At 33.6% G+C, this 144179-nt stretch overlaps 12 protein-coding genes and 2 pseudogenes across 15 annotated transcripts in view; 8 read left to right on the top strand and 6 right to left on the bottom strand.

Annotated features, from left to right (window-relative positions):
• Positions 1–458, bottom strand: part of LOC120116149 (cation/calcium exchanger 2-like) — a 2003-nt gene extending 1545 nt beyond the window's left edge. For both annotated transcript variants that reach the window (XM_039136702.1, XM_039136703.1), the window contains exon 1: positions 1–458. This exon is cut by the window's left edge. In XM_039136702.1, coding sequence (XP_038992633.1) covers positions 1–255 — 255 coding nt within the window. In that variant the 5' untranslated portion in view covers positions 256–458.
• Positions 459–8690: 8232 nt separating this feature from the next.
• Positions 8691–11898, bottom strand: LOC120116148 (FT-interacting protein 7-like). The gene has a single exon (XM_039136701.1). It carries the CDS (start codon positions 11875–11877, stop codon positions 8851–8853), a length of 3027 nt encoding a protein of 1008 aa, XP_038992632.1. The 5' UTR covers positions 11878–11898; the 3' UTR covers positions 8691–8850.
• Positions 11899–35755: 23857 nt separating this feature from the next.
• LOC120116146 (zinc finger protein VAR3, chloroplastic-like) lies at positions 35756–39641 on the top strand. Its single transcript, XM_039136700.1, has 6 exons — positions 35756–36391; positions 36493–36610; positions 37017–37282; positions 37707–37805; positions 37883–38241; positions 38362–39641. The coding sequence occupies exons 1-6, from the start codon at positions 35964–35966 to the stop codon at positions 39555–39557; spliced, it is 2466 nt and encodes an 821-aa protein (XP_038992631.1). The 5' UTR covers positions 35756–35963; the 3' UTR covers positions 39558–39641.
• A 4227-nt stretch (positions 39642–43868) lies between these two features.
• Positions 43869–45578, top strand: LOC120116075 (probable lysophospholipase BODYGUARD 4). Its single transcript, XM_039136630.1, has 4 exons — positions 43869–44370; positions 44466–44830; positions 44921–45114; positions 45211–45578. The coding sequence occupies exons 1-4, from the start codon at positions 43869–43871 to the stop codon at positions 45533–45535; spliced, it is 1386 nt and encodes a 461-aa protein (XP_038992561.1). The 3' UTR covers positions 45536–45578.
• Positions 45579–68024: 22446 nt separating this feature from the next.
• Positions 68025–72860, top strand: LOC120116143 (protein DETOXIFICATION 21-like). The gene is made up of 9 exons (XM_039136697.1): positions 68025–68111; positions 70307–70628; positions 70697–71238; positions 71323–71409; positions 71498–71554; positions 71651–71889; positions 72106–72224; positions 72532–72618; positions 72696–72860. Exons 2-9 carry the CDS (start codon positions 70374–70376, stop codon positions 72777–72779), a joined length of 1470 nt encoding a protein of 489 aa, XP_038992628.1. The 5' UTR covers positions 68025–68111; positions 70307–70373; the 3' UTR covers positions 72780–72860.
• Positions 72861–73849: 989 nt separating this feature from the next.
• LOC120116074 lies at positions 73850–74339 on the top strand (annotated as a pseudogene).
• Positions 74340–74604: 265 nt separating this feature from the next.
• On the bottom strand, positions 74605–76472 carry LOC120116073 (annotated as a pseudogene).
• A 2665-nt stretch (positions 76473–79137) lies between these two features.
• On the bottom strand, positions 79138–88412 carry LOC120116144 (ELMO domain-containing protein A-like). The gene is made up of 11 exons (XM_039136698.1): positions 88134–88412; positions 87563–87730; positions 87344–87446; positions 81468–81580; positions 80759–80827; positions 80457–80572; positions 80327–80381; positions 80002–80122; positions 79774–79916; positions 79542–79647; positions 79138–79325 (listed from the first exon to the last, which is right to left on the bottom strand). Exons 2-11 carry the CDS (start codon positions 87692–87694, stop codon positions 79291–79293), a joined length of 993 nt encoding a protein of 330 aa, XP_038992629.1. The 5' UTR covers positions 87695–87730; positions 88134–88412; the 3' UTR covers positions 79138–79290.
• A 4194-nt stretch (positions 88413–92606) lies between these two features.
• LOC120116145 lies at positions 92607–95653 on the bottom strand. The gene is made up of 5 exons (XM_039136699.1): positions 95487–95653; positions 95272–95383; positions 93441–93512; positions 93144–93352; positions 92607–92918 (listed from the first exon to the last, which is right to left on the bottom strand). The coding sequence occupies exons 1-5, from the start codon at positions 95594–95596 to the stop codon at positions 92810–92812; spliced, it is 612 nt and encodes a 203-aa protein (XP_038992630.1). The 5' UTR covers positions 95597–95653; the 3' UTR covers positions 92607–92809.
• A 2912-nt stretch (positions 95654–98565) lies between these two features.
• On the bottom strand, positions 98566–102945 carry LOC120116142 (RNA polymerase sigma factor sigB-like). Of its 3 annotated transcripts, XM_039136694.1 has the most exons (8): positions 102688–102945; positions 101163–101353; positions 100969–101004; positions 100053–100643; positions 99718–99948; positions 99452–99592; positions 99090–99290; positions 98566–98983 (listed from the first exon to the last, which is right to left on the bottom strand). In XM_039136694.1, exons 1-8 carry the CDS (start codon positions 102764–102766, stop codon positions 98693–98695), a joined length of 1761 nt encoding a protein of 586 aa, XP_038992625.1. In that variant the 5' UTR covers positions 102767–102945; the 3' UTR covers positions 98566–98692. The 3 variants fall into 3 exon arrangements, with proteins under 3 accessions (XP_038992625.1, XP_038992626.1, XP_038992627.1); XM_039136695.1 differs by lacking the exon at positions 100969–101004 and having other exon boundaries at positions 98693–98983; positions 102688–102944; XM_039136696.1 differs by lacking the exon at positions 102688–102945 and having other exon boundaries at positions 98693–98983; positions 100969–101014; positions 101163–101300.
• A 3421-nt stretch (positions 102946–106366) lies between these two features.
• LOC120116097 (upstream activation factor subunit spp27) lies at positions 106367–109221 on the top strand. Its single transcript, XM_039136646.1, has 2 exons — positions 106367–106842; positions 108777–109221. Exons 1-2 carry the CDS (start codon positions 106522–106524, stop codon positions 108900–108902), a joined length of 447 nt encoding a protein of 148 aa, XP_038992577.1. The 5' UTR covers positions 106367–106521; the 3' UTR covers positions 108903–109221.
• Positions 109222–111982: 2761 nt separating this feature from the next.
• Positions 111983–115417, top strand: LOC120116141 (protein NUCLEAR FUSION DEFECTIVE 4-like). The gene is made up of 4 exons (XM_039136693.1): positions 111983–112378; positions 113828–114684; positions 114764–115323; positions 115356–115417. Exons 1-3 carry the CDS (start codon positions 112070–112072, stop codon positions 115236–115238), a joined length of 1641 nt encoding a protein of 546 aa, XP_038992624.1. The 5' UTR covers positions 111983–112069; the 3' UTR covers positions 115239–115323; positions 115356–115417.
• A 1433-nt stretch (positions 115418–116850) lies between these two features.
• LOC120116140 (AUGMIN subunit 7-like) lies at positions 116851–123681 on the top strand. Its single transcript, XM_039136691.1, has 9 exons — positions 116851–117074; positions 117168–117253; positions 117360–117421; positions 118128–118219; positions 118389–118514; positions 119294–119384; positions 119520–119627; positions 120262–120360; positions 123299–123681. Exons 1-9 carry the CDS (start codon positions 116941–116943, stop codon positions 123503–123505), a joined length of 1005 nt encoding a protein of 334 aa, XP_038992622.1. The 5' UTR covers positions 116851–116940; the 3' UTR covers positions 123506–123681.
• Positions 123682–125919: 2238 nt separating this feature from the next.
• On the top strand, positions 125920–127220 carry LOC120116072 (GDSL esterase/lipase At5g22810-like). The gene is made up of 4 exons (XM_039136629.1): positions 125920–126163; positions 126242–126372; positions 126453–126686; positions 126762–127220. Exons 1-4 carry the CDS (start codon positions 125920–125922, stop codon positions 127218–127220), a joined length of 1068 nt encoding a protein of 355 aa, XP_038992560.1.
• Positions 127221–144179: the final 16959 nt, after the last annotated feature.

The following is a 144179-nucleotide window of genomic DNA, read 5'->3' as shown; positions in this document are numbered from 1 at the left end:
AAGGTAGAGATAATCAATATAGCCTTGAGAAACACATGGGCTACTGTGTTTAAGGGAAGAACACTTGGCTCTATAATCGACTAGATTCTCCAGGTCCTTACAATCTTGCTGACTATTATTACTGCTTAAGACAACAATTCCAGAAGACCTAAAACATATAATCAAGAAAACACAAGCCACCAAGAGAAATGAAATGTTCAAGAAGATGATGTACCTTTTGCTTTTGTTCCAAGATGTTGAAACCCGAGTACCCATTAAAGAAACCCAACCCCAAAATTTATCACAACCACGAAAAAGGAAAGATTGTACTAAATCATCAATAAGAAACTCGGAAAGTTGAAACCTTTTTTAAAAACTTGGAAGAGAGAAATAAACCCAATATAGGAAGAAGGAAGCTTAATATGGTTGTAAAGCAGTTTTCCCAGGAAAATTTCCTGGTTTTCTGTAGGTGCAGGAAAACACAAATGGTTAGGAGAGTTCTAAAGTGTGGGAGAAAGTGTATATATAATGTTCTTACAGTAGCTGACTTGGTTAAGGAAATTTAAGTAAGGGTCAAGTAACTCAGAACATTTTGTCTCATGTGGACACCAGTACCAAACAGTAATAAAAAGAAATGAATGGAATAACCAATGTTCTTTTATTATTAGTTACTATTATTATATCTTAATTTTCTTTTGTTATTGTGGCGAACAAAGGAGGATAAGCAAAGATAGGATAGGAAAAAACAATATGAAAAGAACATGAAAGAAAAAGAAAAGGAAAGGAACGAGAAAGAAAGGATATAAAAGAAATTAGGTTTAATATAATATTATCTTAATATGGCTTAATTGTCACTCAGTTTTTTATAACTTTTTTTTAGTTTTTTTTTTCAAAATAAATAAATAGAAGAATAACAATAACTAAAGGTATGAAAAATAAAAAGATAAGTTTGTATTACTTTTTCTTAATATGTAGTATATAGAATGTTTTCTTTAAAGTTAATATTTATATATATAAAGAGTAAATATAGTATAAAATTTTAATCTTAATTGACATAAAAATTCTAATAATTAATTAAACGTATATTTGATAGATAGAGTGTTAATAATAATGGGCATCCACAAATAATGAGTATTCATAACACTCCCGTTAGATTTTCATTGAAGATAAAACGTCTAGTTAAAGTCTTAATAAGATAAAATCTCAGTTGAACACAATTCTTAATGAAGTAAAAAGAGTGCACGTATCTTTAATATATATAACATGTTGTCTCATTCAGGAAAATCCAATGAAATAAAACCTCGATTAAGGAGAGGAATACATCACATATTTACTCTCGTTCATAATAACATCATATAAAATTTTTGTCCCTTCACAATTCAATCTTGAATATAATCTTCAAATGTTGAAGTAGATAGTGCACCAGTAAAAACATTTTTCAAACTATCATTTGAATGGTTTCATTGAATATTTATATCACTATTCTTTCTAAGATCATAAGGGAAATTTGGGAAAATATATTTTTCTATGTCTACTTTGATGCAACATACTTTCAATTGAGCTATATATTCTATATTATCTTCTTATAAGATGGTTGCTATCTTATCATATGGAAGTTGATCATATATCTTTTACATATTTTGGGTCCATATTCTTAGTTAAACACATTCTAGATTTACCTCGTGTATAATAATTATTTCTACATGATTTGAAGATGAATCAATTAATTTTTGAAGATCAAAATGATAATAATCTTGTAGTACTTAGATAATACTTCCATATCATAATACTTTCATATCAACTAAGATACGATGCTTTCAAACTAAGAATTTATTTATTTTTCTTTAGAAGATAAAAAAATATCTTTATTCATATTTAATAATCTTACAAATAGTTGCATGAACCAACTTATTTCAGTGATTAAAGGAATTATTGTTGTTTCTAAAGGTCACCGATTCGAGCACCAACAACACCCTTGCAGTTGTTGGTAAATATTATTTGATTTTGGTATTACATAAATGATTAAATGATTAAAGGCTTAAATACACCATTACCCCCTAAACTATACATTTTATATTGAGTTTCTCTTTAAAATATTTTTCGGGACATTTTACCCCCTGAAAATTAAATCGTTATATCATTTACTCCAAAATGTTAATTCCATTTAATAGTGTAACTACTGTCCGATTGCACAATAATACGATCAAAACCATAATGTCACAGTAAATTGAGGCCTTGAAAAATATCTCGTAATTCAGTTTCCAAACAGAAAAATATTCAAAGAATATGACATGAATTATGAGATATTCAATTGCTACCATTTTCCAAACAAATTCTAAAAAAATGGTAGCAATTGAATACTCTCAGAATTTCAAAAGAGAAGTATTCAATTGGTACCATTTTTTTAGGATTTGTTTCTACTATTTCCACAATACATAAATACTAAAATTTATATAATATTACGATTATTATATTTAGAAAATAACACATATAACACATATGTAAAATAAAAAACAAAAGCAAATGGGACAGTTGGCAGTCGTGTTTAGGCCGTGTCCCAATTCATTGATGGATGATGTAGGGTTGAGAAGAAAGGAAAACGAAAATTTGATGAGACATTGTTGAGGGAAAAAGTAATGTGAAAACATGTGACACAACATTGAAAAATGTAGGACCAATTTTCTTTCATAGATAATATAGTATTTATTTTGGATACCAACTCCATTTCCTTTTGAAATGGACCCTCACATGTGACGTGAAGTTTGAGAAATGATTATTTAAGGGTGACACATCAATTGTTTGGTCACGTAGATTACGGTCCAATTCAAATCCAGCAACTGCAATCGGTTTTAAATCATTCTTATATTCTAAATTTAAATAGAAATTATTATTTTCTCTATAGATTTTAGGTTCGAACGGTCACGGTTGTTGAGTGTGTATTATTAATGAATAAGAAAGATTCTAAATAAATATTATCATATAGAAAACTTAACTGAACCTATTGAGTAACCTCATTGGTTTAAGAGATTATTATTTTTCTTTGAGGTCTTATGTTCGAATAGTTGTATCTGCATGGATGATTAAATACTAGGGACAGACCTATAATTTTATGTTAGGAGGCGAACTTCTAAAATTATAGAAAGAAACAAATTTATAAAATTTTATGAGAAAAAATAGATTACTAATAAAAAATCTAAAATATTTAGCAATTTTAAATTTTATGAGAGCAGTTGCCCTCACCTGTCCCCTCTATTTATCCCCGATTAGAGCATGTTTATCTTTTTATGGTGAAAAACAAAATTTGTTGAGAAATTGGTAAAATAAATTAAAATTAAACATGAAGCCTTAAAGTTAGGTATGAAAGGGATTGGGATTGTAGCAATTGTAAAAGGACCGCCGCAAATGTCAGTTTCATTGTGAAAGAATCCAAGAATGAATGGTTTCAAGCAAAAGAAGGGCCATTTCAATTTCAAAACGTATTAATTGTTAAATACATATATTTTGATATGATTCATTATATAATTGTTTGATTTTGGTTTAATATTTACACTGTCTAACCCTTTTTTCTTTTTTTCTTTTTTTTGAAAACGGGCATTTGGGGTAACATGCAAAATAGGAAAAACCAAACAGAATGAAATTCCCGAACACTTTAAAAAAAAACTTATCTAACACTCACACTTGATTTTTTGCTAATAGGTAAGAAGATCTAACCAGAAATTGGAATCGTAATAAAATAACAAATGATACTAGTCGACAATGACGGTGTTCAGTGGTGACAACGATAAGAGACTCTGATCGAATTTAAGGTTTAAATTGATAATTTTATATAAAGTTTAGGGTCATATTAGTATTCTATTAAAAGTTTATGGGTAAAATTAAAAATTAACCTCTTTTGACTAAAAATGGATAATATGTGTTTAAGTAATTAAATTTGTGGTTTGATAAATAGTTGAAACAATTATATTATTTGAATAAAAATACAATTTTTAACATTATAACTTTTTAGATTGATATTTACAATAAAAGCAAAAAAAAAACCACGCAATTACATATGACATCTATGTGAACCGGTTTCGTGATGCGATTGATGTCAGTTACGAGTTGTATTTCATTGGATTAGACAAACTTCAATAGTATCTTCATCATCACGGCAATTTGACCGACAACATTCTGTATTGATGGGACAAATTGATTCATTGGCATGCTTAAGTTAACAGTGTTAGATGATGATTTGTAAGAAATAACGACGGTGGAGGTGTTTGATCAACGATCCTACTAGTGAACATAATCAGTAAAAATTTAAAGAATGAAATCGTTGAATAGGAGGTCAATGAATAGAATGGACGTGTTGATAAAGGAAAGGAGTATTCCCACTCAATATCAACGCCCGTACAACATACTCCAAGCATGGGAGTATCGGTGAAGGAAAACTTTGCAATGGACTCAATAGGTGTGATGGCATCGAAGATGTTTGTGGTGGTCTGAGTGATGCTGAAGAGGACGAGTTATAACGATTTCCTCTTCTTTGATTCCTTCTTGCCTAATTAAATAGGGGATGATGGTACTACATCGGTAAACACTTTTCCCTTGATCGATAAATCAATTAGGCTTGGTCTGTCTTGGACAATGGACACCCTTTGTTGTAATGCATGAACCATTATATATACTCTTTGGATATTGTCATATCAGGTAAATGGCATTCTCGATAAATTAGAGACCAAATTACAAAACTGTCTAACTAAAATTTTTGATTTCTCGAGTGATTTGAAAATTTTAATTTCTAACTCGAAAATCGACTCGATAATTCGAGTTGACAAGAATAACTCAACTTGAATAACTTAAAATTGAAAAAGAAATGATTTTTCGAGTCAAGTTGAATTTTTTTCAACCTAATAGTCGACGAAGGGAAATTTTAATTAGATTCATGAGTTAAATTAATTTTTAATTTAAAATTTACTGTTAAATTGATATTTTTATCTAAAATTTAATATTTTATTAAAATTAATCATTTACTAACGTATACTATCATCAAACTAGTGATATTTGACATTTAAATAATCAAAATATTATAAATTGATAAAAACAAATTATCAATACGTTATTTTTTTAGAATAAAATTAAAAAAAAAAATTAAAAAAATGAAATAATTGTTTTAATAAATTATTTTGTACACTGAATACATAAATTTTAATATGATTCAATATTTATAGCATATAATTGTATGATGAATGTGTTGCTTATCCCAAAGCCGACAATGTTGAAAAATGAAGTCTTTTGAAGTCGGAATGTAACCTTTTAACTATAAGATATTGGACGCAGTGGAAGCTTTTTCTATAGTTTTCATATTGTTTACTTTGAAAGTGGCATTTGGTTTAGCCTTTAGCCATTGCATGGTCACTTTTTGCCGCCCATACTCTGTTTTATTATTAGGATTAATTGTTTGTTTAATACATATAATATTTTTTTATCCTAATTTCATACATGAAGTGTTTTATCGTCAATTGCTTTATTCAATTTCATTACAAAATCTGATCTAATAATAATGAGTCACTTAAATAATGACACGTGGTATTTGTTTAAAAAATAATTATTTACTTAAGATAAAATAGTAAGATTAACCCTTAAAAGTTTACTTTTCAATTTTGTCTTACTCTTTTTACAGTTTTAATCTTATTGTTTTAACAATTTTCAAATAAGACTTTTCTATTCTTTATATTCTCAAGGTATAATAGTAAATTCAACCCTTAATGATTTTTCAATTTTCCCTTAACTTTTTTATAATATCAACCAATTATTTTTAAAAAAATTAAAATAAAATATTTTTTCTTTATTTTCGTAAGGCATAATAATAAAATCAATCCTTAATATTTTATTATCTTTTTAATTTCACCCTTAATATTTTAAACAATATCACGAATTGAGCTCTATGCTAATTGTTGGTCTCGATTTAAAAAATAGAAAAGGTCAATCAAAACTTTTAAAAATGGATCAATTGTGATATCCAATACAATAAATATAACACATGATGTAGTACATGTAAATTTTGAGAAGATGGAGCAACATTATTGTCCTATGCTTGACGCAAATCTCCTCGTGAGTCGGATTGTTTTGCACTACCTAAATTTCTTCTAAATTTATACTTCCAATTAAAAAATCTTCTTCTTAAACTTTTTTTTATAATATTTTTATAAGAAGTTCTAAATAATTCATAGGAATATTTTAAAAAAATCTTCTCTGAAATTCTAAATAATTCCAAGATTTTTCTCTTTAATTGCATATGTGTCAAGTTTTGTTGAATATGAGATGAAACATAACAAAATTAAATATACCTATTTATAAAAAAAATAACAAAAAGTTGTAGAATTAGTTAATATCTATACGAACTAAGCGACCTCAATGGTTAAAGAATTGTTGGTATCCTTGAGGTATTGGATTCAAGCACTGTGTTTTTGTATTATTCACCAAGTGCAGACAGAGATAAGTTGTGCTGCACTAGTACACTTGGTTAGGTGGTTGGATTTCTGTTAAGGCTGTTAGGATAATCAAGAAAGCAGAAAGAGATCAGAGGGCACTCGAACTTTAAGCATGTTGAGATGCACTTGTTTTCTGTTAGGGAAAGAGTTGCTTCTAGTCAGTTGTTGATAAATGAAGTTCCAGCGTGTGAGCAGGTTATATATGTTTTGACAAAACCCTTATCCAGTGATATGTTTGGTCGGTTCAGTCGAAGGTTACTCGTGCTGCCTGTTGTCTATGATAGTAAGCGTTAAGTATAGTATGTGTTGTTTCTTGCGTTTGCTCTTTGTGCAGGATCTTTGCAGGTTTTTTGGTTTGTTTTGGAGGATCAAGGCTTTGTAAACCTTAGAGAGTAGGGTGAATGTTGTATTATTCACCAAGTGCAGATAGAGATAGGTTGATGTGCTGCTGCACTGGTGAGCTTGATTAGGCGATTGGGTTTCTGTTAAGGCTGTTAGGAGTCAATAGCAGAGCCTTCACCTCCTTTTTCATTGTATATATGCTTGGCCTGGTCCTTTGGGATATTACAGGTCCTTATAGAAAAAATAGAGTGTCGTCTCTCTTTCTGTTATCTTGGTTATCCTAACAGGCGTATGAAGGAGTATGACCATTCATTGTCAAATTGTTGAGAGTTTTTAAATAGATACTATCTTGTATTCACTCCAGACATATATATATATATATATATATATATACATGTAAAGAATTAGCCGTAACTGTAACTGTAATTGCTCTTCTGCCTCATATTCTATCTTCGGCTACATGGATTCAAATTGCATTCGCGGTTGCGTTTTCGGTCATGTCACGTTTACTACGATTGCGGTCATAGCGGGCGCTATTGTGGTCATAGCGAGCGCTATTGCGAGTATAGCAAGTATATCGGAAGGCAACGCTACCGCTATTTCATGGGCGCTATCGCGGTCACGGACCGTTATTTAAAACCCTGTTCGGCTACCTTAGAGAACATTTGGGCGATTTTAGTATGACTAGCAGCGGAGCAAGTCTCAGATGCATAAACTTTACAGTTTGGATCTAGCATTTAGCAATTCGCTACTCATTTTCGATATCCGGAGAAAAAGTAAAAACCGTAAGTTCAATTTGGATTCGAAAGCAAACAATATTCTTAAGCAGTTAAGAGTTTATAGAAACTCACAAATTTGATGATATATTGAATGAATTTGTTAGGATTTACTTTTGTATACAAAATACTTCGAAGAAGAAGTTCAAAAATTAAGTTTTTGTATAGGAGGAACATGTTGGAATCAGGCTAGATTTTAGTTTACTCATTTTCAATCAATTATGGATTTTTCACTTTGAAAACTTGTAGTCCTGATTTTGATGCCTTTGAAAAATGATAAATTCTGATGTACAGGCTGAGTCAAAGGCAGTGGGGGTATCTTTAGCTGAAAATAATGGTTGGAGATAATCCCCATTGCATTGCTTGTATTTTCAGCATTGTAGTTTCTGTATTCTGAACAATAAATCTTTTGTTTAATTTCTCAGCTACTATTTCTATGGCTTCCAATTGACCTCTAAACATTAGATGTTACAAGCTCTTGAATGCGTATCGGGATCACTGCATCGAACCGAAGGCTTTGAGGGTTCTCAGCGAGAGCAACAAACTAAGCCGAAACACAAGCTTCTTGTCAGGCCAATGCAATGCAACACAGCATACCAAAAATGAATGTGTTTAAAAGTTTGATGGCAGGCCTATGGAAAAGGCATAAATGGACACTTGTGTAGCATAGTTGTTGTGAATGGCGAGTGCCCACGACCATGGTGCATATTGAACCAACTGCAACCCAATGAGGTTGGAATTATCAGTTTGCTCTTTTAAACATTTCACAGGTATCAGCCGATGCCTGCACAAAACTACTACATGAGAGATTTCCATATGTTATAAGAGTAAACACCGAATTTCATCCAAATCATTTGATGACATGCAATTAATCATGAAAAAGAATCTCTCGTTCAAGTATTTCAATGAATAACTTGGACTGGTGGTAATGGAGAATAATATGATCAAAGATATTTAATTTAATTAATTTTAACCATCACTTTAAAATAATATGTAAAAGTTTAAATTGTAATGACCAACTTTTCATTTTTTATAAACATGGAAACATGTTCCCGTGAATCATGGGATCCCAACGGTCAGCTTAGCATAATAAATAATTTCTTTTAAAAACCCTGCCCACACATCAACGGTCACTTTTTCCCACTTTCCAGTGCCCACTTTTAAAACATTCATTTATTCCTTTTCAATACGTTCAAACGAACTCCGTCAAACAAAACAATAGTACCATTTCCACCGCATTCACCAAGAACGTGTATTCAAAACGCATCACCACCGGTGTTTTACATAATTTGATCTGAAAGTGACGGTAGTCGTCGGAAGAAGTTGAGAGGAGGCGATGGCATGTCCCCTCTGAACCTCGGGTGTCGGATGTAGTAGAACCCTGATCCTAATACAAACACTTTGAATGGTACCACGTAAAATACCAGTGAGGCAAACAGGCACACCACTACAAATATACCCGTAGCTCTTGGGTCCTTCCAATTAAACAATGCCTCTAAACGTTCCCCTTGGGCTGCCACATCTCCCAACAGTGTTTGAGCTCGGCTCGCCAAAGCACGTAAACGGTCATATCGGAAACGTATTATGTCCGGTGAGCGTGTGGTTGGAAGCCCGTCGAACTCTTCATCAAGTTCATCAGAGCTCACAACATTAACATAGGAGAGTCTCAAGTCCACATTATGTGGAACCCGCATACGATAACGAAATCTCAAAGCTAAAATCAAGAATACGTACATGAACACAGTAGGAAGAACTAAATGAGGGCACATCACCACCGCTATAAGCAATGCATGAACCAGCACGGTCGTCGGCGGGTGCCCCCACGTGCGGATCTCGTCTAACCATCGTGCCAAAATTGCTGCACGTGACAAACACCCCACAACTCTAAACCAATTTGCCTTGCTCTTCCTCATGCTCCACACGTGTGTATCGGTATCCAACATGAATTGAACCACTTCTTGTCCCAAAGGTGGCTCGGACCTTGCTAGCCTGGCCGTCACTATGCGCATAGCCGTTTGGCGTAATATGTCCTGCTGGGCTGGACCCAATGGGCGAAGATAGTGCATCCTTGGCAACATTGGGGTGCCATAGGCTTGGATTAGACTCAACCATGATGAGCAAGAAAATCGAACGGCTATCTCAATCTCTCCCATCTTCTTGGCCCCATTAGGTAACAATACGGTGAGAGTATAGGAATTCAGATACGCCCTATTTGTATCGAGAGTCGATAATCGGACACGTATTTTACCGATACGTAGATCTCTACTAGGCTTCCCTGATTCATCTTGCTTGTACCGTCCGTTGTCGAATACGCCGATGGTAAGCACCGTGCATGGATCATACACATCCCAAGTATACTGCTCATTCCAACGTGGATTAAATCGATCGAGAATCGTACGTGTACGAATCCATTTTTGCCCATACTTAGCCACCACGTAAGCATCAGTTGTGCCACGAGTACCGTCTTTGGTCTTAACCGGCAACAAATTACTAGCACCTCGGATCCCGACATCGAGCATTCCAATCGGAGGTTTAGCTAACTGCTTAGCCGCGGCTTGAACATCACTGGTCACGTTAGCAGCTTCATCAAGCACGTGATACCCGCCTTCTAAACATGCTCTGACGTGAATTCTACCGGCGTAAGGCTTAGTTTCAGCACCAGCCAGATTAAACCATTTTGATTTCGGTTCGGTTTTATCATAGGTCCGCCTCTCAAGGCTCGGCACATGGATTTTAGTCTGACCTACTGACTGCCCATTGCTCCAATCCTCAACAGAGACCATCAAAAACGGCTCAAATGGCTCAGCCGCCACAAAAACCAAATCCTCATTCCAAGCTGTCCCAAATTGAGCTCTACTGGTTTTAAAAACTTGAGCCCCGAGCTGAGACTTAACATAAAGCTCAGGGCTCCGAACCTTAGCTTCAGACCCCGAACCAAGCTGCAAATCTTGGGTTTGGATAACCGTTAGTCTCAAATACCAAAGCTTTGGAGACAAATAAACTTTTGCTCGGGTCTCGGGTATTAACCCACCCGAATCCGACTGCCAAGCTTCTTGAAAAGCTTCATCGGCCTGAGTTCCGATCCAGACGGAAACCATCACGTCATTGCCAGGTGACTTCTCAGATTCAAGACTATACCACTGAGGAGCCAAAGGACTATCCGGAGGAACCCTTTTGGGCACTTCTTGCAGATCGAATGACACAGTTCCAAGACAATTCTCCACCACGACAGTGTCGGCGGCGGCGGCAGCGTCTCCTACCTTCTGCTCTTCCTTTTTCTGTTCTTCAGCCCAGACTGAAACTTCTAAAGAACATGAATTCAATCCTTCTTTGTCGAAAGCGAAAACTTGATCCCAATCTTTATCGATTTGGCTTTTTGTTTTGATACTATGAGTGCCGATAACCAGTTTTGCATGAAGGGGACAAACTGGTTCTTTGTTGGCTCGTTTTGCTTTAACAACTCGGACGTACAAAAATGGCATACGGTCTACGAGATCGAATGAGATACGGTTATGGTCACCAGAGAATGGTCGGAGTTCTAACTCGTTGATGACAAGTTGGGTGCTTTTACCCGTTTCATCTTTCCTTTTTGCTGTTACCTTCGTTGATATTTGCTCCTCTTTATGTTCTAATGGAGGGTTCTGCACTTCTGACGACGGAGGAGTTGTGGTCGTCAGCGTCGCTGGAGTGGAAGCGGCGGCGGTTTCATCAGACTTACTAGTCTCCGCCGGGGGTGGGTTTGGTTTCTCTTCTCCTTTGGGTGCTTCTTCCTTTGGCTTCTCCTCTTCTGCTTTCTTTTCCTCCTCCTTATCCTCCTCTGTCTTTGGATTCTCCGGAGGCTTCTCCACCGCCGTCTCAGGCTTCTTCTCAGCCGAGGTCTCCTCCGGTGCAGGAGGCGCTTCTTCATCAACATAAAAAACTTTGACGCCAATCTCACCTTTAATCTGGGAAAAGACACTCCGTTTCTCCAAGGGGTAATAAACAAGAGTTTCTTCCCCAGCTTTAACAAAAACACTGCCGGCCAACTTCACTTTACCCAGAAAAGTGCTTCTTTTCCCGGTTTTCTTATCATTGTACAAATTGATCTCCAACATCTCGGCAGGCATTGAATCGATATCATGAACCAGAAACTCCAGCTTCTCATCCCAAACTGGATTAAGGTCCCGGAGCTTTGTTTTTGTCCTTCTTCTTTGACCATCGAAATCGACAATGGCATAAGCACTGGCAGTTCCTTGCCCATCTTTGGGCATCAAGTTTTTGGCGTTGCAGATTTCAACTATCAGCTTTCTAGTGCAATTATCAGCCATTTTATTTGAAGAACAATGGGATTATGAGGGAGAAAACAAGATCTTGGTTCGAAGAGATTGAGAGAATCAAGCAATGGAAACTGAGTTTTTCAACTTTTAAGAGAAAGAAGAGAGACGTTGAGTGTCTTTTTCTTTTGGTGTGAATCCAAGTGAAGAAAATGAGGGGATTAAAAAGGGGAGACACTGAAAGAGAGTGGAGCGTGGACATATCCGCGATGATTCAGATGCCACGTGGCGAGATCTTGGAGGGCGTGATTGGTTTTTTTATTGTTAGTGGAGACAACAGGATCAAACTCCCCCAGCTTGTCTGGTGCTGTAACTATTGGTAATAACAATGTACTGTATTTTTTAATGAGTTTATGCATTGTTTTAAAATTATTTTAGTTTAATATATTTTAAATTTGTAATTGTTTTTATTCAAGCGTTTATAGATATTTATTAGAATGCTATGAGATTTTCATGAATTTTGGGTGGCAGGTTAACTTTTTGTGTGAATTTTAATGGACGCAAGGAAGGAATCATGGAGTACTCATAATAAATGTATGGAAATTGGAAAGACAAAAAGCCAAAGTTTTGCATTAAGCTATTTATGGTTATTATATTATAAAACCTTTTTTTTAATGTATGATTATCTAAATGATTAAAGAAATAATAATTATTTTAGAGGTTTTAAGTGGTTATTATATTATAAAACATTTTTTTCAATGTATGAACTAAATTATCTAAATGATTAAAGAAATAATAATTATTGTTAGAGGTTTTAAGTTTGAGTAGCAAAAATTATAAGAGTGTTCGAGATTTCATTATCAAATTATTGCAAATTTTATAACATTTATTACATTATATATCACTTTAGATTAATAGAAAATAAACTTTTTTCCAAAGACGCTTATTAAAATATGACACCATGATAAATTTTTTAAAAAAAAATAAAATAATTATGAATTAATATATGTTTAAATTTTTTAATCATTAATAATGCTACGTCATACAACCGCAATTGTTTAAATTTGGAACTTCAAAAAAAAAAAGTCCATTTAATACTAAGATTACTCAATAAGTTCCACTACCATAGTTTATGTGTCAATAAAAATATCAACTTTATGTTTTTTTTAAATAACACATGATAATATTGTATGGTATTAAGGTCTAAATATCAATTAAAATAAATATTATGTTTATATGGGGCAAGATCTACTTATACTTGGTGTAAAACTTTTAATTTTATATATTTTTAGGATAGTTGGATGAATAGAATAGACTAATGATATTAATAGTAGGAAATAAGAAAATATTTACGAGAAAAAAATAAGAAGATAATATTAATCATCTATTTTCACTCATCCAACGACTCTAAAAAGATGTAAGACTAAAAAGTTTACCTAAATATAAGTGGATCTTAACCCTATATATATATTAAAAATAACTCATGACATCTAAACGTCGTTGGATAGAGATACTATATTAAGAGATAGAATAAAATTTTAGATATTAAAATAAACATTTTAAACATAGAAATGCTACATTATAAAATTTAATAAAGTAACAGAGCAAATCAAACATTGTCTCTAATACAATTAAGAGTGTTATTACATTTCAAATTCAGAAAAAAGTAATAAATAAATCACACTGAAGTAGGTAACATTTGATGTGACTTGAAAATTATTTAACTCAAAAATAATTTAACTCGTGTTCAATTCATTTAATTGTTTATTAATCTCGATAAAATTTTAGTCGACAAGTAGTCGTTCAAAAATTCCTTACTCATTAAGCTCGTCAAAAATATTGCCTTTTTTTAAAAAAATTATATGTAAAATGTAAGCTTAACATACACATACATTAACAAAGTTAACAAAAACTGAGCAAAATAGTGTATGAATCAATTCCAAAGTCTAAGCCCAGAGTAACTATCTAAAAATACATCATACTAACATATTACAACCATTATTGGTGAAAAAAAATTTAACAATAAATGATCAATCTTAAAAACGGTTATGAATTGTGATTTAAAATTTTAGATTAAAATAATTTATTGGAAAAAGGAGTGTGAGTCAAATTTTGGATTGTTTCTGGTTCACGTTTTTTAAAAGGAGTTTAAATTAAAGTAGGTAAAAACCTACTAGATCGATTCAAATGGTAAATAGTTTAATATCACTTAAATAATGTCTCAAATTCGAGTTTTTATGTATAAAGAAAATCCATGCCGGGAGATTCACCTACCAAAGTTAGGTGTGCGGTGCAGGTCAGTCTGAATTAATCAAAGCGAAACCTTAGAACTGGAATACAACAAAATATTCAAGTAGGTGAAAAATAAGCATCTTTGTTGATATCTTAATTTTTGTTAAGGTGTAGTTTGAATAATTCATTTTTTCTTGTTAACATTAATAACACATTTGTTAGGTCCTAGTTTAAATAATTCAATTTTTATCAATATTAAGGATGCATCTTACATAGATTTTTGAATTATATATTAAATTATTCTTATCTTAATTTAATTTATATTAATAATTAATATAGAAATGTATATTTCTTTTTTTTATAGATAAAAATTACCTAAAATTGATTTTTTTTTTCATCTTAATAAACTGTGAAAAATCAAATTATATTGCAACTTCTATTGATATAATTATATGACTTGCATTTTCAGGATTAGCTTTTATCGATTATTATGGGAGTAAAACATAGAAGAAATCATTCCACTTTATTTAATACTCCATTTTACTTTACCCTTCCCAAGTTGACACTCTCACTCCATCCACGATTCTGAAGTTTAGACATAAATAATTAGGAGTCAGCTGAAACGAATATAAATCGGAAATTATTGAGATGAAGATTCTCATAAAATTCAGAAATAGATTTGGCACGTTGCTAAGAGAAGCATTGTCATTTGAATAAATAGTTGATTATGGCATCTGCATGTGGATAAAGCCAACGCCAACCGCTGCAGAAATGATCGTTGCTTTGTGTTCCTTGGGAATTTGGATTCTCTCTCTTTTCAGATTCTGTACTAAAGAAGAAGGGCTCGAGTTTCCATGATTATAGTGACCACTCGGTGGGGATTTTTAATTCTATAACCACTCTTGCTAACCATCGACTTTCATGCCTGCTGCCCCTTCTCTTCTCTTGCTCACGTGCGTACCATCAGAAAATTGGAAGGATCTGCACTCCACCTTCCTTCTCTCAAACCCTCTCCTTCCTTGTATAGCTTTTTCTTTCAACTCATTAATTGTCTTGGGTATTTTGGTACAACTATCATTTCTATTGCATCCTCCATCTTCAGGGATAGATCGATGAGTAATAAGGAATTATATAAATTTTCTTAGATAATTGTTTTAGTTCGAACCTTAATACAAACATTTAATTTTAAATCTGTGGATCTTTGATTTTTAATTAAATCATGTAGATAATTTTCTTTTAAACTCGAAGTTATGATTAATTTTATATTATAAATAATTTAGGTATACTGACTACAATTGGGATGTAATAGAGTCCATTGAACCCATGCTAGGGTTTAGATTATTATTTGTGGATTACAAATTTTTTGGTGAAAAATGTTGGTAATCGGCGAAAAGGAAGAAATTGTTCTTAGTTATTTGACGAAGAGTAGATAATTTACAAATCTATAACTATTTATACTCCAACGAGTTAAATAAATGTATAATTAATTTGATATAAAGAATTTCATATATTTGATTACGATTAGTTGGTATTTTAAGTTTTATAAGTAAATCAAGTACGTAATTACAAGTATTTGACCATTCTAGTGACAAGTTTATGCCTATTAAATTTTAATGTTACGATATTCTTAATTGTATGTTGATTAATTACCTAACTAAGCTTTACGTTTATTTTGTGATTTTAATGTTTTTACATATATCTATAAATCAATCGAGATTATATTTAAGACGTTGCGAGTCACTTTCGAGACATTCAATATAATTTTATTTTTATAAACTCCTACATATGGCATATGCTTTTGTTCTATACTTATTATGTAGTTAAAGTTATGCATTAATTAGGTCAACCTAATTTATAATTTCTATTGATCAAATGACCATAATATCTTTTTCTTTTATTTAAAAATCATATTAAATATAAAATAAATTCAGAAACCATATTAATTTATTTTCAACAAAACCATTAATCCAATTTTCAAACAGTTTTATACTATCTTTTACAAATGTATTACGTGTCACTCTAAGAGACAAAAGTAAGTGTTATAACATGACAAATGACAATGTCAATTGTCTTCCCACCGCCCTAAACTCAATTTTTGGAAGCTCCTGTATCAATTATTTGTTTACTTCTTTATATTGCATTTATTTATTCCTTTTTCCCTTCTTTTGTCGCAGTTTTTATTTAATATTCAATTATATAAGCAAAAAAAAAATTATTTCCAATAATAAATCATTATCATGATTCATACTGATATATACTTGGTTAATTATGTGTGCTAAAACATCACGTGAATTGGGTCACCCGATTTGGGTGTTGAATACTTTTTTAATAACGTTTTAATAATCTATAAAGTACTATTATTTTATCATTATTCTTATTTGACATTTTCGTTTTATTTATTCTTAATTTCCATTGTACAATCAATGTTTGAAAATTTGAAATTTTCAGGTGTTTGATAACTGAGAAAATATATGAAAAAAATATTCTCCTATGTGTTTCTTGATTACTTTGATGAAAAGAAATTTAGTTTAAGATTTGCTTTTATTTTTCTGTCTCGGTTGTTTGTTTGTCAATAAATACAAGTACATCCATTTTGTTGAGAATTATTTGGGTCAAATTTGAAATGTATACAAATCTGAAAAACTAAGGCAGATGAAACATTACAATAAGGATGCAGACTTATAAAATTTTAGGGAATAAAAATAAATTATCAAATATAAATAAAATATCTAAAATATATATTAATTTAATTTTTTTTAAGAGACGACTACTCCCACCCGCATGATCCATCCTTAATTACAATTACTTGAGATATAACAGAGTCATATGTAGAGTATATTTTCTCATATCAAAATTAGAGCAATAAAAAATTCGATTAATCCCACTTCGTGACCATCTATGTAGATATATGTATACATTGAATGTATAAATTAAACGATTTCAATGGTTAAAAGATTATTATTATATTTTAAGGTCTTAGGTTTTAACACGACGTCTGTAAAAGTGAATGAATGTTCACTGTTTAGTAATTAAAAGATTATTACAATACTTTGAGGTCCTAGGTTCAAACATGAAGTTTGTAAGAGTATATGAATGTTCACTATTGAATAGTTAATTTTTTTTAAATAGATACTATATTTTGTATGGAGCTAGGGCAAAACATCGTGGAAGCCCAGGGAAACCTTGGCCCCATCAATTATTTTTTAAAATGTTAAGTAATATTTAAAAAATATATATTTTAAAAAATAAATAAAAACTTTTACCAGCTCCTCACTTTAAAAAAATATATTTATAAAAAATAAAATATACTTTAACCAATTATAATATAATTTTAATTCCGCCCTTACGTATACCTCAAACTAATAAAAAATATATACATGGACCGGCAATCTTATGTTAAATTAATTTAAATTTAATGTCATTAGGAAAGGAGATAAAGCTAACTAGTTAGGCAAGTGGGGGCCCACCCACACTTCAAAATAAAGTGAATGGCAGAAAGAAGTTGACTATTTTTTTCTCACAATTTCTTATTTTATTCATAAAACAAAATACTTATAAACACCCAATAATATTAAATACAGTATAAATATAATTCAAAATAAGATAATTAAAATATCATAAAATATACAAATATATTTTTATAAATTATTAACATCTCAAAACTTTTATAAGTATATAACACCTTGTACATAATAACAGAACATGAATAAACGATTTAACAAATTATTTAACTACATCAAATATAAAATATTAAAACATATAATATAAATAATTTCTACAAGTAAAAAGGTTCTTCACTTGCTTGTTCTCTATATAAAGTAGCAAACCCACATGCTTTCCTTCGCCGCCATAAAATTTATCTATCTTTTGTCATCGTTGTGAGTTTATTGATGCATTAATATGGATCAGAACAAAGGTGGTGTTAGTTTGATGCTGATTTTTCTGGGTTTTTCCTATCTTCTCAACTCTTGTGCTGCTTTTCCTACAACGAGTAAGGCTAATATCTTTAGCTTATAATTTTGGGTTTCTAATGTTATTAACATTTTGATTTGTTTGCTCATCAAATTATAGGATGCTTGATGTTAAACAAGGAACTTCTCCCCTCTTCTTCAGTTGAAGATTTACATGTTCAGGTCTTTTCTCTCTCCCCTAATGTTATAATTTGGAACCATTTGTTTTCTGGGTCTTTGAAAACCCAGAAAAGTTGTCAGGTTTATTATTATTATAAAATGATTTCTCAACTTAAGAAAAATAAACACTTTGTTTCAAAGTTAGCTTTTGGCTAAGATTTTGGTTTGTTGTTGTTATTGGCAGGATGTGATGAAAATGAGTGAAAGTGAGCAAGTATTAGGGGAAGGTGAAAGGAAGCTATTGGAAAGCACAGATTATCCAGGACCTGGAGCAAACAAGAACCATGATCCTAAAAATCCAGGAACTTAGGAAACAAAATTAAAAGCTTGTGAAATTTAACATGTATGATGCCAAAATTTAGAGTTTGGATCTTTCTGTTTTCTCCCTTTTAATTTGTCTCTGTTTCTATCCCTAATAATGTTTGTTTTGGTTGTAATTAATTGCATGTTTTTGAAGAGTTGTTTATTAATTTTTTTTTAAAAATAATCTAAGACGATCTTAAAGTAATTTTCATTCAGAAATTTTTTAATTATCCATAGCGTAAACATATACGATGATTAGTAAATACAACTACTTGAATTCGTAATTTTTAAGAATAATAACATTATTTTCAATCATTTAGATTATTTAATGAGTTTAATTCTATATTAATTTAACTTCTTGTTAAATTTAAAAATTATATATATCATTTTTTATTAAGCTAAAAGTAATTATAAAGTATTATTATTTTTAAATATTCTCAATCATTTGACGATAAATGATCAATCATTCTTGTAATCGTCGGTATTCGAACTTGTGACATTTAAGAATAATAATTTCTTTAACTACTAAGAAAATGTATATATATATATATATATTTGGGACATAAATTTCAAACATAGTCGGTGATTTATATAACACATCATATCATTCATTGATAAAACAACAGCTTATTAAATCACTTATTAATAAATACTAATAAATTCATTTGAATAATCACATGTCTTTCGTAGTAGGTGATTTGTATGTGGATTACTGTTTTAATTGAGTTCTTTTACTGTTTGATTTGTTGTTCAATGTGGATTACTTGAAATTTGATTTAAAGAGGCTGATAATTTCTTTTTACCATTTCTTATTGTTACAACTTAGAATATTATTCAATGATAATGATAGTAAAAACGATCGTACAAAACGGAAAATAAGTAAGAATACAAGAGTACTTGTGATTTACTGCATGGCTCGATTAATCTTTTAACCCTAATTTCTAATATTTATTTACGTAAATAATTATTTGATTATAAATAACACTTGCATAAAAGAAATCTACTCAAACTAAGTATCTTACTTTTAATCAACGTATAATAATAAAATTATAGTCTTGTACGGATTCAAATTGAATTCAAATCACAAAACTCTAATAAAATTCTAACAATGTTTACATTAAAATAAATTATGAAAGTATATGGAGTTCAAGATAACAATCTATTGATGAGAATGAGTTTGTCTTGTCGATCATTGAAAGGTCTCTCTATGAGAGGGATCAGGGCAGGAGGAGATGAGAGCATGAGGAGATGATATGGGTCTTTATGAAGGAGAGAGTAGAAAAAAATGATCATCTTCTCAATCGTGGTTGATGGGTATTTATAATAATCTAAGTTGGTGGTGTAAAACATAAGGTCATTATGACTAATGTTAGGTCAACAAGCTAACTAGATCTGGCTGTCAGACCTCGAATTTGACTCCATATATCACATGGGTATGTCAAAGGTATTTTCTATGCGTTGTAGTTAGCTTAGAGGTTATGAGTTTCTTGGATGATCCAGTGAGCAAAGAAATTTTTCCAAAGGTTTTGTTTAGCAAACAGCTTACATTTTTTAGAGAGCATCTATAGATGTATAACAAGTTGCTCCCCCTAATCAATGGAGTGTCATAAAGTGAGTTGAACCAAGATGTATGTTTGGTGATGTCCATCATATTTAAGAGGCTATTTTTTGGAAATCAATGTTATGAAAGCTTTTTAAACGATTGGGAGTATGCATGTGTGTCACACTATAAGGGGTGTATTGAAGAGACATGATTTTTAGGCAGTCTGGGGATATACATGCTAAATAAATTTGGTTGTTAGATTTTGAATATAGCTCTAATAGATCACATAGGTATGTCAAAGGTATTTTTTATGCATTGTAATTGACTTAGAGATTATGAGTTCCTTGGAAGTTCCAGTGAGCGAATGAATCTTTCTAAAAATCTTGTCTAGCGGAGAACTTATAGTTTTTGAAGAGCATCTCTAGAGGTATAATAAGTTGTCCCCCTTAATCGATAGAGTGCCATAAAGTGAGTTGAACCAAGATGTATGATCGATTATGTTCATCATATTTATGAGGCCTGGCATTTTTTGGAAATCGATGTTATGAAAGTTTTTTAAACGGTTGGGAGTATCTGTGTGTCATGCTATAAGTGGTGCATTGAAGAGACGTGATTTTTAGTAGGGGTGTATTCGGTTCGATTCGGTTCGGTTTTTTACCAAAAATTGAATCGAACCGAAATAAACGGTTTTTCAATATTTAAACCGAAATTGAAACCGAATAGTTAAAAAACCGAAAAAACTGAAACCGGTTTTATCGGTTCGGTTCGGTTTTTTTAACGGTTCGGGTTTTTCGGTTCGGTTCGGTTTTTCGGTTTTTCAATGAAAAAATCACTTGAAACTTTATTTTTTTTACAAAAATTGCCTATTCGGTTCAATATGGAACAAATGGGTTCCATATGGAAAACCCGAACCGAACCGAATCAAAAAAATAAAGCCTTTAAACTGAACCGAAAACCGAACTGTTTAAAGCCAAACCGAACCGAACCGAACCGTTTTACTCAATTCGTGTCGGTTTTTCGATTTTCTCGATTTTGTTGTTCAGTCCTAATTTTTAGGTCGTACGGGATATACCTGCTCTTTAGCTATTTAATGGGAGGTCTAGGTCAAAGATCCCCAATTTCTTCTTATTATGCTATGAAGTTTTGTTGTGCTTTCTCTATGAAATTTTTATATAATTCTTTTATTTTGTTGTCAAAATTTTTTGCTCTTACGATGAAGAAAAGTGTCATGAGAGGGTAAAGAAAATTGAGAAGAGGTCTGAGGCAAATCGATCATCTTCGGTGGATGGATGTTCTATTGAGTGTAGTATTGGTGTTGACGAGGCCAGAAGGCTATTGTTGTGTTGTGGTTTGCAGTGAGAGAATTACAAATTTAAATTTCAAATTTCTTGTGGTAGTCATTGTTTGAGTGATTGCAACGAGGGAGAGGAGGGAAGCCATGATTGATTTTATATTCCCCTATTTACACCGAAAGTAGGATTGTAAACGAGCCGAGTCGAATTTGAGTATTGTTGAGTTCGTTTCAACACAAAAATTTTGAAATGAAACTCGACTCGACTTAAAAACTCGCAAGCCCAAAATTTTTAAGCTCGACTTGAACTCAATACCATGAATTGAAGCTCGAAAAAAACTCGAAATAAAAAAAAGATTAAACTTAACCAAGTTAAAGCTCAAACTCAAATATGAATCTTAAATATATTTATGCTGTATTTTTTATAAAAAAAATCAATACATAGATATTAATATTATTAATAATTTATTTATTTTTAAAAATTTTAATATATTATTTTTTTTGAATAGCTCGTGATCTTTTCGAGTTATGTATGAAGTAGCTTGTTTCGGCTCCTTAAGGACTCGAGTCGAATTTAAGCTCAAGTCAAGCCTGTTTAAGTTGAGTATTTAGCGAACTTTAATCAAATCGATCTTGAGTATCTCGCGATCTGACTCGTCTCATTTACAGTACAAAACAGAAGAATGCTTTCATCTATAGGCGCCTGATTTCGTCAAAGAGGTGCTGAGCACCTATGGCGTAGCTGCGGGTCATTGAATGGGGTTTCTTGATGGATCGTCATTGGGTATCTAATTTTATACCGGTAGAGGATATGGGTGTCCTAGATGAGTGTGTTTGCAGAAGCTTTTCACTCTAACCTCAGTTTCCCATAAGACATGTACGAGTCTTTTTAGTTTTACCTAGAGTTCTGCTAAAGGCGATGAGGTCAAAGATCCCATCCTGGAATGGAGTTGTAAAAAGAAGTTGGGGCTGGATCGTTGGAAATATATAAAGGTGATTCGCAAACTACCTGGAGGCTTATGCTTTTCCTTGAGGTGGAGGGATCCGAGGCAGAGTTCAAGGACATTTACCCTGAGTTTTTAGAAAGATGAAGTAAAATAGTTCAATGAGCTGAAGAAAGGGGTTGGTTGGAGGTTCCAGAGTTGATTATCGTATGTCGTGTGTTTAAATATTGTCTATGAGGGAATATCCCAATGGATGGAGGATTGTATACCTCCCTAGTGGGTATGATTTGCCTCTGCGAGTACCGGGGTGTAGGGAGGCGTGGCTTTACGGAGGAAAGGTTGAGGTGGTAGAGTTTTTAGTGGGATCCAACAAGAAGAAAGAGGACAACCTTACCACCTATGATTTGTGTCTCCTGATGACATGGTTGGTAACGAAGGTTTCAAATAGTGCTATGACGAATGTAGGGCTGACAAGAGAAGCAACTTCGAAAGAGCGGGTACAATTAGCCACAACTTTGAATGACATAGTTACAAGAGTCTAGGGACCCATTCACTTCTGTTGGAGAGGAAGAGAAGTGGCTGACAGCAGCAAAGGTGTCTCCGCTTGTGGTACATGAGAGTGTTGCTGTTGAGAGGACTTCTCCGAGGTTGTCGAAAGGTAAAAATATTATTGAAACTGATGTATATTCTTTGCTTGAGGAGTCATCTATTTGGAAGGTATAACGTAATGAATACTATACCATCGAGCGAGTGCACCAACTGCAAAGTATGATGCAACTTTTTCAAATCTTGACTCAAGCCATCCACCCACAATTTAATTGTCTCTAAAGACATGATGCTGCTACTACACTCTGCCATGGTGGCCGTAAGATCAACATAGGCCACCTCATCTTTGCTGAAACCCACCGGTGCGTAGTCAAGAATACCAGAGCTTTAATTTTCCCATCTCTCACTGAGAATTCCCTTTCTCCTCATTGAGGAGTTTACTGTCAACAAGGCGATGGTTGCAAAATTTCTGAGAGAGAAATGCCACATCATTTTGACCGACCAACTGCTCTCACTGTCGCCAACTTTGCCACGATAGAAACCTCAACTTCTAGCTCTAACATCATCAAACGAATACTTCAGACTCTCGACTAGCTAGAAAGGAGAGTGACGCTCTTTCAGATGTGCGATTATACACAAGAAAACTCAATGCTACTAAAGCAACAACATAACCACCAAGCTCCAATCCACAAAGTTCTCCCCCTGTTTTCACTTTCATTCTTTATTTTCTTTTTGTATTTTACCGTGGCATTGTATATACTGCATTTTGCCATGTCATTTTAGTATAGATACGTACAATTTGCCATGCATTTGCAACCATTTGCAATATTAACTATATTGGAGGTGCATTTAACGGTTTTTCGAGATGTAGATACTTTGCAGTAGGTTGATTTTCTTTTGTGGACCGAGATTTTGATTACATTTAGAGGGAAAAATCTATCGGAGAATATAATTTAGATACCTTGGAGGGGCCCAACGGTTAGAGTGATAACCGAATTTGTTAGATTTTGCGGTCATTTCCACATGAATGAAAAAGCTTCCCTTGAAGGTTATAAAAGCAAGTCGAAAAGGACAAGAAAAAGGGTTCTCCATTCTAGTTCTCATTCTTGAAATTTTATATTTATTTTTAAAATTTTCTTTAATTCTTTTTTTTTAAAATTAATTTGTTATAAATAGACAATATTAATGATCAAATCATTAGTTTTAAAACATCAATTAGTAAAAAAATTACTCAAACGTAAGTGATCAATTTTATGGTTTACCTTGTATTTCTTTCATAGGTCAGAACAAGACAAAAGCATTGACCATGCTATCTCTGGGTTCGGTCCCCTGGGAAAGAAACACGACACTTGGAGTGCTAGGTCACTAAAGGTGGTTTCAATTCTAGCAAACGTTTCTCATGCACGATTTTTTTAATACAATCGCGTACACTCGAGCAAACTTGTACATGATATTAAGATGATCGACCTTGCTAAAATTCCCAACGAATGCTACCGATTAAAATTTCGTACCATATTGCAAGAAGGAACACGATACTAGGGTCACAAGAGTTCAAAGATATTTCTCTTTCACACTGACTACAGAGGTACACAAGAAATTCAAAGGTTCGGTTAAAATAAAGTTGAGATACTAAAATAAAATAAAAATAATAATTTAGATACTAAACGTGTGGTTTACCCAAAATAAATTAAAGCAATAAAGGTATTATTTTCATTTTTTTTTTTTTTTTGTCTTTCAAGATTAAAACAAAAGGTTAGGTTTTGGGATAACCTTTTAACCAGAAGTAGGCATCACAACTCAAAAGCCTAAAATGTGGATGAGATTGTGGTGGCATTTCTGACCACCACTTTATCTCCCATACCTGCCCAATAATATAGTGGTCCCAATTTAATTTTTATATATATCCAAAACTTGTTTCTTCTTCATATAATATAATCACCATTTTGTATTTGCATTAATAAACTTAAAAAATGCCTTTTACAACACAGTCCTCATGGCAGTAGGGCCGAAAATAAAACAGGAGATCACATAGTGGGAGGGGACTTAGAGCAGTAGAATCAAATTAAATTGATAGACCGCTAATCTAAGGCCATCTTGGAGTGTCCAAACTTCAGCTTCGAAATTCATGAAACAAATATTAGAATATCACCCCACATATTATAAAACCAATATATCTCTCTAAATCAAATTTTTTTCATAATTCTAAAAGTTAATATTTATAGAAAAAAATAGTCACAATCATCAAAAAATCTTAAACTATAAAAAATATTTAAATAAACTCATTCATTATTTTTTTATTAAAATTAAATAAACAGAAAAGATTAAATACAGACAAAAGACAGGATCATGGCCCCAAAATTATTTATTTTTCCTATTATTCTCTTTAGTTTTCACTTCTTTAAATTAGGAAAATAATAAAATTTTCTTTTATCTCCTAAAATGATATATTTCAATTCAATTTTTATCAATATATATAATTTGTTTAAAATTTTAATTTTATTTACATTAAAAATTTGACAATTTTTTTTAATACGAAGGAGCACATTAGTGACATTCACGTTCAAACAGCAGGGACCTTATCTAAACAGCTGGATCTGTCCTCAAGCAGTAAAGACTCTGCCTCACTGGTAGATGAGATGATTATAGAGTGAGTTGCTCACGAGTTAAATAATGTTCGATTTTTATTCATTAAAAAATAAATTATTTGACTTAATTTGTTGTTCATGAAACTTATTAAAAGTTTATTTGACTCATACCCAATAAAACAATTTATTATTTAACTCGACTCATAACTTGTTAAACTCATCAGAATTTTTATCTTATTTTTTAATTATAAGTAACATCTACTAATATTATATTACTTCTTACATCGGCCTAAATATTACGAACGGATCTAATTAGTTACATATCATGACCCAAAATATCTTTCAAGGTTTAAACATATACTATTCATTATATATATATATATGTATATATATATATATGTATGTATGTATATACTCATTTTTGTTCGGGTCTACAAAAATATTTTATTATATATATATATATATATTTATTATTATTATTATTATTTTATTATTTTTATAGGCCCCGCACTCAACAACCTCGATTTACTGATATTCAGAAAATAAACTAACGTATTTGAGTCCTATTGAAACACTAAAACCGAAGCATTTTGAGTCTAAGTAGGACTCTAAATATGAGCTACTTTAGACTATAAATAGACTCGTGCATCAAGAGGAAAGAACACAGAGAAAAACGTGGAACCAAAATCAGAGAAATGAACAACAATTTGAAAAAACCGAGGGAAGAAAATAACAAAAAATAAGCGTGAAGGATCCAAAGCTAGTATCTAAAAGCACGAGGAGTGACAGAGCATTTTCATTGCAAATTCAGTTTCTCTACACGCAAAACATAGGAGATGTAACAACTTTTGATTTATTCTTTTTATTTTTTATTTATTTATTTACTTTATATATATTTTTCATTTTCTACTAATTTTAATATTTTTTATTTTTTTTACATTTATATATATATATATATATATTTCATTTTTTTATTAATATTATTATATTAATATTTTTTATTATTCTTTTCTCTCAATCCAACACTTTTGACTTTTTAGGGATACTTTCAATCGATCAAAGGTAATTAATTCGAATTGAATTTTTAAATTTCAATTTAAATTTTGATTTTCGCTATTAAGACAACCGATGAATTAATTGGTACCGAAAGGGCAGTTCAAGGGTGCTAATCCTTCTTTGACTGTAACCGACTCCCGAACCCGACACGTTTCTGGTAAAACGCAGATCAGGTAAGATGGTGTCCGATTCATCTAAATTCTTTTTGAAATGGTCGGTGGCGACTCTAACCCAATTCACTCACGTCGAAGCCCAATTCCGGGACCCAACCGAAAGACGGTGCCGACAATATATATATAACATAATATGTCAAAATCCATCAAATAAAGTCTATAATGATATACATAAGTATACTAATATCAGTAACTGTACATATATATGCATCAAGTACAAAATACCAATAGAACAAATATACAAAAACAATAATAAAAATCTGTGTTACCAAAATGTAATAAAAAGACATAAAGATTGTACAATGGGTAAAAAAAATGCGGAATGATCAACCCTTTTTATGTTGAGTCAAATAGTTTATTGTCCAGTAATATTTGAAACGGATAAAATTAAAGGGTGAACTAAAAAACATAATGTGTTTCTTAAAGTGTATAAAAACGTACTAACATGAAAAATATAAATAATAATTTAATTTAAAATAACTTTTGAAAATATGACCATTACCCTCAAAAGATCACAAAAAATGTGTAGGTCTTCTTGAATTGTACACTCACTTATATACCACATAAGGACCAGTAGTAAAGAATTACCATGTGCACAAAACAAAATAGATTAAGGTAAGGTCTTATAATTCATAGACTAAGTTTGGAATACTTCATTCGATAATACCTCCATGACAATAGTAATATGCATATATTTAAGAGAAAACAATAATTTAATTTATTAAAACATGAAAACATTCGATAATCCAAAATCATGTACATGAGTCACATAAATACGATAATTAGATACCATGTCATTGAAAATATGTTGTAAACCATAGATCATGCCATTAAAAATATACAATATCAATATATCATCAGAAGCTCAAAGTGATTTAGATGAAAAAAATCAGATTTATGCCACTTGATCTCAGATGAAAAAAAATATACAATAGCTGGTCTCACGATGCCAGGAGTTAAATCATCCAAAATAAACATTACGTGCTCTCATATTGGCCTATTGTGGTCATCAATGTTGTAAATATGTTGCGGCATCGGAGAATCCCTCATGGGTAGATTTAAGCCTTCATGTGCACCATCAATTGGAAGATTGTCATCAATCGGTGGCAGAGCATTGTTCACATTTTCTGTGTCCATATTTCTTTATTGTTGTCTTTTTCGACAGAATGTTCACTCAATTTTAGGGTTGAAAGATTCAAAGTCTCGATCGTTGCGGCGGAACATGCACTAACAACGCTATGCTAAAAAGGTACCTACACAAGAAAATAAAGAAAATTAGTGAAAATAAAAGAAAAACAATTATAATACAATAATATTGCTCCCCGATAACAGTGTCAAAAACTTGATGCTGCCAATATTACGATGACATTATATGCAAGCATACGTATCATTCAAGCAATGAAGTGCATATGAATTATCATGTCGAGTGTCGAATCTCACAGGGAGCAATTGTTACAATTAGAATTGTTAAACTTAATTAAAAAAGAGTTGTAAATTTAATGAAGTGATGTGGTAACAAGATTAAAGCAAAGATAATGAAAACATAGTAAAATGTCAAGGAATGTAACAAGCAATCAGTGGATCATTAGACCGATGAACCAAAGATGATGATGTCTAGCATTGGCAAGTTATATGATAATGATGCAACAATAGATTTATGTGTCAACCAATTATCCACAGTTGATCATTTCTCAAGCTCTCAAAGCATGACACAATAGATGTACATCTCTATAATACTATTAAGCAAGTTGTTGATGATGCTACGAAAATCAGTGGTATAGATCTCTCTATGCTACACAATGTTTTGACAAAGTCTGATGTTGTAATGACAAGTGTAGTAATTGTCAAATAAATAAACCTAATTCCTAATTTAAATAAACAAAACAAATATAATAGTATAGAGAAATAGGGTCGATCCACGGGACTAAAGAATTTCCAATTAAATGTGATTTGATCTCTAACCAGAAAATCTGTAAAATAAAATAAAAAAGGGGTTTATCGAATTTAATTGAATAAACTAAAATTAAATAAAAATAAAACAATAAAAAATAATTAAAAGAGATAATGATAGGAGATAGCCTCTAGCTTCGTTTGACTCGACTCGTCTCAATCCTTGAAATGAGTTTTACTTCAAGATTTTTGGTGGTTACAGTCTACAATGCCCGACTCTTGTAACTTGCTCTTCTTTCATGTGAACTAATTTCCAAAGTCAATCCTTGGAATTTAATTCTTGTTTGGATTTAACTTCGACTATTGATGTTAACACCAATATCTTCTTTAATACTGGAAAAGCTCGTGATTGGGTTATGCGTCTCAATGAGAATCGAACTCAATCTTGATTTTCTTAATAGACCGCCGCTAAGTTTGTTCTTAGCGATTAGAATTTGCTACAAGTCGATTCTCCTCCCTAACGGTAAATCAAAACAACATTCAAGCCAAAGTGCAATCTTTAAAATGAAAGTATAAAGAATTTAAAGATTAAGTCAAATACCTAACCTTGTTTGCCGAAAAATCAAGAAAGATATCTGAAGGTATGAAGCGATTTTCAATTATGACAAAACGAATTGAATCATCGCTTAGCTATCAACTAAAATATATTTAGCTAAGTATGAATTGGATCATGCTTAACATTATGAAAATAAAATATTGAAAGAAAAGTAAAAAGATGAAAGAAAAGTAGAACTTCAATAAATAGCCAAGGAAATATAAATTCCAATATGAGTTTAAAGGCTGAACCTCAGGGATATTTATAGCCCAAAAATTCTAAGTAAATAAAATGACTAATTCCTAATCAAACTAAAAATTCTACAAAGAGTTCTAATAAAATAATTAATTCCTAAATAAAATAATAATAAAATAATCAAACTAAAAATCCTAAATCTAAAAAGTTTATCACAAAAGATAAAAATAAATATTTTAGTCTTGTACTTCCGGTTGAATTATGCTTCATCTTATGGATAATCTTATGCCAAGTAAATTTCAATTAAATATTCAAGATGCTGACTGGACCATTGAAATCTACTACTTTTTGGGTTAATTAATCCAATAAGGCTCCTATAAACCCAAAATAAAGATAAATCAATAATATCCAATCAAAAATAAGGAGTAAATAAAAATAAAAATATGCAATATAAAACACTCATCAAATTTCCCTTCACTTATTCAATGCTTGTCCTCAAGTATACTTCACTCCCTATTTCCATCACTTACCAAAGATTCACTCAGAAAGTTTTGTCAAATCTCAAGTTCATGCATGGGTTGAAAAAGTTAAACAAGATAATCAATTAAAAGTGACAAGCTAACCTAATGGATAACAATTAACCAAATGGATAAGGGTTAGATATACAGAGCTTTTGCTATTTGCTTGTGAGATGAAATCGAACCAAGTTTAGTTTCCTCATGAGAAGAAATTGTAGGAGTGTTAGTTTTAACTCTCTCTTTTTTGTATTCAAGCGCTTATTTCCGTTTTCTCTTTTTTTTCTTTTTTTAAATTTCTCCCATTTTTTTGCGTTTCTTGCTATTTTTTTAAACTCATTAGTCTTGACTCGTCACCAAACCTTTCAATTGGAAACGAGATGACAACTCAAGCATCTTGCCCTTATTCTCTAATCCAGTCACATTCAAACGATAACATTAATCACTAGCGAAATAAGCACAAGTTCATATTTAAGCAACACTAACAATTATACCAGAAGGTTAAAGGCTTTCATAAAATCATCTTATCTACTCAAATCAATTATTCATGCACAACAAGGTCAACTCATGCTTGTAAACAGGGGATTATGATAAAACTAATAAGTCAACCAAGGCAAGCAATAATCATAAGCATCGAAATATCCCATTAAACCAACATGAAGTAAGGTGAAATTCTTACTCTGCCCCCTCACTCAAAGTGTATTGTCCCAATTCGAAAAATAAATAAAAATAAAGCAAAAAGTGAAAGAAAGTATAATACTTCCCATGTCTAATATGATGAGACACGAATAAACTTCATGGTCATATCTCTGAGCTCGATCAAAATACCTAGTGTACCTAAAAATACAAAGAAAAATAAATAGATAACTAGAAAAAGAAAATAGTAAAATAAATAAATTGAACAAAGAAAGAAAAAAATGGATTGCCTCCCATTATAGTGCTTTTATTTAACGTCGTTTAGCTCGATAACCTGTTTCACACTACAATTTCTTTGAGATATATTTTCTGCACAATATTGTCCAACTAAGAAATTCTACTGTCATAGAATTTTTTTCATTTTAACTTTGTAGATTATGACATTCTCATAAGCTTTTCTTATGATCTTTTTCATCTTTGAAAGCTTGTCCGAAATAATAATTGGTGAAGTATCTTCTTTACCCAAAAAACGTGTTCTTCAAATGTTTCAGCAACGATTTTATCTCCAAATTTGATACTTAGGAAATGGATGAGAAAAGTTTAGATTTAGAAGGCATCAAATCTGAAATTTTACTTAGCTCTTTGCAAGATGATCGTGAGTCTACATTAGAAGTGATATCCAATTTCATTGTCTTCGCACTTTCATTATTTGAGTTCTTGTAACTTATCAAAAAAATTATGTTCAGAAGGTTTGATTATATCAACAAAGCTAATGTTTACCACAAAATCGGGATGCTTCATCAATTTATATACATCAAATTTAACAACATCACCGTCAAATTCCATTAAGAATTCCATTCCTAACGTCAATTTTAGTATATGCCGTTCTTAGAAAGGGTCGACCAAGTAGGATTTCGGAAGAAGTGTTGGCTCGGTCAATTTTAGTAAGACTTAATTGTATCGATAAACGAACCACAAAGAGGATTATGCTATTGAAATATCACCGACAACTCGTAAACCAGAGTCGAGCGACTTGAGAAAACTATCAACGAACGCAAATAGCGTATCTAAATCCAGTATGAGATTCGAAAGCAAGGAAGTTTAGCATGATAAAATATAAGTGTTTTATTGATCAGTTGTGACGATGTCAAATTCAATCCTGAGAAAAATGATAAATAAATAAATAGTTAAACGATAAAAAAATGCCAAAAGACAAAAAAACGTATCATAAAGACGTAGAAACATGTATCATAAAGACAACATTATTAAAAATAGAAACAAAAAAAAAATAAAGATACAATATAATAAGATAAAGAAAAAATTAATGAATACTAGCTATCGACGATTAACATTAAAATTGATATAATTTTCATATAATTTTAATTTTTAGAATATATATATATATATATATCATGGGAAAACAATTAATTTAGCCTAAATATACAAAAACTTTAAGCTCGTTTATTTTTAATTTAGCGTAAATATACCAATTTTCTATAGTCAAGATATTATTTGTATCAAATATTTTTTTAATTGATATAAGGTAAATATAATGTAATATTTGTTCAAAGATAAACTCTCAATAATTTGATATTAAACGTTCAAATCTCTAGCATTCATGGTACTCTAACCAGGGACCTCAAAGAATAACAATAATTTTTTTACCACTGAAATCGTTTGGTTCGTGCTTAAGTTTAAAATGTTTAAATATCCTTTTTGAATTTTTAAAAGGCTTAATATAAAAATAAGAGTTCAAACTATATATCTTTTCCATTTAGGTTCCTAAACTTTTTTTTGTCAATTTAGGTACCTAACGTTTATAATATTATCATTTAGGTGTCTACGCCGTAATAGCCGTTAAAAAGATCCATTAAAAATAAGTAAATCAATCAGTATTTGACACGTGGCTTGATTTTTTTATTTTCTTTAAATTTAAAAAAAAAATAAAACTCACAAATTTTCAAAAAAAACCCCAAAAATTTCCTATTTTTAATAAAATGCTCAAAGACTTTCAATTTTGACATCGACCATCATCACTGTATGCAATCATCGACTCACTCGTCGACCACTAACTCGTTGACTATCCATCGATTAGGATGAATGGATGTTGAAATTTAGGGTTTGAATTTAAGAATCTGGATTTAGGGATTTTAAAGCCACGATTAACGTCGACCAATATGTAGGTTGTCAATGGGGACGACAACAACGGTGGACGACTGACGAGTGGGGTGGATGCATTATGATTAAGGATTTTGGATTTTGTTTTAGATTTTAGAAGTTTTTAGAATAATTATGATAATAATAAGTTTTTTAAAATTAAAATTTTAAAAATATATAAATGTGTCACATGTCACATTCTATTGGTTAAAAGAATTTTTTTAACGTTTGATATAGTTGAGGCACTTGAGTGATAATATTAGAAACGTTAGACATTTAAATAGATCAAAAGAAATTTAGACACTTAAATGAAAAATATATAATTCAGATATTTTTAATAGGGTAAAGTATAGTAACGATCACTGAACTTTTTTAAAGTTTTCATTTAAGTCTCCCAACTTTTAAAACTTGTAATACAATCCTCCAATATTTAGTTTGTTTGCAATATGGTCCCCGACCGTTATACTGCCGTTAGTACATTTGCAATATGATCACTAAACTTTTCAGGCACTTACATTTAGGCCCCCAACTTTTAAAACTTGCAACACAGTCCTCAATTTCATTATAAACTCCAAATTCCAAAATAATTCAATTATATTTTAAACTGTAAATTCTAAAATACTTTAATTTAGGATTTAGAATGTAATTAAAGTATTTTGAAATTTGGGATTTAGAATGTAATTGAAGTGTTTTGGAATTTTGAATATGAATTTGTTATTTGACAGTGTTTACTTCAATATAAATTTGAGGTTTATTGCAAGCACATCCAATGGCTGTCGCTCTTTGAACATGAAAAGTTCATCTATCACGTTTATTGCATAAACCGTTGAAGTAAAAGTAACAAGGTCAATTTATCTTGTTCGTAACTACCACACTTTGGTATGAAAATCCAATAGGTTTAGATGGAATTTGAGCATGCACATCCAACGACTGCGAAAATAGTAAAGAGTTTTAGTTCATAGGACTACAACATACAACAAAAAAATAACTAAAATAAACCAAGAATATCAATTAATAACTCATTCAAAAGGAGGACTTATAAATAAAGGGAAAGAGGTTCGGTCATAGTCACTCCAAAAGCAAAGGCGTCAAATGAGTTGTTTAAGATAGACATTAGATGCCAAATACAACATGACCAGTTGCAAATGCATAATGGCCTACCCTTTTAACTTATAATTGCTTCTAATGCTCCATGTTTAATGTTCCTCAATAGCCAAACATGATGATAATCTAAAACATATAGCGGAACTAAAATCATAGGACCCCATAATTATTGTAAATTCATGGCATATCACCAATAAAAGACATTGTAAAACATAGAGGACACTGCAACAAACATATATATGCCATAAACGAAGGTGCAAATGTGCAATGACCGGGCAATATATCAAGTAGCTGCTCTAAATAAACTACCCTGACATGATGCCTTTCGAGTTGCATGCATGCAGAATTGTCTTCTAAAGCTATAATTCAATACAAATTCAACTATAAAATTTAAAAACATATAAAAAAATCCAATTCGTTCACAATATATCAGTCCCATAATCAACATGAACTTATTAAAAAGAATACGAGCTTACAGGACGCCGAAAACCACAGGTCAGATCAATACAATTCCAGTAAACTAGTACCAGCAATCTCTCGGACTAAGCCTGGCGATTTCACTATGTCGATACTCATAACCAATTCTCTGATTTAAAGAAAAACCAAACAAGAAGATCAAAAAAATTTAGCCTAGGACCCTCTTTCGTTTATATTCTAATGTACTGAATATCTTTCATAAAGAGTACTAAAAGTTTTGATTAAGAATAAGGAAAGAAAATTAGATGGTTTTGGTTCAAAACAAACATTGAATATCCAGATCCTTGACTCCTTAAACATAAAAATTTCAACAAAAACACACACAATGCGAGCTGAAAATGGAAAAGTACGAAAGAGAAAAAGGTTACTTCCATATAGCCCAAAAGAGAAAATAAATACCTTATTGCAAGTGAGGGGAGATGCTAAGAAATAAACGCAATCGGTGTTGCGTTCCAGCAATTCTTCCTCCATTTTTTCTTTGTAAATAAAAAGCTGAAAGACAGAGCACTGCTTGAGTTTACAATTTTACATAGTGGAAAATTGAAGAACAAAAACCAACGAGAGTGTATGTGAGCGAAAGAGACTGAGAGTTGAATGTGTTGTTTGGGATTTCATTATATTTGATCATCTGTTGGAAAATCTTTAACCACAAGGATTAAACAAAGAAATTATTATGTCATTTATACAAAATAATTCTAGCTTTGTGGGTGACTTTCAACAATGATACTTAGTTCATCTTAGTAGTATTTGTCAACTCTGCATTTCTAACCTCATTTTTTTTCTCATAATCATTTCATCTAACTTCTATGCATCACCTGAGATGACTTGTATCTAACATTACACCTTGAATCGTTGATGGTCCCGATCAGGGTTTTAAAAAACGGTCTGCGACCCTGATTTCGGCCGTGATGTAGTAGTTTCGCCGCCGTCCGAGTTACCCGCGACGGTCGCAATAGCGTCTGCAACAGACGTAATAGCGCCCGCGACGGCCGCAATCACGGTAAATCCGAAATAATTGAAAACGCGACCGCGATTTGAAACCCTGGTCCCGATAGTCCCTTGGTCGGGTCTTCTCACCCTTATTCAAGTTAACACCACCACATAATTCAAAGTTAAATTAAAATTTCTCATGCATCCCCAACTGAAAAGTTACGCTGGAAATGAGAAGAGAGAAACAAAAAAGGAAATTTGAGATTAAAAAGGAATTTGGGGTTTAGAATGAAATTAAAGATTGTGTTGCAAGTTTTAAAAGTTGGGGGACCTAAATGCAAGCGCCTAAAAAATTCAGTGATCATATTGCAAACGTACTAACGGCATTTAACGGTCGTGGACCATATTACAAACGGACTAAATGTTAGAGGATTGTATTGAAAGTTTTAAAAGTTAGGGGATCTAAATGAAAGTTTTAGAAAAGTTCAGTGACCATTATTATACTTTACTCTTTTTTATATTAATCATTTTTTAAATATTAATAAATTTTTCTAGAATCAGGACAAAGAAAAAAAAATCTTTAGTATTTGCTTCATAGCCAGACGCCAGGATGCCAGAAGATAATACCCTCTTCTTCGTTCACCACCCAAACCCTGATTATAGGTTTCAAGGGTTTTGCCCGACAACTCATTTCCGCTGTATTCCGCTCACAGCCACCACTCCCGCTGTACTAGGCTCACAGCCACCACTCCCGCCTTTTTCATCACAACTTCTATCCCTAATGCCAACTTGTGTATAATAAAAGAATATAAAGAGGGGCAGCAGCGGTAGGTTCCTAATGGTCCTTTCTCCCTCTTCCCCTCTCCTCCTGCATCACCACCGCCCCATCTCCTCCCTCCTCCGCCTCACACGCCATCGCATGCGGCTATCCTTCTTCCGCCGACATCACTTTCCGCCACCCCGTCCTTTGCTACCCATCACTGAAAACAAAAAATACACGTCCTTGTTTCTTCCCAGGCTTTCACCACGCCATTTCCACTACCAAACCGCCGCCTCAAATTTCGCCAGTTCCTCCTTTTTGGCCCCTCCCAATCATTCATGGCCCGAATTCTCCGCTCTTCTTAACAACATCTCGGCCGCTGGCTACTTCAATTCCCATCATACCTCCGATGAGCTTGCGGCGGATGCTTCCCAGTTCCCATATGAGTTTCTAGTTGTGCTGAATGCCTGCTTGGCTTTCGCGCGTGATAAAACGGACCTTCTAAGGTACCAATAGTGAAAGTTCAAATCAAAATTTTGCTTACATCATGTCGGTTTCGTCATTTTTTAAGTATCCCCCCTCCTTTTGCAATGGGTTTTATGATCAGATTGCTTTCGAGGAAGGAGATTGAGGTGGTGGTGCAAAACGGGAAGCCTTTCTTGTTCAAGGATGGGGAGGAGTCCGCAAGAAGGTTGTTGGTTTTCCTAAATAGCGGTGAAAGCAATGTAAGTACCGTTGATTTTGTTTAGTGGTATATATATGGGTACTAGAACAGAGGGTCTTCACAAAAATTCTTGTTATTCAAAGTTCAAACTTCCTTTTAAACCAAAGTATCTAAAATTCTAGGGTTTTGGTTGTTGATCATTGTTAATTCTATATTTCTATGTTAGAAATGAAGGGTTTTAGTCTGTTAATCTTGTATTCTAATTTGTATGTGAAATAGTTCCCATAGGATGATTCTTTCATAGTAGGGCCTCCACTAAGTGTTTATAAGTATGAATCTTGTGTGGTTGTATATGTTCTTTTTGAGATTAAGTAAAAATGAAGTCCCTTTTTCCATCACTGATGCTGTTGAATTCAGAGCTTTGAAACTAGTATGTGCTATGTTACTAAATATTATTCAGTTTTTAGGTTGCAGATGTTGATAAAGCAAACACTGTTGATTTAATGAGGTTTTTATTGAGTTATGCAAGCAATGTTACCTCTTCGTTGGATAGAACCAGTCTCTACAACACAGAGCTTGTTGAATCTTCTGTCCGTCATTTGCTGGGCGAGTTGGCAAAACTGAGTGACAGTCTGCCAGTTTCAAACTACTCCGAACATGAGAAAAATGGACAAATGGCAAGGTCTTTTGGACCAAATATTGAAATGAAAAGAGGTGACTGGATTTGCCCTAGGTAGGTCTTTTTTTATCATCTGCATAGGTAGTCTAGTGTTATTTCCCTTTTTTGTCATCGTCAAAGAAGCCAATGATTATATACTTTCTACTCTTCTATACAAGCACCGAGCATATGTGCATTCTTGAAACTTCACGGCCAATACATCTGTAGAAATCTTTTCTTAATGAAACAATTAGCGGAGACTATACTTAGCGGGTGCTTTTTTTGTTGTTGAAAGAATCGTGTCCTTCTGATTATATCCAATCCTGTATTGGATCCGTCTGATTAGATCCAATCCTGTATTGGAGTGTTTTTTTGGAATAGTGATATTAAGGATATCAGTTACTATACATATTTGTAAACAATCGCATGTGCTCCATGTTACCTATGATTGAATGGTGCTAAAGAGTTATGGCGGCATAATATTTCATTCTTTGTGCAGATGTAATTTTATGAACTTTGCAAGAAACGTGAAATGCCTCGAGTGCGAGGAAGCACGGCCCAAGCGGCAATTGACTGGTGGAGAGTGGGAGTGTCCCCAGTGAGCATTTCTTTTTACTCTCTTTTCTTTTTGGGAATTAATATTGTAATTTTAATGTATTCACCTTTTTTTTACAGATGTGATTTCTTTAATTATGGGAGGAATACAGTATGCTTGAGGTGTGATTGCAAACGTCCAGGACAGATCTCACTTGGTAATACGTACTCGAGACCAGCTTTAGCATCCATCAATGAGACTTCAAATAAGGTTGATCTTGATAGGCGCTTAGCTGCCAATGAAGAGAAGGCGCAACGATGGTTTAGTAAGGTTTCTCAGCTTGACGGGACAGATATGAGCTCTGCCATAGCAGATGAAGATTTCCCAGAAATCATGCCTTTGAGGAGAGGTGTTAATAGATTCGTTGTGAGTACAAGGAAATCTCCTCTGGAGAGGAGGTTGGCTGATGCTCAGTACCGTAGGAACATGGATAATGATGGCATTCCTGATCGTAACAATTATCAGACTGGGGAAGTAAATAAAACCTTGGATGCCCAAGTTAATCGGAGTTTAGATGAGGTTCTTGGTCGTTCTTCCAGCACTTTGGGATCTAATGAAGCTAGCATCAATACTGGAGCGGAAAATGCTCCTGTGTCTACTACAATGCAGGATGGTCATCCTAGAGGAACCAAGTCTAATTACGTTCCTTTTGTACCATTACCAGCAGATATGTTTGCGAAGAAACCTGAAAATTTGGAGATACAGGATAGTCGAAAAGATGTATCGAATGAACACAACACTGATGTTTCAAACACAGTTGGACAAGTGGATGCTGTTTCTGGGAGTGAGGATTTGCAGAAGTGTCTACGAATTCAGCAACATTCTGAGAAAGAAAGCATCGATAAAGAGGTAGAACAAGCTGAAAAATCTGAGGGATGGTTGAAGAAGGTTGCAGAGCTCCATAATGTTACCGATCTTGACACTGCAATTCCTGATGAGGACTTCCCCAAAATCATGCCCATGCGCAAAGGAGAGAACAAATTTGTTTTCAGCAGAAAGAAAGACCGTTCTCCGACTTCTCCAACTTACAAGAGGCGTGTGGAAACCGAGCAAGCTAGCAATACCAATTATGTTCCCTTTGTCCCCTTCCCACCTGACTACTTTGCTAAGAAGGATAAACCGCAGACAAATGGAACAGATTCTAGTGCAAAAGCAACTGATGAAACTTCAACCTCTGTGACACCAGGGCAGCCTTCAGATAAATTATCCGAGATGTCTGTTACAGATGATATGCAGCCAATGCAAAATCAACAGATGCAAAGCTGGATCTTGAAACCTTCTGGAGGAAACTCAAGTGAGATGAGGAGAGACGCAACTTATCCGGCACAGACTAGTGGATATTCAAACCAAAATTCTCTCAATCCCCAAACGAGTAGTAGTGACAGTAGGAAACAGGTGACAGATTTGCCGGGAAGTTCAACCCCACAGTCTGGGTATCAGAATGTTAGGAGTACTTGGAGTGGAAAGAGTTTGGAAGGTTCAGCAGTGAAGGAACCAGATCCTTTGGACATGTCGGAGGATGCCAAAGCAGAGAGGTGGTTTCGCCGTGTTGCTCAGATAAAGGACATTTCTGAGCTCAGCCAGATCCCCGACGAGGATTTCCCGTCCATAATGCCAATGAGGAAAGGGGTTAATAGGTTTGTCGTAAGCAAGCGGAAAACACCGCTGGAGAGGAGGTTGGCATCTCAACAGCATCGTAGAAATATTCCGGATGTTAATTCGGGTCTGGAAAAAAAAGAAACTGATAGTAACTAAGGTAATAAACGCAACTTTGCATTTTTATATGATACATTTTTTTGAAACATCTCATCATGCTGTTTGTAGCAATTCTATTCATTAGAGAAGAATAGGACTTTTTCGCCAGAAAGGTGTACCGTTTCAACATTTTTCTTTACTTGGTTTGAACTTCTAACAATGGCAGAAGAAACTTATCTTGAGATTGAAGCTGGATTTTAGTTATTATTATTAGGATTATTTGAAAAATAAGTGTTTTTTGTTTTTTGGTTTTAGGTGCTTGATTTTTTTTTTGTCAAAGTAGGTCAACATTTCATTCCTCTTCAGTCCATTAAAAAAGTATCCAATGAGTTTAGCCGTATACTTGTCAGCATAAATATTGGTCATTTATAGAAAACTAACAAACACTACTTGAATTTAAAGAATGAAATACTCTTGAATCTATCAAGTGGTTAAAAACAACCAAAATCTTCGCTCTTTCAATGGGCTTAGTTTAGGCTTAAGGGTCCATTCGGCCCAGCTGCTTGTGTACGCGCCTGCTACAATTGCGGTTGAAAGTTGCTGCGGTTGTAAGTGGTCTTATTGGACCTGCTGCTTCGGTGGCTACTATTTGGAGTGCCATGCTGGTGTAAGGGGAGAAAATCCCTTGAAATTGGTTGGTATGGCACTCAAGCCATATAACAAGAAATTCCGTAATCACTTGGATGGCGGTGTTGGATAGACTCCCAACGAAAAATCGCCTCATCTCTTTTGGGTGGAGTTTTAATGGAAAGTGTTTGTTATGTCCGAATCTGTTGGAAACTCGAGATCATTTCCCTTTTTAGTGTGCTTACTCAAAAGGCATTTGGGAGTGGGTTTTGGGAGCTTGTAATCTGTCTAGGTCCGTCATGGATTGGAGTTTGGAGCTTAGTTGGACGTGTAGCAATGCGAAAGGGAAGTGTTTGTTATCTTTCTTGTTTCGTTTGGCAGGGAATGGGTGCATTGTACTTGTTAGGAATATGGAAGTAGAAAAATAACTAAAACGATATCAATATAAAATAAAAGACGAGATTTAACGTGGGTCGGCTTTATTTACCTCAATTGGCGAGATGAACAATAATCCCGCCATAAACATAAAGAATTCAAAGAGTACAAGTAAATGATATCACATGTATCCCAAAATTCGGTGTATCTCCAAAACTCTCAGTATATGACTCAAATTGAATATGGGTACATATCGTTCCAACTAAAATTTAGGTTGACTTTGGTTTGGTTTGATTTTTTCAAATTTTGGATCAAGTTTAAATTATTATGCTTGGGTCTAAATTGCGTATCAGGTTAGGCAAATTGATTCATAATAATTGGGTTCATATCAAGTTTGCTAGGTCTAGATCAAAAGGATCAAATTGTAAAATATTAAACTTGCTCTTAACATGCTCATAACATGATTCTAACATAATAAAAATGTTAAAAAATTAAAATGAACCGTTAAAGATGCCAATGAATGTTTCTTTTTTTTTTTCTGCCAATTTTAGTATAATTACTAAATTACACCAAATCATGGATTTTAAAATTATAACACATCCAAATTAGGCATTCAACTCTTTCATATGCCTCAAATGGACAAATACGTAGTAATGACTATTAAAATCAATTTCCAGGAATAAATAACAAATGCATCGTCTACTAGTTATCACACTTCCGTTTTAAACAACTATGACCTACTTTAACTATAATCTTCAGCATCGCCAATTCAATGTTTAACACGTTCTAAATACTAAAAATTATTGCAAGACAATAACAAACAACCAAATTTTTAGAAATTCCCAAACTTAATGCAAAAACAACAAAGTAACGTCAGAGTGTCTTAATGAGCCCACATTGTTATTTTAAAGTTCAACGTAAGCCTTATTACACCCAATTTGTTTTTGTCTTGCTCGAACCGAAATGCAAACCAACTCTGGCGTTAATGAATCAAATAGTATCTGTAAAATATCAACAAACACGAAGTGAGCTTCAAAAGCTCAGTGAGTTCAATAGGAGCACTCTAAATATCATGAACTACAAGGTTAAATGAAAACTATAACACCTTAATCTAATCCAACCTAAACCCGAAGAATTAGAGTGTCATATAGAATCACTGAAGTGATTAATCATTTTTTCAAAATCAATAATCCAATATGAATAACCATAACCATGATAATCATAATCAAATTCACGTGTTTAAAACATAATAAATACCAATAGTACATCTCAAAATAATATCAAGTATATCAACATAGAGCTACGACTCGAATACACATAAGGTCACCAAATAGTACATATCCACTAATAATACTCAAGACATACTCTAATAGTTCGGTCTATATAGTATCTTGAACCCGATGATAAGCTCCTCGAATGTTCACCTATGAACCTTAGAATGAAAACACATTCCAAACGTTATCATTCTCAGTGTCATACAAATAACTCTACTATACTACATGAATTCATCATATGAGCATGCTAAAAAGTGTAGTCATGAACAACATATATGCATCGACAAAACAAAAACAAGTAAGCATCATAATGTAGTTCAAGATCTTCTCACATCACAGCACCCCTTTAGTTTACAATAAAGGTACTATGGATAAATAAAACTTGAATCAAACAAATATACATAACAAATATACAATAAATACTCAAAATAAAATAGAAATTTGATATAGTTTTTTTTACATTTTTTATTTTATATGCTTTGTATTATTTTGTAATAAGTATTGAAATAATTTTAGAACCATAATAAAAAATAAAATATATTTATGCCGGTATAATTCTGCACAAAAAATATCATTTTGAAATAGTTCTATTATTCTAACTCATAAAATTATAAACAATTAATATATTAATTACTAAAAATATAAAATACTATATAACAAGTTTAATTATCTAATTTTATTAATATTTTTATTAAATCAAACTTTTTGTATATTATTATTATGTATATAATTTTAAGTAAATTACTAAAAACAACTCATTGTTTCATGGGTAATCTTATATAAAATATCAAGAATTGTCAAAGAACTAAGAATTTGGGGAATGATATTCTCACCGTTTTAAACAAAAAGTACAACGATTGATAACAAGTTATTACCGCCAAAAGGGAATGATATTCTCACCGTTTTAAACAAAAAGTACAACGATTGATAACAAGTTATTACCGCCAAAAGGGAATGATGGCAAACCACATGTTAGAATGTTATTCCGAAAAGTATTATTCCCTCCGGTAATGGTATGTTCTTCGAAGCAAACAACCCCTTATATATATATAAGCTTTAATCTCCCCATTAAACTTAATTATTTATAAAAACGTATAAAACTCAAAATCTTAATATTGTGTTATTTTTTAAATGAGTTTTTAGCATAAATGTGTTTTCCATGCTGAATAATGAGTTGTTTAAATATATATTAAAAATTAAATTAGGTTGATAAATTTTCAATTTCTTGAACAAAAGATAGACGTATCAACATTGACCAACCCAACATGTGGATGTAACATGATTCTTTTGATCCTTTAGACAAAAGATCCCAATACGTTATTATTAAAATTTATTTATTTATTTTTAAAATTAGTTAGTTTGATATATGCCAACGATTAATTAGATCAGATTTTTGTTTCAAGTTTCGAAAGATCTCCACGCTTTTCATTATGAAAAAGGAAAAAAATAGTAATAATGTTCCAATTTAAATGTATCTTCAGAAATTGTTTGCACTCTTATTTTAGTTTTGAATAAAAGATAAACCTCTATTTCAGACAAAAAATAAATGAAATTAAGTTAAGAATTTATCAAAGTATAAACTAGACATTAATTACTTATTTTCAAACAATTATTTAGATATAATTGCAATGGAAATGAAAAAAATGAATTAATGAAATTGGTAAATTATTATTATTATTATTATTATTATTGAGAAATTTTAAAATTTACCCAATTTATAGTGTTCAATATTTCTCTCATTCAACGTGGATTTTAAATTAATGCCAAATTAATTTCTTATAATGTATGGCTCACATGCCAATATTCTTTGTTAATATTTTATCTTTAATGCAGTATGCAAACCATTATTTTACTTCTAGTTTTAGTTGTAGCATGTTTCATATAAATTCCTTCTGTTTTTTTATTTATTTAATTTCTTCACAATCTCTTCCATCTTTTCTAATTTTCAAAATAACCATAAATTTAATAAAATTAATTTCTATAATCATTTATGAAATATAACAATTTACAAATCCAGATTTGAGTATAAAAGCGCTTCCTATCCCAAGCTAAGGCCTTTAAGCCTTAACGTTGTAATTTAGCTTTTTTGTCAACCATGGTTGTTGCGAACATGAACACTTCTCTTCCACTTTCCAGCTCATTTTTCCTAAGAAAATGGACGAGAAACTGCACCAAAAACCTAATCTCAGCTCCAAATTTCCTTGTATTTTCATATCTCGACTTTCTCGATTCCGTTTTCTGTGTGGTTTACAAATACCTTGATCTGTTGTTGGAAGGTGAGGCACCTCCATGTTATTGCAGAAGCAAGAACAAGAGTGAGACCATCAATGACGATGAGGAAAATGGGATTTCTGAGACTTTGCATGGGAGGCAAAAGAAGCTAAAAGAAATGATTGATTTGATCGAGTTTGTGGAGAAGTTACTGAACAAAAACAAAGGTTTTGAAGCAGCCTATTGTGATTTTAACAACAAAAAGAAACTTGGTATTCATAGATTGGGAGATAGATGGTCTGAATGTGGATGTGATTCTTGCATCTCCTGGATGAAGGTCGATGATCCCAAGCTTCATGTTGTGGTGAAACAGTCTTCTTCAAAAGGTATGTAATTACACCAGGGATGGACGAAAGGACGAAAACATAATTTTTTTTAAGGTGTTAAACTAACATTTTTTACTTCAATTACTATGTGGCAGCAATGGGAGAAGATTCCAAGGAAAACGCAAATACAAATTCAAGTGAAAACGTGATATTCATACATGGGATTCTCAGTTCTTCATCGTTTTGGACAAAAACTCTTTTTCCGAAGCTGTCTGAATCCGAAAAGGCTAATAAGTACAACATGTTTGCAGTTGACCTATTGGGACATGGAAGAAGCCCAAAGCCAAGGGACAATTTATACACATTAAAAGATCATGTGGAATGGATTGAGAAATCTGTATTGTCTCAGTTCGGATTAAATTCTTTCCATTTGGTCGCTCATTCCATGGGTTCCATCATTGCATTGGCCTTAGCTGCAAAGCACTCTAAATCCGTAAAATCCATCACCCTTGTAGCCCCTGTAAGCATTATAAACACAATGTCATTTTCTTTTATCAGTTTCCACCTATTATGTTAAATTCTAAATTATTTGTTTCGAATATGGTTTCAGCCGTACTTTCCTTCAAAGGATGGAGTGGAGTTCATAGTGCTAAATAGTCTAACACCAAAGAGATTGTGGCCGCCGGAAACGTTTCTTTCGTCGGTGATGACATGGTATGAACACTTGAGCAGATCCGTATGTTTCATTCTCTGCAGAAACCATCGCACTTGGGAATCGCTAATTAAGCGACTCACTGGTGCAAGGTAAATTGCTCAAAATTATCTCATCAACTTTTTTTCTTTCTTATTTTCTATATAGCAAGAAATATTAATGAGAAAGATGTGTTTTTGATGTGTTAGGGATGTGAATTTCATGTTTTCGGATATGATAAAGATAACCCATCATTCAGGGTGGCACACAACACACAATGTGCTATACAGGGGAGTGAAACAGATGGACAAAAACCTTGAGATTCTGATGAAATTAAGGAAAAAAGTGCATGTCTTTATGGGAACCCGAGACAAATCTGTTCCACCAGATTGTGGGGACAAAATGAAGATCAAATTCCCAGAAGTTGAAGTTAATAACATCCCTGATGCTGGCCACCGATCTGTTCTGTTTAACAGAGAGAATGTTCTTGCTCAGGATTTGATTCAAATTTGGAAAAATTCAACCTCTTCTTGAATCTTAAATGGAATTGTAAATTGTAACTAGTCCCAATTTTTATGGGGGGAACAATTTTTATTGATTCTTATATTGATTTTTAAATCACAGAAATTTTACTTTACCATTTTTAAAAAAATGGAAATATAGTAATATAGTTATTGTAAATATTAAAAAAAACCAATATATATGAAAATTTATCTTTTTAGTCTTCCACAGCCTTAAGTGAAACACACAGCCAGATTAGACTACCTTTTCGCTGCCCAGGAAATCGAGATAACTGTTTTGGGTCAACCAAAAAAATACGGTCCAACAACAGTTGATTTTGGGTCAACCAAGTCATGATCATTGGAATGGGGATTGGTTACTAGGACTATATACAACTAGGTCGAATGAGTTCAGGGCATGACCTGATTGATACGGTTTCAGTTTAGGCGGTAAGGATTGCGCAGATAAGTTAGGCATAAGTACAATTAGATTTGGTAAGTGGGATGGACATACTACAGTTGGGCTTGGATGCATACCTATTAGGTGATTGATAACATGTTGAATGGCAGGCTACGATCAATTTTGGGTTGCTCTAAAGGGCCAAGGCCTATTGTTAGAAGAGAGGAATTTAGGCCTCAATACATGCCCATTCAGTGGGTTTCTATACAAGGTAAGTAGACTTTGGAGGGGTTCAGCTAGGTTTCTAGGGCTATCGATGAAACAATTAGAGCCGTAAATGAGGCGAGACAGACCATGAGCTATTCGAAATTGACTCGGTCAAGACTCGGAAAATACTCTACTCGAATGGACTTGATTCGGTTCTTAACGAGCCAAAATAAAAAAGGGATAAGGTAATCTTATTCAATCTGAAATAGCAAAGATAATGGCGAACCCTTGAGAACTTGATCCAAAAAGTGATGGTTTGCTTTAATCTTCCTTGCCCTATGGTACCATCCGCTAGGGGACATCTAGGGCAAAATTTTGGGGCCAATAACATGTTGATAGGAGGTTGGACAACGACTGAGCAAGACGACTAGAACTCAGACAGGAAAAACCTTCCAAATCCAAACAAAGAGCTTAACTTGAGAAGGTTAAACCTCTCAAGAAATTAGATATGGAAGGGACCAAGTCAGGCCACTTACAATTGCACCGATGGCCAATCCTAAGGACGGTTAACTCATACAGTCACTAACTTAAGTGACTTAAAAACCAATATCACTTTAAAATTATTAGTTTTTAGACGCATAAATATGTGTGAATAATACCTATTTTTTGCAATAAGACAAGATTTTTTAAGAGTTAATTACCTTGAATATCCCCAAATTATAACTATATTCTAAACTAGTCCTCAAGTTTTAAAATATTTTAATTTAGTCCTCAAGCTATCACTCATATCCCAGTTAGATCCTTTGATCTAGCAATTGGCTTGGGCACTAAATTTCAACTTAAATTTGATGTGTAATATTTAAAACATGCGGATCAAATTTCAAACATAACACCTATTGCATATATAATTTAGACCTAATGTGTAAAAAAATGTTTTATCAAATTTTAGTGATACATTCTATTTTTACATGTTAAGTCTAAACTCGACCAAAGTTAGACACTTTAATAATATACATAAGAAAATTGTAAAATAATTATTATTTGTAAACACTATTACAATAGTAAATGAGGTGGAATGATAGAATATTTATATTAACATATTTAAATTTCAAGTAATGAATTTTAGTTATTGTATGTAGATATTTGTATAAATATGAAAAGATAATAACATCTTTAAAATAATATTTATAATTCTTGATAAATGAAAATATATTGACTACTTTTGAATTGAACTGATATCAAATTGACTCATAATATTAATACAGTAAAATTTAATGAATAATATAATATAGATTCTTAACTTTTTTGTAGGCTGATACGATCTAAGAGTATAATCAAATTTAGTGGAATAAACTTAACTTAAAAGTTGAAACCCAAAGTTCAATTAAAAGTTGAAACCCAAAGTTAGAGATCAAAAATGAATTTACGAACTTATCAAGCGGACTAAGTGGTAAAAAAATATTATTTTTTTTAAAAGTTTTGAGTTTAAACAGTTGCATCCAACAAATGAACTTATCAATCCACCTCAGAGGTAAAAAAATATTATTATCTCTAAAAAAATTTAATTTCAAATAATTATATTTATAAAATATGTATAAAAGATTGGATTCGTCATGTTGAATTCATTTATCTAAAAAGAACTCAACTCCCCCAAGTATTCTAATTGGGTAAGCGTGAAATTCCACAGCCAGACGACGAAACGAATAAAGGAGTGGGAATGTCATTAATTATGAGATGCCATAAATTGGGAAAAGTAGACAATGAAATAACGTAGAAAAATGGGGACTCCGCTCTTCATATTTCATTCAAATTTATTCCTCAGTTTACACACCGCGTTTTGGACTTTACCTAGCAAATTGCCCACAAGAGGTTGATTCCAATTCAATGTGAGATTCGATTTTTGGATGAGTTATAATCTTAATTCATAATCGAATCCAACAATTTATGCGATGTAGTGATCTTCAAATCTAAATTAGTATTTTATAAGAAAAAATATTTAAACTATAAATAAAAAATTGATATTATATTTATCAAATTTTTTTTAAAAAAATTGTTAATATATTATGAAATCGGTCAATTATATTATTAAAGTTAGAAAAACCTTAATGCATCCATATGATTATGTCATTGACCTTTTTTTAAAAAAAATGGATCAAGATTATTTATGGAGAGGTTATGAATTCGAATAATTACGTCTGAATGATGTATGTGTGATATCAATAGTTTATGAAAATTTTGTGTAAATACTACTTTGAGATCACTCCATACCATTTTTTTTAAATTCCCACATTAACTATAATTGTTTTTTTACTTATTATTCATTAACTAAGCTTTATAAAAAAAATAATTTTTCAATACATTTTATTTATAAAAAAATAATTTAATTGCTGAAAATAAGATATTGGAACGAGAGGAAATGAAAATCATGGTTATAAAAATCAGGTGATATATGAATTGAATCTTAAATTGATTTAATGTTGTTGATTTACATAGGAATAGGTACATTCAAATATATTTAAGCGTATAGTATTTTTGATTTATTAATGAAAAAAAGTATGTCTAATTCATTATTTACCAAAAAAGAAAAGTATTTTTAATTTATAAGTTATATAAAAAGACAAATGTTATAGTTAATTGAATTAAAAATTGTCTTTTTAAAGTATTTTCAAAATACATTATTTTATACTATAAATATTAGAGATAAAACTTAAATTTACACATGACTCTTGATTTGATATAATTATATGTATTAAGTTTTGGTTTTGAATTTCGAGTCAATTATATACATAATTTTAATTTTAATTTTAATTTTTTCTTCAATTGAATACATTTTAATATATATATATATATATATATATATATATATATATATTCATTTTGGATAAACAAGACTGTTTTTATATACAATATGATAATATAAAATGATATAACGTCAAATATAATATTAATATTCTAAATTTAAATCAAATAAAATTTTATGTATATAGGTATACAAAATTAAAATTCATAAATAGCATTATATAACAAACTAAAATGCATAGCTAATCTTAATATATATATTTGAAAATTAGATAAAATTTCATTTCATTTCATTTCATTTCAACCAATTATGATTTTTAATTTATAAATTAAAATAAGTCAAACAAATATATATTTAAATTATACCCAAAAAAAAATATTCGAATAGAAATTCAATTCAAAATGAGAGTGAAGCTGAGCAGTTGCTAAATGGCATAGTGCACCAGGTTATTCACATGTGAAGTTTTTCTTTTTCTTTTTGATATAACCCTCTTGTAAGAAAACAATTCTCTCATAATTGTTTCCCCAACATTTTTGGTTTTGCGGGTCAAAACGTAGAAGTAATAATAATAATAATAATAATAATAATAATAATAATAATAATAATATCGCAACCGTCTTTCGGTTGGGCCCGGAATTGGGCTTCGACTTGAAATAATGAGTTAGAGTCGTCACCGATCACTTTTTAAAATATTTAGGTAGATCGGACACCATCTTACCTTATATGCATTTTACCATAAATGTGTCGGGTTCGGGAGTCAGTTACGGTTAAGGAATGATTAGCACCCTTGAACTGCCCTTTCAGTACTAATTCATTTGTCGGTTGTCTTTAATTACGAAAATTTAAATTTAAATTTAAATTTAAAACATTCGGTTCAAATTACTTACCTTTGATTGGTTGAAATTCTTCTAAAAAAGGTAAAAAAAATGTTAGATAAAAGATAAATGTTAAGTAAATAAAAACATAAAAAAGGAATAAAATAATAATAAAATACTAAATCAAAGTGTAAAAATAAAAATTAAAAATTAAAAATTAAAAATTAAAAATAAATATTAATAAAATAAATAAATAAATAAATAAAAGGTTAAGTTGAGAAGAGGAAAAAGAAATTGATGAAAAAAACTAGATAAAAAAGAAATTTAAAAAATAGCTAAATAAAAAAATATTTAAAAAAATTTAAAAAAAGAAAAGAGATAAAAATAAAATAAAAACCTAAAATAAAGAGATAAAAAAAGTAGATTAAACCGTGAATTTAATTAATGAGGGATTGATTTAAATAACAGATAAATCGGTGACCAATTTAAAAGAGAATCCATATTACAATTAAATATGGGGCGCAAAAGAAGTTTCTAAAATAAAAAGGGGAACTGATTTGTAATTTACCCTTTTGCCAATTGAAAACGCGCGGACCCTTGTTCGGGTCGGGTCGCGCGTGGGTCGGTCTGACGAGTTATTATAAAACCCAAAATAAACCCCATTCTCCTTCATTTATAACAAAACCAGAAAAAAAAAACAAAAGCCCATCACTCAAATCCTCTCCACTCACCCCATCCCCGACCATCTTCTTCGATGGAGCCCCACCGACGACCGCCGCCTAGAGAACACTTCAGCCATCGCCCACGGTGGCCGGATACCAACAAAACCTACCCTTCGAAAGCCCTTAACACCAATAATACAACACCATAATCTGAATCCTAAAAATCCCCTTAAATCACCGTAGATCTAACGAAAACCCTTTCGGGTTTTACCTTTTTCGGCGACCTCTCACTTTTCCGGTGACCTCTCACTTTTCCGGTGGTTTCTTCGGTTGGGAGATGCGCTCTTTTTTATGATATTTTTGCTGCTTTGTTTGTTTCCTTTGTGTTGTTGTATGTGGGTATTTTTCCTGGTGGTTTGCTTGTTGGTTTCGATGTTTTGATTGCCTTTGTTGTTGACGTGGTTTCGATTTATGGCAGTTTGTTGGCTTTGTTGATGATTTTGTGTTGGTTCTCTCACTGTTGGTTCGATCTTGTTGATGGTTGTTGTCTCTCGATGATACTAGATGATATTTATACAACCCCGATAGGGTTGTTTCCATTTTTAGCGGGGGATGGTTCCCCTCGTTTGGGGGTTTGTTGTTGACTGGCTGGAATCTCAAGACGGGTCAGTCCCGGGATCTTCGGCCGGACGCATTGGCCGATCGTTTTGTGCTTTGATCGTTGGGCTCCCTCTGAGCAACGTCTTGACTGAAACTGGATGTAAAACCCTAATATGGAATTAGGCTTGATCAAGCCCAAACCCGATTGGGCTACTGTTGGATCGCTTTGGACCCTAACTCTGGACCTAAACCTGGAAAAAAAAGAAAAAAAGAATTAATAATAAACAAATAAAAATAATAATATATATATAAAGAAATTCAAAACTATATATTGTATATATATATATTTTTTAAAAAGTTTTCAAAGTATATATTATATAGTTTTCAAAATATTTTAAAAACCATATATTATATATATTTTCAAAATGCTTTTTTTAAACTGTATATTATATAAGTTTTGAAAATGATTTCAAAACTATATATTATATAAGTTTTCAAAATGTTTTTAAAAAACTATATATTATATAAGTTTTCAAAATGGTTTTAAAAAACTATATATTATATAAGTTTTCAAAATGTTTTAAAAACTATATATTATATATTTATTTTCAAAAATGTTTTAAAAACTATATATTATATAAGTTTTCAAAATATTTTAAAAACTATATATATCATATATATATATATATATATATATATATATATATATATTCAAAATGACTTCAAACTATATAATATATATATATATATATATATAATAAAAAATACTGACGAAAATGAGTGTCTACAAATAATAATAATAATAATAATAACAATAACTCAATGGTGATAAAGTAAGCTAACTATAAATGTAACACCCACATACCGATACGGGTAACCTGATCCGATCCAAGGTGTCACATTAAGGCCACCGGAGACACCCACTGCAAAAAAAATCTAAGAAAAATTAATTTTTTTTGTTAAAAAACTTAAAATCATAAAATAATTTATAAATACAAAAGTAAAATTTTATAATATTCAGAAATAAAACAGATTTCAGACTATATATATATATATATATATATATATATATATATATATATATATATATATATATATAACAAAATACAACCTACAAGCCCCCTAATCACATGCACCGTACTCTGTAAGCAACGCCGGTTGAACTCCTTTACTGATGTTGATAGCTACCCTGGTTTGATTCTTTAAAGCTGAAATAGAGAGACAAAGAGTGAGTTTTGGGAAGATCAGTAATACAATACTACAAAGTGATGCTATAGGACATGCAGATAAATGGAAATAAAAAAAATTTCCTTGTTGACTCAGACTTATACAGGTTTTCAGAATGAGCTGCGATTCCACTGATATTTCTTCGAGTAACAGTCATGAAAATTTTATTTCAGAGGAAGAATTCAGAGAACCAGGTTCAGGAGATCAGAATAATGTGTCTAGTGAGTTCCAACCAAAACCAGTGAAAAGATATAAACTTTTTTAAAACAATAACTGTTTAAAACATGTTTTCAAAACCATAGTGAAACCCTCCAACCGAATAACGTTATGCAGTTCCCCATAACTGCATCCATAAGGGTTTATCCTAAGCACACAACAAAGGGAGCCACCCTAAGGGAATGTTTTGGGGCCCGAGAGCCTACCCAAGAAAGTTACTCGGCGCCTACCCAAGAATGATCTCGGGGCCGTAGGGCCTACCCAAGAAAGATCTCGGGGCCTCGGAGCCTACCCAATGGCCGTCTTAGGTCCGTAAGGATTTACCATCTGGATCAGGGTTGAACCTCCGTACTCCAAAATACTACCCATATAAAAATCCAGTAAAAATCAGTTTTAACCGTAAACCATAATATCTGGATCGTGATCTAGTAAAATTTCGTAAGCGCGACAATAAAATAAACATATAACTGCCCTCCATCCGTACACCATATATAGTCCCATGATTAACCTAAGGGAGAGCCTACCCAAGAAAGTTTCTCAGGGCCTCAGAGCCTACCTAAGGGTCACCTTAGTTCCTTAAGGATTTACCAGCTTGATCAGAGCTGAACCTCCAACCTACCCAGATAATGTCCCAATAAAACAGTTCAAATAGTAACCAATGAAAACAGAAAACCATAATTTATAAATTAGTAAATTCCATGATTCTTTAAATCAGGAGCAATCATATATTTCAATGAAACCCATAATCAGTGAACACATACCATGTAGCCATGGTTAATAAGCCAGTAAATCAAAAATTTTGATGAAACATATTTCAAAACATATAAGATAGTTATGTAGTACACGAGGAACACACTAGAGGATCCAAGTATTTTTTATAGGCACTCGACAGTTATCAGGAATGGAAACATGAAACTTATGCAATTTGATCGGATTCCAGGAACGATGTCATATTGAAAGGAATCAGTTACTAACAGATCTATTATACCATTAAAATTAATACCTTAAGAACCTTTTTTATTCAGGTGCATTCAAGAAGGTGTTCATAAACCTTTATATCAGAATAATTCTAGATCCAAATTTACTAAGAGTAATCCATTACTGAAACAATCAAGGGTATTCAGGATTATGTATTGAATTATCAGTATTTTGAGTCCAACTGAACCAACGATCCCAACTCTGCAATATTTGTTAATCATTCGGACTGTGCTACTTCATTATTATTATTATTCACTTCTTATTATTGACTGCACCAGTTGATATGATCAATATCATAATCATCCGTGATCAGTTCTTGAGGAGACGAATAGGTATTTCAATGGTATTTATTTATTTTTTGTATTGCAACTATATCAATAAATGTCGACATGTTTGATTCGAGGTTGTAACCCTTGAGAGCGGTACAATATATAAGTTCATCAATGTTTCCAAACTTGTCTGAGTCGTTCACTTAATTCTATATCTTTGAAGGTACTTAGGTCATTTGGTAGTTAATTTGTCCCGATTACCTCAGAATTACTAGAGTAATTCAATCATTTTCGAATTTTGGATACATACAATTCTTCCATTTAGTTCAACTTGGTCATATAATTTAGTCATTTCAATAAATTCAGACGAGTAAAATACCTTCGATAATTCAGTCTCCGGGTGTTATCTTAGAAAATAGAAATTCTAGGTCATTTGGTATTCAATGTTGATTTATTAATTTCAAAGCTTGAGGGTATTTAGTTATTCCAGTGCTTAGACATTCTTTGGGTCATTTTACACTTTAAGGGCATTCCATTATAACTTCGAAATTCTAAATCGATGATTCCAAGGTTCAAGTGGATTACTACCTTATCATAGCCATTCATAGTCATTTTCACATTTTAAGCTTATTATCGTCATTTTATTCAATTCTGTCAGTGACATTACTCCCAAATAAATTAGGCTTCAAAACATTATAGTTCCTTAAGAGTTCAAGTTATTTTGGTCATTTGAACAATCGAGGTTATTTTATAGCTCGAGGATATTTCGATAATTCCTTTAAATCCAAACAATATGCACTTTTTATGAAATTGGTCAAGTTTGTCCTTTCTAGGTTATTCTTCACCATCATGGAAGTCTTAGTCTTTTACAGTACTAAGGTATTTTCGTAATTTTACCCCATAGGGCTATTTTTGGTAATTTATTATCCAAATAATTCCCAACATATAACTAGATTAATCATAATTTACGAGTTCTGAGATTGATTGTTTTATTGATTAAATCACTAAACTTAGATTTGTTTCCGATCGGTCTACCAATTTCTCTTTTTCGAGCCGTCTGAGTCTTATATAATGTTATATCTTTATTCCAATTTTCGTCTGAGTACGATGATAGTTAAATACATCTTATGGAACAATCATTTCTATTCACGCATTTACCATTTATCAATGAATTTCAAAAAACATACAAAAGGTAATGGAGTATTACCTCTGTTTTCGTGCCATATCGATCGACCATTTAACTCCATTCGATCGCCCTCAAACTTTAATTCAATGTCCAATAATTCCTCGGATACATAACAAACAATTTTACATCAGAAAATAAACTTAATCAAAAAACCAAATTTGATTCCGAAGATAAATCACTGAAAAAACAGCTTACCAAGTGCAAATTTGGTAAAACAAACTTCAAATTCAGACTCAGGATATCGAAAAACACAAAATATGATATTTTAAAAAAAATTGACTTTTTGGTCAAAGTCAGCGGTCAAAGTCAACAAGTTGACTCATTCGGGTTGACTTGGTCGGGTCAACAGACCCGATTCAAACCAGTTCGGGCTGACTGTATCAGTTCTAGAAGCTTTCTAGGCCGACAAAGGATCCCCACACATACTGTCGGCGAGTGGCGGCACGTGCAATGGTGACAGAGGTCGTTTTAGACGGTCGTTCAGTCCCGATTCATCTACACACTTGATTTACTCATTATCAACCCAAAATAAACCGAGAACTCACCCAATCGACGATCGGCGGAGACAGCGGTGGTGAGGGACAAACTCGGCTGGGTTTTGGTCGGATGGAGTTGTGGACCTTCAAGGCAGAGGCGGGGAAGCGAACCAACTTTAAAATCACCCCCAATCGACGAAAACAAACGGAGAAGTTTTAATCTTCGACGAAGCTTTTGAAGGCTCCCCAAAACAGACGACAATGAGGCTAGGATATCATCCACTGTGTTGAGTTAATCGATCGACGGAATCGGCCAAGAGGGGGGTGAATTGGCAATTAAAAATTTCGTGGAAGCTTTTGCAGAAAAATTGAAAGTAATTGCACAACGATTTACAGTGGTTCGACTTTCTCAAACAAAGTCTACGTCCACTACCTTAGCTATCCACACTAAGGATTTTCCAACAAATTTACTAATTTGTTCTTTCTTTTGAGGCCAAAGAGATAACCTTACAAAATCCCTCAAGAGTATACCCCAACTCTTGAGAACACTCTTTTTCCCAAAGAGAAGATTACAAATTTGCAAACTTACAAGAAAACCTCACAAGGTAAGATGTTTGCACAATTCTAGAACAAGAAAAGAACACTTAAAGATAATTACAAATGAGCACAAATGGTGTTCTTGAAAGCAAAATGAATATTGAAAGGAAAATTGGCTTGATTTGCACAAACTTGGTGTTTGAAGCTTTCTCTCTTGTTTCTCTATGATTTCTTGTTGATCAAGGGCTTCAGAACTTGTTTATATACACCTTGAATCTCTTCTGAACGTTGGGGATGATTAGTGAAGATCATATAGTCGTTTTAGTGTGAAACAATTAATAAAACAGTTTGGAGCGTGGGGGGAATCGGTACCCCCTATGGGGAATCGGTTCCCTAAGTGTAAAATTCAAATATTTCGACCGTTTGAACAAGGGGGAATCGGTACCCCCTATGGGGGAATCGGTTCCCTCTGAGCATTCTGGAAATCTCGGAGCCAAACCATTCAGGGGGGAATCGGTACCCCCTTGGGGGGGAATCGGTTCCCTCTGAGCAATCTGGAATTTTTGGCTTTGAAATGGTTCGAAATACTTTGAAAGATTATTTTGAAATTGTTTTAAGATTAAAACTTAATTTTACACTTAAGTAAGGATTAAAAATGATTTTTGAAATATTTTGAGTAATGTTTTGATATTTGAATAATTATATCGAATATACTTAGAAAATCATTTTGGAAAATCTTAAAATTCATTTAACTTAATTTGTTATATCGAAATATCAAAATGTTTTCAACAATCTCCCCCTTTTTGATATAACAAAACATTTTAGTAATTTTAAGATTTTGAAATCAAGTTTTGAAATTACTCCCCCTTACTTTAACACTTCTCCCATTTATCATTTTAAAAACACACTTAAAACACACTTCTCCCCCTTTTTGTTAAATCAAAAAAGATTCAAATAAATGTGAAAAATATTAAGCCAATTAAGCTGCTAAGATCACAATCAAGAGAACCGTTAGCCATTAGTTCCGTAATCAATATTCATAAATAATGTGATATGGCAAAATTGGTCATATTGCTAATAATGATGTAAATGATGCAATAATAAATAAATCACACCAAACATATAAGTTTAAACCATCCAAACAAATCCAAACAAATTCACAATACTCAAATTCAAACATCCCAAAATATTCAAAATGTTAAAACAATAAGTTTGGAAAACAAATTAAAACATAAAATCAAACATCCATAGGAGGATCGGGAGGAGGAAAATGAGCTAGCATAGCGGCCATTTCGTTAGTGAGGTCATTAATACGTGCGTTGGTTGCTTCATTATTTGCACGCATTTCTCGAAGAATTTCTAATTGTTGAGCTCCCATTGTGGATAAGTGGGACTCTATAGAAATAAAGCGCGAATCCATGGTCGCATATCGGTAATCAAATGTCTCCATAAAAGATTGAAAATATGGAGGCATTTGAGTCGATTGTTGTGCTTGCTCTTCGGGCTGCTCCTCGGCCTTCTTAGGTTCAGCTTCAGCTTCATCGATGTCTCGCATTAGTTGCTCAAGCTCGAGATCTTCGTCAGCTTCGGGTGGAGCTCGTGAAGAACTAGCTCCCGGAGTAGTTGCAGAAGATCGAACCCATTCCCCGGTTTCCTTATCCTTAATCCATCCCGCTCTTGTTAAGGATAGAAGGTTAATTTGTTTCTTAAGAGGAAAAACGGCATCTAGACTGACTCTAAGCCCAGCTTTGGAAAACAGATTACTCAAAATACAACCGTAAACAAGAGATGAACAAAGTTTTTTTTATTAGGAACAAGATTTACGGTTTCAACAATTTCAGCAAAAATAATCTGAGGTAGGTTGATTTTAATATTATTTTCGAAACAATGTAACCACCAAAGATCTAAGGCTCTAAGAGTAGAATAACGACCTCCAGATGGTCGAAACCACCAAGAAATCATTAGATGAAGAAAACGTTCATGAAGGTCTAGAACACTTGCACTATCCCTTCTTTTATAACGAGATCCTAAAACTTGTTTTTCATTTGAAATCCCTTCATTGTCTAATCCGAATTTATTGGCTATGTAAGCCGAGTCAATATATAAGAATTGTCCTAGAAGGTAGGAACGAATTCCTATGGTTTCGGTTTCAGTTTGGTCTTTAACACAAACGGCATTAGAATAGAAAATACGAACAAGTTGATGGTAAACGATGGGTTCAAGGTCAAAGAGTTTATCAAATTTCCACTCTTGTAAAAGAGGAAGATATTTAAAATTGATAGCTAACATAGCTTGACGAGAAGGAATACGTTCTTCCCAGATTTTGTAAGAGTCGAAATATTGATAATACCAAAAACGATGGTTTCTAGGACCAGGATGATTGAAACACGAATTTTGGATAGTCAAATTAGGATCAATAGGATTAGGATTAGAAATTGGAATAGGTGGAGGATTTGGAGGTGGATTTGGTTGTCGGTGTGAACGACTAGATGAAGACCTAGCACGTTTAGGATTGGACATGGTTTAGGAAATCGGAATAGAATTGATAACCTGCAATTTTAAAAACAAATGTATGCAATTCAATTAATCCCAAAACTCAATTGAGTCCTCAATATTTCAAGGTTCGCTAAATCAATCCTAATGGGCAAAGTGTTTGAAAAACTTTTGAAAAATATGGTTTTGAGAAACAATATATGTATAGTTTTCATAACAACAACATAATTTAATCAAAACACAATAATTTGAAAATTAACATTTTTTTTATTTCGAAAATTAAAAAATTTTTGGAAAATTCTTGTGTTTTTGATGAAGTTAGTTGTAACATCTAGTTTTTAATCACTAAACAATCAATGCCCGATCACTATTTTAACCTAGAACTAATTAAAACTAATCCTATGTTCAAAATCAATGTAATAGAGAGTTTAGAAAAATTTACCTTGAAAGATGAAGATTGAGGGGATTTTGATGTTGTTTGCACGATTTTAATGATTCCAACAGATTTAGAAGATGATATTTGAAGCAAATTCCGATTAATATCGTTGATTTGAGGCAAAAATGGAGATTTGAGAAATTTAGAGGTGAAGAACGGCGGAAGAAGAGGAAAAGGAGGGTTTTGGGGTTTTTGGGGTTGTTCTGCCCGATTTAACAGAACCCCAGGGGGGTATCGATTCCCCTGTGGGGGGAATCGATTCCCCTTCAAAGGGGGAATCGGTTCCCTCATGGGGGGATCGATTCCCTTTGCACCAAAATGCTAAAATCCGACTTTTAAGCACATAAAATGCTAAATTAATCTTTTCTAGTGGTATAGGCAACTCATATATTGAAAAATAATTATGTTCAAACAATTAAATTAATCTTTAAACATTATTTGAACATAAAATTAATTTTCACTAAGAATCATAAACTCCCCCTAACTAATAGCAAGAATGCAATCAAAAATTATTATTATAAGCATTTAAAAGTGCTAAATTATTTTAACCACTAAGTGAAGATAGGTTAGTTAAACCTAATTCTCTTCTAAGTGTCCAAAACCTTTCCTTGTCTAAGGGTTTTGTAAAGATATCTGCTAATTGATGCAAAGTATCAACATATTCTAGAACTACATCTTCCTTAGTGACATGGTCTCTAATGAAGTGATGTCTTATTTCAATGTGCTTAGTTCTAGAGTGTTGGATGGGATTTTTAGTGAGACAAATAGCACTAGTATTATCATACTTGATAGGAATGGTACCTACTTCGATTCCATAATAAAAAAGTTGTTGTTTCATCCATAAAACTTGTGCACAACAACTACCGGCTGAAATGTATTCCGCTTCAGTGGTAGATAATGCCACACAATTTTATTTCTTTGAAAACCAAGAAATCAACATATTTCCAAGGAATTGGCAAGTACCGGAGGTGCTTTTCCTATCTAATTTGCATCCTCCATAATCCGCATCAGAAAAGGCATGCAAGCTAAAGCTAGAGTCTCTAGGATACCAAAGTCCTAAACTAGGAGTGTCCTTAAGGTATCTAAAGATTCTCTTAACAGCTAGTAAATGTGATTCTTTAGGACATGATTGAAACCTAGCACACAAGCAAACACTAAACATAATATACGGTCTACTTGCGGTTAGATAAAGCAAAGAGCCAATCATTGACCTATATAATTTAACATCTACACATTTACCTCCTTCATCTAAGTCAAGCTTTGTTGAAGAGCTCATTGGGGTGTTATGAGGTTTCCCATTTTCCAGTCCAAACTTCTTGAGCATATCTTTGACGTACTTAGCTTGATTAATGAAGACGCCATCTTTTCTTTGCTTGATTTGGAGTCCCAAGAAAAATGAGAGCTCCCCCATCATGCTCATCTCAAACTCACTTTGCATTAGCTTAGAAAATTCTTGGCAAAGAACATCATTAGTAGATCCAAATATTATATCATCAACGTAAATTTGAACTACTAATAAATCTTTACCTTTTCTCTTTAAAAACAATGTAGTGTCAACCTTTCCTTTTAAAAAACCTTTTTCAATTAAAAAATTTGACAATCTTTCATACCAAGCTCTAGGAGCTTGTTTTAAACCATAAAGAGCTTTTGTCAATTTTAAAACATGATCCGGAAAATTTGAATCTTCAAAACCTGGAGGTTGTTCCACGTACACTTCTTCTTTTATAAAACCATTTAAAAATGCAATTTTAACATCCATTTGATATAATTTAAATTCATTGAAACATGCAAATGCTAATAACATTCTAATTGCTTCCATCCTAGCTACGGGGGCGTATGTTTCATCATAGTCTATGCCCTCTTCTTGAGTATAGCCTTGAGCAACAAGTCTAGCCTTGTTCCTCACTATATTACCACTTTCATCAAGTTTATTTCTAAAAACCCATCTAGTACCTACAGTAGATTGATTACTAGGCCTTTCAACTAATGTCCATACTTTACTTCTCTCAAATTGATTTAATTCTTCTTGCATAGCCATAATCCAATGTTCATCTTTTAATGCTTCTTTGATGTTCTTAGGCTCTATGCATGAAATAAATGCAACATAATTACAGATATTTCTAAGAGAAGATCGAGTAGTTACCCCTTTTGATGGATCACCTATAATTTCACCATCCTTGACATAGTTGTACTCTCTTGGAAAATATACTTCCCTTTCTTCACTGGTTGGATTCTTAAGGGGATCATGAGTTTCCTCATCTTTTGTTTCTTCCTTTGATGATGATTCTCCAATGTCATGTCTAACGTCATTTGCTTGTACAATACCTACATCATCATTAATAGAAGAATCCTTCCTCGGAAGGGGATTATCATCGAAAACAACATGTATAGACTCTTCTACAACTAAAGTTCTTTTATTAAATACACGATAAGCTTTAGAATTTAAGGAATAACCCAGAAAAATTCCTTCATCACTTTTAGCATCAAATTTGCCAAGCTTTTCTTTACCGTTGTTTAAAACAAAACATTTACATCCAAAAGGATGAAAATAGCTAATGTTGGGCTTTTTATTTTTGATAATTTCATATGGAGTTTTCTTTAAAATTGGCCTAATCATTACTCGATTTACAACATAACAAGCGGTATTTGTGGCTTCCACCCAAAAATATTTTGGCAAATTATTTTCACAAAGCATGGTTCTAGCCATTTCTTCTAAAGTTCGATTTTTCCTCTCAACAACTCCATTTTGTTGAGGGGTTCTAGGTGCTGAAAAATTATGGCTAATACCATTAGAATTACAAAACTCAATAAATCCAAGATTTTCAAATTCAGTTCCATGATCACTTCTAACACTAGTGATAGAGTAACCTTTTTCATTTTGGATTATTTTTGAAAATGTGATGAAATTTTCTAATGCTTCATCTTTAGTACTTAAGAATAGAACCCAAGTGTATCTAGAATAGTCATCTACCAAGACAAATGCATATTGTTTTCCTCCCAAGCTAGTAGTTCTAGTTGGCCCAAAAAGATCTAAATGGATCAATTGTAATACTCTACTAGTTGATACATCATTAATAGATTTAAAAGAAACTCGTTTTTTTTCCTTTAGCACAAGCATCACAGATTTTATCATTATCAAATTTAAGCTTAGGCAACCCTCTTACTAAGTCTCCTTGAATTAACCATTGCAAAACACTCATACTAGCATGACCTAGTCTCCTATGCCATAACCAACTATCATGATCATCCTTAGCAACTAGGCATAAATTAGTCATATCAATAGAATCTAAATGCACCATGTAAATGTTTCCTATTCTATGACCAACAAGCATAATCCGATTAGATGCAATGTCAATGACTTTACAACCATTAATTTCAAATAAGACATTGAATCCTTTATCGCATAATTGACTAATACTAAATAGATTATGCTTTAATCCATTCACATATAAAACATTCTTAATTTGTATGGAAGAGGTATTACCTATTGTACCAATACATTCAATGTGACCTTTTGAATTATCTCCAAAAGTCACTTCTCCTCCATTTTTGGCGTTAAGCTCAATGAACCGGCTTTTGTCTCCGGTCATATGTCTTGAGCATCCACTATCAAGGTACCATGAATTTGAATTTGTTTCCCGTGCCTTGTAGCAATGCTCCTTTCCCTACAAACATAGATTAATTTTTTATTTTTGGTACCCAAATTCTTTTGGGTTCATATTCATTAGTTTCCAAAATCCTAGTCCCCTTAGGTATCCATTTGTGTAGAATATTTTTATCTTTAGTAGTAATGAGTTCTTTAGGAACCCACATACTTCTAATGATTTTTCCATTAGAGGTTCTTTGGGGACCTCTATGATTGTAGTTTCTAAAACTTTTTCTAACAAAGTTGGATTTTGAATTTCCACCTTTTTCAAAATGTTTTGTTCCAACTTTATCAAAAGAAGTTTTAAGATCATCAATTTTCTTTTGATGATCATCATTGATCTTTGAAAGTAAATTTTGCAAATCTAAATTTTTCTTTTCAAACTCTTCTAGTTTGATTTGCAAATCTTTGATTTTACTTTCAAGATCGTTGTTGGTTTTGGATATGAGTTTGTTTTCATTTTTCAATTTTGAAACATCATTTTTATATTTTAGAAACAATTTCTCATAATCCGAAGCCAACCCATTGTACTCCTCAAATAACTCATCATAAGATAAATCATCAAAATCGGATGAGTTAGAGGTTACCTTAGAATCTTCCCCGAATGCCATCAAGCACAAGTTTGCTACTTCTTGTTCCTCTTCATCGGAACTTTCTTCATCGCTCCATGTAGCCACATGAGCCTTGTGCTTATTCTTTGATTGACCCTTTTTCTTCAATTGTGGGCAATCATATTTGACATGCCCCCGCTTTTTGCATTCATAGCAAATGATTGGGTCCTTCTCTTTTGGTTCATTTTTGAGACCTTCGTTTCGTTTGAATTTTCTTCCTTGGTAAGGTCTCATCATTTTTCTGAACCGTTTGGCAAACAATGCCATTTCCTCGTCATCGTCATCATTATTAGAATCACTCTCATCTTTTGTGGATTTGAGAGCAACTCCAATATTTTTCTTCTTCTCCTTTTCCTTTGGTGTCTCTTCAACTTTATCAAGGTCCACCTCATCTTCAAGCACCATCTCATGAGTGAGGAGTAAACCGATAAGTTCTTCAAGAGTTAAGGACGATAGGTCCTTAGACTCGATGATTGCCTTCTTCTTTGATTGCCATGATTTTGGGAGGGAGTAGACTAACTTCCTCACAAGCTTTTCATTTGAGATGATCTCTCCATATGATTTGAGACCATTGAAAATCGTTGAAAATCTATCCGTCATAGCTTTGATGTCTTCATTTGGTTTCATCCTGAAATTTTCATAGCTATGCGTTAGAATACTAATTTTTGATTTCTTTACCTCATCTGTACCTTCATGTGTGACTTGAAGCTTGTCCCATATTTCTTTGGCGGTTGTACACGATGAAACTCTTTCGTATTCATCTGGTCCAAGAGCATAAAAAATAATATGGATGGCTTTGGAGTTGAGCTGGAACATTCTTGTCTCTCCTTCACTCCACAACCTTGGATGAGTGAGAGGTTTGATGTATCCTTCTTCTACAGCATTCCATGCTTCCATGTCACTTGCTTGAATGAAGTACATCATTCTATTCTTCCAATAGGCATAGTTAGCTCCATTGAAGAAATGAGGCTTGTTGACGGGCATCGAATCGAGACCGGAGTCGAAGTTTGAAGCGGAGGCCATTGATGACTTTAATAATTGATATAACTCTTCCCGAATCGACTCAAGAGGCGATTAAACCTTCAAATGAGTTAGGCTCTGATACCAATTGTTGAGTTAATCGATCGACGGAATCGGCCAAGAGGGGGTGAATTGGCAATTAAAAATTTCGTGGAAGCTTTTGCAGAAAAATTGAAAGTAATTGCACAGCGATTTACAGTGGTTCGACTTTCTCAAACAAAGTCTACGTCCACTACCTTAGCTATCCACACTAAGGATTTTCCAACAAATTTACTAATTTGTTCTTTCTTTTGAGGCCAAAGAGATAACTTTACAAAATCCCTCAAGAGTATACCCCAACTCTTGAGAACACTCTTTTTCCCAAAGAGAAGATTACAAATTTGCAAACTTACAAGAAAACCTCACAAGGTAAGATGTTTGCACAATTCTAGAACAAGAAAAGAACACTCAAAGATAATTACAAATGAGCACAAATGGTGTTCTTGAAAGCAAAATGAATATTGAAAGGAAAATTGGCTTGATTTGCACAAACTTGGTGTTTGAAGCTTTCTCTCTTGTTTCTCTATGATTTCTTGTTGATCAAGGGCTTCATAACTTGTTTAAATACACCTTGAATCTCTTCTGAACGTTGGGGATGATTAGTGAAGATCATATAGCCGTTTTAGTGTGAAACAATTAATAAAACAGTTTGGAGCGTGGGGGGAATCGGTACCCCCTATGGGGAATCGGTTCCCTAAGTATAAAATTCAAATATTTCGACCGTTTGAACAAGGGGGAATCGGTACCCCCTATGGGGGAATCGGTTCCCTCCGAGCATTCTGGAAATCTCGGAGCCAAACCATTCAGGGGGGAATCGGTACCCCCTTGGGGGGGAATCGGTTCCCTCTGAGCAATCTGGAATTTTTGGCTTTGAAATGGTTCGAAATACTTTGAAAGATTATTTTGAAATTGTTTTAAGATTAAAACTTAATTTTACACTTAAGTAAGGATTAAAAATGATTTTTGAAATATTTTGAGTAATGTTTTGATATTCGAATAATTATATCGAATATACTTAGAAAATCATTTTTGGAAATCTTAAAATTCATTTAACTTAATTTGTTATATCGAAATATCAATATGTTTTCAACACACTGGTTTTTCTCGGGACGAGGCGACGCATCGACTGATGCCGACAGTGACGCTCATCAATAATTGGTGGTTGAGATCAAAGACTAATGGTTCGCATGGCCTCCTTTAATTTCACGACGATCGTGGTTTACTCTTGAGATGACACCGGTGCGGTTATTAACGGCGATGAATGCCACAATTAGCCGTAGGTCGATGAATGAGGGATGATGAGGCTGAAGGAATTCTATGGAATTCCCATTTTTTTGGGGGTCTTTTGCATCCTTCGACGATAACACCTTTTTTTTTACAAAGGTCTATTGAACAATCATGTTCCAACTCCCAAACAGCCAAAAAGTTTGTAAACGCCCCCAAAATTTTCTAAATTTAACAATTTGGTCTTCAATACTATTCCATTAAAATAGATTAACTTAAGCAATGGAAATCGGGGTGTGACAATAAAATAAATAAATAAAAACAAAAGTGTTGGACTTTATATTTAGAATATATGGTAACCATGCATTATATATAATCCACGATATTGATTATCTAAGTTTTTATTGTATTGTTTTTTTCAATAATCTCTAAAATAAATTATTAAAAAAATTTAATTGACACCTGTTCTCTTTCTTAAATTGTGGACTCAATACTCATTAGTAGTATAATTTCTCTTCCTCTTTCCTTCCCTCTAGGTACGAATTGTTCAAAAAATATTATTTTCTTAAATAATTCATATCTAAGGGTTGTGAAATTTTACTCTTAATAGGCTTTGAACTCATAATTTAAAGAAGACAATAGATATCAATTAAAAATTTTAATCACCAACTCTAAAAATTATCGATAAAATCATATATATATATATATATATTAAAACATCAAATCAATATTAGAAGACACGGTGGCTATAACTTTATTTTAAGATTGGGCCATTCCTTGTATTATAATTATATTCTCCACCCTTTTCATGGTCCTACTTGTCATATGAGAAAATTAAGTGAACATTTTTAGGTCAAACTTCAATTTCACTACTTCAAAAATAATGCCACACTTCAAGTTATCAAAACAACAATATAAGAAGGATCAAAAAAAAAAAATCAACACTTACTTTTTTATATAATAATAATTATTAATTTATTTTTTTATGAATTCATTTAAAAGAATTATACACATAAAAATATTATCACGTGCCTCATTAAAATTTTGGATATTGGATTTACATTTTTCAAGTAATATTAAATTGATCGAAAATTCGAACTTAACTCATATTTATCCCTAAGCAACGTACATGAATAATTATTTCAAGGAACCCGCCAAAGACAGGACAATCTTACTATATTAATTAAAACAAACTTTATTGAATTTCTAATTTAATAATTACAACACTTGTCACAATAATTGGACTTTTCTGAAAATGTTTTGTGGTAGCCAGTGATCATGAACTTGTAAATAATTAAGTGAAAAGAAAACATGCAACAAAGTGGGATAGCCTTTTTCTAAAAGAAGATTTAATTTAAATGATTGCGTGTAATTCATTTTTTTAAAGTTATAATTTTATTGTTATTGAAAAATATTTTATGAGCTAAAAATATTTTTAAGCATAAATAATATTAATATATATTAAATTTAAAAGAAAAATGTATTTAAAAACATTTATTACTTTTATGTCAATGATATTTTTAGAAGCACTTTGATATGTTTTCTATATTATAATATTTAACTTTTTTAATATTATTTAAATATTTTAATTTAAAGACTTAAAATTTAAATTATTTGAAAAAAAAACATAAATGATTAACCTAAATATAGTTATGTACTACAGCACTAGCCATACATTATTCATTAGTCATTAGTTTTAATGTTGGTGGTTCATTTTTTTTTCTATTATGTTTTTGTTTTTCCTTTATTTTTTAGTTTTCAATAATTCTAATTTTATAGCATGTTTTTTTGCGGTCATAACGTTTTTTGTCTTTATGACACGTTTTTCTTTATCTTTTAATTCATTTTTGTATTCTTTATTAGTTTTTGGTCTTTTTTTTAATGATTGGATTTGATGTTATATCGACTGATTAATATGACACTTGTTTGTTATCCTATTGACCTTTCTTGTTTTGGACCATAGATTAGATCTGGATGCATAGTTCCGTTTGTGGATAGTTTTCTCACTTTGTTCAGCTCTCATTTGTAGTTTTTCGGTGATATTTCAATAGTTATATCTCCTTTTATTGTACGTTTGTTGATGCAGTCAGTTTTGTTCGTATCAATTTTTGTTTGAATATTTTATTGAAATTTTAATTTTTTTCTTATATAATATTTATATGATCTCAAATGACTAATTTATTGTGTCAGTGACTATAGAAAAACATCCTAATTATATATTATTCTAGGATTTTGATAATAAACCTTCATTATAATTCTATATATATTTTTTTGTTAATAATTTCTATTAAAAATAATTATAGACTAGGCAATTTCCAAAAATGATTTATTAGTCAATGGTGGTAGAAATATGATAGAATTGTAAAGGGATAAATAGGAGAGACAAAAGCTACATTAAATTCAAGAGTGACGGATTAACGTTACGACAGCTTGTGAGGGGGGATTTGAATGGCAGATGCCATTGGTGCCAGTTGTTAAAGGGGACGTAGTTTTCCGACAGTAACTTAAATAAGATTTTGGCATCGTAAAACGAACACGATGTAAACCGCCTTTAATGTCTGAAAACACTAAGTGGAGGACGTGGAGTTTGTTGGTGCCATTGGTTTAAACAACCACCATTAAAATCACTCACTACCTATTCCCCCAACTCAGTTATTCCCTCGAACGGTGGGTTACTCTCCTCTTTTATCCACAACCCTAAGTTCCTAACCTTATTTCTTCTTCTTCTTCAGCTGCTGCTTCTTTACTTCTCCAGGGGATATCATCTTGTAAGCTCTCTCTGTCTCTTTTTTTTTCCTTTTAATTATAGATTATGCCAATCCATTTTTGTTTTTGTTTTTATTTTTCTTAATCAGAATATCGCTTTGCTAAACCATGTTTTATGCTTTATATAATAAACTACTCATCGGGTTGGAGTCTTTATGCTTTATTGTACTCGCTTGGTTTCGTGAATCGTGAGATACTTCAATACGAATTTCTGAGAGATCGCTATCTCATGTTAAAAAATAATAATGGGTCAAATTATGGTTTTGGTCCCCGTTACCCTTTGTTTTTCACATTATAATATTAATACTTGGTGCAAATAACAAACCCTTTCAATTATTTCGATCAAGTATTGTGACTCGTCAGATTTTGTTGTTGTTGATGAAACAGATGTTCTTAACGATTTTATTAACTGTTTAGATTATCATAGAAAAAAATTATACTAATCTAAAATATATCGACTAAATTTAAAATTTTGAGTATGATCGAGTGATAAAAAAAATACTTATTTAATTTATAATAAATTACATGTTTAGTACTTAAATTATTATTTTTGTTTCATTTTGATATCTAAATTTTATTTTTCTCAAAATTATACCTGAAATTTACTTTAGGTTTTATTTTGATACATGACGTTAAAAATTTAACGAAATTGTGACATTTTTTTATAAATAAATTATATAATTTATCACTCAATTATGTTTTTACTTTTATTTTGGTCATTAAAATCTAATTTTTTTTATTTTACTCTTTTACCTTCCAAACTATTCATATTTTAATCATTTTAATTTATTTTATTAACATTTTCTATAATGTGGTATCTTTTAGTTATTATTTTATTAATATATGATTAGAATAAAAAAGAAAGAGGCGGGTTGAAGAGGTCATGAGGGTGAGGTGAGAGATTTGTAATTTAGGGTTTGTGCTTTGAATATAATTTTAAATTTAATTAATTAATATTATTTATATATTAATAAAATAATAATAAAAATTTCATAACACAAAATATTAATAAAATAAATTAAAGTGATTTAAAAATTAACAATTTAAGAGTTGAGTAGTTAAATTAATTTTTTTAAATTTTAGTGATTAAAATAATGAGAACATAGTTGAGTGATGAATGATGTAATTTAATTATAAAAAAGGTCACGTACATTGGTTTCGTTAAAATAAAAATTAAACTACATGTTAGATTAATTTTTTTAAAAAAAGTTTAAGTATCAAAACATATTAAAAAATAATTTAGGTATTAAACATGTAATTTACCTAATTTATTAAGTTGCAAGGTTTTTAGACGTACTTAAATAGATCTACAATTTTAATATCATTGATAAAGAATATTTTGATAAGTTTTATTTTAATTAAAAATTAGAAAAAAAATTATATTAAATTGTGGATTTAATTTATTTAACTTTTATACTGTACTAGAGTTTACTCACCCGCTTACGCAGCATATTTTTTTTAAAAATATTTGATTAAATAGTAATTAAGAGAATTTAAATTAAATGTTACTATTTTTATGTTTCAATTATTCTGTTTTATTTTATTAGTATTTAATCAAATACTTAAATCAAATAAATTGTTAATATATATGTATATATATGTTAATATTAAAATAAATTTTTATATATTTTCTGATTTATGTACTTTTATTTTTTTCATTTAATTTAATTTAAGTAAATATATTTATTTTGACTCGATTTAAACTTTTATCAAATAAAATTTAAATGATAAAATATTAAAATATGATTTGTAAAAAATATTCAGTTAATTCAACTTGACTAAATCAAATGTTTATCCTTAATATATAAAATCATATATTCATTATATAAAATATTACAAATTAAAAATTCTTTTTAATTGAGTTAATTAAAAGAAAAAGGCAAGTTCTAGTCTAATCCGTTGTACCACAATATAAAATATAAAATATACATTCAAAATAAAAGCTACTCGGATGACGTAGGGGCAGTGAGCCGTGATCAAATTTTTCTCTTTAATGGTGAGCTGAATCTTCCCTTTTTCATATACCCATCAAATATTGACTTTGCTTCTTAGTTTGATTTTTGAAAATATAATATTTGCTATTTAAATTTTAATATTTATATGTGATGTGGTATTCAGTTTTTTATAATATAATTAGGTATTTATTATTTCTTTTCATGATGTAATTTTTGAGTTTTTTTTTTATCGTATTCTTTAGAACAATCAAAGCTAGCTTGAAAAGGAGAAGGGTTTGGGGATCAGTAAACAGGTCGTGACTCGTAACAATGGAAGGTGATCTCAACCAGAAGCTGCTAATAGATGGTAAAGAGAATGAAAATGAAGATGTTAAGTTCAAAGACAAGCTATGGACTGAGATGAAGAAGATGTGGATTGTCGCTGGCCCTGCAATTTTCACCAGGTTTTCAACCTTTGGTGTCACTGTAATCAGTCAAGCTTTTGTTGGTCACATTGGTCCTACTGAGCTTGCTGCCTTTTCACTTTGTTTCACTGTCCTTTTGAGGTTCGGCAATGGCGTTCTGGTATGCACATGCTTTTCAGGTTGATGTATATTTCCAGTTTTCCAGGTTTGAAACTTTTGTTTATGCAGCTTGGAATGGCCAGTGCATTGGAAACACTTTGTGGTCAAGCATATGGAGCAAAACAATACCATATGCTCGGGATATACCTTCAAAGATCTTGGATAGTTTTGTTTGCAACTGCCTTGTGTCTTCTTCCTTTATACATCTTCTCTACCCCGATTTTACTAGCTTTAGGCCAGGACGAAGAGATAGCGAGAGTGGCTGGATATATCGGTCGTTTCTTCGTGTTCGTCGTGCTTTCATTCATCATATCATTTACTTGCCAAATGTTCCTGCAAGCACAGAGCAAGAACATGATTATTGCATACTTAGCAGCATTCAGTATTGGAATCCACATCTTTCTTTCATGGCTTTTGACCGTGAAATTCAAGTATGGGCTCGGCGGGGCTTTGTTATCCACAATTTTGGCCTATTGGATACCAAATATAGGTCAACTTTTGTTTGTTACATGTGGAGGCTGTAAAGATACATGGAAGGGTTTCTCAATGTTGGCTTTCAAGGATCTATTGCCTGTTGTAAAGCTATCTCTGTCATCTGGTGCTATGCTTTGGTAAGGTTTCTGTCAGCTTAAAAGAACTGCTCTTTCTGGATTAATTATGAAGTAAAAACATGAAAATTCCATTTTTGTTTTCAGTCTTGAGCTCTGGTACAATACAATCTTGGTTCTTCTAACTGGAAACATGCAAAATGCTGAGATTGCAATTGATGCTCTTGCCATTTGGTAAGTATTTTGGACACCATTTCAGCTTTAGCAGTTTCACTTTGTGTTTATTTTTTCGCAACTAATACGTGTATGTACTTGTTCACAGTCTCAACATTAATGGATGGGAGATGATGATATCACTTGGTTTCTTAGCTGCAGCAAGGTACTATTATGCTTAATGCTTGGACCAGAGCATGGATTAGTGTAGTTTTGTTTGGTAGAAGTTGAAATGTTGTTTGTTTTCCTGGAAATTTAACAGTGTTAGGGTGTCAAATGAACTTGGAAGAGGAAGCTCAAAGGGTGCCAAGTTCTCGATTATGACCACGACCCTTACATCGCTTGCCATTGGATCTGTGCTGTTTCTGATATTCTTATGCCTCAGGGGACGTTTAGCTTACATATTCACCGAAAGCGAAGAAGTGGCTAATGCAGTTGCCGATTTATCTCCATTGTTGGCTTGCTCCATACTTCTTAACAGTGTTCAGCCTGTCCTCTCTGGTAATTTTTTCAGTAGATTTGTTCTTTAATAGATTACATGCAACTGAATCTGTATTCGAGTGTGAGTACCAGGTACGGGTACGTGTCCATGGAGAGTAATATTTCCGTATTAGAAACTTAAGGAAAATGAAGAATCAGAATAACATAGACTAAATATATTAATGTATTAAATAGAATATATAGTTTTGCTTATTGTGAATGATATGTTTTCAACAGGAGTTGCTGTCGGTGCTGGTTGGCAAAGCATTGTGGCATGGGTTAACATAGCTTCGTACTATTTAATTGGCATTCCAATCGGTGTTGTGCTCGGATATGTAGTCGGCTTGGGAGTCAAGGTGATTTTCCCATAACTTTTCCATGCAAATCTAACAGTAGTAATTCACATCAACAGTTTAAATAGTCTCTGTGACAGCCGGTGATAGACCGAGGGAATCTTCCCTAAAAATTTCAAATTTTCATATATTTTAGTTTTTTTTGTATTTTCTATTTATAATCCATTTTCGTCCCTAAAATTTTATAATTTAATTCCCCTAAACACGGTCATTATTTTATGGTTTTGACTTCACCACAACTGATCCTAGTAGTCATTTTTACATTCCATTTCACGTATGCATAAAGAGATTTTTTGTTTTTGTTTTTCAGGGTGTTTGGGTTGGCATGTTGCTGGGAACATTCGTTCAAACTGTTACACTTGTTATCATCACTTGGAAGACTGACTGGGATAAACAGGTAAATATTTAAACTTTCATTGTTTAAAAAGTTAAAAAATCCAACAGGCTGTGATATTATGTAACGTTTATCTGCAGGTTGTCTTGGCTAGGTCACGAGTTAACAAGTGGTTTGTACCAGAATCCCGGGAAACAAACAGCAACCAAGAAAATGGTGCTTGACGGGGCCAATCATCTGTTCCTTCCTACTGGAATTTTACTTTTTTGTTGCTATTTATCGTTTCGTGAAACCATCGACTCAATTGTTTAGATAATTTTTTTCACTTTGATTGTCTAATTAATATTATATATTTTTATATTTTGATCATCAACATTAAAAGTTACTGGTGATTATAATATGTTCAAATTTTCATCATCACTAATTAACATGACCTTTTTTAATTTTATTAAAAAGGTTCACATTTTGTTGAAGGTTCATGTAATTATTTTAATGATAGATGATCAAAATTAAAAAAAATAACATTAATAAATATTTTGCTAAAAAAATTAATTCATTGGCCAAATTTGGAAAAACGAAATAGATTAGTGACTAATGGTGTTGTTTACCCTTAATGTTTTTAAATTCTTTTAAGTAAAAAATGTAATAAACATTTTTATCCGGACCATTTTAAAACCAAAGCCCAATATTTATATCAAATATAAAAATCCAAAAAATATATTTTTATTAAAATAAATATATACATTTATATAATCCAAATCTAATCTGACTCAGCTACTCAGCCCAATACATAAAATCCAAAACCAATGTTTACAACTAATCTCAAATTACAAACAGGCTAGCTTAAATTTAGGCCCAAGTCAAAACTCTATAACCTAATATGCAACCTTAATCCAACTAGCCGTCGTCATCTAAAAGGTTCCAGGGAAACCAACAGTCAGTCTCTTAATCTTGCAGCATAAAATGGCTCTTAATCTTGGAGAAAATATTTGTGTCCATGTTCGAGGTTGGTGATTATCCCTCCCGACGATGTCGTATCCATGGTTTGAATCTAAGTTCTCTTTGGGAGTGCAATTTGCAGTGCTGGTATATTTGAATACTTGATTGTTTATGTTTATGTTTCTGATTTGCCTTCATTAAGCTTTGTTTGCACCAGTGTTTGTTGCTGATTAAGTGGAAGGCTCTTGATGTCCCTTAAGCAAAGTCTCGAGTTTAGGATGGCCTCTTCGTCTAGTGCGGTTACCGGATGTACAAATTTGTTGCTGATCAATTTTGATTATTTTTTGACTGTTTTCTTTTCTGCAACAATGCAGGTAAATTGCAGGTCAGGTGTTACATTGTTGTATCTTGTTTATCGAGTCGTCGCCACATAATAGCAAGCACCGCTGCTTCATTGTTGGCTGTTGTGAACTTCAACTATGTTTTAACTCCAATATTACCGGTACGGGCTGAATCAGATGACCGAAAGGAAGAGGATGATGGAGTTGTAGGGGCTATCAAGTCATTGCTGGATCCTAATAAGAAAACGAAATCCGGAAAAGTGTTACCAAAGGCCTATGTAAAGTCAGTTAGAGAAGTAGTGAAGACGCTTCGTGAATCGCTGTAGGAGGATCCCAAGGATGTCGCAAAGTTTAGACGAAAAGGCGACCAGGTCTTTGGCCAGGTTCTACTCCAAGGCTGGTCCTTCTGCTCCATTACCAGAAGACATTAAGAGTGAAATATTGAATGATTTTTACACAGCTGAAGAATGTTTGTAGCATGGTGGAGATGATCTTTGCATATACCGTGAGGCATAACAATGACATTATCTTGGTTGTGTACATTTGATTAAGAATGAATAAGATTTTGTTTTTTAAAAATTAATCTTTTTAAATTTTTATTTATTCAAATAGAGTTGTTTGAGTCGACTTAAATTTTAGTTCGGAAGACGTATTGCTAGTCAATCTATGTAAAAGAACAAATAATTACCTTCATTGATCCAATTAACTGGATTTTGTATCACTATTACCAACCTAATTCCTATACATTTCGAAATAAATAAAACTAAAACTAAATGCTTGTCTTGCTCCTTGTACTGTCAATAAGTTTGAACCACTGGCTCGAAGGGTTTCATGTGTTGTCTTTATTTATGTATTTGCAACTGTCTGTGACGATAGTGTTGTCTGACGCTACATCAAGGCAAACGAATTTGTCATCTCTGAGTTTAACCTAGAGATGCATCTTGGAATCGAATATCATTTCTCATTTCGAATTCGAGTCTGTGCAGAAGTTGCCAAGTTTTGCCGATGTCCCGGATTTGCCGACTTGTAAATAGAAATGTGTTCCTGTTACCGGTAAAGTCTTCTGGGAGGAGTAACTCCAAGGTAGGAGTCGGTGCAGGGACCTAACCGCAACCGATGGGCGAATGATTTTCTTGTGATACAAAGCCCCGTTAAGGGATCAAAGATCACTTTGTGCAGTTTGGCTTCTGATAAACCTGGGCCTGCATATATCATTGCGGAATAACAAAAGATTTACATCAAGTTTTTGGTTAACATCGTCAATCTCGAATAAAAAGAAACTCATATACGTCGGCTTACCTTGGAATGGAACTTAGAGAGCTGAAATTCTTTGTATGAAGCTCGAATTCCTGGGTGCACACCAGTTATAATCCAAGATTCCTAGTTCTCGTTTAACCTGTCGACTCCTTCTCTCACATAGTAGCTCCCTGTTAGTGTCCACAAGGCCCAATCCAGGTCAAGCTCAGTTGCCACACCCAAGAAGCAGTTAGTACCTATTGCCATTGACATTGGTTCCTTGATCAACCAAATACCCGGATGTCTTCATCATGTATGTCGCCACTCTGCCACAAACTTCGCTTGGATTTCCGGTCACCCATGTTTGCGGCCCATCGGAGAATCCATACCAATTCGCCTCGAATACTAGTTTCCCACTAAACGTGAGTTTTACCGGTTGAATCTGGATGAATGAAAAGTCTCCGTCAAAATTAAATCCAGAAAGTATAACGAGAACATTCGGGTTTAACAACTGTACTGCTTCGGCTCCTTTCTGCATGTACTTATAAGTTATACCAATCGTTTACGTTCCGTTTCGGGCCTCTTAGCTCGTTCCTCAAACTCATACCGACCACGTTGGTGACACCGTTGAATAAGGTGGCCATCCGAGTCAGCCCAGTGGTCCATTGATCCGGATCAAGTATTTGTCACCGAAGAAAACCATTGTCGTCTAAATTATTGCAGCACTAACCGGATTTGCTTATGTGATTGTCAAGTATGACCATCAAATTGTTTTCCCCTAAGCTTGACACCACCGTCTGAAATATAAATATCAATCAATAAATCAATGGCATAAAGTTTGAGACATGTTTATTCAATGCTAATGGGAGAAAACAAGGAGTTGGAAAATCTGTCATACCTGATAAGCTGTGATGAGGGGAACATCGATGATGGAAGGGTTGTTGGCTTGGATTCCGGAAATGGATTTAACAAAGCCGAGTTGTTGAAACGATTGTCTAACGGTGAGGGAAGCCAACGAGTCATTGGTGATGAGAAAGATTGGCCAAGTGTACCTAACTCAGTTGAACCCTATTGACACAATCTGTTTGGCGATCGTATCCATAGGCTGCTTGCCGAGCCCTTCGGCAAGCATCAGTTTTGAGTGAGATGACCAGTTCACTCACGCCAGCTTCACGCGTAGTCCTCCCTAGCCAACAATCCAACGCGTAGTCCTCCCTCGCCAACAATCCAACGTGAATTTGTCGACAGAGGCAGTGGCATGACGATGGGAAAGAACAGGAAGAGGAGGAGAATAGACGAGGAAACAAAACTTGCCATGCTTTTGTTTTGACCAAGGAGGAGAACAGACGTTGAAGGACTTGAGTGACTTATATAGTGGTGTACGTATAATTCATTGTCCATAACAAAAGCAGAGTCCTATCCTAAATACACTTATTAATTATATCTTAACTCTAACATACTTATTTATTATTTGTAATCATAAAATATTAATTTTGAGACCCCAAAAAGGGGATAAATACACAGTTCAACTCCGATCACCTTCGTTATTACTTGAATAAAATATTAATTTGGTTTTGCACTTTACTTCACTCTGTTTTTCTACTGGTTAGTGTACATCTATTGTTTGCTTCTATGTTCTTTTATAACATCTGTTGTTTAGTCTTTAATTTAAGTGCTCTTCAATTGATACTTGAAGTTGGTAAATGCGGACCTCCACTCTCCACTAATCAGTGCATCATCTACTAGTTGTTGCTTATTGTTGATAGGTTTTTTGCAGGTTAGTCTGTTGGAAAGTGTATCATTCTGTTCATGCAGCATCTCAACGATTCAGATCATCGTCGTTTGTTTACAAGATATGCTTAAAATTTGACGTTTAATAACCGAGTTATCTTGAAAGAAAAATCTTTAAAAAGAGTTTAACAGCCTTGCTCTCTATTAAACGGAGAAAAGAGAGCGTGTTTTTTATTCGAAGATCAACAGTTTAAAATATAATCTAATTTGTGTCATTTAGGCTCATTTTAAACTGGCCCATAATAAAATTAAGTTAAATTTGTTAGTTTTGAGTATTCAGAAAATGTTTACATTGATGGTAATCCATTCTGTTGCTTACATTTATGGTAGTCGTGGTCTGAGGCATGTGGCTCAGCAATTAAGTTTCCGATACGATCTTTTTCTGATCGATTATAGACTCATAAAGTCGTCCACCGTTGTTAAACTACCGTTTTATCTAGTTTAACGATGTTGTCGACACATTGCTCCCTTTGGATACCATTCGCAATTGTGATAGGTTTGCATGTTAAACAAAATGCTCAGAACAAATAGCCCGGCTCTTCCTAGAGGACTCTAGTCCGGGATCATGCATTTCAAGCCAGTTCAGTTTATATTTTTTTCTTTAGCAGCTTTAGTATATAGTATAGGCAAGGGTCGTCGAGGTGAGGGTCGTCCCACTCTTGCAATGATAAGATTGCATGTCGCGGCCTTCCGCTTGCCATCGAAAATGTTATGTGGAAAGGGGAAACCAACATGAAATAGTAGTTTTACAGCTTGATTGATAAAAGCATGATTTTTGAAGCTAACCCTTGCTATCTGCAATGCAGCCACACAGCTTCTTTAATTGCTCACCGGCCATCAATGTTTCCTCGGAGTTCAAGGACGACATTGCTACAAAGCCTATCCAAAACGGATGATCACAAAGCTTTGAGTTGATCACCGCAGTCTGCAAAATGTTCAACAAACATCAAATAACCAAACTATTGGCTTAACATTATTAAATAAGTATGAATATTGAATTCTGGATAATTGAATCGATTAATAACATTTAGAGCACTATTACATTAGCAGCTGAAACAGGTGACCTGATGAACAAACATGGTTGAGGCAATAACCTAACGGTGGTAGCCTAGAGTAGCCAAACCTTTCTATAAAAGGTAAATTTAGAGTCCAAATTTCATTACCTCGTACGCATAAGTATTGAAACATGAAAGGGTGGAAGAAGCAATTACATGATTAGAACGTTCGGTAAACAGTCAGGGTGTTACTCATCAATATGAAGGAAAAGCATGTCAATTGTCGGCAAGAAGCAGGGCCTGGTCACGAGAACGTCCCTATAGTTGCCAAAGGATTACATTATTGACACGAGTTGCAGCCGTTTCACCTGAACGTCAAGTTCAAGGTACACTACAGCTTTCATCATTTCCCCTTCCTGTGCATTATCATTGCAACTCGCATCAGTTTGGATAGCATAAACACAACAGTATTGCCACACAATTATGCCATTGAGAAGGAATATATTGATCACAAGCACACAGACAATTTTAAAAAAAATAGTATTTTTATTTTTATTTTTAATATTTTTTATATTTTATAAAAATTAAATGAGTGCTTGAACTTAAAAAAAATTAATTTGACCCGCAAACTTAATGAGAAAAAATAATTTAACTCATCTGACATGTCATTAACCATCTTAAATTATCACGTCAACATCGTCAATTCCCATGTTAATACCGTCAAAATCAACATTTAATTCTATTAGTCAAATAATCAAATTGCCTTTGTTTGTCAGTTTAAGAACAATATTGAATGAAAAAAAGGTTAATGATCACATTGATTTTCTTTTGAAAAAGTTTGAGAGATCCCATTAGGTGCAAGCTTTATCTCTCTTCCATGACTGTTTTTCCCCTTTTTTTCATTTCATTTTAAAGGAAATGATATTGATGATGTAAAAGTATCATTTCTTTTCACTACACGACTGAATTTTACTGTTTTGAAACCTTTTCTTTTCAACATTGAAAGATGAAGCTTTGGAATCAAATTTGATCAGCTAATACATCACTTCAATTTCACTTAGCTGAAGTAATATACAAGCATGAATATAGTGGCGTATTATGTTTTTTTTGAAAGGATGTTGATTTCTTGTGATGTTATCGAATCCTTGTAAATATGGGAAATTCTAAAATAAGACATCCTAATTTAAGACTAAAAATCGACAGAAATGGGATGCAATCAAAAATGTGACAAAAACATAACATTTTATGTTGGACGCAACTTAAAATGTGATCTCCTCCGTAATATTTTCAGTTGCAACTTAAAATGTTATGAAGAATGTTATGTTTTTGTCTCATTTATTGTCGCACCTCATTTCTACCGATTTTTAACCTTAAATTTTAGGTTGTACCGTAGAACTGCCCCATAAATCTTGCTCAAAAGTGTTCAGCCAATTCTAAGTGGTAAGCATCTTGGCTTCTCGGGCCCGGCCTACAGATACGGTTGGTTATTCAGTCAGTCACATATGCATAAGAAAGCTTTTATATTTAAAGCTATCTAACAAGTTACCATAAATGATCTAATTTATTAATAAAAGTTCATATGCTATAAAATTAAAAATAATATTTTCACTGGTCATGTATTTGATTATAGATCTGTAAATGAAGAAGCCAAGAATCTATCTATTTGGGTTCAACTATTAGTTACCTTCTCTGCTTCTCAGCATATTAAAAGCCGGTAGATCTTTCACGCTAGCGACACCATCGAGTTCGAGTTCACGCTTTAACTGTTTTCTTGTTGATTTCAGAACATCCTGTAAAAAAGAAACAAAAGATGGAAAACACTGATATAAATATAAAGCTCAAGAAACATGGAAAATTTTGATACGAAGATAGAGCTCAAGAGGCACTGGATAGGATCATTCGCAGGACTAGTTTACGTTGAAATCCAAGTATGAAGCTCGTTTAATGAGCCATTGTGCATCCATCATCTGAAAGGCCACACAAAAAAGATTGTCGAATGCTGTTTCATCTTCACCGAGTAGTTGCAGAAAACGGATTCCAGCCAGGCTTGATGGCTTTCCTACAGATACAACATAATTAGTGTTAGTTTTCAGAGTCAAACAGCAGACAATTTAAGTATTTAACTAGTTCTGAAAGTCCATTACCTGATCGCAGATTCAACATCTGTACCAACATAAACGAAATATTGATGCCTGCAACAGCAAACGGATATTCCCAATCAGCCCGGTTTCCATCTTTTTTGTGCAACAAACTCTGGAAAGATTCCTGTTAAAAGGAAAGACCAAATTCAGAGTATGACCAACCATGGCTGTAATTCATGCTAATGAACAAAATAATTGTCTGAAGCATATTAATGAAATAAGATACACAAGAAATGCTTCATTACAAAAGTCAGTCGGTTCCCAAATATTCCATATGGTGGATCATTAATCAACAAGATGTAATCTGGGTAAGGAAAAGGTTACAAACCGGATAGTTCTTGGCAAAAAAGATGAGATTCTCCAATGATATGAATCCTCCGCCCCTTCAAATAGTGTCGAAATAACATAAATAAGCATCACAGAGGAATAGAGAACCCAAACGAGACAACCTGGCATACCGAAAATCTGTTGAAGGGTCCGTCCCTTGCCATCCCATGTCACCCCAAAGCTCGGATTTAAGAGATGGAAGCTCCCTGTTAGGGTAAGCCAATCTCCATAACTGCCAAAGAGCATCCTGCCAGTCCAATGAACATAAATGACTACATAATCAGCCATAGTACCATGAAGCATCTTATTATTTTGTGTATCTTCCATTTTTATCATAAGTGCATTACGCACACTAAAGCTCATGGAAAATAATTTTAAAAAATGGAAGAATGATTAACAAATAGACAAGCATACTGATTATAACAAAACCTACTTGATGCTCCAGCTGAGATCCATCAAAGGGGACTTCTAGTCGTTTCTGTAGCCTTTTCAGCCTCTCTTTCTACAACAGGACGATATTCAAAACATCAAAAAACCAAAGATAACGGTCAATGATGATAAGGCCATTAGGCCTTTTAAAGGGACACGACTGAATAACCCCAAGCACATAAGACTTGTGCTATTGGCCTAGTCAAGTACTCATTTACAAGAAAAGATTTGTTTGCTCATAAGCTTCACTTATTTCTCCAAGCTCATTCTCAGGACCAACTTCAATTCCGGTAAAAATGAATAACTTTTCTTTCTTTTAGATGTTTTCTTACATACAGTATTTGTCAGGATCCTATAGTACTTAGGAAAACTGTAACGGCTAAAAGTGAACTCTCAACCTGGCTTGAAGTCTGGTTTAGATTTTCAGTACTCAAGATAACCAGATTATATTTACTAGTTTCTCTTTCTGCCACAATGACACACTTATGAAGTTTGATTCTGTTTATTAGTTTTTCTTTCACAAAACTAGAGCGAACAATTATGGAACTAGTGACAAACGGAGTAGATGCTCATAACTAGCCAATTTGAGCAGCAGAAGCTTCCAGAAGTGTCTCTGTTAACCCCTTCCCCCCACCCCACCCTCCTCTATCCCCACTTAGAAAAGTCCATTCAAATAAAAAAAATGCTTTGGAAAAGAGCAATGCGGATTATACCTGTAAAAGACTAAGAACAGGTGCAGCAACTTTCTGGTTTTGTCCATGTTGGATGTTAAAATGTACACGAAAAAGTTGCACAATAGATGTTCCAGATCCTTGGACAATGTTAGCTGGAACAGCCAAGATTGAACTGTCAGTAACTGAACTGCTATTAAATTCCCACCATTACAAGAAGCTGAATAGAACAAAGAACTTGACAACGAATGAGCAATACAACATTATGTATGCAGCAGAAAGCCAAGTAATCATGAATGCAGGCAATTATATGCACATCAAGTTGTTAGGAAATAAACGAGTACGAGTAATTTCCCTATAACCATATTAGTGAGAATGCGAAATAAAAGAAGGAAAAATAATACCCGAAAATTGATAACGGAGTTCAGCCAATTGTGCTTACGTCTCCGGGCTGCTGCAGATCTTTTACTAAGAGAAAAAATTTACAGGTGTTTACAAAACACTCACTACTCACAAGAAAGCTCTCTAGTATAGGAAGGAAGAAATGATTTTTGGATGATTTTGAAGCTAAATGAGCTAGGGTATTTATAGTTGAAACTTAGGGATTAATCTTGTAATTAACCCTATTTCTATTTCAATAAAATAATGCCTAATTTTGAATTCTAATTTGCAGCAGCCGGCTGCCATCTAGAATATTCAACAATCTCTCACTTGAAGACTGATTTTAATATGTCTTCACACCTCGATCAATGCAACAACATTTCTGGTCTTGTTATTCTAGCATGCCAACTGAAGTTGAACACAACTTCAGTTTGTCCGTGGTCACCGTCTTTGTCAACATGTCTGCCGTATTTTGAGCTCCACTGATCTTTTCAAGTTTCAAAATCCCATCTTCCAGAAGAGATCGAATAAAATGATATCGCAATTGTATATGCTTCGTCCTGGAATGAAAAGACGGATTCTTCGCTAGATGGATAGCACTTTGACTGTCGCAAGACATTGTTTTCTTGTTTCTTGCCTAACTCTTCCAAGAAACTTTGGAGCAAAACCATCTCCTTGCTGGCTTCTGTAATAGCGACATATTCTGCTTCAGTTGTGGAGAGAGCAACTATCTTCTGTAGCTGAGAAACCCAACTCACTGCAGTTCCTTCGAGAGTATAGACATACCCTGCAGTGCTTCTTCTGATGTCGACATTTCTGGCTAAGTCAGCGTCTACATAGCCTGTCAGTATCGTATCTCCACCTTTGAAACAAAGTGCTTTGTTTGTGGTACCCCGCAGATATCTGAGGATCCATTTGACTGCTTCCTAGTGTACTATTCATGTACCTGCTAACAGCTCCCACTGCTTGAGCAATATCTGGTCTGGTACAAACCATGACATACATCAGACTTCCAATTGCTGAGGCATACGGCACCTTCACAATGTGTGCACGTTCTTCCTCCGTCTTTGGTGATTGGTCTTTGGAGAGTCTGAAATGAACACCTAAAGGTGTACTTACTGGATTAGCATCTTGCATGTTGAACCTGGAGAGTACTTTGTTGATGTACTCAGCCTGTGATAACATCAAAATCCCCAACTTTGTGTTTCTCTTGATCCTCATCCCAAGAATCTGCTTGGCAGCGCCCAGATCTTTCATAGCAAACTGCTTCGACAATTCTTGCTTCAAGTGTATAATCTCTTGCATGTCTGAGCCTGCAACGAGCATATCATCAACGTACAACAATAAAATAATGAAGCTATTGTCGAACCTCTTGATGTAGCAACAATGGTCTGCTTGGAATCTGGTAAAACCATTGCTACCCATGAAACTATCAAACTTCTTGTACCACTGTCTAGGAGCTTGTTTTAAACCATACAAGCTCTTCTTTAACCTACATACCATGTTTTTCTTGTCTGCCTTTATGAAATCTTCTAGCTGCCTCATATAGATTTCTTCCTCCAAATCACCATGAAGGAACGCTGTCTTTACATCTAACTGCTCAAGATGTAAATTCTCTACAGCTACAATTTTCAACACCAGTCTGATTGTAGACAGTTTCACGACTGGAGAGAAAATTTCATTGTAGTCAATATCTTCTTTTTGCTGAAAACCTTTGACAACCAATCTCACTTTGTAGCGTTTGCTCCCATCGTGCTCTTCCTTGATCCTATAAATCCACTTGTTGTGGAGCGCTTTCTTGCCTGGTGGTAATTCAGCTAATTCTCACGTCTGATTTGACATAAGCGAGTCCATCTCATATTTCATTGAAGACTCTCACTTGACTGAATTCTCCACTTGCATTGCTTCATCATAGCACTCTGGTTCACCATTGCCAGTCAGCAACAAGTAGTGCAAAGAAGGAGAATACCGTTGGGTTGGTTTAGGAATTCTGGAGGAGCGTCTCAGTTCTGGTGTGCATGGTTCTTCTTGAACTGCTTCAGGAGTGATCTGAACATCATTTCCAGAAATCTCCTCGAACTCAGCAAATTCCTTTGTTTCAGCCTCGGTATTACTTGATTCTGCGGTTGACTTGTCTTTGTACATCACATTTTCATTGAAAATGACGTCTCTGCTTCTGACGATCTTTCGATTTTCGTAGTCTCAAAACCGGTAACCAAACTCATCACCGCCATAACCAACAAAGGCACATTTGTTGGACTTGGCATCAAGCTTACTTCTTTCAGCAGAATCTATGTGTACATAAGAAATACAACCAAACACTCTTAAGTGTGAAAGGTTTATTTCTTTCTTGCTCCAAACTTCCTCTGGTATTCTGCCATCCAAAGGAACTGAAGGCCCACGGTTGATCAAGTAAGCTGCAGTGTTGATAGCTTCAGCCTATATAAATTTGGGCAATCCGGCATGTATCCTCATGCTTCTAGCACGTTCATTCAGAGTTCTGTTCATGCGCTCTGCTACGCCATTCTGCTACGGTGTTATGGGAATTGTTGTCTCCATCTTGATCCCATTGTTTACGCAGAAATCTCTAAATCTACTGTCTCTGTACTCTCCTCAATTGTCAGACCTCAACCACTTGACTTTCAAACCAGTCTCATTTTCCACCATGGCCTTCCATTTTCTGAAGGTATCAAAGACTTTTGATTTCTTCTTCAGAAAATAAACACACCTTCCTTGTTGAATCATCGATGAAGGTGACATAATATAGTGAGCCTGCAAGAGATGGAACTGGGGATGATCCCGATACATCAGTATGAACTAATTCTAACCTTTCTGCCTTGGGAGTCTTGCCAATCTTTGCAAAGCTGACTTTCTTTTGTTTGCCAAAGATACAATCCTCACATAGTCCGACATCTACATTCTTTAGATCCGGCAGCTTCCCTTTTGACAAAAGTGTCTTCATCCCTTTCTCGCTCATATGGCCAAGCCTTTGGTGCCATAGGTTTGATTTTCCATCAACATCTGCTACTGCAATTATATTCTCTAAATTTGAGGTTATATAGAGAGCACCAGTTTTCTTACCACGAGCAATGACGAGTGCTCCTTTGGTAATCTTCCATTCACAGCCTGAAAAGGTTGTGCTAAATCATTCACCATCAAGCTGTCCTACAGAAATCAAATTTCTTTTGAGGCCAGGAATATGTCTCACTCCTTTCAGCCTCCAGGTGGTCTGGTTTGGTAACTTTAGTCGGATGTCTCCTTTTCCGACGATCTTCAAGGTTTCATCATCAGCTAGATGTACCTTCCTAAAACCACCACTGACATAATTTTCCATGATTTCTCGGCATGGGGTGGAGTGGAAAGATGCCCCTGAATCCAAGATCCATGATTCAATCGGACTGTTGACGCTTAGAATCATGGCATCACCTGTCTCCTCTGTCACGTTGGCAGATTCCTGTGCGCCGGTATTTTTCTTCAGTGCTCGGCAATCTCTTTTAAAGTGACCCTTCTTGCCACAATTATAACAGGTAAAATTTTTCTTTCCCGTTCTTGATTTTCCCCGTCTGGATTTCGATCTGCCATGATTTGAATTTCTTTATGAAGTTCTCCCTCTGGACTCCGTGTGAAAGGCTGAGGAGGTTGATGCTTCACCCGATTCTCTCCGTCGAATTTCTTCGCTCAGTATCAGATCCCGAACATCGTCGAATTTCAATTTACTATTTCCCGACGAGCTACTAACTGCTGTAATAGTAGCATTCCAACTGTCTGGTAGAGATGATAAGAGAATTAAAGCTCGAACTTCATCATCGAATTCAATTTCCACTGAACTCAACTGAGTTGTGATTGTGTTGAGTTTATTTAGGTGTTGTGTCATCGATGCCCTTTCCGTCATCCGCAAATTGAATAATCGCCTCATCAAATGAACTTTGTTTGAGATCGATGGCTTCTCATACATACTGGAGAGAGCCGCCATAAGACACGCCGTGGTCTTTTCCTTTGCTATGTTGAAAGCAACATTTCGGGACAACGTCAGTCGGATAACTCCGAGGGCTTGTCAGTCGAGAAGAGCCCAGTCTTCATTCTTCATGCCCTCTGGTTGCTTTCCTGAGAGGGGTTGATATAGATTTTTCTGGTACAGAAAATCTTCGATCTGCATCTTCCAAAAGCCAAAGTCCGCACCATCGAACTTTTCAATTTTCACATTCCCTTCGTCTGCAGCCATCGCTCCCACTCGAATCTGGCTACTTCGGATCGTTTCTGACAATTTGTGCGAACCATCGTGTATTATAACAACTCCGTCGACAAATTCGTATCGCCGACAAAATTTCACTATTCACGAAATTTACTATTCACATGAATAGTATCCTCACAAAAATTGACAAAATTCACAACCAAATGCTCTGATTACCAGTTGTTAGGAAATAAACTAGTACGAGTAATTTTCCTATAACCAGATTAGTGAGAATGCGAAATAAAAGCGGAAAAATAATACTCGAAAATTGATAACGAAGTTCAACCAATTGTGCTTACGTCTCCGGGCTACTGCAGATATTTTACTAAGAGATAAAATTTACAGGTGTTTACAAAACACTCATTACTCACAAGAAAGCTCTCTAGTATAGGAAGGAATAAATGATTTTTGGATGATTTTGAAGCTAAATGAACTAGGGTATTTATAGTTGAAACTTTGGGATTAATCTTGTAATTAACCCTATTTCTATTTCAATAAAATAATGCCTAACTTTGAATTCTAATTTGCAGCAGCCGGCTGCCATCAACTTTCAATAATGTTGTCTGCCCTCTAGAATATTCAACACAAGTTTCTTATTCAGAGCATATAAATTTATTATATAACGAAATTAAAGAGAAACTTCTATGTCTATATATCAAACTATAACCTTGTTGTATAAGTTTAAAATGCATTTTAATATGCATTTAGTCCATCCTGTAAAAAAAATGCCACCAATCAGGAACCTTTCTAGTTCGCATAGAGAACCTAACAATGGAAGAAACAGGTCTAGAACATAATGATTCTCTGTTTTTATAAATTCTCTTTGGAGGTCTAGATTTCTCTTTTCTAAAATAAACACAAATTTCTCCATTAATATATCAATGCATGTCAAGTTATGAAATCATGTGCTGCATAAACAATACCAATGACCAAAAGAAATAGTAATGGAGTATTTGCGTTTCTATTAACTACATTGATGGAGAGAGATCCCCCCCCAACCCCCCCAACAGCACCTTTTATCAGGGGAATCTTCGTCACATGTACAGAAGATGTTGGGAACGGTAGAAACACTGTGCTAAAGTTAGTGCAACAGCACAAAAATATTCATGTCTAGACTCTAGCATGGCCAAATTGCATGATCAGTGATCTAGATACCGACATATCAACACAGAGGCTAGCTTAGTGGTTTAATTTTCAAAGTTAGCCACCAACAACAGAAAGAAACAATTCAATAAAAGTATATTGAAACGGCAATTACAGACATAATAAGCAACAAAATCTCATATCCATAACTAAGAAACCACACCCATCCAGTTTGTCCACTGCGTAATCGAGTTGGAGAACAAAGATTCCCACTGAAGATCTACCTTCCTTCGCTCTTCGTCCGTTATTTCCTTTGACCTATGCCCCTATACAACATCAAAGATAGCAAATTTAACATTTGAAATACCCCAACCCCCCCCCCCCCAAAAAAAAAAAACAATTCGCAAAAAGGTACATTTAGCAAAAACAACCACGAAATCACCTCGGAATGTTTGTCGTCATAATTGCGACACTTCAATAGAGGTTCATTTAAATCATTTAAACCTGATGTTTCATGATTCTCAATGTCAGCGTCCCCACCAGGAAGCCTCTTCCTCAAGTAACTGAACCACATTACTGCTTCAAATTTACTTCAAATCCTTCTTAAACTCTAAAAACATTTAACAAATAAAATAAAAAAGGGAAATTTTTATGCAAAATCCTGAAACTGCTAGTATAATAGATTAAACATGCAAGTACCAGAAATTCAATTTGCACAGGAGAAAAAGGTTGGGCTACAAGTTTCTCGTTGAATTTTTCAAGTAGAAACCAATTTTGCATGCAGAATTGCTATAATAAAACACTAACAAAACAATAATAAAACAAGCAACTGGATTTTAAGATGATGAAGGAAAAAAATCCAATTTTTTACAACAAAATTCTAATTGAAATTTCCAAATTACGTATAAATTCTTGTCTAAAACTAATAGAAACAATTAAATACCAAAAACATTGAACAATGCAATTTTATACTAAAGAAAAACCACGTTGCACATGTAAAAAGAGAAACTAACCCCTGAAGAGCGTTCCTGGGAAGATCGAATATCGAGAAAGCCTTAATGTACAATAAGAGGAAACCGTGGAAGCTAAGCAAAGCTTTGGTTACAAATTAAGGAATTATTAAGAAGAATAACAGAGGCGAGTGATTTTGAATCTCTAAAATTTCTCATCCTCCCCCTCTATTGTTATTGGAGTTCGTTGTGAAAAAGAAATAAAAGAGATCCCAAATCCAATTTCTCAACCTCCTCCTCAAATCTGAAAACCAATTCGCGTGGGAAAATGGAAAATAGAATAAATAGCTTACCCCATCCGGATCAACTAAATGCCATCTATTTGGATCAAGTTAATTTCACAAAGATCAATTCAATTAAAAGAAATAGATTCCATTTCCTCGCCATATATATATATATATATATATATATATATATATATATATATATATATATATATATATATATGTGTGAATAATTATATGTGATATGCATGCATGCATAGGAGAGAGAACAATATGTTTAATATAATTCAATGAAACTCATTCCCATGTTTGAAACATCAATTCGTTTACAAAATTCTTTTGATTAGATATAATTATTTTTTGGTCGATATGTCCATGTATGAATCGATCAATTTTTTTTATGTTTTAATGCATCTTGAATTGTATTATCGAATATCAATAATTTGAATTATGATCGTTTTAGTCAAGACTACACGAAGAAATTTCTATATAAGATGAATATTAGAATTTCAAATATGATCCAATTAGGATCATCTCAAATTTAATTTTTTATGTAAAAATCAGACAATGATTATCCCATAAAAGGCTTTATGATATTCTTCTTTATTTTTCTTCTATAATTTTTCTATTAATTGCTTAGGATTCAAAGTCCAGCTCCCTTGTTAATAGGAAACTCTCTTGTTTTGTAAACCATATTTTCTTTAAATAATATTGCTTATACCATGTTTTCTCTTATAACATTTACTCCTTAGTGTATGCCATGTTGATTGAAATGTATATGAAAATAAAAATATTTTTATTTTGTTAATTCGACAATATAAATATGATTAAATTGTCTTTGTGTATATATGTTACAAATATATATTATATATAATATATGTTTTTTAAAATATTTTATAATTTTTCATTTTATAATGTGTGATAGTCTTAGTTTTCTAATGGTGTTTTTTATATTTTTTTTAATTAGTAATTTAATTTTCATTTTTTGTATTTTTTAAAATTTTAAATTTAAATAATTTTTATTTAAAAAATTAAATAAGCCCTTAAACTTTCAAAAAAAATATCAAATTTGCCTTCAAATTCGATTAAAAAGACTAATTTAACCCATCTACCCTGTCATTAGCCACTGTAAATCACCATGTCAACACATTAGGCCGTCATGTCAACATTGTTAACTGTCACGTTAACATCATAACGATAATCGTTTGATTCCACTTGTTAAAAAATAAAATTGATTTTTTTCAATTAAAAGATCACGTAAAAATAAGCGAAGGATGACATTTTTTTTTTTTGGAAAGCAGCAACCCTCTTTATTTTATTAGTTTGTGTCGTGCTTATACCAATGCCAAAAATTTATAGTTTGCTCATTCAAAGTCGAACCTCTCTCGACATATTTCTGATAAAGCTTATTACTTTGTGTTTAATCTCATGTTGGGATATTGAAATTCAGACTTTAAATCCATCCAACATCTTCTTAACAAAAGGCGATTACATGAAACCTTGTGATAATATTCCATGCAAATCAAGTTAAAAGGAACATGTTGTTTCTCCAAATGGGAGAACGAATTCAATCAGACCAAAAGTAATACAAAACTAAGAACATCAAAACTAAAAGAAGAGTTCCAAATCCAAACCCATCATCAAAACCAGACGACCCACCTGTTTGCTGAACCGAAACAAGACGTGAAGTGGGGGAAAACGTGGACAACAACTGCACAAGAATCAAGACAAAAAGAAGAACAACCAGCAGCACCCCATAAAACCCTCCACTCTCTGAATCTGCAGCTTCAAACAATGGCATCACATACTCCATAACCGATAGCAAAGTAGGACCAAAGATCACCAATCCCAACACCCCCACCATCAAAGATGGCACCACTGGAGATGGCCCTTCACTTCTCATTGTTTTTGTTTTTTGGGGGGAATGCAAAGAAGGGCGTTATTTGTAGTGTGGAAAGTAGGTGAGTATTGTTGGAGATGGATATGGAAATCTCAAGCAGTTTGATGATCCGATTCTTTGGTTTTTATGTGTTAGTTGAGTCATCGGGTAATGTTTGAGTTAATCCACTCGTCTGTTTGTATATACAATGGGATTAAATCAAAGGCTAGTCGGGATATTTATTTCATTTCTTCAAAGATTTAGTAATAGTGGAGGTAGAAGTTAATTGGTGGAATACTTTGCCAAAATGACGTTTTAATCATCAATGTTGGATATCTCCATTTATGCTTTTGTTTTATTATGTTCTTATAATTTACGCAGTCAGAATCATGTTTATAAAAATTGGATGAGAAATTAGATATAATGATGAGAAATGTAATTTTAATGAGATAATTTAGATTCCAATTTTAGAAATAATATTACTGGAATGAATAATTATAAATAGATTTGGTAAATTTGAATTGAATTTGATTATTTGTATTAATTTATTCGAATCTAGAATCGATATAAATTCGAATAAAAATATATACGAACAAATCTGATTGCATCGATAAACGAATAAAAAAAAGGAGATTAAACTATTGAAAGATCATCAGGAAACATAAATCAGAGCCGAACGTCGTGAGAAACTATTCACAAATACAAAATCGCATTTCTAAATTTAATCCGATGGTCCACAGCATAGAAGATCAACAAGATTACAAATAAGTGTTATCTTGATCAGTCACAACGTCGTTAAATTCAATCTTGAGAAAACAGAAAATAAAAAAAATGGTCCAACGATCAAGTAAAAAGACAAAAAAAAACGTGATAGAAAGACATGAAAAAAAAATCATATTTTGATGTAATGTCAAATGGTAATTTTCATATGGCGTCTAATAGGGCCTTGGGGATGAAATTTTTAAACAAAAACGTCGCTTACCAAATGAGGAAAGAGAGAGTACAAATAGTGCGGTTTAGGTTTAGGTTTAGGTTTAGGTTTAGGCTTAAATGTCGAATTTGAAAAGCGGTATTGCCTATTGCGATGGAATAAGCCCAAACTTATTCATTATGGGGTTAGGTTTAGTTCAAACCCAAAAAATAGAGGTTAATATATCTTTCTGCCTCTTCAATTTTTTTGTACAATTTAGCCCTTACATCGACTTCCACCTGCAAATTGACCCCTGATTTTTGTCTGCCGCAATTTGCCCCGACTTTAGCTTTGATATAAATTCCGGCACTTGACTTTGGATATATCTAAATTTGCCCCTTAACATTTTTGTATATAAATAGGGTAAACTATTCGTATGACTACTTAACTATTCTCCTTTTTTATTTTGACCATCGGTTTTAAAATTTTGCCAATCAGACCACTATTTAAGTGTGTCAATCAAGCCATCAACCGTTAATATTTATCAGAGGAGTTGGTGTAGTTGTTAAGATTTGGAATAATTATACATTTAGTCTTTAATATTCACACTTTTTATCAATTGGGCTCCATTAAGGAGACCTACTATCTCCTTGTTGCATCCTGATTCGTACTATACCAAGGTAAATTTTAGAGTGCTTTAGGTGTTTTTGGTTCTTGCTCTTCAGTTGGGGAATTCTTCTACTTGTTGGGCTCTCAGTGAACTGATGCACAATTTCTTTTGCCAATGGATAGCTGGTTGAGTGATGCGGCAAGCTCATTAACCCCATCCAGGTTTGCATAATTGTTTCTAGGTTGTAACTCCTTGGTAAGTCAATCTCTGAGCTCTATAGTTTCGTGTCATCTTATTTATCCGAGTACCAGACTGCTGTTGAGAGTGTACTTAATTGTCCGGCAAGGATGCACCAATTATGGCATCCACCACCCGCAGGCCGTGTACAATTAACTACTCATTGCTCGTGATTCTTCAGGTGTAGTCCAGGCCTCTAGCTTTGCAGCGTTATCGGCTGTGGTTGATTCTTCTTTGTCGAAGGCGAAGGGCAATGCAGCTATCCACCCGGGAGCAGCAACTGGCAAGATGCAACTTTATTTTTCGGACAGATTGTTTCTACGATTGATTATTGAAGATTCAAAGATGATGATCTCGTTTTACTAGAGTTGAGAAGGTAGTACGCCTACTCATTTGTTAGCCAAGCTTGGGCATCAACCTCAACTTATGGTGAGTGTTTTGAGAGGGGGTGCCAGGATGTGTGGTCTCGGCTTGCGCCCCTTGCACCCTCCTATGTGTGCTTGTCAAGTGCAGGTCACCTAGCGGTTTGCTTTAATATTTGTTATTGAGTCTTACCGTACGTACTGTTTTGCTTGGTTTAAAAAATAATAATCCAAGAACAAGTGAGACAAGGCGCCAAGGAACTACCATAATTTTCATATAAACATGTGAGGTATTCGTTCATAAATTTTACATAAATTCTGGTAATGACAAAGGAGATGAGAGAAATGAAATAGTAGCATTAGGCCATGCCATGATGCTGCAGCATTTAATTAAACACCAACAATAAGCAGCACTCAAGTCTCTTCACAATATCATCTTAAAAGGCCAAGATTAAGTTCACATCGAACCTTCAACAGGTTGAGATTGGTACGTACGTCGCCTTAACCGAGACTCCGTAGTTGGCTGCTGTAAAAAGATCTTTGTTGGATCATTAGGGTCAACATATCTGCAAAAACAGAGACAACAGTTTGCTTATAAATCACTCCAGAATTTCCTCACCCTTTATGATTTGCTAGGTTACCACAATTTACTTTAACCCGAAAACACCCATGTCCGACGCATTTGGACATACAAATAGACTTAACGACAATAAGCATACCAGTGTCAGACAAACACCCATGTCCGGCACCCAGATAACATAGATTATGTTGTTATTAAATAGGTCACTTACGCATGTCGCATCATTTCATCAACAGGAGTTTGTGCTGCTTGTAAAGGATCCCTGCGAGGCTGGGGTTCATGATTTACTTGATTATATCGTCTAACAGAGGAAATCAAGTTCAAGAAAAGTGGAACAAAGGTTCCACAGCCACCTTCTTTGAACAAAATCTTGAATGAATGAGTGGAGTAAAGAGCCCTATGCTCATTTTCAGGAACCACCTAGAATTTCAAAAAATTGACACAATCAGGAACTATTAAAAGATTTGCCGAGTGTTACAGGAAGAAAGCAGCTTTCCGATCTACTTACAGGTTCAACTTGACCAGTAATGTTGTTGCAGTGAAATATTGGTTGGTTAAACTTTTCACCATGTACATAAAGCTGCAAAAACATAAATATATCGAATCAATCTAAAAAATGCAGGGTAAAACTATCAGGATTACTTTATCCAAACAATTGATAACAAAGACACAAGAGTAGTTGCAAGGGAAGCAACGAATCTCAAATGCCAGCGAATGACTCGTGCTATTTTAGTCCGACTCTTCAGTTTTCTTAAAGTAATTCTATCCAACACAATGATCCTATAAATATACTGAATAACTTCAAAAAAAATTGAACAAACTTGTGTCGGACGTATACTAGCCGTTTCCAATACTCACCCGAGTAAACATAGCTCATATGCTAAAATTTAATGGTAACAACTTAGATCATTGAAAAATTAACACAAAAAATGACAGATGTGTAGTTCAAGAAAAATGCCACAATCCAAGACCAAAATTATTCATGCTCAAAAAGTTATGCAATGCCACACGGATTGACATGATCATAGATGACAATGACCTTTTCAGTTATTATTAAGAACTAAAATGACGGGAAATACTTTTAGATCAATGCCTTAAGCAATCCAATTTTAGCATTCAAACATACAAAGCTCTAACAAGCCGGTTGCATAGAATCATTGGATGCCATGTATGTCAGACAAAAAAGCAAAACCAAGCCATATACTATACTTCATATCTAGTCATTTGAAAGGTACAAAATAAATTATGTATCCAGAAACTACATTAAGTGAACTCTTAATTTCTCTAAAATGCTCAATTCCAACATTCGGAACTCCTATTCATATTAGACACTTAACTCATATCCAGATAATTTACACCAGACCCGACAATCAACCCTAAAACCTTGATAAAATGATAGGAAAAGCAAAATTCCCAGCCAACGACATCCAACACAATGATCCTATAAATATACTGAATAACTTCAAAAAAAATTGAACAAACTTGTGTCGGACGTATACTAGCCGTTTCCAATACTCACCCGAGTAAACATAGCTCATATGCTAAAATTTAATGGTAACAACTTAGATCATTGAAAAATTAACACAAAAAATGACAGATGTGTAGTTCAAGAAAAATGCCACAATCCAAGACCAAAATTATTCATGCTCAAAAAGTTATGCAATGCCACACGGATTGACATGATCATAGATGACAATGACCTTTTCAGTTATTATTAAGCACTAAAATGACGGGAAATACTTTTAGATCACTGCCTTAAGCAATCCAATTTTAGCATTCAAACATACAAAGCTCTAACAAGCCAGTTGCATAGAATCATTGGATGACATGTATGTCAGACAAAAAAGCAAAACCAAGCCATGTACTATACTTCATATCTAGTCATTTGAAAGGTACAAAATAAATTATGTATCCAGAAACTACATTAAGTGAACTCTTAATTTCTCTAAAATGCTCAATTCCAACATTCGGAACACCTATTCATATTAGACACTTAACTCATATCCAGATAATTTACACCAGACCCGACAATCAACCCTAAAACCTTGATAAAATGATAGGAAAAGCAAAATTCCCAGCCAACGACAATAAAATGCAAATATAAACATAAAATGGTAACAGAAAAACAACATCCATGGGCAACGAGGGACTAATTCAATCAGAGAGTTTTATCTTAATGATAAGACGCCTAAGGTTTAAGTCTCAACATTGGCCTCTCAACGATGCTATTAAAGAAACCCAAAGCAATATCAAGGGCACTAACGAAGGGTGGAACGCTCAATTTGCATCCAAATATTATGATCGAAAACAAAGAAAAGAAAAACAAATGATAAAAATACCAGTGGCATATCAAAAGCAAAGAAATTCCCAACAGGGCGACTGGCAACAAAGACGATCCGTATATTTGACAAATATATTGTGCCCCATGCTTTAACACGACCTCCCTGAGATCTGAAAAAAGCAAATAGGGAAGCTAAATAATCAAATTGAACCAAGAATGCATAGTTATTCTCAGATAAAACAAAAGCGATAAAATTAAAAGAAGAAAAAGAACCCAGGGATCTTATCGACTTCGAATTCAACGCCGTTTCTGACTAGAACAAACATCTCGTTGGTGAAAGGAACGGGCATGCCATTAGGCAAAAGCTGAGGATTTAGGGCCATGGATGATAGAAGAAGAATTTACAGTGTTCGATATTTCTGGATTTGAGCTTCTGATGTAATTGTGAATTTTAGGAGCCGAGCGGCGTGTTTTTTATTTGTTATATAGATTTATATCTCTGACGTGTTGGACTCCTAAGCTTGGAAAATCCTACAACTTTCTCGCCTTCTCCACATCTTATTGAAGCCGACGCGTTACGCCGCCGATTAAAGTTTTGTGGCTTCCGGTGAATCAAGAGATTATTTTTATACTTCATATAAAAATAATTATTTAAATAATATATTTTTCTCATTTAAATATTTAAATTATTTTTCGATCCATTTACATGTTTAACATTATAAATGTTATTATTCTAAGTTTCTTGATCGTAATAACTGTTAAAAATTTATCATATGTCACATGTGACGTTAATGGATTTTGAAATTTTTATTTAAAATAGCTTAAAAATTATATATTTTCAAAAATTTTAATTTTTTCTTAAATATAAAGAAAACTCAAAACATTAAAAAATTTAATTCCAAAATCCAAACACCAATAGTCGTTGCCGTCATTATCGTTTTGATCGCTGTTAGTTATCAAAGAACAATTACCTCAGTTAGCAGGGCCGGCTCTGGGCAGGGGCAAGAGGGGCACTCGCCTAGGGTCCATAATTTTATTTTGTATTAATTTATTATATTTTAATAGACTAAATTAAAAATAAGGCCCATAAATATTAATATATCATTTTCTTATATTAATACAAGAGAGTCCATAAATTTATTTATTATTGACTTATTGTTCTCATCATAACGTTAAAAACTATATTAATATACTAAATTAAAAGCAGGACCCATAAATATTAATAAACTAAATTAAAAGCAGGACCCATAAACTTATTTCTTATTGACTTATTAAAAAAATGTTGTAATAATTTTAAGATTATTTTTTCTTATAATAATTTGTCGGATGTTGATGCAAATGATTTTTTTTCCTAAAAATAAAGTATTGCAATTGACTTTGCCAAATGTATTCATGTCGGCGCTTGAAGTTCTTGAGTTTGTTAAAGCTAGAGATTGTTATCCTAATGTTTCAATTGCTTATTGAATTTTATTAACAATGCTGGTAACGGTAGCATCCGCATAAAGAAGTTTTTTAAAACTGAAATTATTGAAGAATTAATTGAGGTCAACAATATCACAAGAAAGATTGAATGTGCTAGCTATGTTATATATTGAGAAAAATATGTTGGAAAACATTGATGTTGACACTATCATCAATGATTTTACATCAAGAAATGGTCGAAGATAATATTTTTTTAAGTATTTATATGCTTAAATATGTTTTTGACATTTTTGATGTTGTAATGAATTAATATTTATTTAATTTAATAAAAAATTGATTAAAATTCTATATTTCGTATTTTTTAATATTCTTTTAAATTAGGGTCTAATTTTTTTAATTTTATTCCGGGCAAAAAAAAGTCAGAACCGATCCTGTCAGTTAGTACTGATCATCAAGTGACCGACGCCAGTGACCAACTATCGCTTCACTACCTTAAATTTCTAAAATCAAACATTCAAATTCTCAAAAATTTCTTAAATCTCTATGATTGGCCGTAATAACTGACCGTTTAACCGTTTGATCAACTATGGCAATCAACCATTTGGCCACTTATTGACCTTTGATCGTTCTGCGATTGAGCAAAGGCAGGGACAATGCAGGTGGGGATTTGCAAGGATTGCAGGGTTGGAGCCTTGGGGACTTTTATTTTGTTCCTTAATGTTTTTTTTTTGAAAAAAATATTCTTAAAAAAAGTAATTTTTTTAAAATTATATAAATATGAAACGTATTTTTTAACTATTATTACTATTGATATACCTAAAATGATAACATTTATAATATTAAACACATTAATTAACCATAAAATAATTTAAATTCCTAAATCGAAAATAAATATAATTTACACGCTTATTTTTTTTATTAACCCTTGTTTTTATGATTGGAAGTTTCAAAAAGTGATTCCAATGTATAGTTTGTGAAAATGTTTATTTTTAAAATATATAAAATAGAATTCATCAAACATTATTATTTCAGTTGTATCTAAATATTTAAATCATTGTTGATTTTAATATTATCATCACAATAATTAATTTCATCGTTGTAATTATTTTTAATATTACCGAAATTAATTTCATCATTCACCTAAATAAATTAAAACACAACTTAAATCTCTGATGGCAAATGCTAATATTTAATTTTAAATTTTTGAACTCATCAATCAAGTGACCTAAATAGTAAAAGAATATATTGTTTTCCTTAAAATTATGAGTTCGAGTAGTAATATTTGTGAGGTATATATACGTTATCAATTAATTAAAAAGATTTTAAACAAATACTACCTTATAATCATCTCAAACTATTAAACAAAACTAAATTTTAAAATTAATATTTAAACTTTAAAGTTATTTTATATTATATTTTAAGATAGTATTTCATGTAAGACTGATTGCATGAACAAAGAATTATTATCCGATGAACTGTATATAAAAAGTAATTTTATATATATTATTAAGACGATGACAAGTGTATTATTTTTTTTATAAATATGGAATGACTACAAAATGATATATGTTAAAAGATTTTTAATTCTTTGTACTCTTGTGTACACTGTGCTCAAATTCGAAATCTCAAATGATTTTTTTTTATAAAATAACACTTGTGGAATTATATTTTCGCAATATGCATACACAAGTTGTTGAATCTTTGTACTGAAGAAAAAAAATGGTAATGGTTCATTCAAAAGAATATCTGTTTATCTATGAACCGCCATTGTACCTCTCGTTAATGAAGAAGTGTGTTTCTTAAGCAAGCCTTTTAATCCTCAACTATGCCATGCTACTAGATGCATCACCAATCCTCACCTATGTTTACTTGGATTCGGGTGAGAGTGTCGGATAAGAATAAATTTCTAACATGAGCGTTCGGATTTTAAAGCTTTTTCATGTATTGAAACGGTTCTCAAAAGATCATATCCACGTAACTATGTTCGGAAATGCATCCGATACATGTGCTTCAACAAAAATATCGAGTCGGAACGACATAAATCCTTACCTGGGATCTTATGAGCCATACGAAATCAAATACTGCTGCAGATGTCCTGTTCTTGTTTTGTTCTTCAGCTTCCGAAAGGCATATGACTCGATTTGTCGGATTCTTTCTCGGCTTACTCCCATCGATTCGCCAATTTCTTGCAAAGTTTTCATCCTTCCATCTTCCATTCCAAACCTCCATCTAATCACCTGTCTCTCTCTTGGACTCAAGCTTTCCAACACCTTCTCAATATCCTTCTTCATCAACTGTTTGATCAGGATATCTTCCGGTGTATCTGCTTCAGGATCCGCAGTTACTTCCTGGAAAATATAAAGATACTCCGATCAGAAACCAAAATTAGAATGGAAGTATTGTAATGCTTACAGGTTGAGAATGGAGAGGATAAGGATTTGAAGTAGGACAGACCGAAGGTTTGAGATTTTGGTTGATTCCGATCTTCTGATCAAGAGATTGAGGAGCCTTCGGCGTGAGTAGAACAGTGGTGAGCCTCTTCATGGAGAGCCCAGCCGCCTCTGCAACTTCTTTATTGTTAGGCTGTCGTCCATTTTCGCTGTACAACTGCTTTCTAGCTTCCTTCACTCTATAGGTTGCCTCAACCATGTGAAACTGCAAACCCAAGAAAGTCAGCAAAGTTAACCGACTCGATGCCTTAATTTCAATAATAAATACATTTATCAAGAAATATTGTTATAACAGTAATTGCAGTGTCTAATTTATCTTCGAGATTTCCATGGCAAGCATTTAGGAAAGGGACCTATAGAACTTACCGGCAAGCGAATTGTCCTTGACTGTTCGGAGAGAAACTTCCGTACAGCTTGCTTAATCCACCAGTGAGCATAAGTTGAAAACTTGAAACCTCTAGAAGGATCGAACTTCTCAGTGCCTCTTATAAGGCCTCGGCATCCTTCCTGCAAGTGAACCAGAAAGAATAAGACGCTAAAACATAACCTGAAGCTGCTCTTTCTAGCTTTGCTTTTCTTTTTCACGGTTCCCTTCTAACAGGAAGATCGGCTGCATGTAGGAGATTGCATACCTGAACAAGATCTTGGAAATTCATCCCCGTTCCCTGATAATTTTTTGCAATTGACATAACAAGCCGTATGTTGCTTTTAATCATTCTGTCCTTGCAGAGTATGCCAGAATTTAAGCGCCTCCTCAGGGTCTTATGATCAACTCCAGCAGCAGCCGCCCACTCTGCAAAGGTTGGCGATCCTCCGGATCGCTCTGCAAGGTCCTCCTGGAGTTTTTCCAGTTTCAATAGGTCCTGAAGTTGACAATACAAGGAAAAATTAGTTTATCGATATGCCTGTGACAGATTATGTGACTACAGGAGTCTTAGTTAACCAAATGCTTGTCAAATTATCATACCTGTATTCCTTCCGACAATTCAAGTTCTTCATTAGCAGTGAGAAGCCTGGAAGTACCATTAGTCCGTCTCAAGTTACGCAATGGATCAGAAGAGACATCTCGCAAAGCACCATGCCCTTTTTTATTGGTGGAACTGGATTTTACAGAAGCAACATTGGCAGCAGCCTTCTCTGCTGCTCTCGTTCTTCTGGCTTTTCTTTCAGGTTGGCGCTTTGACCTGACTGCTACATTTCTGGATAATTGTTCCTCAAGAAGTTCAAGTTCTTCATTTGTTGGTTCTAGTTCATCAGATTCTTTTGTGGAATTTCGCTCTGAATGATCTTCTTCAAGTTTACGGACATCTTTAAGGCCATCTCCAATAATTCTAGACCTCTTGGCTTCAGTAAATGGGGCCCACTTGGATATGGAAGTATCAGTTACGGATTTAATTTCTGTCTTAGAAGAACCGTAGTTCTTAAACATCAAGGCAACATCCTTAGAAACCTTAACAGCTGCTCGTGCAAGAGCTACGGCTTCGGTGGCGGCGGCGGCAATTACAGCCTCATCACTTGTAAGAAGATTTTTGGTTCCTAAAGTTGTTCCGAAGCATGACTGCAGACATACCAAAGATGGTGAAATTTTAACTGTATCCCATATATCATTGTTTAACCTCGTAACTAGCACCACAGGTCTGTCGTAAAAATTGACTCTTATCACAATGAGATATATAACCAGATGCTAAAAATTTTAAATACAGCCCCAAATTATGCAAAATAGCAAGACAATAGCCGCTGAGAGTGATCTTCGGAACTGATAATATGACCAAAACTCAGTTGCCCCTAATTGGCTTGATTTTAAAAAATCACTGAGAAAACAGAATTGCTGAAATAAAAACACCGCTCAAATGGGTCTAAAGAAAAACCCATGCACTTCTAACCAAATTGCAGTTCCTTGAAAATTCCGGGCTCATTGTCTAGCATGAACTTCATAAGCGATAAATGATTCATAAGTTTATTGAGAGGCAATGAAATAGATGAAGTAAGAAACACATCTATTTTGAGAAGTAAAAGAGCAAACAGAGATTTTTCTCACAGAAATTCTCAATTCATATACTAAAAGAACACAACTAACCTCTGAGGGTGGACCAGTTGCCTCTATATATGTCTGTTCTCTATCTGCAACAACTGTATTCGAATGAGCTTCAAAAATTGGCAACCTTAGCTTCTCTATGTCAAGCATTGCGGTTGTTGCTGTCAATGTTGATAGTGATGTGGTAGATAAAACACATTGCGGTCGGAAACATATAGGTTCTTTATGTCTTACTGCAGATTCAGCCAAGAAATCACGAGAAAAAAATTATAGTCTTGCCAATTAGGATAATGAGCATATAAGAAACATTACAATCCAATGAGGCTTTAAAGCTTTACATTTAATAAACATTTGAAGGAATACGCAAACATAAGCATTACAAACTGCAGAATTTTATACACGATCAACTAGTTAAGGGGGTTGTTGCAGCAGAGGGCATTGGAAATATTGCAGTAAAAAATACAAACAAATTTGTAATGTATTGTTATATTCTTTTAAGTAAGTTGTTAATACATGAATCACGAACACCGTTTCCAATATAGATCAACCCACTAACTGCAAGAGCATCAGTAAACTTGCAACAAATGTGTTACTTAGAAGGACAAAAGTATTATCCATTCCAGCAAGCTCAATTAAACAACTAGCCCCAAAGGAAAGATTAAATGATACATACTGCTAAAGCCAAATTAAGGTAATTAGTCCCTCGTATGCTGAGAAGACAGTTATGTCTTTGTCTCTTACACAAGGCATTAACAATCGAAATGTAGGTAACGCTCAACGAAACCCATCAAGAATGAAAATGAAGTTGGTATTGGCATAATTTAAATTGTTAATTCATTGGATTCAGATGTGAGTGTTAAACATAGGTACATATCCAAAATAGTTATGCTTATTGGACTTGGATGTGAGTGTTTCACATAGATGCATATCCAAAATGGGTTTGTTCAAGTCTTTTCAAGATTTTTGGACAATCCTTGGATGATCACATCCCATACCTCAAGAAATTTGAACAGTCAGAGCAAGCACTATAGGTTGTAAAAGCGACAAAGCTGCATTAAACTCTCTTCTATTTGAGATAAAGAAAGGTTCTATTGTATGAAAATACACAAAAGTAGCAAAAACTGGTCTGAATTGTGGTAGAAATAGAAGGCATTTGCGACCAGACCAGAATCAAATCCATCTGATTACCTACTAGTAACGTACAAAACTTAGATTGAGATTTATGACATTGAAATTACTACCGAAAATAAAGCAAACACGTTAAGATTCAGGTTGAAACAAATCCAAAAGCGGAGAATGATAATGCATCACAAAACTAGCAAAAAAGTCCCTTTTCATTTTGGGTTAAATAGCCTTAACTCAGTCCAGTCTCAACTTTAATTAGTGATAAACAAATGCATTTACGGATAATAAGACTTTACCAAATTCAAAACTAGTAAAAAAGCAAATCACTCCAAGTTCAGTTAAAATTGAATAAAGTAGCCAAAAATCATTTATATAGCAACTAACCATTTGAATTTTTTTTTCTTTTTCTAAGAAAGGCGTTCTTTAGAGTGCGAAAACTTACAATGGTGAGAGAGGTGAGGCCTGAAATTGACATAGAAAGTTTCGGGTTGGCACTTGAACTGTGGCAATAAACAGGACATCCTCTCCCTCTCCTCTATCCTTCCCGATTCCTCACTGAATAATTTAAAAACAAAAGTTTGTTTTCTTCTTTAAAACCCCATTGATAGCAGTTGTTCCTTCGAACAAAAACAACAACGGGTGTTGTTTGATTGTTTTAAGACAGTGTCGAGTTTAGAGGAAACACGGAAGGAGAAGAAGAAGAAGTGAATTTGGATACAGTATATATGAAGAGATAAAAGGGAAACTAAGAATTGCCACAGGGTCAACTCAAGAGAATAATGACACGAACCCTTTTCTTGTTTATTTTAGTATGAACTACACGTTTAGTATCCAACTATCACTTTTGTTTCATTTTGATCACCTAACTATTGTCTTTTCAAAATCATATCTAACGTTATGTTTTGATATCATTTTGACCACTCATCATTAAAAAATCAATAGAATTTCTGATGTGGCATTTTTATTTTTTTAATGATTATGTGGCATTACCGTTAACATTTTAAAGGCGAGTGACCAAAATAAAATCAAAACTAAATATAGGTATGATTTTAAAAAAATAGTTGGATGATCAAAACAAAATAAAAGTGATAGCTAAGATACTAAATGTATAGTTTACCCTTTATTTTATCAGAACCAAATTGAAAAATTCTTTGTTAAAAGAGAATGGTAAATTTAGAGTAACTTTTTGTAAAAGTTTATATAAATTGTATAATTATTTTTTAAAAGTTGATATATGATAGATTCACTAAAATTTAATTTCAAAAAAAAAAACTTTTTATTGTTGTACATATTTATCTTTAACACAATTTAAGTAGTGATTGGTTAAATTATTAGATAGATAAATTTATCAATTATTGATATATGGGATGTGCATATAAGTATTGAATTCTATTCTTTTGTATTCAAGTTAAACATTTTTAAGTAAATCTAATTCAGGAATAAATCTAAACAATCGGTGGAGAGAGTCGTTTCCTTTAAAAAAAATCAAATTCTTATATTTTACATATTTTCTTTTCAGATTCTATTGATAATTTATTTTCGTTCCTTAAAATTTTATAAATTGATTCATCTTAAAATTTTATAAATTCACTCTTAATATAAAATTTTACGTCCAACGATAATCTAATTATTAGAATGGTCGTCAATTTAAGAGTCAATTATTAATCTCTCTATATTTCATCCTTTTTCTTCCTTCAATTTTTTTCTTTTATTTTATATCTCTATTTGACCGACTACTTTTTTTTTATAACTATCAACGTTTTATTTATTTATTTTGCATATTTAGGATTTAATTTGTAAATTTGAGATTTAATTTTTATTATTTTCTTATAAAAAAATATAAGTTTTTGTATTGTTCTGCACAAGTTTCTATCTCGTTAATTTAAATTTTACTTTTATTGTTATTAATGTTCTCTTGAGGGTGAATTTGTGGTCGACCTTCTTATGGATCGATGTTCAGTTCTCTAATGTACCATTCGCTTTTAACCTTTGAGCTGATTACTTTTAGAGTAAACTACTTGAAATACCATTAAACTTTAGCCACTAATTCGTTTATACCACCAACGTTTAAATTTTGTCAATTTTAACACTAACGTTTACTTTTAAGTATAATTATACAACTTCGCTGTTAAATATTTAAAAGCACGATGACATGATAGTCACACGCCGTAACATTGCTAACGTGGATGTCTAAAAAAACCTAAAACGATGTCGTTTTTTATATAAATAATATGAATTTTCTAAAAAACTCTAAAATTAAAAAAACCCTAAGATCCCAAAAAAAACCAAAAATCCTAAATCATTATCCTAATTCATCAACCATTGCCGGCAATAGTACACCGTTGCCACAACACTGAAGTCTCCTCCTCTCGTCGTGGACATTATTCGCCATTCATTTGTCGATCACTTGTTGTTCATGGTTCGATTATAACATTTCATATTTGATGTTTTGAAAATCAATTAGTACATTACTCTTTGAGTTTCGACGAAGAGAGAGTGAGGTAATTGGTGGTAAGGGTTTGGCAACGAAAATGGTGGATGGTGGTCGTTGATTCGATAGCGACAATGGATGAAATTAGGGATTTAATATTTAGGGTTTGGGGGGAATTTGAAAATTTTGAGAATTTTGGGTGTTTTTTGAAAAATTATTATTTTTATTATAAATTATATGTAAAAACATCAATAAAAATTTGAGAATCTGAACTGTATGATATGTATACTATATTTATAAGAACATAATCAATCTTAAGTTAGTTGAGTGGTTAAGATTTAACCTTTGTTTCTAAAGGTCTAAAGTTTAAATCCCACTAAACTCAAATTTTAACTAAATCTTTTTAAGTAAAATGATGTCGTTTTGGCTTTTTTAGGCATCAAATCTGTCAGGCCAAAACAACGTCATTTTGGTGAGACATCTACGTCAGCAACGTCACAGCATGAAGCCGCCATATCATCGTGTTGTTAAATCATTAACGGCGTAGTGGTATAATTACACTTAAAAGTAAACATTAGTACTAAAATTGACAAAAATTAAAACGTTGGTGACATAAATTAGTCAGCGCCTAAAGTTTGATGATATTTAAAGTAGTTTACCTTACTTTTATCTCGATTTTTACTTACAATTAACTATTGATCGAGGTGTTAACAGTGACGAATCAAAAAAAATAATAAGGTTCAATATATATATATATATATATAAGTCACATAACTTAAAATTTAAAATAATAATTCATTAGAAAAAGCATAAAAATTACTAAAACTAAAAACAATTACAATTATTCTCGACGAACTTTCATTCCTTGAAACTGTTTCATTATTTATTCATAATCAATTTGGAGGAAAACGCCTCTTTCTATATAAGTAATCAAACAATCATTTAAAAATTGGTCAACTATGCTATTTTACAACCTATTATTCACTATGCTTTATTTTAAAATAATGTTCTTTCCACACTTGCGGTTGCTATGAGAAGAATCTACATCAACTTTATGAGCAAACAGACTTATTGGTACACTTGATGCTTATTTGTCTCGACTAACTTCATGAAAAGTTCACATATATCTTTTAATATTCGAAAAATATCATCCCTTTGCATTTCAACGATATAATCATCAAGTTGATCATAAACGCCTAATCTATAAACCCTTGTAAATTCATCGAAATATAATTTAGTAAGTTTAAGTACTTTTTATTTATCAAAACAAGAAAATTTATCTAATGGACTCAAACAAGCTATACAAGTCAATAACTTTATACTAACCTTATCAAACATGTTGTTTAACTCTTGAAGTTGAAGATAACTCCAAAAAGCACTTCAATTAGAAAATGATGAATATTAGTAGCATCCAATCAACAATATTAATTTTTTCTCAAATGAGTATATACAACATTCATATTAAGAATATCAATATCATTATTGTTATAAAATAAAATGATTATAATAAAAAAAGACTAAAAATTCATTTTTTTCATTTTTTATAATTTTTTAGTTAAAATGAAAAGTGACACAATATTGACAATATTTTTATCTTTTTTAAATATAAATATATTAAGTCATTTAAATATAATTTAGACATTTATTTTTATATTAATCATTAATTTTAATCTTATCGCTCGTTGATATGAATAGCTAGTTCGCGAAATGGGTGGGATTGAGTAACTGAATCCGATTCCCATGAGCTGGATCCCTATTTGTTTGAAAAGCCGTCCCGGTCTTCTCGATTTCCCCGTATATCAGACACCAAAAGGCCAAAGGCGACACTGTCTCTAGCAGCCAAACATGTTGAGGGTTTGCAAAGGCTTCAGGGCTCTGTTAGCTTCCCCAGCGACGGCGGCGCCGTCTTCAGCAGTCAAGTTTTCTTCTGCTTCTTCGAAATCAGCTTCTTCAAAAGTGGCGGCTCAGAAAACCCCGAAAAAGCCAACCACTTCAAAACCTAAGCCTAAAAAATCAGCTGCTCCTCCAAATGAGACTCGAGCTACTGGGATTCTTAAAGCTACCCCGGTTTCTCCTGCTTTGGGACAGTTCCTTGGAACCCAGCAGGCTTCTCGTGCGGATGCTGTTAAGCAGATCTGGTCCTATATCAAATCCAAAAACCTCCAGGTCGTCTCTCTCGCTCTCTGTATTCTTTTTGCTTCGAATGTAGTTTTTCTTCTTCTTCTTCTTCTTTTTTTTAATTTTTTTTGGTACATTAAATGGTTCTCATGTTGATATCTTCCTTGATTTGTACATGCTTTGTATTTTTTGACTATCTTTTCTTTCTTATATTATTTCATGAGTAATGCATAAGGAAAAAGAAAACGATGCTTATGAAAACGATTCTTATGATTCGTTAGTTTGTTTCCCTTTCCCCTAGTTGTTTGGATGATGCCATTCTTGGGTTCCTGGCATCCTTTTTTCGGCTTTCTGTTTTTTCCTTGCATATTTGTTTTATTTTCTAGTTGTTTGTTAATCATTAAGCTCAGAGTTGTTTAATGTTAGTTGTTCAAGAGAAGTTAAGTTTGCAGTTGCGGTAGGATTATTTTTTATTAATGTTAAAATGAATTGTTAATAAAATGCGATTACAATGGTGTTCATTGATGGTTTCACTATGTCCATAACTCTAAGTTTCATGCTTCCTAAGGGGATTCAACTTGATGCTGCATTGCAACTGTAAAATGTTTTCTTTTTCTTTGTTGTAATTGGTTTTTCTCTGTAAAATGTTTTCTTTGTTTTTTACAACTGTGGGTGTTTTCCAGTTGTATTTAAGGCGACTTCTATTTTATAAGAGAAAACTGGGTATATCTCTGATGAGACAAGAGGGTACATATTAGTTTTTGAATGTAAGAAAGTGAAGATGAAAGGGAAAAGGGGAAGGTTGCAAAAGTGATTTCTGAACTTTGGATTCTTCTGTGTGTGCTTATATCAAGCCTCTGGTTGTCCTTCCATGGCCCCTCTTCTTTCATTTCCTGGTTTTCTGCACTTCAAGGTTTTGTTTGGCTTTTGTGTGGAAAGATGTTATGACTGGAACACTGGGACGAAACTTTATTGTGTCTTGTGAGAAATGATGTCTTCATTTACCTTTCAACTGTTTCATGTAGCAAGAGGTACACCAGCGGGATACTGTATATTTCATAAGAAACAGAAAGAAAATAGAATATGTGAATATTTTTGAATCAGTCTTTAATCTTATAGGGTGACTTGTTCCTTCCTTCGATTTGGTGTTTAGATCTTAGAGGAGGGTAAGTAAATTGAAAGGAGTAATGCTTGTTGTCCTTTGGGCTAAATTTGCTGTCCTTGAGACCGAGTGAGGCTGAGAGCAATAGGTGCTTTAAATATATGACATTTGAGTTCTCTAATGGCTGGTTGTATTTGGTTTTAGTCCACTTTCCTTTCCCTCCTAGGCAACATTTTCACTCTCCACCTAACTTTTTTCCTCTTTATAGCTTGGATAATAGAATTCATCGGAGGATCCTATTTCTTTGTCATATTCTCCCATGTTATGCGCTCCTTACTGATTCAGGAAAAAGATGTATATGAGAATCATTGAGATAAGTTCTTGGTGTCAGTGAATCCTCCTACCCTAGTTGAGTAACTCAAATTGTGCAGTCCATTGTTCTTCCTATAGTTATGTTGCTCCGTGTCTTCATTTTTTTCTTAAAGTACATATCTCCGACAACATTATTTTTATGCCTATAGCTACATGGGTATGGTGATATGACACTACAAATACATGTGAAAATTTTGGAAAAATAAGCATCTGCTCTTGGAAATTTATCTTTAAATTTCACACTTTCTAATCCGAGTAACACAGTCCTACAGGCAAGAAAAGATGACCCTCTTCTTACCTCTGAACCATCATTTTTCACATGGATGGTATGTTTCATTTTTATGCTAGATCATGAAAGCAGTTAGCTTCATATCATGATGTTAAAAGTTGCTGATTTTACTATTTTCTATTCACAGATTGCCTCTGAGATCATATCATGACTGTCTTTGTTTTATGAAAAAAATGTTTAATGGCCTAAACTAAATTATACAAATACTTTTAACTGCAGAATCCAGATAACAAGAGGGAGATATTTTGCGATGAGAAGCTTAAGACCATTTTTGATGGAAAAGACAAGATCGGTTTCCTGGAGATCGGAAAAATGTTAACCCCTCACTTTGTGAAGACCACCTAGTCTATATTCTCATAATAATCAGCGTTCAGTTGCCCGGCAAGCTACATCAAGCTAGCACTTTCCAATGTATGTTCATGTTTTGCTTTTTGTTTCTGTATCTGAAATTTCTGGGGTGGACGTGCAACTGAGAACTTAGTGGAAAGATTTAGTAGGAAGTGGTATCCTGATTTTAGTATAACTGTTTATGAATCTTTGATGAGCTTGTATTTAATGAATCGAACTAGGAGAAACCATTGTCGTCGATGTTAATGTTCAAAATTCACCCGTAAAAGCTGCCTTGTTTATCTGCGAGGCAAGTAATGTCATTTGTGGATCTGAATTCTCTCTATTTGTGTGGATGATAAAATCTTATTTGAGTCGAGTAAGATAAATATAAATCTTCTTTGGGTGAATCAAATATTGTTACAAACATTTTGTCTTCTTGATAAAGGAAATAAATCTTACTTATCCAAGAAAAAAAAAGAAACCCCTTGGAGGACGAGAGTGATATTTCATTACGATAGGAATGCTCTTCTCATAAGTTTTTCATGATCATTGTGTGCAGTTTTTGAATTTATCATCCACTTTAGTCATTCGTCAACTTCTCTATTTTACAAAAAAAGTATATATATATATATATATTTTTTGCCATTATTTGTTTGTACTTAAAATGATTATTTATATGATTTAAAAGAGGGGTAAAGTATACAAATAATCTCCTGATTATAAGGTGTTATTTTGTTGACTTCCCTAATTATTAGAAGTTACAAAATGATCTATCGACTATAAGGCGTTTCGTTAAAACATTGGCGGCTTTCTGATATGAACGTTAACTTGTTGATTGTGATATAATAAAATCTAATTTCAAAATTGTTTTAATTTTATTTTGTGGATCAAATCTTTGTTTTCATTATACATGCTTGAAAAATTATGCTGACAAGTCGTGTTTGAAAGTAATGGACAACGGCGGTGTTAATATACATCATTAAAATATGATTTTGTCATATATCAGTTGGCATATTAACGTCTAACTTATACGAGTGTCAAATTTTTAACAAAAAAATGATTTTTGAATATGAATAATTGAGTAATCATTTTATAAATTTTAATAGTCAAAAAATTTAATAAAATAAAATATTTTGTTTTATAACTTTTAATAATAAAAGAAATCAACAAAGCAATATATATATATATTTTGATAACGTAGGACCTCCCAAGGTCAGGCTAAAGAACCCGACCCTACAAGGCAACCTTCCGGAAGGGCTCAAAGAACCCACCACTCTATCCTCCGCTTTTTCCAGGATTTTCAACCAACGCGATTCAAATCAAATATATGAAACCAACTCATAATCCCAAGAACCATAAGTTTACCAACTAGGCCTGGTACAAAGCAATATTATATAGTGGATAATATTATGATACTTTACCCTTGAAAATGACAGTAATCTTGATAGGTTGGAAGAAACAAACTGTGAAACAATTCATCGCCCAACTATTTGCTGAGTCAGCTCATACAATACATGTGTAAAGTAATTTAAGATGAATAATTAATATTTAATAAGGTTAGGTGCATCTACGCTTGTCAGTTTGCAATCAATTTCGTTTTCTTAACTTCAACTTTAATTATAATATACTATATATTTTATATAAATAAAATATTCATTTCAAGATAAAAGTAGTATACATATTTTAATGTTTTTAAATAAGAATTTAGGTTGAATTTATCAATTAATTTTTTTTATTTTAGTCTCGCGCCATATTAAGTATAGGGTAAATTACTTATTTGGTTTACCATATATTAATTAGTTTTTATTTTAGTCATTCAACTATTATTTCTTTCAAAATCATACATAATGTTATGTTTTAGTTCTATTTTGATCATGCACTATCAATTTTTTTAATGGTGATACTGACGTGACATTTTTATTATTTTTTAATACTGACATAATATTACCTTATAGTGACACATCAATATCAATTTATTTTTAACAACATATGAACAAAACATAATCAAAATGTAACATTAAATATGATTTTGAAAAATATTAAGAGTTAAATATCCAAAATATAAATTAAATAGTAGATGGATAACCAAATAGATTGTTTACCCTAATTATATCAAGATCTAAACTAGGTTCTTTTAAACCCATGTACTCAACCAATATATATATATATATATATATATATATATATATATGCCTTAATACAAAAATAAGTGTATAAATAATGCATTGAAAAATATTTTAGTGTTTAAAGAAATTTTTGTTAAAAATGAATGTTTAAGATACATTTTTAGGTGCTTACCGTTATATTTTTTAATATTTTAATAATAAAAATGTAATTTTTTAAAAAACTTTAAAAACTTAATTTATTTATAAAAACCCAAATTTTTAATGAAATTATAAAAAACTCTAAAAAATTAAAATATCTCATTTCAACACCCGTTACCAACCGTCGTCGACCATAATTGACGAAAAACAATGACGGTGGCTTAAATCCGACGAACTTTTGAACACTTCTCTACGGCAAACGGTGACATTTTACGACGAACGATCAACAGGAATTTGGTCGGGGGTCGAAGCCAGTGCCAATGAAGGTGGCGGTGACGGCCACGGATGGTCGGCCGACGACAATAGAAAGGAGAAAAAGGAAGGGGAAAGGGAAGTAAAACAGAAGGGGAGAGAGGGGGTTGACGTGGGCTGCTGTAGTTTTTTTAATAAAAAAATATTTTTTAATTTTAATTTTTTAAAATAATTTTTTAAAATTATCAGAATATAATACGTGTCACTTAACGATCAAATTTAATGGCCGTCACAATCCAATCACCTAGAAATCTACAATAAAAACGTTAGACACTCATTTTTAACGAAAATTTCTTAAGGCACTAAAATATTTTTCGAGACAAATTTTAATTACTTATTTTTTTATTAAGTGTATATATATATATATAAAAGATCGAATCCAACAAATCAATTTGCATGATTATACACATATAAATTTGGATTTAATATAAACAAAAATTCGTCCAAAATGAACCATCGTCATCACGGTTAAAAAAAAGTCAAATTTCCAACAGAATGATGTGGGAAGCGGCACGATAATTAGCCATACGCACGCCCAGCTCGAGTTTCTGCCCTTCTTCTCCTATTTTTTCCCCTTTCTTTCTGGGGAAAACGAAGCTTTTGGCAATGGCGGTGCAATCAAGGAAATGGATGATACTAGTGGCAACGATATGGATACAAGCTTTTACGGGGACCAACTTCGATTTCTCCTCCTACTCTTCCACTTTCAAATCAGTTCTCGGGATATCTCAAGTGCAGCTCAACTATTTGTCCGTTGCTTCGGATATGGGGAAGGCGTTTGGGTGGTGTTCTGGTGTGCTTTTGATGTATTTCCCATTGTGGGTTGTCATGTTCATGGCTGCTTTCTTCGGGTTTTTTGGTTATGCTCTTCAATGGCTTGTCATCAAACAAGTCATCTCCATGCCTTATTTCCTGGTTAGTTCTCCATCTTTCAAGACTCTTTCATGGGTTTAGTAATTAAGGTGTGGAATGAATTGATATGGCAGAGGAAATTATTCTTGTTTTCTTTTTCTTTTTTAACTTGAATCTTTACTTGTTTGGATTGCCTGATTTCTCTACATTCTATGATTTTTTTTATCTGTTTTTCTCTTTTCCGGGAGTTTTTTTTTTCATTTTCTTAGATTTTTTTCTTCTATATTCAAGATTTCCTGCTATCTTAAGTTTATTTTTTATCTTGTTTCCAGGGTAGGTGGGGGTTTACAGGAAAATAATAAATTATTGAGCTTTACTCCACATAAAATCAACATTATCACAAAAGCTGAAGTCTGATTCCTCTCTAAAAAATGTAAGGTAGTTTAGCAAATGAAATATAAAGCTAACCAACAACTTGATCCAATGGATTCAAGTAAAAAAAAATGAAATTTGGTGCAGAGTTGTGGCTGGTTGTTGAAGTAGTAAGGAGTACTTTTCTAATCGTTTTAAAAAATTTCCTCACCAAATTCTGAACCAAACTTTTGCCCTTAATTGCTTTTCTCAACTAATTCATGACTCACATTTTTTTTTGGGACTCGGATGTGTATGATTCAAAATTTCTTAGTTTTCTATAAGTTTGGAGGACCATAGGGTGAAGGTAATATGGAATTTTCTGTTGAACTACTCTGCTATCAGATCAACTAATGTTTGACATCAAAGGATTAGTTAATCTTCTAATGATGTGATTGAAACCCAACTATAACTTTTGTAGCCAAAGTTGCAACCTACCTTTATTTGCATTGGCAGCAAGGGCTTGTCTCCTGCACTCCAGGAGTCAACCTCAACTTGATACAATTTATTTAATTATTCAACATCACTCTGTAAAATAAAACCAGACAGCTTATGCTAGAAATGATGATATGCCTTTTAAAAAAAAATTCTTCGTATTTGACAAGAAAATGACATTTTAGGTGGAATAAACAGGAAATGAATGAAGTTAAAGGATAACATATCCCTTGTTTGCAATCATTTATTGCACTTCTGTTCCACCATTCTGGACCCTCGAGGGTTTGACGTTGTTGCCATGTCTATATATCCTTTCTATTTACACAACCTGGAGAGGAAAAAGGAGATCGGTCTGACTCGTTCTGCAATTACAGTCGTTCCTTCCTCAGGGGAAGATACTTAAAATTGATTCAAAACTTTCAACTTTATACCAACATTTCAGAATGCACTACTTTTGTTTTTGATAGATCTATCTGTAATTATTCTGAGGACTCTGCTCAGACGTGTAAATCTGTAATCCATTGCTGCTGACACTTTGAGCTAATATATCTATCCGCATGCTTGGAGGGAACTGAGAGAAACATTTGTTTAAGTAATGCATTTTGATTAGTTTTGAGACACCATTTCATTGCAAACTAACCATGTTTGATTGTGAATTCATGGCAGGTATTTCTTCTGTGTTTGGTAGCTGGTTGTAGCATCGCTTGGTTCAACACGGTGTGCTTTGTTTTGTGCATCAGGAATTTCCCGAACAACAGAGCACTTGCTTTGTCCCTTACTATCAGTTTCAACGGCGTAAGTGCTGCATTGTACACTCTAATTGCCAATGCAATAAACCCTGAGGATGACACCACCTATCTCTTTTTAAATGCACTAGTGCCTCTTCTTGCATCCTGTATAGCTCTCATCCCAGTCCTCCACCAACCGTTGCAGTTTCTGTCCACCAATACTATTAAACGAGATTATTTTATTTTCATTATGTTAAATGTTTTAGCTGTAATCACCGGCCTATATCTTCTACTTTTAAATTCACTTTCTTCTGAAGCATTAAGGGCACGGACTCTCCTTTTGGGTGCCTTAATCTTATTGTTCCTACCTTTGTGTTTACCTGGCATTGTCTGTGATAGAGACTGGGGTTTTCGTACTAATTCATCCTTGGATGACCCGAATGACCTTGAGCTCCATAAGGAATTGATAGAAAAGGATCAAAATAATAGCTTGAATATTGAGCCATTTTCTGCAACACACAAAGAAGGGTTTTTCGACAAGGTAATGGAGAAAGGCAGGTTAAAAATGCTCGGTGAGGAACACTCTGCAAGATTGCTAGTGTGCCAGTCGGATTTCTGGCTATATTATGTGGCCTATTTCTGTGGAGGAACAATAGGGCTGGTTTATAGCAATAACCTAGGGCAGATTGCACAATCGCTCGGATACGACTCTAAGATTAGTACTGTTGTCACTCTCTACTCCTCTTTCTCATTCTTTGGTCGTTTGCTTTCAGCTGCCCCAGATTTCCTGCACGGGTACGTATTTACTGCAGATAGCATACTTGCATAAATAACATCAGAAAATGTTGATACCTTGAGTGTCTTGCCAATGCAGCAAGGTGAATTTTGCAAGGACTGGGTGGCTAGCCGTTGCCTTGGTGCCTACACCTGTAGCCTTTTTTTTGCTTGCTGTTTCAGGCAGTGAGACAGCCTTGCTTACTAGCACGGCATTGATCGGATTAAGCTCTGGATTTGTATTCTCAGCAGCAGTTTCCATCACATCAGAGCTGTTCGGGCCTAATAGTGCTGGTATCAATCACAACATCCTGATCACCAACATTCCCATCGGATCGCTCCTGTACGGTCTCCTTGCAGCTTTAGTATATGATTCTAACGTGAAAAGTCCGATAAATGAAAATGTGTTGCAGGAAGCAATGGTGTGCATGGGTAGGGACTGCTATATGCACACATTCATTAGCTGGGGATGCATTTCCCTGTTAGGCCTCATATCAAGTTTTCTGTTGTTCTTAAGAACCGGGCCAGCTTACGACTACTACGAAACGAATCTAAGTCGAGCAGAGGATTTGTAGACTACAAAGTAAATTCCACTCTCCCCTCCCTGTATTTTCCTTTCATATGATCTCGTATTTGTAATGTGCTTGAAAGGGCACAAGGATTCCCTGGCAAATTCGCCAAGAAAACCAAGTAGGGATAAATGGTTCATTGGACCATATAGACAGCCAAAGAGGTGTCCATTGTTGTTCATTTGATAATTTTTTTATTTAGATTTAATGATAAAATGTTTAAATATAATCTGGAAATACTTTTAAAAGTGAAATGGCTTGTAGACTGCTCTGGATTGGGCTTCCATTTAATATTGTCCACGTTATTCCATCTATTCAAGGATGGATCGAGGAGGAGGATGTTAAAGTGCGATCATATTTGAAAATTTTAAATTCTTATGTAGTCTAGGATTTTTTTAATGTTTTTTTATTCATAATATATTTTTACATCCCTATTTTATTTTTAATTTTACATTCATAAATTTTCAATACAAATTTTTAAATTTACACCTTAACATAAATGTTTACGTTCGTCCATGCATCTATCAATGTTCAGATGATGGATATGAGAATCTCAAAATATACAAAGTAATCAAACAAAGAGCTGTTAAAAGGTGTGTAAGTAAGATTTATTGAGTTGTCTCAGTCATTAAAGAAAATATTATTTTCTTTAGAAGTTTTGGGTTTAAACAATTATGTGTGTGTGCTGCTAATTAAAAAAAATTGAATAAATATTATCTTATAATTATCCCAAATTATTCAAAAAAAAATGCCAGTAACTTATTCATACAAAAACAAAATGTCAATTAATGATTTTCATTTAACATAGTTTGTTTTAACAAAAAATTGAAATATTGAGGGATAAAATATTTCAAAAAGAAGAATAAAGAGTAAAATAACATTTTTATAAACATTAAGATGTATTTTTGTCATTATACCTTTTATTTTAGACTAGAAAAACTCGTATAAACTAATTCCAAATAATTAGTTATAATAACAAAATCGAGAAATTCAAATTATTATGAGTTATGATTTATAAAATTTAATATTTTAACTATTTATATTGAATAATTTTTATTTATAATTTATTTATATTTTTAATAATATGAAACATATTTTAATATCTAAAACAGTGAATATAAATTTAATATATTATAAAAGGAATTATATATTATATATTATATATTATTTTTATTTTCTTTTATTTTAAAAATTAAAAGATATTTTAAAACTTTATAAATTAATATACAAAATAATAAAGTAATTTATTTTATCAAAATAAATTAAAAAGTTTAAACCCAAAATTGATATAATAAAGGATCAAATTTCACTGTAATAAATTATTATACACAGTTTTAAAATTAAAAATCTGAATAAATCGAATCGATTTCATTTCTACAAAGAGTAATTAGATTTATTTGATTTTATTTTTATTCATAATTTTAAAATCATAATTATTTTAAAAGTTCAATTATAATTTTTTTTTTTGTGATAGTATATTTTTAACTAATAAAATAATGTTTTAAAAATCAGATATTTGGAAAATTAAAAACAAACTTAAATTTCAGGATTTGGGTTTCCAGTTAATCTCAACCCGGTTATATCTAACCAAGTTACCAAACAAGTTCCAATTTGAATCTTCACTGTCAAAATTTTCATATTCCAATTTCCATAGTAGATCTTCCAAGTTTGAAGCCCTGAGTGAGCTTAAGAAACAGGAGAAAAAAAAATGGCAGCAAAACAAATGGAGGAAATTCAAAGAAAATTATCAACGTTAAATTACCCTCGAGCCAATGCTCCAGCTCAGTCTCTTCTCTTTGCCGGCATGGAACGATACGCTCTTCTTGAATGGCTCTTTTTCCGGTAATTTCAAATTCAACACTTGATTCCTTTTTCTTTTCTTTTTCGGAATTGAGATTCTTCTTTGATTGGTATTCTCATTTGGGTTGAATTCAGGCTGTTAGGGGACAAGTCACCGTTTTCGCAACAAAATTTGCAAGGGGATGCCATGGATCGTGATGAGGAAACTTCTAGAATCCAACGTAAAGTTTTTATCTCTTGAATTCATCATCTTCTTATTCTTCTTTTTTGGATTGGGCTGTGTTTACTTTTTTGTTTGGTATGGGGGAAAATTGTTAAATTTTGCAGATTTGGCTGAGATTGCGAAATTTCTGGGGATTACTACCACAGTTGATACAGAAGTTATCCAAGTAAACTTTCATTCCAAGTGTACTTTGCTTTTCTTCTCTGAAAGTTGCCTAAAAAGAATGCAACATATGTTCAAATATAATGGTTTTATATGGAAATACAACAACTCATGCGTTTAATCATTCAAAATTTATACATTTAGACATTTAGAGTTTAGTTATTAAGTATTTTTGTATCTGAAAGCTTACTTTGTTCTTTGGTTTCTGTCAAACTTTAATGGTTTTTTGAAGCTATAATTTATAAATAGTAGTTGCATTTTCTGTACAGTGCTGGTTTCAGGCATAGTGTTAGTTTACTTAGTATAGTTTGGCAGTTTGCATCTTGTTCTGTGAAGTGAGACACCAATAAACAAAGTTACTAATGATGTTCAAGAGTGAGATTGGTTGTACATGGTTGGCTTGAAGATGAACAAAACCAACAATACACGCTTTCACCTTTTGCGCTCTAACCGTCCAACGATTGAAAAAGAAAATTCCTTGTTCCGATAGACGACTCTGACATTTTTGAGAAATCACTGAGAAGTATAGACTATATAGGCTATCTCTTAAGTTGTTCAATCATTGACTCAATGAAACAATGCAAGGAGTGTTGATTATGACTGTAATTGGATGAATCCCGTGCCATTTATAGTTTACTCTTGTTTGTGTAGCACATCTGAAGCCTTGTATTTCAAAGTTGTGGCACAAGAAATAACACTGTTCTTTCCAGGGACGAGGAAGCTATGAAGATCGAACTGAAATGCTTCGCCTTATTGTTGATCTGGTGGAGGCAAGCATATGTGCAGATAATCCAGAATGGAGGTACAGATGCCATGGAGCTTTAATTTGGTTTGAATCGCTTTAATTTTCAAGGACGAAATTTATTTCCTTATGTTTATATCATTCTTTGTTTCAGTCATTGTTTTCAAGTTTAGTTGGTATCATAGTATCATAATTTTTCTTTCCAATTCTGCTTTGCATTCTTTTGCAGTGTGGATGAGCAGGTGGCGAAGGACATACAATTAATAGATGCTATTGCAGAGAAACAAGCCCTGATATTCTCTGAGGAATGCAAGTTGTTCCCTGCAGATGTTCAGATTCAATCCATATATCCACTGTAAGCATTCTTTTCACCTTATTATTATTAGTTTCCAGTCCACATGTTAACCTGATTATGTTTTTCCTGTTTCTCTTCGATTTGCAATACTATTTACTATAAATGTAAGGAAACTTTCATTTTCATCCTTTTGAGCTTTGATTCCATCTCAACTGTTCTTTGATCAATAAAGCCTGAGATTCATCTGATGGTGATTGTCCAGTAATTTGTTAATATGTTCCTCATCTTTTGCTAAGGATCATCTTCAAGCTGCCTTGCAAGAGCTCAATTGATGATCCCAATTGTGTGATTGAGCCTGAGAGTGTCTTTCCCCCCACTTTCTGATAGGAGCATGTCATTTTATTGCTGACATAGACTCAGGGGTGGAGTTAGAAAATTTAAATTGCGGTGTCATAATTTTAAAAATTCTATAAAGGAATTGACTAACGATGGGTGTCAATATTCTTTAAAGGGTGCCAACTATTTTTAAAGTGGTGTCAATATTCTATTTAAATGATAGAAAATTTTATTTTTAATGTTTTTATATAAAATTTATAAAATATTTTTTTTGACATCCCAATAGTGAAGATGGCTCCGCCACTGCATATACTCGTAGTAGTCGACATATATTGGGACTAGTGCTGGATAGTGGGTCTTCTCTTAGTACATGTGTCTAGGTTCTATTAAAACTAAAATATGAAATTGTTGTATCTCATGGACTATTGGATTACAGAGTTAATTTCTTGCTAGTCCACCAATGCTACTAGCCTCCTGCCTCCTTTAATTACATTTGTTTACAGACCTGATGTTTCTGAGCTGGAATCAAAACTTTCTGAACAGACCAAGATACTCTCAAATCTTCAGCAAAAAGTTGATGACTTGGCATCAAAGGTTAATCTTGCTCCTTATATAGCTCATGGCTCAACATTTTTTAAGTTCAATGTCTGTGTTGAGCCTTATGTGTCTCTTGATAATTACCTATTTTTGTTTCTTTTATTTAATTTAAATTATTGTCCCCATTTCTAGCATGCTTACAACCCTGACGAGGAGTATACAGAGGTGGAATCGAAACTGCGGGCACATTTGGAATCTTTTCTTGAAACAGCAAGATCATTCAATATGATTTACACCAAGGTTCTGACTTGCTGTTGCTTTTAGTTGATAGGCTACTATATTTCTTTTCTCGGTTATCTCCTGTTTTAAGAACAGTTAATTGAAAGATCTTGCAACTTGTACATTAATTCAGTATGCTCTTGGCAGTGTATAATGGTATAACATGGAATGATGTAGCCAAACCCCATTTAGGTGGGTCTATAGATTCGTTGATTTTTAGTTGATAGAATTTTGTGTTTTGATGTCTCGAGTCCCTGTAAGGAAGGTTATTTCAGAACATCTTTTGCATGATTTTCAATGTCTAAATGGTTGAAGTTTGATTGACTTCAAGGACACTTTGGATTTGATCCCAGAGCTTAGCGTAGATGGTTTATATAGCTACCCTTAAAAGGTGGCATCCATGGATTGTGTTCCAATCCCAGTATCCACAATGCCTTCCAGTATTCTCAGGTTGTAACCTTCTTTGTACCAAAGAACTGTCACTTTGTTAGAGCACAAAAACCTTATCCTAACATGTAGTCATACATACATACCATTTGATGTCTTCTGCACTTCATATAATCATCTTTTTCCCTAGAATGTAGAACCTTTTTCATATTTATCTATGTCAGTATATGATCTGGAATCATCTAAAATTTGAAAGTTTTCATTATAGGAAATTCGTCCATGGACGCATATGATGGAAGTACCACAACTTCATGGGTTTGGGCCTGCTGCCAATCGCCTGTTGGAGGCTTACAAGATGCTTTTAAAGGTATCTCAATGCTGATTCTATCATTGTCCTAACTCATGCACTGTTTGTGAAATTAATTTTTTCCCCTTTGATAAGCTTAGCCACATAAACAATTTCTATGTTCGTCTCTTGATTGAACATCTGCCTCCCTTCCCCTTGTCTTCTCTTTCCACGTTGCCTGTATTGTTTAGGAAGAAAGTTTAGCTAACACAGCTATCATGGGAATGCATATGCTTTGGAATGATATTTGGTTAGGGGATTTACCTTTGAAAGTCCTTTTTCCTAGGATTTATGCTTTATCTTCAAACCAAATGGGCAAAGTTGCAGATTTTGGTAGTTTTGATTCGAATGGATGGGAGTGGAATATTAAGACTAGGAGGAATCTTTGCGATTGGGAAGTGGTTCAGTTGTAGAGCTTCTGGACAGACTTAAAGACATTAAATTAATTGATTCAGTGGAGGATTGTTTGCTATGGGACGGTGTAGGTGAGGGGCTGCTTTCAGTAAATGCATGCAGGAAGTCTTTTTTAACTTCTAATGATAATTCTTTTCTGTGGAATAAATGTGTGGATGGGTTTAGTCCCTCCAAGGGTCGAGGCTTTCTTTTGGCAAGTATCCCATAAAAAAGTTGCGGTAAGAGTAGAATTGAAGAAAAGGGGGTTTCCTATTGGGGATGACATTCTTTGCCCTCTTTGTAATCTATGTGAAGAAACTGTCCAGCTTCTTTTTATTTCTTGCCAGATTTCGTGGGAATTATGGAACATATTAATAGCCTTTTGGGGTATTCTGTTAGCTTTACCAGGTGATACACCATCCCTTCTAAGCTCCTGGTCTGATTTGAGGCCATTTTCAACTATGTGGAAGTTAATTTCAGGGGCAGTCTTATGGTCAATTTGGAAGATCAGAAACGAAATAATATTTGAAAAAGGAAAACTGGACAGATTCTCTTTGTTCTTCACTGTTCGGTTTAGACTAGTAAAATGGTTCCTAGCAAAGTATTCGAATATCTCTACTCAGGTGGATTCTTTAATTGGTGATCCTTCAATGGCAGATAATCTTTCGGCATTTATGGATTTGAATAGGCCTAAGGTTTGTTGGACTCCACCTATTGATTTTTTTAAGATGAATGTGGATGGCGCTGTTAATAGAACTGGGTTGATTGCTGGAATTGGGGGTCTTTTGCAAGATTGGAATCGAACTGAGCTTATTTCCTTTTCACAGAATGTTGGTCCTACTCCTATCATTCTAGCAGAATTGAAAGCTATCAAAAAAGGCATAGAAATCTTTGTCGCCTCCGAATGGGTGTCGAAGGGAAGACTAATTGTTGAAAGTGACAGTAAGCAAGCAGTGGATTGGATACAAGATCAAGCCACAGTTCCTACTTTTCTTATTAATTTTGTTAAGGACTTAGTGGATTTTGTTTCTATGAATGATATTATTGTGAGGTGGATTCCTAGGAGCTGTAACTGCGAGGCTGATAAACTAGCTAAGGAGGGGATTGGGTAATGGTTATCTTTGTTTAAGTGGGTTTGGGTGTTTAGCGGTATGGATTATTTGGAGTGTGTTTTATGTTTTATGTTTTATGTTTTATGTAACTCTCGGGAGTGCTTTTAAGTCTTCTGTACTTTGTTTGAATTCAATATATTGAGACACTCTTTTCCTCCTTCCGCTAGTTGGTTCTTAACCTAGCGTAAAGAACCACTAAGAGGGAGGTTTTTAATGAGGTCTCCTATTCCTATAAAAAAAATGGGAATGCATATGCTTGTCTGCTCATGTGTGTAGACATGCAAGAATGCGGTAGACATATGTGTACTAATGTACTGAAAGGAATACTTTCACCTAATATGTTTCAGCTAACCCCTTTCTTCCTGTCACATCAACCTGAATTAGTTGAGCCAATTAGTTATTAACCACTCTTCTTGCTTTCAGTAGTTAGTAATCAGATCTAGATTTTAAAGGTCCAATTTATGTGCTAGAAAGGTGAGATTGATAGCTTAAGGGGAAATTAATCATTTTGAGGAAAGTTGGATGAGTGGTCGATAACAATAGGCAGCTTGGATCGGTCAAATCTAAATTATAGGGCTTGTGGGACTTTGGAATGTATACTTGCTACTTTCTTTGATAATAAGCTTGCTCATAAGTGTGGATACGAAGGAAATTCAAGAAGATAAAAAGAAAGATTTTGAATGAAAAGAGGAGAGAAATTTTTTATTTGTTGTATCTTAAAAATAAAAGAATCAACCTGCTTTCATAGGCTAAGAATTAGAAAAGTATAATTTAACTAGGTATCTTTTTCTTAACCTTTATCTCCTAAGAAAACTCATCTTATCTTTTAAACAAGTAAAACCTAATCCAAAGTAAATTAGAACTTAGAATTTTGGATGAAGAGATAAAACCTAATCCTAAGTAAATTAGAACTCATAATTTAGGATGAACAAAAACTTATTTTCTAACCCTTATTTGCATAGGATCTTTAATATGCATGAAATGGCTGGAAAGCATACATTTTTATGTGCCATGCAAGAATCATCATCTGGATTTATTATAGCGAGAGAAAATATCCTAATATGATGTACATAAATAAATGAGAGCTTGTGCACATACACAGGGAGGAGAAGATGCCAATGGGGTTGAGTAGGTAAGGTTCTAATACTTTGCTTGTAAGGCTTAGGTTTGAACCTCAAAGCCGGTATACCTCTTGGTCGGAAATTTGTAACCCCGATGCAAGTACCAATTGAGATCCTTAGCCTAAACTTCTATGCACCTAAAAGAAACGGGGAGGGCTAGATCAGGTTGGAAATAATGCCAAGTAATATAAGATAAGAATGATGGCATATGATATATCTCACTATCCCTTCATGTAACTTTCAGATTTTATTCCTAGATTATATATTCACATGTGTTCTTCATATTAATTCTGGGTTGTTAGTAAAGTTGAGATTCCTTTGCTTCTGTGGCAGTTCCTGGGCAACTTGAGGAATCTGCGAGACTCTTATGCTGCTCTTGCAGTTGGATCGTCTGAAACAGTTGCTGGTGAACCTTCTCCCGTAACAAGAATTATTTCTGAGTGTGAGTCAGCGTTGACATCCTTAAACTGTGATCTTGGGATTCTCTCGGCTTCGATCGCTCGTGAGAAAAGCATGCAAGGCCAGCAAGTAAATTTATGATGATTGTAGCGAAACATTAAGAAAGTACTGACAGAATATCTCCCCGTGTCAATGCGTGTGTATGTTCCCTTAAAAGATGCACTATTGTCTTTCATTCAGATTTGGATTAAGGTGTGGTTGTTGAGAGCTGGTTCATATGATGCAAGTTTAGGATTTAAAAGCATGGTGATCGTCCAACGATGGAGTTTGAATCTTAAATGAGTCATTGCAAAGTGTGAATCTGACATTCATAAATTTTGATATTGGATCCTTTTGGCTCAATCCATTGTAAGGAAGGTGATTCATATCATCTACAATTACAATTCTGTAATTTTATCGTTTATTTTGTTGGCTGGCTATGCAAGTAGTTTTGTGAATCCTTATATTTCTTCCTGTTGTATACATGCATTCAACTTAGACCAATCAATTAAGCAGGTGAGGTTGGTTTGGACTAATTAGGGTTGCATCATCTAAAGTTAAAATTTTGTGGTAATTTTTAGGATTAGGGTACTTCATGTATTGGTCGTTTGTTTTAGGATATGTTTGTTACTTTATTGATTTTTCGAAAAACGATTTAAGTAAAATGAATTTTATTTTCTAAAAAAAACAGTTTTTGAAAATCATTTTATAATGTTTAAATGATATTGTGTAAATTATTTTTCATTGGTTGGTAAATTTCCATAAAATTATTTATTATAAATATCAAATATAATAGATAATCTGAAATTTGTTCTTCAACGGATCCAAGAAACAAACAATAAAAGACTTGAGATATCAAAGAGAGGCTTAGAAGTGAAAAAAAAGAAATAATTGGTAAAGTGTCGTCACCTTCTAGTGTCAAAGCAATAAGGAGCTTTCTCGGACATTAACTACTTGGTGTCAACCAACAATAAGTTGGTCTAGTGAGATGAGGTATTAGATTCTTAAGCAAGGCCAAAGGTTCAAATCCTGATATTTGTGAATGGAACAAATCGAGTTGGGAGGGTCGCCCTTACCTTTGCAGTATCTGATCAGGATTAATCGGTCAATAGATCGGATATCAGTGATTAATTCAAAAATACTTGGTGGCAAAGAAGTATGTTAAACCATGACTAAGTCATCGGGTATTACTGTTGAAAGAGTTTGAATTAGAAATTAGAGACCGAAAGTAAACCGAGAATCAAATAGTTGATCACTTGTCAAGACTAGAAGAAAACAACAAAGATGGTGAAGCTATCCTCATAAAGGAGGAATTCCCTGACGAACAACTATTCTCGATCATGGATGCCCCATGATATGCTGATATAGTTGATTGAGAATGTCATTGTTCAGGTTTGTTTATGGAACCGACTGATGCAATTCTTCTTCCGTCTCCCTGAAGATCGAGCATGAAAGTATGCGGTATTTTCATCATCATGGGGAAGCTAGTGCACGCGAGAACGTTGCCTCCAATACACTTCATTCCGAAATTCAGGCGACCAAAGTCCTATAGGGTCGTGGCAGACATAGGCCTTCTCAAATAGTGAATAAGTCGATGGCGGGTTGTATTTATACGATCCTGTTGATCAACCGTTTTAAGTTTTTTCCAATCATGTAGATGTTCCCAGCCGACTAAAGTTTAGAGAAAGTGGAGCCATCAGTCGAATTCTAGGCTCAAGTTACTCGTTGTTGACATTCGGCCTCATCCCACTAGCACGCTTCAAATCGAAAATAATCATTGTGAACTGTGGCCGTTGGCCGGGGAAGAGGGTTAGTATCAAGCAAAATATAACAGTGATCAGACACATCAATAAACTCCCTTCTCACCGAGCAGGAAGAATGATTGGATAACCAAGAGGAGGAATCGATCTATTTTAACCAAGAGGAGAAAGATTATTTGAAAACAATATTAAATCTTTAACAAATTCATCTATTTTAACCCCATTCAAACCCGATCCAAGAACCTCTCTTGTCGCCGCTCAGCCCCCATCAGCTTCAACTTTGCATCCGGGTAAGTCTCCTGCGCCACCCTGCTTTAGCTCCCATCAACAATTCCCAAGATGATATTGAACCATTAAACTATTATCAAATGTGGTGGTTAAGTAGTCGTATAATACAAAAAAGAATAAACATACATCATTTTACTATTTATCATATTGTTATATATATAACAAATTATTGTTGACTCAATTGTCCGGTTGAAAAACAAGTTGATGTTAAGCAAAATGTAAATTAATTTGTTGAGAAGCGAATGATCTAAGTTGGTTAAGTGGTTTTTTTTTTAAAGTTGGTTAAGTGTGCATGAATGACCTAAGTTGGTTGAGTGAAAAAAGTGTATGAATTTGAGTTGGTGAAGTGTTTACTATGCATGATATTGACATCAAAGTTTCTGCACAAATTCTATATATTGAGCCTCTTCCATACCATAATCTCTATCCTAAGAAGTCAAAAAATAGAAAACAATAGGCTTATAGAAAATGAAGTATCTTGTTTGTTCATCAGCTTCATTTATTCTTTTTGCCTATGTGTTACCTGCAGCACATTGTATCCAATCTTTTGTTCCTGCCATGTTCATATTTGGGGACTCTATTTTGGATACAGGAAACAATAATCAGCTTCTTACCATTGTACAAGCCAATTTCCCACCCTACGGAAGGGACTTTGTTGATCACAAATCAACAGGAAGATTTTGCAATGGAAAACTAGCCATAGACTTCATTGGTATATTCATTTTTCCTATAAAAATTTACCCTTTTTTAATTATTTTTCTTATTTTTTATTTTTATTTTGTAAACACAGCTGAGGCAATTGGTTTTACCAAATATCAACCAGCTTACTTGAGTGACGAGGCTCAAGGGAACAACTTGTTAATTGGAGCCAACTTTGCATCAGCTGCATCTGGTTACTATAATTTTACAGCAAGGTTATGGGTAATCTAATGTGAACAAAAACAATTGATTTTGCTTGTGTAATATACATAATAGTAATTATTTGTTATTTGTTTAAGCAGAATACCATCTCTTTGGATCAGCAATTGGAGAACTTCAAGGAGTACTTGAATAAGTTAACAGCCATTACAGGGAAATCCAATGCTTCTTCTATTATAGCTGGTGGAATCTATCTTATCAGTTCTGGGAGCAGTGACTTCCTTCAGAACTTTTATATTAATCCTTTATTATTTACAACCTATACAGCTGATGAGTTCTCCAATCTTCTTATTAGCTCCTTTGATAATTTCATCCGGGTATGCTTTAATTTCTTTTTCTTGTTGACCACCAAACAAATTATATAATGATATTATGTTCCAAATTTGTGACAGAAATTGTATGAGCTTGGAGCAAGGAGAATAGGAGTTACAAGTTTGCCACCACTTGGGTGCTTACCTGCAGCCATCACAAGTTTCGGGTTCGGTAGAAATCAGTGCGTGGCTCGGTTGAACAGCAATGCATTTTCATTTAACAACAAACTCAATGATCGGTGTCAAAGCTTGAAGAGCATGTTTTCTGAGCTGAATTTAGTTGTGTTAGACATCTACACCCCTCTCTACGACCTTATCATGAACCCTGCAGACAAGGGTTTTTCGGAGGTAAGAAGAGGTTGTTGCGGGACTGGATTGCTTGAAACCTCTATTCTGTGTAATCAACACTCCATCGGAACATGTGCCAATGCATCTGAATATGTATTTTGGGATGCTTTCCATCCATCTGAAACTACAAATCAGCTTTTAGCTACTCAACTCCAATCACAAGGAAGTTCTCTCCTTTCTAATCTGCACTGACTTTCTATTTACGGTTTTTAGTTAGCTTAAACTTTAGGCAATTGTATTGAATTTCTACAAATAAGTATCATTATAACTTGTTATTCAACAATAAAGATCTAAATGCATTTCATGAAATGTGTGAGGGACTAACTTAGAAATTCAAGAAAACTAATAGTTTGAGATTTAAGAAAACAAGGGTATCAATACTTAATCATGGTACTGATATCAGTTCTAGCTTTAACCTTATGAGAGATGAGTAAAAATATTAGGTATCAAAATCCTCTACATAAACTTTAGAGAAAATCGCCTCAGTGACCAAAAATGCCTTATAATATACGATTTTAACCAACTTTTTTTGGATTTGCCAAAATGACCAACAAAATCGCAACGCGAAATAAAAATCGCAACGCGATCCCCAGAATCGCAAATCAGTTTCCAAAATCGCAACGCGATTCTTGACAATCGCAATGCGATAGTACAAATTCGCATTGCGATTTTCCAGAATCGCAACGCGAATATGAAAATCGCAACGCGAACACATAAATCGCAACGCGTATCCGTAAATCGCAACATGTATCCGTAAATCGCAACGCGTATCCGTAAATCGCAATGCGTATCCGTATATCGCAACGCGTATCCGTAAATCGCAACGATAATCAGTAAATCGCAACGCGTATCCGTAAATCGCAACGCGATTTTTAAAGCGCCATTATAATCGCTACGCGTATTTTATTTTCAAATTACAAAAACGAATATTAAGACAAAATCCCGTAATCGCAACTCATAACCTAAAACCTAAAATCACAACTCAGTCTTATCTCCATCTCTCACTCTCTACGGCGAAATCCGTCCCCATCTCCGAAGATTTCCGTCCCCATCTCCGGCGAAATCCCTCACAACCATTCACGGTCAGAAATCCCTCACAATATTCAGAAATGGAAAATCAACCTCCGAGGGTTAGTTTTTTTAATTATTTTTATTTTGAAATTTGTGCATTATTGTAGGTTTTTTATATTGAAACTGATGATATGTTTACTGGTCATTTCAATAATAGATTAACCATTTCACTTAGATTTCATTTCGCGTTATGATTCTCTCGTTGCGATTTTCATTTCGCGTTGCTATTCTCTCGTTGCGATTTTCAAGTTAGTATTTGTCTTTGTCTTTGTTCTGTCTTTTGGTTGAAGTAATGCAATCCATTCAAGTTTCAATTTGCAGAAGAGTCGCAACGAGATAAATGAAAATCGCAACGTGAAAATGACTATCTGCAACGAGAAAAATGAAAATCGCAACGAGAGAATCGTAACGCGAAATGAAAATCGCAACGAGAGAATCGCAACGCGAAACCAAAATCGCATTGCGATTTTCATTTCGCGTTGCGATTCTCTCGTTGCGATTTTCATTTCGCGTTGCGATTCTCTCGTTGCGATTTTCATTTCTCTCGTTGCGACAGTCATTCTCTCGTTGCGATTTTCATTTCAACCAAAAGACAAAACAGTGTTGCAAATTTTAGTTTCAAGAATAAACTACTACTTTTTATGTTTATTGTTTTTGGTATATCTTCACAGTGTAGTTTTTGGTATATCTAACTTGGTATGTTTATTTTTTTGTAGAAATTTTTTCGGCTTCATTGACATTAAGGAATAAAGTTAGCCTAGCCACTACAATTGCTTCGAAGCTTTCACCTGCACAAAGACAATTGTTTGAGGAAACCTGCTTCGGGCCATGGCTGAGAGTACAGCATCCGGGTGGAGATGCTAATTTGACCCATTTGTGGCTTCAGACCATGACATCAAATCTACCCGACAGTATACAACGTGGTGAGGAAGAGATATGGTTTCATTTTCCACCAGCGTATACTTGTTTTGGGCGGAAGGAGTTCTGCTTAATCACTGGTCTACGATTCGGACACGATGATGTAGGCCGGTACACTCGTCATATCGCCCGCCCATCATGGTTATCCCGGGTTTTTCCGGATGAGTCAATGGAGAAGCCGAACCTACACGTCGACGACCTGAAAAAATTGTTTAATAAGAAAGCTGGTTTCACTCGGATGGATGACGTCGAGGTTGTCCGAGTATGCCTTCTACTACTTGTGTATGCCGGCTTTTTAGGCAGAGAGGCCAGACAACCTATTCCTCGGGAGCTAATAATATTGGTAGAGGACCTGAATGCATGGAATCTGTTTCCGTGGGGTTCGTATATATGGAAAGCTACCTGGACTAAGTTGTCTACTGCCTTTGATGACCGCAAAAGTTTGCGTGGCGATGGGTCGAAATACACTTTGTCAGGCTTTGTTTGGGCCTTTAAGGTAAGAATTTCTATATAATGTTTCTAAAATTATAATTAATTATTTAGCAATTACTAATTTTGTTATTATATTGTTTGTAGATTTGGATATTCGAGGCTTTCCCCAGCATGCGTACATATGCAATAAAAACGTCAAATGATATTCCCAGGGCTATTTCCTGGAAGAGGAAAAATCTGTTGGATTGGGAAGACTTAATACCATATGCGACAATAAATAATGTAAGTTAACACAAATACTTTCATATAATATATAAACAAGTTATTAATAGTAGACGTTTAACTTTGTTTGAGTTTTTATATTGTTAGGAGGCCAACATTCCATTACAAAGACTGACACCCACAGAGGAAGAGCTTGCCACTGATTGGTGGCAAGCTAGTCAGAGTGTTTTTGATGGCACGGATGATGAGCAGCATCTACTTCCTCCAATTCGAGAGCCATCACCTCACCCAGAGCCATCACCCGATCGACCCGACTATACACCTCTAGAACGAGAGCCATCACCTATCCCGTCACATCATCGAGCCTCTTCTCCACCATCACCTCATGATAGGCGACCGGTAAAGAGGCCACGACATTTATCTCCTTGTTCTCCACCTCCACGGGATGAGTTACGTGATGAGGTCAATGCCTTGCGTGAGGAGATCGGTACTCTACGCGATAACGATGGTGCATGGCGTGTGGAGGTGTCAACTCTACGTGGTGAGGTTGCCGCTCTACGTGAGATGATAGTATCGTTGCAGAATGAGGTTCATACTCTACGCAACGAGGTAAGTTTAAGATTTTCCATATTTAACTTAATGATAAATTTACTCGTAATTTCACTTAGATTAGCCATTTCACTTAGATTGCTTAGTAAATTTATTCGGTTGCTGCCAATTCTGCTAAACTGTGTATTCTTTAACACTGTGAAATAGTATTTGTCTTTGTTTTGTCTTTTGGTTGAAAGTAAATTTGTTCGGTTGCTGCCAATTCTGCTAAACTGTGTATTCTTTAACACTGTGAAATAGTATTTGTCTTTGTTTTGTCTTTTGGTTGAAAGTAAATTTGTTCGGTTGCTGCCAATTCTGCTAAACTGTGTATTCTTTAACACTGTGAAATAGTATTTGTCTTTGTTTTGTCTTTGTTTTGTCTTTTGGTTGAAAGTAAATTTGTTCGGTTGCTGCCAATTCTGCTAAACTGTGTATTCTTTAACACTGTGAAATAGTATTTGTCTTTGTTTTGTCTTTTGGTTGAAAGTAAATTTGTTCGGTTGCTGCCAATTCTGCTAAACTAATACCCTGAAGTCAGTATTTGTCTTTGTTTTGTCTATAGGTTGAAGTAATGCAATCCATTCAAGTTTCAATTTGCAGAAGAAGAAATAGTTTACTTTCGCAACACGAAACTTAAAATCGCAACGCGAAATGAAAATCGCAACGACAGAATCGCAACGCGAAACCAAAATCGCAACGACAAAATCGCAACGCGAAACCAAAATCGCATTGCAATTTTCATTTCGCGTTGCGATTCTCTCGTTGCGATTTTCATTTCGCATTGCGATTCTGTCGTTGCGATTTTCATTTCGCGTTGCGATTTTTGTTTCGCGTTGCGATTTTGGTTTCTCGTTGCGATTCTCATTTCGCGTTGCGATTTTAAGTTTCGTGTTGCGAAAGTAAACTATTTCTTCTTCTGCAAATTGAAACTTGAATGGATTGCATTACTTCAACCAATAGACAAAACAAAGACAAATACTAACTTCAGGGTATTAGTTTGAAACATATTTTTCTTTGTTATCTGATGCATTTTGTGAACTATGATAGAATAATGACTTGGGTGAATACAATGCAAGTTTGAAACATATTTGTCTTTGTTTTCACTGTTTAAATATCATGTCTGTTTATTTACTGATTTTTGTATTTAATTATTTAGCGGCCCGATAGAGTGGATGCTTTACGTCGGGTTATGCTTGCACGACGGAGTTCACGCATCAGACAGCGTGCACGTGCTATTAAGTCTCCGTACACCCCAATAGTGCGAAGACACCGCAAGAAGAAGCCCGACTCGCCTGTCATCCCTCAAGAGTCCACTCCTATCGTTGAAGAGGCCCCCTATCATTCCTCGAGAGTCCCCTCCCACCGTTCAAGAGGCCACTGTCATCATTGAAGAGGTCCCTCCCACCATTCAAGAGCCCGATTCACATGGCGTCATATGTAGGCTTCTTGAGAAACCCTCTGACGTGCCGGACATGATGGATTCAAGTTGGCTCTCGTATGAGTTACCGGCCAGTACCATACCGGTATCTGAAGAGGAGAGGAAAGAACTACCAGACACAATTCTGGATAACACCCTTTGGGCTAAGACCGCAGTTGATTTTTATCTACATGAGCTGAGCCAGGGGTGTTTCACTGACATATGCAAGCTCACCGATGATATCTATTTGTTGCTTGATCGGTCTTGGTGGGGCGTATTATTAGGGGTCGAAGACAATGGCTATTTCGATGGGGGGGTAAGTCTTATATTTTTCTTATATTTCAATTTGATTAATTTTTTTTAAATTTATGTAAGTCACTAATATATGTCTTTTTTGTAAAACAGCATATCGATGCGTGGGTGACACGTCTTCTAATAATAAGAAAACTTAAGAAAAATAAAAATATACGATATACAATTATGCCGACGTCTTTTAACGCCGTTCACTTGAAGAATGCACGAGATGAATCATTTGATTTGGGCAATGTACAAGCTAAACTTTATCCTGCATGGTGGGAGGTCGATAAGGTTAGTATTTATTTTAGATTGAGTTTAAAGGTTTTATGAAATAAGTACGCAAATGAATGAATTATTACTTATGATTGCAGGTGTTTATCCCTGTTTTGGAACGTAAACATTGGATTCTCGTCGAGCTTCAGCTCCATCCCTTAAGACAATAGTGTATGACAGCATGATAAATTACATATCATTGGCTGATTTAAGAGATATTATTAAGGGATGGAGCTCTCATTTGGCTAAATTCTTGGATGCAATCAATTATTGGACTCGTTCTGGAAACAAGAAGCCAAAGAAGCTCAATATTACAGTTATTAGAGACGAGACCGCGCCACAACAAACGGGAGGAGCCAGAGGAGATTGTGGTCCTCTCGTATGCTTGGCGTTGGAGCGTTTGACGACGGGAAGCACCAAGTATCTACCTCCCACCGATAGAGATAGAGCTGCAGTAGGCTTGTGGTTTCGGCATTATATGGCTAAATCGATATATACGAGACGCTGCCTACCTGCATCCGCGTTATAAAAATGTCCATAAACAATTGGTAAGTTTATAGACTTTTGGTTTGAAAATGTTTGGTTAAGTACCTAGAATAGAATAATTTGTTGTTTGTAGGTTTTAGATGTGTATAAAGTGTTGTTTGAGCAAATGTTTGGTTTCTGCAGGTTAATCTCAGAAGTGAACTGCGTGAAAATGATGTATGGCTGCAAAAGTTGATTCAATAGTTTAATTGATTGTTTAATTGATTTGTAAAAGTTGATTCAATAGTAGATGATTGGAAATAAGAATTATTGCTTATTTTTGATTGTTTAATTGATTTGTAAAAGATGATTTGTAAAAGTTGATTGTGTAATTGATGCGAACATAATTCTTATTTGTGCTTGTTTAATTGATTGAAATGTAATGGTTGATTTTGTTGATTTCAATCTGCATTATGTTGAAATGAAAATCGCAATGCGAAATGAAAATCGCAACGAGAGAATCGCAATGCGAAATGAAAATCGCAATGCGGAAATGAAAATCGCAACGAGAGAATCGCAATGCGATTTTCATTTCGCATTGCGATTTTCATTTCCGCATTGCGATTCTCTCGTTGCGATTTTCATTTCGCATTGCGATTTTCATTTCGCATTGCGATTCTCTCGTTGCGATTTTCATTTCGCATTGCGATTTTCATTTCCGCATTGCGATTCTCTCGTTGCGATTTTCATTTCGCATTGCGATTTTCATTTCCGCATTGCGATTTTCTTGTTGGGATTTTCATTTCGCATTGCGATTCTCTCGTTGCGATTGTAATTTCCGTGTTGCGATAGTCAAATGCATGCCTAATAAGTGATAACAACTGAATAACAAGAGTTGGTTAAGTCAAAATGGTTGGCCTGAGTCATTAATTCAACTGAAAATGTTAAAAGTTCACACATAAAATCCACATAATACAACGTTTGCATTTAAAAATCACCTAAGTTAACAGTCCCAAAAGGTGAAGCCAATTGTGATTGGGATTTTAAAGATGATTGCCTTTTGCTTGACACCATATGAGCTTTGGATTTTGATGAGGATCCATATTTTGGTAGAGGAAAAGATGATTTTGATGGCACTGGTGATCCACATGTCAACCTTGTATGACCACTTTCCTTGCACCGACTACATATCGATCTCTTCTTCTCTTCACCCTTAGACGATATACGATCGTGACTTTTTGGTCGGCCAGGTAGCCTTCTGTCCATGGCTGGTGGCAAAACTGTTTGTAAGTCATCTGGTATGTCCCACTCAGAAGGATGTGGAATAGGGTAGACAATCTCGACATAAGTCTGTCGATAAACTTCTGTAGTGTAGCAATCCATAGCGTATGCGCTTGAATCATCTTGGTTTAGATGAAGAGCAACTTTTATAACATGGCCACACGGATAACCAGATGTTTGCCATTTCATACAACTACACGTCTTTGCATTTAGATCGACTAGCCCATTTAAGTTATTATCCAGTACTTGAAACAAAGTGTTTGAACATGGTTCAACTCTCCATGACGTTGACTTCACAACACGTTTCGTTATCTTTTTTTCAGTCCATGGTGTAACACGATGTTCCAATGTTCTTGTAAATTTAAATAAACAATACTTAGTAAAATATATAAATATGATAAGTTACGAATTCAAAGAAATAATACCTGCATGGTTTCTTTCTTGTAGTACCACTGTTGAATAGAGGCTCGAAAAAACTCCATTAACATAGTAATGGGTAATTTCCGGGAATGACGACTTAGAGCGTTGATTGATTCTGCACTATTAGACGTCATGAAACCATATCTTGCTCCAAGTTGATGTACTCTTGACCATCTTTCAAACCCGACATCATCTAGTGTTTGAGCACACTGAGGCAAAACACGTCTTAAACAATTTATATGCTTATTGAAATCCACTTCCCGATAAGCTTTTACAGCCTTCCAGTATGTCCATTTGTGCTTTTTTATACCAGCAGACCTTGATTTTAGATTTCTATACAAATGAACACCACAAAGTCCATGAAAAGCATCTGGGAAACACCTTCTAACAGTGTTGTCAATTGAGTTTGCCCTATCGGATATGATTGTCAGATTGCTAATAGGACCTATGCAATCCCTAAGATGCCCCATAAACCATGTCCATGAATCAGAGGTTTCAGATTTGCCAACCCCGTAAGCTATTGGCAATATCCCATTGTTAGCATCCATGGCTACTGCTAATAAGTTTACTCCAAGGTATCGACCTTTCAAATGTGCTCCGTCAACTATAATAACTGGGCGCATGCAAGTAATAAACGAACGAATCTACAAAATAATATACACAAGAAATATAATCATTTAAATGTGAAATGCATGTAACTAACAAAATGAGTCAACAAAATTATATTGATTTACTAACCGTAGCACCAATGGCGATAAACAGCAACTCAAAGTGTCCATCTCTATCTGTTTTGATATGAGTTACCGACCCAGGATTTTTCAGCTTTAAATTGTGACAATAAGCCGGCAGTTGGGCAAACGATGCTTCTGGCGACCCCTCAACAATTCCAAGGCATAACATTTGGCTCTCCAAGCTTGAGAATATGATATACTAATCTTGAATCGAGCATTCATGTCAGTCATAATTTCATGTCCCCGATATACCCTGCCATTCAAAAACATTAACTCAGCCAGAAAACCACCCAACACCTTTTTGTTTGCCTGTCTATGGTGAGGAAAAACTTGGGTTCTTGAACATGTATGTTTATCAATAAAAGTCCTAACTTGAAACATTTCGCAATCTTTTATTCTCTTTGCAATCATACGCCACGTACAGTTTTTGTCAATCATACACCTTGTTTCGAAACGATCTTTGCTTGATTTGTTAACTTTTAGTTGATAGCCATCTTCCACACATTTCGTATACAAAGCTATCTTCAAGTCTTCCTTTGTATCAAAACAATCATCTTTCTTGATACGAATAACTTTTGTGTAACAATCAACTGCTTTCTTTACCAACTCTTCTTCCGGTATCTGAAGTAATTCTGGCATATTCCAGTTATACGCCCGTGGCATTTTCTTTTCTTCGGGGACTTTTTCTTCTTCTTTTTCTTCTTCAGGATTATATGAATTACAGAATGGATGTTCAACATGTTCATTCACAGTCGTAACTTCCTCCTCATTATCATCAACAATACATTCTTCGACAACGGCTGTTTCATCATCAAAATTCGGGTATTGACCAATATCAAATCATTACACGCAGGGTCTGTTTCTTCTTCTGAAACATCATCAAAATCCGTGTATTGACCAATATCAAAGTCCGGATATTGACCAAGACCAAATTTCGAATACTGACTAGTACTCACAATTTTTTTTGGCTCATCATCGTCTAACTGGTCAATACGAAAACCGGAATTTGGTGCTGAAAGTTGATTGGGATTTGGATTAGAGAAAGGTTGTGGGTTTTGAGAAAAACTTAGTTGATTACTACCCGCTACTGACCCAACAATACTACTTCTAGGTTCAACAACATACAATGTAACATCATCTTGTGAAACACTAATGTAAGAAATGAATCGTTCAACATCTTCATTGTCGGTTAACAAATAAACTTTACCATTTCTCTGATAAGATAACCTAAATCCACTTAGGGGCTCTAAATTCAATTTATTTGAAACACGTAGCATTAGAGTTTCATAAGTTAACTTTTGTAAAGACAATTTTAGTTGAAGATTCATGGGTAAAGGCATATATTGTAAAACACCATGAACATTATCCCATGACCCTCCAAAACACAAATATATCCAAACATGATCAACATTAGATGATTTCATGGTTGTAAATTAATTTACTAAACAGACGAGCTGCGAAACTAAAACATGTTGCCGGATTGGGAAGGATGTCGTTGGATATAGGAACGGATGTCGCCGGAGAGAGTGATAGATGGAGATGGAATGAGTTACGATTTAGGGATTTAGTTTATGATTTGCTGCTGTTGCGTAGTTATATACCCAAAATTTCAGTGTTGTGATTTACAGATTCTCGTTGCGATTTACGGATTCTCGTTGCGATTTACAGATTCTCGTTGCGATTTACTGATTATCGTTGCGATTTACGGATACGCGTTGCGATATACGGATACGCATTGCGATTTACGGATACGCGTTGCGATTTACGGATACACGTTGCGATTTACGGATACGCGTTGCGATTTATGTGTTCGCGTTGCGATTTTCATATTCGCGTTGCGATTCTGGAAAATCGCAATGCGAATTTGTACTATCGCATTGCGATTGTCAAGAATCGCGTTGCGATTTTGGAAACTGATTTGCGATTCTGGGGATCGCGTTGCGATTTTTATTTCGCGTTGCGATTTTGTTGGTTATTTTGGCAAATCCAAAAAAAGTTGGTTAAAATCGTATATTATAAGGCATTTTTGGTCACTGAGGCGATTTTCTCTAAACTTTATCTCTATCTCTATAAGAAAGCATTCTCTCTCATAAACTTAGAACTAGAAGAATCTAAGTTCCAAAATCTTAGGATAATCTCTACATTCGCTTCCAATAAACGACCAATAATTACCAACTAAAAATATATTTGGTTCTAAGTTTTGGTACTCACACAAATACCCTCATAACATTTGTTTCCTAATTGGTTTGTCGGTGATCACGTATAGTCATATCCCATATTTAGTAAAAGTTTGTTTAAGGATATACTCAGAATTATGTAGCGAAGCAGTCTGTCAGATAGTTTGGTTCGCTAACCACTCCTTTAGCACTTTGTAAAACATCTTGTTTGATAGAAACAATGAGTTTTTATGAAAGTTACTAAGTTCTTTTGATGTTAGATGTCATTCTCAACATCATTCTCAAGGGAATGTTTCATTTTTCTTCTCATCTTTGAGTTTAATATTTTTGTTTTTATATAAAAAAATTATGACTATTGTCCCCATTTTTCTCTCTATGTTTGAATGCGTTGTAATTCTCGGTCGTCATTGTTAAGAAAAAAAGACACACGAGGTATCACTTGTAATGCTATAAGATTCGGTATCACTCATAGTGTTAATAAAAAATAATTTTAGGTTGCATACTTAAAGTGGTATAAAACCCCATGTTCCTTTCAATTGTTATTGAAAAGGGGCATTAATACTCAATAATGTATGGATGAGGGCAAGCAATTGATGGTAGATCATGGATGAGGGAATTGCTTTCTCATTCACTTTACAATCATCTAAAATTGGGGTTGCTTTCAGCTATACGCATTAAGTTGTCAAATGAATACGTGCAATGAGAATACAATTGGAATAAGTTTTGTTATTATAAGGAAGCTTAAAGCTTTATGGTACACGCATTTCTTGGCTCTTTTTCTTTGTTTTTTTCCTAATGAATTTAAGAAGACATACTTAGCTTAAGAGAGATGCTTTGGCCCCCAATTCTGTCACAAGTTAAAGACAAAAGCAGTCTTGCTTAATACCAAAAGGTAATTATAAGAACAATGATAGAACCAGGCTTACCCCCAAAATTATTATGTATTTTCTATATGGTACAATTACAATAAATGGATATTTTTTGTTATATTGTTCGTTTTTTTTTTTAAATATTTTTTTGTATTGTAAATTTTTTATATTTGTTATAAAAAATCTTTTTACACTGTCATGTAAAAAACTTTTTTTAGTTGTTTTTTTAATATATAAAACTTTCTATTATAAAATCATCTTATTTATTTGCTGATTTCAGTTTATGTTTCATGGTTGTGTGTTTTGCATGGGAGTGCACTGTTTTTTAAATAGGGTAAAATTTATAAATGATCCCCCGACTATAGGATATTGCTTTGCTAAGTCCCTCGACTATTGAAAGTTACAAAATGATCCTTCGACTATAGGGTGCTGCTTTGTTGAGTCCCTCGACTATTAAAAGTTATAAAATGATCACCCGACTTTTCATATGTTCCAAACTCATATTTTTCCGTTAAAAAATTGATGATTGTTTGAGTTGGACGTTAACATGCTGATTGAGATATAATAGTCGTTTGAGATTCTAAGATATGGTTTTATCATATCTCTGTCAGCAGGTTAACATCTAGCTCAAACTATCGTCGTTTTTTAACGGAAAAGGATGGGTTTCGAACATATGAATAGTCAGGTGACTCGTTTTGTAACTTTTAATATTCGGGGGACTCGACAAAACAATGCTATATAGCCGAAGGACCATTTTGCAATTTTTATAGTTGGTGGATTGAACAAAGAAGCACTCTATAGTCGGGGGACCATTAGAGTATTTCACCCTTAAAAATATTTTGCAACAGATATGAACTCTTGATTTCTTCTTAAAAAAGAATAAAATATTTAAAATTCTCAAAATGATTGAAAGGGAGAATAAAAAGACTAATATGAATTTCGTGAAGAGCACTTGTCATGACGCCACTTTCTTAATCAAAATTTTATTTTATATTTTGTGTTCATTATAGCCTGAAATTGATTTTACAATATGGAAAGTAGAAGATTCATTCTCACACTTGGGAAAGACTGCCCCACGTTAAATTATTATCCCAATCAATATATTAAACTTGATGAACAATTTACTATTGAAGCTTCCTTTATATGTTTAAGGTGGTTGTCCATGTACTTAAAAGGTTAAAAAATCATATCAGAAGTTAAAATCTCATTAAAAAAACACATATTTACTATGTCACACACCAGATAAAAAAACCTTATAATACGACCATGACACGAACCTTCTTATTTTGTCCATTTCAGATTTGGCAAGACCGCACAATTACCTTCTCGTAGCACATGAACAGAATAGACAACAGAATTTTCACTGCAATTGCAGTTAAAGGGGTAAGTCTGATAATTGGAATCAATTTTATTACGGCTTATTGCACTCTCAATCTTCTTTTCCTAGGAGATTACTCGTGCGTAGATCCCTTCCACCCTCATGAGATCTTCAAGAATTTCTTTTCCTTTTTTTCTCAGCAATGAATCGTCTTCAAGAATTTCCTTTTCATCGCCTATAAAATCGACAAGTTCCATTAGATGACTGGTTAAAAGTCCGATAAGTCTAAAGTGATGGTGCCATATTATAAACAGATTATTGTAAGTATTTATCCACGTGTTTAATAAGAAATTGGAACCTTTTATATGTTGCTCTTTTCTCAAAACAAAGGAAAAATAGGGCATGTTTCGTCGGAGTAAAACTGCGCTGGAGAGAAATTGAGGCTACTTGTAGAGAATAGTAGAAGAGAGGAAGAGAGAATATGAATGAGGGAATAGGGAGAGACCCTTCCTTTATAGCTGATAAATGAGGGAAAATGTGTCAAAAATGGGTAAGAAAAATCTGTAGAAAATCCTCTAAACAGCCGCTCAAAATTTGAATTTTAAATTAAAATGAAAAAAACTTTGACCAGATAAAATATTAAATAAAAGAAAGAATTTTGATATTTGTTTTGAATAATTAACAATTGAAACCCAAAAAGATATGTGTACAGACATGTCGAAGACATTTGTTAACACAAACATGTATATGAACAACAAGTGTATGTCGATACACGTGTGCGAACTTCATCCATCATTACTCAATATATAAAACTTTCACAGCGTTATTACTAGGGGAATCATTTTGTTCCGAAGCTCTTTAATCTCTCTCGCAAGAATCCTTAATAGTTTTTCCATATAAGTCAAGTCCAAGCTAACATCGATATGCTCTATCGGAATGATATGAGATGGATTCAAACAATACCTTCTCAACATTAACACAGGGAAGACATTATGGATGCACTCCATCACTTCTGGTAGTGTTAATCGGTAAACCACGGGTTCGACCCTCTCAAGAATCTGACACGATCCAATAAACCCTGGATTTAACTGTTGTGGAAGACGGCTATCGGATAGAGCAAAATCGCAACTGATAATTTGAGAAAATAAAAATGAAGATAAAAGAGACACAAAATTTACGTGGAAAACCCCTGAATAATATAGGGTAAAAACCACGGGCAACGGTAGAAGAATTTCACTATGAAAAATAGAAATTACAACTTCTCTCGATCGACCAAGGAGAAAACAATAATAATTCTCTCTTGATAAAAAGGAGAAAACAACTCTCAAGAAACTTTCTAAATTCTCTCTAGTATTGGAAGAAATCTAGAATGCTTTGGGATGATTTTGAAGCTAAATGAGCTAGGGTATTTATAGTTGAAGCTTAAGGACTAGTTTGTAAATACCCTAAATTACAATGACTAAAATTGAGATTTTACCATTTCAAAAGTCATCAAAATCATGCTGCCAATTGCTCTAATTTTCCAACCAAATTTAGGTGGAATTATTTTGTTTGTTTTTTTCAAACTTTCCACCGAAAGTTTGGTGGCAGCAGCTAATTTGGACTTTCCAAATTTGTTTTTCAACAATCTCCCACTTGAAGATTTGATCGGAACAATCATATCTTCACACTATTCCTTCTATCTTGTACCATCATGTAGCTTACGTTTCTGACAGGCTACAAGAGGATCGACACCAGGTAAATTTATCAGCATTGATTGCTTTCGTCATGAAATCTGCTATGTTGTCTTTGGTATGGATCTTCTGCATATCTACCGTCCATTCTTCTACCTTTTCACGAATGAAATGGTACTGAACTCGTATGTGTTTTGTCCTTGAATGAAATGTTGAATTCATTGCTAGATGCAAGGCACTTTGACTGTCACAAAATAGAGAGACATACTCTTGATTGTGCCCAAGCTCCTCCAATAACATCTTCAACCAAATTGCTTCTTTACTGGCTTGTGTAGCTGCTACATATTCTGCTTCTGTTGTGGATGTAGCCACAACTGACTGCAACTTAGAAACCCAGCTTACAGCTCCATCAGCAACTTTTAACACATATCCTGTTGTAGATTTGTTTTTATCCAAATCCCCTGCATAGTCAGAATCTACATACCCATTGATTAGTAAGTTTGATCCTCCGTAACATAATGCAACATTTGAGGTCCCTTTGATGTATCTCAGGATCCTCTTTACTGTATTCCAATGCTCTTTGTCTGGATTCGCCATATACCGACTAACCACTCCCACTGCTTGTGCAATGTCTGGTCTTGTGCATATCATAGCGAACATTAAACTTCCCATTGCTGATGCATACGACACTCGAGACATCTCCATCATCTCTTCTTCACTGCTAGGACTCATACTGGAGGATAATTTGAAGTTAATAGGAAGAGGGGTAGAAATTGGCTTACAATCTTGCATGCTGAATTGTGACAAGATCTTCTTTAAATAATTCTTTTGTGAAAGCCAAATCTTCATATTACTTCTGTCTCGGTGAATTTGCATCCCTAGAATCTTGTTTGCCGATCCCAAGTCCTTCATTTCAAATTCCCTAGCCAGTTGTGCCTTCAATTCTTCAATATGATCTTTGTTGGGTCCTGCAACCAACATGTCATCCACATACAACAGCAATATAACAAAATCGTTATCACCAGACCTCTTGAAATAAGTACAAGGGTCTGCATTAAGTCTGTTGTATCCAAGGATTTCCATGAAGAAAAGTTGTTTTAACATCTAGCTGCTCTAGATGTAAGTTTAATGTAGCACACATTGCCAAAACTACACGAACTGTTGTTAGTCGAACCACAGGAGAAAATATTTCATTGAAATCAATACCTTCTTTTTGAGCATATCTTTTGACCACCAGTCTTGCATGATACCTCTCCACTTGATCGTCACTATTTCGCTTGATTTTGAAGACCCATTTGTTACCAATTGGCTTCCTTCCTTGTGGTAGTGGCACAAGGTCCCATGTATTATTTTTATGAAGGGCTTCAATTTCTTCTTGCATCGCCATCATCCATGAAGGCATCTGAGCTGTTTATTGCCTCCTCGTATGTTGATGGCTCACCGTCCTGTTAAAAGGCATTATGTAATATTCCTTCTATAACATAATCTGAGTGCCAATTGGGACGTCTTCTCACACGATCTGATTGACAAGTTGTTGGAGCTTCAGAACTCTCTGGTTCTTGGTCATCATGTGCTGGTTTTGCTTCAAAAGAATCTCCTTCCTCAATATCCTTTTCCACATATATCTGTGTAGTCTCTAACTTTTTAGTGTTATCATCGTCTTCTTTCTCTGTAGTTTATCTTCTACAAAGATAACATCCCTGCTGATGATCACTTTACGGGCAGTGGGATCCCACAAGCGATACCCCTTGACTCCATCAGCATACCCCAAGAATTTGCATTTCCTGGATTTTGGATCAAACTTTGAGATTTCTTGGGAGTTGTACATCACGTATACAATACTTCCAAATACATGGAGGTTTGAATAATCAGCTGGTGTACCAGTCCACACCTCCATTGGTGTCTTCAGCTCTATTGCAGTTGATAGAGCTCGATTCACCAAATAACAGGCGGTATTGACTGTTTATGCCCAGAATGATTTTTCTAGGCCTGCATCCCTCAACATTGCTCTTGTTCTTTCTAACAAGATTTTGTTCATCCGCTCTGCCACTCCATTTTGTTGAGGAGTGTTCACAACTGTGAACTGTCTTTTAATACCTTCTTTCCTGCAAAAGTCATCAAATTCTTCACTTGTGTATTCTCCTCCATTATCTGTTATGAAACACTTGATTTTATTTCCAGAATCAAGTTCCACCCGCGCTTTGAAGTTTTTGAAAATTGAAAACACATCGGACTTCTTCTTAATAGGGTACACCCAACATCTCCTGGAGTAGTCATCAATAAATGAGACAAAATATTTTGCTCCGCCAAGGGATGTAACCGGTGCTTGCCATACATCAGAGTGAACCAGTTCTAGAACACTTTTGCCTCTAGAATTTGATGTGTTGAATTTCAACCGGTGTTGCTTACTTGTTATGCAATGCTCACACAAGGTAAGTGATATATTTGTTAAGCCTGGAAGTAGCTTTTGCTCCACAAGGACTTTCATTCCTTGTTCTGACATGTGTCCAAGTTTCTGATGCCATAGCATTGCCGAATCTGAACTACATGAGGCACCAGAGGCTTGTGCTTCTTCTACCAAAGTCTCTCCCTTCAGCAAGTACAAGTTTGCAAATATCTTTTCACCTTTCAGCACCACAAGCGCTCCACAGAACACCTTCATGATTCCTTTCCGTGTTTCAATCTTGCTTGCATTATTATCCAACAATCTGTAGGATAATAAATTTTTCTTTAAATATTTCACGTGCCACACATGTTGAACAACTTTAATTGTTCCATCATACATCTTCAATTTGATGGTTCCCACGCCAATGATCTCTAAGGCATGATCATTGCAACTATACACAGATCCTCATGAGACAGGTTCATACTGATGGAACCATTCTCTTCTTGAGGTCATGTGATATGTTGCTCCTGAATCAATGAGCCATATATCTGCAAATCTTTTTCTGCCTTCCACGGTGGTTGACGATTCACAGCATAGAGCATCTCCATCA

Source organism: Hibiscus syriacus, unplaced genomic scaffold (assembly GCF_006381635.1).
Source record: "Hibiscus syriacus cultivar Baekdansim isolate YM2019G1 unplaced genomic scaffold, ASM638163v2 tig00110283_pilon, whole genome shotgun sequence".
Classification (NCBI taxonomy): domain Eukaryota; kingdom Viridiplantae; phylum Streptophyta; class Magnoliopsida; order Malvales; family Malvaceae; genus Hibiscus; species Hibiscus syriacus.
The sequence above is the reverse complement of the archived record's forward strand: the minus strand, read 5'-3'. Positions and strand labels throughout refer to the sequence as shown.

Excerpts from the sequence above, each read along its gene's own strand:
- LOC120116148 (XM_039136701.1), bottom strand. The coding sequence starts at position 11,877 with ATGGCTGATAATTGCACTAGAAAGCTGATAGTTGAAATCTGCAACGCC.
- LOC120116146 (XM_039136700.1), top strand. The coding sequence starts at position 35,964 with ATGGTCCTTTCTCCCTCTTCCCCTCTCCTCCTGCATCACCACCGCCCC. Across the intron at positions 37,806-37,882 it reads GGAGAGTGGGAGTGTCCCCA|ATGTGATTTCTTTAATTATG; the intron begins GTGAGCATTTCT and ends TTTTTTTTACAG. Across the intron at positions 38,242-38,361 it reads TAGGAACATGGATAATGATG|CTAGCATCAATACTGGAGCG; the intron begins GCATTCCTGATC and ends GATCTAATGAAG.
- LOC120116075 (XM_039136630.1), top strand. The coding sequence starts at position 43,869 with ATGGTTGTTGCGAACATGAACACTTCTCTTCCACTTTCCAGCTCATTT. Across the intron at positions 44,371-44,465 it reads GAAACAGTCTTCTTCAAAAG|CAATGGGAGAAGATTCCAAG; the intron begins GTATGTAATTAC and ends ACTATGTGGCAG. Across the intron at positions 45,115-45,210 it reads AAGCGACTCACTGGTGCAAG|GGATGTGAATTTCATGTTTT; the intron begins GTAAATTGCTCA and ends TTGATGTGTTAG.
- LOC120116143 (XM_039136697.1), top strand. The coding sequence starts at position 70,374 with ATGGAAGGTGATCTCAACCAGAAGCTGCTAATAGATGGTAAAGAGAAT. Across the intron at positions 71,555-71,650 it reads GGTTTCTTAGCTGCAGCAAG|TGTTAGGGTGTCAAATGAAC; the intron begins GTACTATTATGC and ends GAAATTTAACAG. Across the intron at positions 71,890-72,105 it reads TGTTCAGCCTGTCCTCTCTG|GAGTTGCTGTCGGTGCTGGT; the intron begins GTAATTTTTTCA and ends TGTTTTCAACAG.
- LOC120116144 (XM_039136698.1), bottom strand. The coding sequence starts at position 87,694 with ATGTGGTTCAGTTACTTGAGGAAGAGGCTTCCTGGTGGGGACGCTGAC. Across the intron at positions 80,828-81,467 it reads CTGTTCTTAGTCTTTTACAG|AAAGAGAGGCTGAAAAGGCT; the intron begins GTATAATCCGCA and ends GTCCTGTTGTAG. Across the intron at positions 80,123-80,326 it reads TTTTTGCCAAGAACTATCCG|GAATCTTTCCAGAGTTTGTT; the intron begins GTTTGTAACCTT and ends TCCTTTTAACAG.
- LOC120116145 (XM_039136699.1), bottom strand. The coding sequence starts at position 95,596 with ATGGCCCTAAATCCTCAGCTTTTGCCTAATGGCATGCCCGTTCCTTTC. Across the intron at positions 95,384-95,486 it reads GAAGTCGATAAGATCCCTGG|ATCTCAGGGAGGTCGTGTTA; the intron begins GTTCTTTTTCTT and ends TGCTTTTTTCAG. Across the intron at positions 93,513-95,271 it reads TTGCTTTTGATATGCCACTG|CTTTATGTACATGGTGAAAA; the intron begins GTATTTTTATCA and ends ATGTTTTTGCAG.
- LOC120116142 (XM_039136694.1), bottom strand. The coding sequence starts at position 102,766 with ATGTCCTGTTTATTGCCACAGTTCAAGTGCCAACCCGAAACTTTCTAT. Across the intron at positions 101,354-102,687 it reads GCCTCACCTCTCTCACCATT|TAAGACATAAAGAACCTATA; the intron begins GTAAGTTTTCGC and ends CTGAATCTGCAG. Across the intron at positions 98,984-99,089 it reads ACCAAAATCTCAAACCTTCG|GAAGTAACTGCGGATCCTGA; the intron begins GTCTGTCCTACT and ends TATATTTTCCAG.
- LOC120116097 (XM_039136646.1), top strand. The coding sequence starts at position 106,522 with ATGTTGAGGGTTTGCAAAGGCTTCAGGGCTCTGTTAGCTTCCCCAGCG. Across the intron at positions 106,843-108,776 it reads TCAAATCCAAAAACCTCCAG|AATCCAGATAACAAGAGGGA; the intron begins GTCGTCTCTCTC and ends TTTTAACTGCAG.
- LOC120116141 (XM_039136693.1), top strand. The coding sequence starts at position 112,070 with ATGGCGGTGCAATCAAGGAAATGGATGATACTAGTGGCAACGATATGG. Across the intron at positions 112,379-113,827 it reads TCTCCATGCCTTATTTCCTG|GTATTTCTTCTGTGTTTGGT; the intron begins GTTAGTTCTCCA and ends AATTCATGGCAG. Across the intron at positions 114,685-114,763 it reads GCCCCAGATTTCCTGCACGG|CAAGGTGAATTTTGCAAGGA; the intron begins GTACGTATTTAC and ends TTGCCAATGCAG.
- LOC120116140 (XM_039136691.1), top strand. The coding sequence starts at position 116,941 with ATGGCAGCAAAACAAATGGAGGAAATTCAAAGAAAATTATCAACGTTA. Across the intron at positions 117,254-117,359 it reads GGAAACTTCTAGAATCCAAC|ATTTGGCTGAGATTGCGAAA; the intron begins GTAAAGTTTTTA and ends TAAATTTTGCAG. Across the intron at positions 120,361-123,298 it reads CTTACAAGATGCTTTTAAAG|TTCCTGGGCAACTTGAGGAA; the intron begins GTATCTCAATGC and ends CTTCTGTGGCAG.
- LOC120116072 (XM_039136629.1), top strand. The coding sequence starts at position 125,920 with ATGAAGTATCTTGTTTGTTCATCAGCTTCATTTATTCTTTTTGCCTAT. Across the intron at positions 126,373-126,452 it reads ATTTTACAGCAAGGTTATGG|AATACCATCTCTTTGGATCA; the intron begins GTAATCTAATGT and ends TTGTTTAAGCAG. Across the intron at positions 126,687-126,761 it reads CCTTTGATAATTTCATCCGG|AAATTGTATGAGCTTGGAGC; the intron begins GTATGCTTTAAT and ends AATTTGTGACAG.